The 144179-nt window shown below is 40.5% G+C and overlaps 1 protein-coding gene across 5 annotated transcripts; it reads left to right on the top strand.

Moving 5' to 3' along the window:
- Window positions 1–32515: 32515 nt before the first annotated feature.
- On the top strand, window positions 32516–120154 carry ZNF81 (zinc finger protein 81). Of its 5 annotated transcripts, none has more exons than XM_036897072.2 (5): window positions 32631–32733; window positions 43575–43818; window positions 68818–68944; window positions 74000–74095; window positions 117336–120154. In XM_036897072.2, the coding sequence occupies exons 2-5, from the start codon at window positions 43747–43749 to the stop codon at window positions 119039–119041; spliced, it is 2001 nt and encodes a 666-aa protein (XP_036752967.2). In that variant the 5' UTR covers window positions 32631–32733; window positions 43575–43746; the 3' UTR covers window positions 119042–120154. The 5 variants fall into 5 exon arrangements, with proteins under 5 accessions (XP_057352066.1, XP_036752965.2, XP_036752969.2 ...); XM_036897071.2 differs by having other exon boundaries at window positions 32637–32753; XM_036897070.2 differs by lacking the exon at window positions 43575–43818 and having other exon boundaries at window positions 32519–32753.
- Window positions 120155–144179: the final 24025 nt, after the last annotated feature.

The raw sequence follows: 144179 nt of genomic DNA on the forward strand, positions 1-144179 counted from the left end.
AAGGGGGGATGTTGGGAGTTCAGGGATGGATATACCTCGGGGGATGAATTTCCCTCCCCCAAGCCCAAGGCAGAGATATCATATCCAAAATTCATCAGTTTCTACACTTTGGACCGGAGTCCATGCACCGGTTTCTTGCCCCCATACTTGCCCCTTATAGTCTCTGCAAGGCAATAGATCAGGTGCACCAGACCTGCACTACTTGTCATCGTGTCTCATCTCAAGCTGCTCTAAAGACCTGGATGGCCCCCCACCAGATGAGGGGAACGATCCCCGGAAAGGACTGGCAGGTCGATTTCACCCATATGCCTAGGCATGAAAAGCTCCGGTATTTACTAGTTCCGGTTGATACCTTTTCAGGGTGGATCAAGGCCTTCCCCACCTACTGAGAGACTGCATCAGTGGTGGCACAAGTGCTGGTGGAACACATCGTTCTTCTTTTTGGGCTCCCCACTTTACTCCAATCTGATAATGGACCTGCCTTCATCTCCTGGGTCACTCAGCTAACAGCCGAGGCTCTCAATAGCACCTGGAACCTCCATATACCCTATCACCCACAATCTTCAGGTAAAGTCAAAAGGGCTAACAGTCTCCTAAAAGACCAACTAAGTTGTCTCTGGAGGTAAAGCTCTCGTGGCCCAATCTTCTCCCTATCGCTCTCGCTTGGCTGTGTGCTGCCCCCCGGGGACCTGCTGGACTAAGCGCATTTGAGCTAATGTATGGCAGTCCCTTCTTACTGAACACAGGCCTGCCTGCTACCTCTCCTCCTTTGGCCTCCTACCGTCCTTACTTTTCACTGTTGAGACATCTCAGGGAACACACAGACCAGCTCCTACCCCAACCCATGTCATCCAACAACCCAGGGGACACAGTGATCCTTCAGCCAAGGGGCGAGGTACTTCTAAGAGAACTCCAGCCTCGATCGCTCCAGCCTCCTTGAACAGGACCATACACTGTAATCCTCACAACCCCCACTGCTGCCAAACTATCGGGACACCCTGTGTGGTACCATATTTCCTGACTAAAAAGAGCCCCCCTGATAATGTTTGGCAAGCAGAACAAGTTGGACCTCTATGGATCCAACTCCGACAGGCTCTTCGTCCTACTCCTCCTCCTACATAGTGGAGTAGCCTCACCTTCTCCTGTCATGTATCGATTTGAGGCCACCCAAAGATACACCATAAAAAATGGACAGGTAGAGGAGACGATTGGGACAGCCTTCTGTGAAGTTAACAATTGTCAGTCCGTAATTGCCCTCCCTCTTAACTGAGTTTGGTGCCCTGATGGGGAGACACCTACCCACGTGGCCCTCTGCTTCACCTTTCAACAAACAATAAAGTGCAAAACACAGTGGGTCAAGGAAAATTTTTGGTGCCCCTGGGCCTCCTGTGTCATGAACTGGATGGTAGAAGGCCTCCCAGGCGATAGCCGCCATATGCTTACTTTTCAATGCTGGGCACCCCGGGCAAAGAGGTATTTAAACATCAAGGACCCCTTACATAATCGCTGGAATGAGGGCATTACAGGGGGTGTCTACTTAAATAATTTTCAAGCATACCCCTCCCAGACTATCACGATTCGCTGATACCTGAAGGTAAGTGCCCCCGAACATCTTGAAGAAGTACAACGTGCCATTAAAACCCAGGAAAGCCACATAGAGTCTCACATACAACAAAATGCTAGGACCCTTCTCTTTTCTTGGTTAAGTCTCCCACAGGAGGGGCTGGATTTATTCTGGCACACCCTCCCCAATATTTCCTTGCCTCAATGCTTCCTCTGCACTTCCCTTATAGAAGCCCCTGTGGTGGCAGTTCAGGCACTGCCAAGAGAGAACCTATCTTGCCCTCCAGACCCTCCCTCAAAGCCCAAACTTATCAGAGAGGTACCGTTATTTGAGACACCGGAAGCAAATGTGACCTTGAGACATCACTATAAGCAGCCTTCCCTTCTCTGCTCCCCACCAGGCACCTTCCTGTGGTGCAATGGGACCTAATACAAAACCAACTTTGCAAATAACTCTTTCCTGCTCATCACCCTGGTCCCTAGGCTGACTCTGTATGGGGGAGCTGAGTTTGCCAACTCCTGGGCCTTGGATTCCCGTCACAAGAGAGCAGTCCTCCTGCCTTCAGTGGCAGGGATTTCCCTCACTTCCTCCATTCTGGCTGTGGGAGTGAGCGCTGGTGCCCTGGGTTACAGTATTACGGCCCTAGAAAAACTGGAACAGTGGCTTGAGGCAGCCGTCCAGGCATCTGTGGCCTCTCTGGCATCCCTCCAGAGGCAAGTCACCTCCTTGGCCCAAGTAACTCGCCAAAACCGCTGGGCTTTAGACCTCCTTACTGCAGAGAAGGGAGGGACCTGTCTATTTCTCCAGGAACAATGTTGTTACTATATCAGTGAGTCGGGACTCGTGGAGCAAAATGTTCAAAAACTACAAGAACTAAAAAAGAAACTCCAGGGTACCAGCCTATCAGATAGTAATCCATACAGCTGGTTTCAATCCTCTATTATGACTTGGTTGGTGCCTCTCCTGGGCCCTGTTGCAGCGATTTGTTTTATACTCCTTATTGGCCCATGTGTTTTCAAGTTCCTTCAACAGCGCATAGCGGAAATATCACACATAAAGGTCAATCAACTGTTGGTGCACAAGTACTCGACCCTCCTGACTGAGCCTCCTCCAGCCATCAACCAGCATTAAACCGCCCCTCCATGACGCCCCTTGTCAGCCGGAAGTAGCCAGATCGAGTTGTCACCCATTATGACCAAAAGGCTGGAATGTAAGGCTGGAGGTACTGGAGGGAGGAAAGTGAGGACAGTGCAAGTGGAACAAAGACAGCACCAAACAGATCTGTGCCATATAAAGAAGGAACAGACAGCTCTTCCTGGATTCCAGTACTGTGACATGCTGAAAAACCCTGGATGCAGACACCCTCCATCCAGAAGGAGGAGACCTCTGGCTGTCCATCCCCCGACCCTGAGCCAATAAAAATTCCCCACATACCCCTGGCATGGTCCACTTCCTCCTCCCTTCCCTGTGTTTATAAAAACTCCCTGCCTGTCTGGCTGGGTGTGACTTCTCCAGCCTGTGTCTGTACAGACTGGTGAACTTCGCCAGGGATTGCGCTCAAATAAACTGCCTGGCCTTTTGTTGCCTCTCGTCACCTGCTCATTTCGGTTAGAATTTATCTCACATTCTGGACCCCCAAAGCATGTTACCAAACAGCATCTATGGATATGTAAAGCGTTTCATAAAATAAAATCAACTATGAAGTGTGTATGAATGGCTTTTCTGTGAACACATAGGTAAGGCTTCCCAGCACGTATCTATGGGTGTGTGAGAATTTAGGTGCTAGCTTTCTTATATTTTGCTTTTTCTGTTGTGGGTGTAAGACCAGAGGTACCAGAGGAAGGGAGGGGTCTCACTGGAGGAACCCGACTCGAGCCAAACAAGGAAGAGAACAGTGAATGTTACTCACATGATTCAACAGGAAGTCCCTAGCCACAGGTCCCGCCTAGAACACGCGTCGCAGTACTCTCCCCAGCAGTCCAGCATGACCAATAATTGGTGATCATGATACCCACACCGGCCAATTAGTTCTGTCCATGATACCCTCAGAGCTCTCCCAGCAAACTTGATAAGCCTGTAGCTCCTCCTACTGGGCACGACTTCCCTGGCCCGTGGATATGCAGACTGGTGAACCTTGCCCGGGATTGAGCTAATAAATTTTTTTTTGGCTCCTTTGTTGCCACTTGCCTGGTCTGGTTTCGTTTAACTTACATTTCGTGCTGAAACCCGGGGGGATGATGTGGGACCCCAGCAGGCTCCCCCCTCCTCTCCCGACCCGGGAACTCTCTCCGGAACAGGACCTGATCCTAGGGCCTCCAACAACTTGGTGAGGCCCCTCCTCCTCCCCTCTGTGGGGCGCCCAGTCTAAAATCGCAGCCATGTCCAGGCACCCCTCTGGCCTGTACCTATTTGGCTCCAGTGTAGTGGAGATGCCCCTATCTCTGGATCATCAAACCTGTTTTTCCCGTCCCCAACCAGAGTGGATCCGGGACGCTGGACCTACTCGTTTAGGGACGCAGGGACAGAGGAAATAGTCATGGGAAGACAGCACTCCCATCTCACTACTCTGGGTTTATCTGAGGATATCCCTACACAGAAGCTGATCTTCCTTTGTTCCCAGGCCTGGCCCCAATATCCTCTGGATAACCAGTTTTACTGGCCCCCCAAGGGAACTTTTGATTTTGGCCTCCTCACCAATCTCAGCAACTGTTGTCACTGGATTGGGAAATGGTCCGAGGTTCCCTATGTCCAGGCCTTTTGGGCATTGTACTCCGACCCAGACCTCTGTGTCAAATGTTCCTCAGCCCAGGTCCTCCTGGCCAAGTCCCCCGATACGGGCTACCAACCTCTCACTGCGCCGGAATCTTCCATTACAGATCCCCAGAGGACCTTGGCCTTCCCCCTCCAGCCCCTTCCCCTCCTTCTCCTTCTCTCCCATCTCCTTCTCCTCAGCCGTCTGCTCCTCCCCTCCTCCCTCCTTATTCACCCTCCGGTGCCCAGGCCTCTTCCGCTCAAGCCTCTTCTGCGCATACCCCTGTGTCATCTCCTGTCTCACCCCTCTCCCATTCAGCTCCCCTCCCAAACCCTCATCTTTAATTCCTCCTTTGTCTTCGACTTCAGTCCCCCCAAGTTCAGTCCATTCCCTTCCCCCACCTGCCTCTGTTCCTGCCATGGAGACCACAACCTCCCACCTCTGGTCCTACTGACATCACATCTAACTCCTCTATTTCCAGCCTTACTCCCACCACCCACAAGTTATAACCCCCTCTTCCATCGCTGCCACCATCTTGTCCTTCTCCTACATTGCTTCCTACCCCCACCCCACAGCCATCTTATATCCACACACTGCCTCCTAACTGGGCCAGACCTCCAGTCACTAGATCCCGGGCCCAATTATTGGCCCCCATTCAGGAAGTGGCTGGCACTGAGGGATTGGTTCGAGTACATGTCCCCTTCTCCCTGGGAGACCTGTCTCAGATAGAAAAACGTCTAGGCTCATACTCTGCCAATCTGACTACCTATACGAAGGAGTTTCAGTACCTCACTCAGGCATATGAACTCACATGGCACGACCTCCACATGATTCTAACCTCCACTCTCACTCTCAAGGAGTGTGATCATGTCACCTCAGCAACTCGAGACTACGCCAACCAGGTATGTAACTCTGACCAATCTCTACCCATCGGGGCCACAGTAGTGCCTGCTGAAGACCCACAATGGAACTATCAAGATAATGCCACAGGTAGGACTAGGGGAGATCAGATGGTCCACTGTCTTATTGCACATATAGATAAGGTAACTCAAAAAATTGTTAACTATGACAAACTGAGGGAGGTCACTCAACAGCCTAATGAAAACCCAGCCTCTTTCCTTAATTGCTTAACAGAGGCTCTTACCCTCCGCAACCATTTAGATCCTTCCTCAATGCCGGGGTCCACAGTCCTAGCTACCCACTTTATCACTCAGTCCACCCCGGCCATCCGGAGTAAACTAAAAAAAGCAGAAGAGGGCCCCCAGACTCCACTCCGAGACCTGGTAAATATGGCCTTTAAAGTTTATAATGCCTGAGAGGAGGAAGCCATGGCCGTTGGGGCCCAGAGCCTAAAACAGAAGGTGGCCCTTCAAACCCAAGCCCTGGTCTCTGCCCTGCGGCTGGCACAACAGGTGCCTAAGGGCCCCAGCCTCAGGAAACAATCCGAGACCCACATGCCTCCAGGAGCCTGCTTCAAGTATGGCCAGGTTGGCCACTGGGCAAAACATTGCCCCAACCCCAGGTCACTGACTCAGCCCTGCCCTGTCTGCAGACAGAAGGGTCACTGGAAGTCGGAGTGCCCCTAGGGACAAGCCATCCTCCGGTGACAGAGTTCCGTGGGGGACCGGAAACCCCGATGGGCCCCTCCTCAGAACTCCTGGGTCTCCTGGACGACTGAAGCCACCTGGACTGGCACCCCGATCACCCTTGCCGAGCCCAGGGCTACACTACGGGTAGTAGGTAAGTCCATCTCCCCTTTAGTAGACACGGGGGCTACCTATTCTGTTTTACCCTCCTTCCATGGGCCTTTACATCCTTCCCAGGTCTCGGTTGTGGCGTCTCTGGGACGCCCTCTAAACTTCTGGAAACAGGCCCAGTGTCCTGCCTCTTTGAAGGCCGCCCCTTCACTCATTCATTTTTAGTGATTCAATCATGTCCAGCCCCCTTGCTAGGAAGAGACCTCCTATATAAGCTTGGGGCATCTGTCTGTCTTTCCTCACACCAAGCCCCTCCAACTGAGGTCCTTGCCCTCGCCCAGGCTGTCTCCTCCCCTGAGCCCTCATCCGACTTCCCTGTTTCCCCTGAGAAGGTAGACCCAGTGGTCTGGGACACTTCCACTCCAGTAGTGGCCAGCCACCACACCCCAGTCCTCATTCATCTAAAGAAACCCTTCTGCTACCCTTCTCGGCCTCGGCCTCAATTTCCTATTTCACACACTCACCGCAAGGGTCTTCAGCCCATTGTCAATTGGCTTCTCGCCCAGGGTCTCTTGGTTCCCACCAATTCCCCTTGCAATACTCCTATACTCCCAGTCAGAAAACCATCTGGTGCCTATCAACTGGTACAAGATCTATGGATAATAAACTCCACCGTAGTGCCACTACATCCAGTGGTCCCTAACCCATATACTCTTTTATCTCAGATATCCCCCACTACCACCCCTTTCACAGTCCTAGACCTTAAAAACGATTTCTTCACCATACCCCTACATCCCGATTCTCAGCCATTTTTTGCCTTTACTTGGGAGGATCCAGACACCCACTGAACCCAACAGTTAACCTGGACGGTTCTGCCCCAGGGATTCCACGATAGCCCTCACCTTTTTAACCAAGCGTTGGCCAGAGACCTATCCCTCTCTGACTCTTGGTGCAGCACCCTTCTCCAGTATGTAGATGACCTCCTCCTGTGCAGCCCCTCAAAAAAAGTCTCCCTCTAGGACATGGCCTCCCACCTTAACTTCCTGGCACAATGGAGATTTAGGGTCTCCCCCTCCAAAGCTCAACTCTCCACCCCACAAGTCACCTACCTAGGGGTGGCCCTAACCCCCACCTCCAAAGCCTTCATGGTAGACTGCACCACCTTCATCAGGGAAATCCGGCCCCCCATCTCAGGTGCTGAGATCTTGTCATTCCTTGGACTAGTGGTCTTCCTCAGACATTGGGTCCCCAACTTTGCTATACTTGCTAAACCACTATATGCTGCAGCCAAAGAGACCCCCACCAGGCCCCTCACTTCCCCCTCAATGGTAGCTCAAGCTTTTTAGAATTTACAGAGCGCCCTCCTCGCCTCCCCTCGCCATGCTTCCCAATCCTCACAAGCCTTTCACCCTGTTCACTACAGAAGAAGCTGGAGTGGCAACTGGAGTTCTAGTCCAACCAGTGGGGCCCTCATACTGACCAGCTGCCTTTCTATCCAAACAGTTAGACCCCACTGCCCAGGGATGGCAATCTTGCCTCTGAGCACTGGCGGCTGCAGCATGCCTATCCAAGGAGGCCTTAAAACTCACCCTCCAACAATTCATCACAGTCTATTCTCCTCATCATCTCCAGGACCTCCTGGGCCATAAATCATTAGCCTTACTAAGCCCCTCAAGAATACAGGAATTCCATCTCCTGTTTATAGAACACCCACAACTATCTCTTCAGCTTTCACCTCCACTAAATCCGGCCACTCTCCTCCCCTCTGTCAGTTCCTCCGTCCTCCCTGACCACTCCTGTGTGGAACTGGTGGAGGCCCTGCACCTCCCACGCACCCGTCTCTTAGACAAGCCCTTACCCAACCCCAACCTTACCTTCTTCGTGGATGGCACTTCAGCTAAAGGATGAGATGGGTGTCACCGGGCTGCCTATGTAGTAGTCTCTTCATCCGCAGTAGTAGAAGCAGCCTTGCTGCCGCTGGGTACCTCCTCTCAAAAGGCAGAATTAGTGGCTCTCACCCAAACTCTGCAATTGGCCGCAGGCCTTAGGGTCACTATCTACACGGATTCTAAGTGCCTTCCTTATCGCCCACTGTCACACGGTGATCTGGAAGGAAAGGGGATTCTTAACCACCTGGGGAACTCTGGTGGTCAATGGTAAGACCATTCACTGACTAGTCCAGGCCCTACAGGAACCCAAAGAGGTGGCCATTGTCCACTGTCGAGGCCATCAGACGGACACAGACCCTGTCACCCTGGGAAATGCCCTGGCTGATGCCATGGCTTGCCAACTTACCTCAGCCCATGACTCCATCCCCGTCCTGTTTCTTTCCCCTTCCCTAGTTCCCAGGTACTCAGAAAGCAAGTGACAACAACTCCTCAACCAAGGGGCCATATCTGGACAACAAGGATGGATCTCCCTACACTACAGATTAATCCTCCCCAAACAACAGGCCCAAGAGATCGTAGCCTCAATCCACCAGTCTCTACATATTGGCCCAGAGGCCATGTACAGGTTTCTCTCCCCAATCTTCTCATCACAGGGTCTCGAGGAAACCATCAACCAAGTACACACGGCCTGCAGCCCATGTGCTCATGTGTCTTCCCAGGGAGCCCTCTGACTCCGGACAGCAGCCCATCAACTGCAGGGATGCCTTCTGGGACAGGATTAACAGACACATTTCCCTCACATGCCATCCCACAAAAAGTACCGATACCTGTTAGTAATGGTTGATACCTTTTCAGGTTGGATGGAGGCCTTCCCCATGCACCGGGAAACAGCATCTGTAGTGGCTGAGACGTTGTTAGAACACATCATCCCCCGGTTTGACCTCCCAGCCTCCATCCAATCAGACAACGGTCCAGCACTCATCTCCAAGGTCACCCAACTAGTGGCCAAGACTCTCAATATCACCTGGAAGTTACATATTCCCTACCACACCCCAGTCCTCGGGTAAGGTAGAATGGGCAAATGGTCTCCTAAAGGATCAACTAACCAAACTCTCCTTAGAGATAAAGATTCCTGGCTGTCTCTACTACCCATAGCCCTTACCCAGATACGAGCAGCCCCTCGGGGACTGGCTGGCCTTAGTCTGTTTGAGTTGATGTATGGTAGGCCTTTCTTAATCAACAACTCCCTTCCTACCAACCCCCCATCATTAGCCTCCTACCTGCCTTATCTCTCACTCCTCAGACATCTCCTGCGGGAACACGCAGACCTTACCCTACCTCAGGCAAACACCCCATCTGTGCCACAGGCGACAGCTGCCCTCCAGCCAGGCAATGAAGTCCTCCTCCGGGAACTCCAGCCCCAGTCCCTCCAGCCTCGCTGGACAGGGCCTCACACTGTAATCCTCACTATTCCCACTGCCACCAAATTACTAGGACATGCCTCGTGGTATCATGTATCCAGACTCAAACAAGCCCCCAGGGACAAAACATGGCAGAGCGAGGAAATGGCACCCCTCCAGATCCATCTTACACGGTCTGGTCCCGACAGCACTCCCAACACCAAGATCTAATCAATATAAGATTCTCTTACTTTTCACCATCACCCTCTGCTTCTATCCCTAACCCCTCCTAGGCTCCCAGCCCATTCACCCCCAAACATCAGTCCCATGGCAATGGGAACTAAGAGATCAAACTACTGGTAAGATTATTCAGACCCTACCACCCAGTATACAAAAACCCCAGTTTAATATCGACCTTTGTCAACTGGGTAGTGGGCTAAACCTATGGCAAAGACATTGGGGCCACCCAGGGGGCACCTTAACATTGTGGGGGGTTGCAGAAGGCATGATGATTACTAATCAGGACTTAGAGAGAGATTTTAATAACCAGCCACACTGTGGATCTCCACAGGGGGAGGCCCACTTTCAGGCGTGGCAGTTCTATGCTTGCCCAGCAACAGGTAACCATGGGTGCCATGGGGACAGACAATACTATTGTGCTTCCTGGGGCTGTGAAACGGTGGCATCCTGGGCAAACCATGACCCCTTCTTAAAAATAACCCAAGGGAAAACTCCCTCCCCATGCAAGAGGGCCCGCTCGTGCCATCCTTTAGTCCTTGAGACACAGTTGTGGAACTTTGTGACTAGTCCGTGGGACACGGGCAAAGGCTGGGGATTCTTATATATTTCAGAAAGAGACCCGGGAACGTCCTTTACCATATGGCGATATGCCCCCCAGCTAAAGCCCCCCAACCCGATAGGGCCTATCAGCAAGATTCTGGCTCCACGACCCCAGCCATCACAAGAAAAAACCACTGTGACACCACAGCCCCAATCACCAGCCGAGACCATCACAAAAAACACAGGGGGCCTCCTGACTCATAATGATCTAGACCACGCCAGCCAGTGGCTTCCAGTGCTCGAGAGTGTCCTTCTGATCACAAATCAGACAAATCCTAGTCTGGCGGCTGATTGCTGGCTCTGTCTCAACCCGAGACCACCCTACTACATCGGAATCAGGTTAAATGCCTCCCTGGGAGATTTAGATACACAGGTCATGATTGTTAATCTTACCCAGAGCCTTATACAGTGTAAATGGGGCCAAAAGATAACCCTAGGAGATGTACAAGGACAAGGGCTCTGCTTAATATCAACAAATTTGCCCCTAAAAACATGCCAGTATCACAGGTCTTGCCTTATGTGTTATACCCCCTCCCACTCTGACTCACAAAAAATTTTTAAAGCACCCCCATCTACCTGGTTTGCTTGCACCTCATGCCTAACTCCGTGTGTAAGTGCAACCAGCCTATCTTTTCAAACCCAGCCAGAACTGTGCATCCTGGTATACATATTACCACAGGTATATTTCTATAGTGGGGAGGAAGGAAGACAATACACACAAACAGGTTATGGGTCACCCCGTCAAGAGAGCAACCCCAATTCTCATCCCATTGATGGTTGGCTTTGAAATAGCGGGGTCCACAGCAGTAGGAACAGCAGCCATAATAACAAATATCAACTACAAAAGACTTTCCCAACAAGTCGATCAAGACTTAGGATATCTAGAATTCTCAGTAACAAAGCTAGAAAAACAGGTAGACTCCTTAGCAGAAGTAGTTTTACAGAACCAGAGAGGCCTAGACCTACTGTTCACAAAGGAAGGTGGTCTATTTGTTGCCCTGGGAGAAACGTGCTGCTTCTATGCAAACCAGTCAGGGGTAATTCGAGACACCTTGGCTATGGTGAGACAAAATATCCAAGATGGGGAATGACAAAGAACTGAGAACTCGGATTCCCCAATATCGGGATGGTGGAATTCCCAGCTAATGACCTGGCTCCTACCTATCTTAACTCCCCTAGCCATCCTTCTTATACTTCTATCACTTGCCCCTTGTCTCCTCAGATTTTTTCAACAGCAACTGGTGGAAATCTCCTGAGTTACGGTTAACCAGATGCTATTACACCAGTACTCGCCCCTTCCCTCCAAACCAGCCCCAGTCACATACCAGCTGTAACTTCCCTACGCCGCCCCTCCTCAGCAGGAAGTAGCTAGAACGAGCAGGCGCCCCCTGTGACAAAAAGTCTGGAATGTAAGACTGGAGGGAGCAGAGGAAGGGACGGGTCTCACTGGAGGAATCTGACTCCAGCCAAATAAGGAAGAGAATGGCGAATGTCACTCAATTGATTCAATGGAAGGTCCCTAGCCACAGGTCCCACCTAGAACATGCATCGCAGTACTGTCTCCTCAGCAACCCAGCATGACTAACCATCGGTGATCACAACACCCACACTGGCCAATTCGTTCTGTCCGTGATACCCTCAGAGCTCTCCCAGCCCCCTTGATAAGCCTGTTGCCCCTCCTACTGGGCACGACTTCCCTGGCCTGTGGATACGCGGAATGGTGAACCTCGCCTGGGATTGCACTAATAAATTTTTTCTGGCTCCTTTGCTGTCACTTGCCTGGTCTGGTTTCGTTTACCTTGCACCAAGAGATACAACGTTGCCCTGAGCATCACTTTCCACACCTAAAAATGGAAATCAATGTAGGCCTTCTGAGACGTTGTGAGACTTGCTGTTGTAAAAATGTCTGCTTCCTTGTTCTAGTCTTTGGACATCTGTTGAGTTACTCAATAAGTAATATGACAAAGGTATTAGCTTTTAAAATATGTGTTCCTAGAAATGGTTCCTTTACGTCCAACAATTTTAATGACATGTCCAGTAGTTTTGGGGTCTCTTTCATAGATTTTGCTTCTATTTTACTCTGTTACTGCAGATGGTGAATCCCTTTGTGTTGAGAGCTCACACCCAAGGAGTGACTGTAGACACTGTTTCTCACCACACACTGGAGAAACACTCAAGCGGAGGTAGCACATTATTCATGAAGTAAGAATACCAGGTGATGGAAATTTTAAGATGATGGTGGCAGTAGGGGCTGCATATTTTTCATTCTGACCGATCATGTAAAAAGAGAACAACTAAATACCAAAAACAAAAACGGAAATGATGGACAGTATGTACACCAAACTTAGGTTACAAGTTTTCCCCCAAGCCCCAAAATTCAAGTGCATAAGGACAATCTACCAACCTTTTTACCACAACGAAAAAAACACAGCACATTAAAAGTAAAGTTAAAATTTTTATCTTATTCATCGAAAATACATTGTGTAAAAGGTAACCTGGAAAAGGGGAATCTCAACTCAGGGGCAAAGGCAGGCCCTTTTGAGGGCAATGTGGCATGGGGGTTGGGGTGGGGGTGGTTGGGGAGGGGCGGCTGGAATCAAGGTCCAACAGCAGGCGAAGTTCTGGGTTGTTCTGGGGAGGGGAGGCTTCGCATCTCATGGTGTTGGATGCTGGCTCACAGGACTCTTTGAAACTGCACAGGTAACCACAGAGCTGGCAGCCCATTCAGCTCCTTGGGTGCACATCGATTCCTCTCACAGGCCTTGTGAGGATGCTTCTGGAGGATCACAGTTCAGGAGGTGTAAGGGGGAGAGGCATGCTCCCTATTCCAGCCAGCTCTCCTGGAAAGAGAGGGCTCAGGGCATCAAACTCGAGCAGCAAAGAGCACGTAATGGTGGCAGGCCAGGAGTGGAGATGGAGCCTAAGCCACCAAGCCCACTGGAGGGGGAAGAGGGGCTCAGGGCACAACACCCAGTGGGGGAGGAGGAGGAGCTCAGGCCGGGAGACTCGGGGGAGGGGTGCAGAGGAGGAGGAGAAGCTATCACTACATTGGTGAGGTAAGGGAGAAGAGAATGTGCCAAGGAAGGAGGATGAGGAGGAACTCACGGGGGTGGCAAGACCAGGCTGGGAGGCAAAGTGTGGGGCCTCAGGATCCTGTGAGTTGGAGCTGCTCAGGAAAACCAGCTTTCTTAAGGCGAACCCAAGGGAAGGACGACTCTTGGGCAGCTGGCTCAGACAGAGAAAGGAAGCTGCAAAGGGCTAAACTTTGCCAGCTGGCATGGCTCCGGAGGGCAGGGCCTTGGGACGATGCACTGCTGAGCAGGGCGGAACCTGACCCAGCTGCTTGGCTATGGAGAGCAGCAGGGCCTGGCTCAGAAGCACTGTGGCAGAGAGGAGGGCCTTGCAGGGTGGTGTGGGCCTACAGGGCAGGGCCTGACTGGGCTGCTTGACCACAGAGAGCAGGGCATGGTGCCTTGGCCTGCGTTCTTAGGGCAAGGCATGGCCAGGCTGCTTGACCATGGAGAGCCGGGCCTGGTACGCTGGCCTGGCTTTGGACTACGTGACTCCACGGAGAAGTCCTAGAACAACCGCTGCCACTGGGCTGACACAGTGGGGAGAAGATGATGATGAAGGCATGCAGCCCTGAGGCCTTGGAGGTCCATGAAATGGGTGGCACTGTGCATGCTTCTGAGGCTGGGTAGGCTCCTCATGGCAGGGCTACTTCCTCCCATGGCTGTTCCCTGGCCTCATGGACTGGCTCGGAAGGCCTCTGGCCTGGCCTGTGCCCCTCGAGGCCTGCCCCATGTTGGCTGCACTTCCTGCGTGTGTGATCTGGATCCCTCGGCCCAGCCCGGGCACCACACAGAACGTCTCTGTGCGGGCACACCCGCCACCACAGAGCATGAGATGTCCCATCTGCGGCACCCAGCCTGTGTGTGGCAGCCCTGCGGCCGAAATGGCACTGGCAGAGGAACCCACTGTAGCGCCACCACCTGGTGGAGGCACGTCACTCAAGACTGTGGGGGCTGAGGCACCCGGATCGAGGTTGCGGGTCCCGCGGGCATCACCAGGGGCAGGGGCACCCTTGTTCACCTTATTCTTAAGCCCACGGACAACTCACCCAGCTCTTGCTTCAGCTCCTTCTTCCAGGGCTGTGAGGCCATCATGACAGGGTCTCACTCAGAGACTTGAGAGCACTGCATTGGACGCTGCTGGGTGAAGCCTGGGCTGGAGGAGCAAGGATGAAGGGTGGGCCCTGTAGCATGTGATTGGTGAGCTGGGTGTCACGTGACTCTCATCTTTCCAAAGCCCACCAATGAAACTCCATTTGGCGCTGAGCAGGAGGCTGTGCCCCACGCGTCTGTGGGAGCATGACAATGCTGTGAATTCCCAGACCTCACCTGGGCCCCTATGAATGTGTGTGTGGGGAGGGGGGAGCGTGTTAATGTGTGCCTGTGTGTGTGTGTGTGTACATGTGTGTGGTTTGCGTATGTGTTTGCAGGGTGGCAGCAAGACTGTCTATATAAACAATTTGAGTTGCCCCAAATTCGATAAGCTTGCCAGCACCACTTTGCTGGCTCAACCTCAAGCAGTGGCTTGAAAGAAACACCACGTTGGCCAACGGGAGACATCCGCGAACCAGGAGTCTGTCCAGGGATCTGGCCATGTTACTGGGCCCATGCGTGACCCCAGATGGGACGGTCCCAGAACTCCTCCAGCCATCTGGACCCCACACGAGGTGGGGGAGGGGGTCCGATTGGAAAAGTGTCCTGAAGGTGAGGAAAAGGATGCAGGCCCACACTGTCTTGGCTCAGGATGTTCAGCACTGCTGCCAGACACCGTAGAGGGATTTAGACTGTTCCAGTAAGATGCTTCTCCCTGCCTTGTCCCATGAGCACAGACTAGGATTGCCAGGGATTAGGGGTGATACTGTCCTTAAGTATGCAGCAGCACCTGTATGGGCTACATAGATGAACGTGCATTAGTTTGTTCGACTTGTCAGACTAGTCTAGAGTCTGTTAATATGAATATGCTGAGATGCACAGCATGGAAGTTCAGTATTTGCACCCTGCTCTTCAGTCATTATTACAATAGGGCTGCATGTTCAGTGCCCACAACAGAAAAAGCAAATATAGGAAAACTAGCACCTAAATTCTCACACACCCATAGATACGTGCTGGGAAGCCTTACCTATATGTTGGCAGAAAAGCCATTCATACACATGTCATAGTTGATTTTATTTTATGAAATGCTTTACATATCCATAGATGCTGTTTGGTAACATGCTTTTGGGGTCCAGAAAACACTCTTTCCATGTCAGCAAATACATTTCCACAAGGCCATTTTTAGTTGCAGAATATTCTACTTATAGAAGAAGCTTACATTTTCACGCATTTCAGTACTGACCAACATTTACACTGTTTCCAACTTTTCACTCTAACTCATCACTGTGAGGTGTATCGTTTTTACTAAAACTTTTTCACATTCTCCGTTATGCCCTTCTCTTGGATAAATTACCAGAAGAGGAAATTCTTGGTACAGGCCATGCACATTTGTGATTATTTCTTTAAAATATTAGCAAGATGGGGGGATTAAAGATGGCGCCATGAGAGGTGAGACAGAGGCTTTCTCCTAAAACTGCATATAATATGAAAATATAATTAATACAACTAATCCTGAAAGAGCAATAGGAAAGAGGGCTGAGCCAGACTGCATACACCTGGAGAAAAGAAGAAACCTCATGGAACAGGGTAAGGTCCCAAAGCCATGGCCCAGCAGGACCCAAGCCCTTCGTCCACCCCAGTTCACTGGTGGGAGGAAGACAAATGGAGTGGGGAGGGTGTGGAGGCCTGGGACTGCTGAACACCTAGCTCTGGAGATTTTCTCTGGGAGCACAAACCAGCACTTCATGGTGCTCTTGTGATTAGGGGGGTTGGAAAGCTAAGACAGTCAGAACACCTGGAGAGACTGAGATTCCAGGTGCTTGTGGAAAACAGGGATCCATAGCTGGCTGCCTCTGGGACAAAAGAAAGGTGGGAAGTCTTAGAGACTTCCTAACAGTGAGAGTGCTGCTAAAGGGACAAGGATTGCAAAGAGCTTATTGCGCAGGAGAAAGGACAGGTAGAAAAAATTGTCTGCATGCACTCCACCAAGCATGTTGGGAACTTTCATGATCTTCAGGCTCTCTAGCCCCATGGCTGGCTATGGAGCTCCAAGGGCCCCCTCCTTGATACACAGCCTGCTGTGCCTTCCTCTCACCCAGCCCCACCTGGCTCACAAACTGGCAAACCCTGCCCTCATGTTAGGCAGCCAGAGGGAAGTCCCACTTATAGCAGCTACAAACACAAAGCATAGAGGCTTATACCTGTGTGCTCGGCCCACTTGTTGTGGCAGTGAAGACAGGCATAGCAGCTTGGAAATGGGAAACAGTTCTGTCCTCCCCCCAGGCACCAACACTGCTCCCCTGTGACCCCCAACATTGCTCCAGGGGCTGAGTAGCTCCAGAGAGTAGAGCTTCTGGGCACGGGAGGGTGCCACATACAAATAGGAAACTTCAAAGGATCCTGGTTCAAAGCAAAATTATGAATACACCAGAGAAAGATTCAAAAGAAATTGACCTCACAAATCTTCCTGAAAGAGATTTCAAAATAAAAATCATTAACAGGCTCATGGAGGTACAGAAAAATACTCAAAAACTCAGGAATGAATTCCGGTCAGAGATCCAGTCATTATGGAACACAGTATCAGAAATGAAACATACAATGGAAAGTTTTTAAAGCAGATTAGATATGGTGGAGGAGACAATAAATGAAATAGAAATTAGAGAAGAGGAATACAAAGAAGTTAAGGAACAGATAGAAAAAAGGATCTCTAAAAATGAAAGATTATTGAGAGAACTGTGTGAAAAATCCAAACGGAACAATGTTTTCATTATAGAGGTACCAGAAGAAGAAGAGAGAATAAAAGGGATAGAAAGTGTCTTTGAGGAGGTAATTGCTGAAAACTTCCCCCATCTGGGGAAGGAGATAGTCTCTCAGGCCATGGAGACCCACAGATCTCCCAACACAAGGGACCCAAGGAAGACAACACCAAGACATATAATTATTAAAATGGCAAAGATCAAGGATAAGGACAGACTACTAAAAGCAGTCAGAGAGTGAAATAAGATCACATACAAAGGAAAGCTCATCAGGCTATCATCAGACTTCTCAGCAGAAACCTTACAGGCCAGAAGGGAGTAAGATGATGTATTTAATGCAATGAAGCAGAAGGGCCTCAAACCAAGAGTACTCTATTCCACAAGATTATAATTAAATTTTTTAATTTTGGTATCATTAATGTACAATTTTATGAGTAACATTTATTATTTAAATTTGAAGGAGGGATTAAATAATTTCCAGATAAGCAAAAGTTTAGACAATTTACCTCCCACAAACCATCTCTACAGTGTATTTTGGAGGGACTGCTATAGATGGAAGTGTCCTAAGGTTTAATAGCTGTCACCAGAGGTAACAAAACCACAGTAAAGAAAGCAGAACAGTTAATTACTAAGCAGATGCAAAATTAAATAAACTACCCCCAAAGTCAATCAAGGGATAGACCAAGAGTTCAGAATTTGATACCTAATATATAAAGAATGGAGAAGGAAGAAAAAGGAGGAGAAAAAAGGAACCTTTAGATTGTGTTTGTAATAGCATACTGAGTGAGTTAAGTTAGACTCTTAGATAGTAAGGAAGATTACCTTGAACCTTTGGTAACCATGAATCTAAAGCCTGCAATGGCAATAAGTACATACCTTTCGATAATCACCCTACATGTAAATGGTCTGAATGCACCAATCAGAAGACATAGAGTCACTGAATGGAAAAAAAACAAGACCCATCTGTATGCTGCCTACAAGAGACTCACTTTAAATACAAAGACATACACAGACTAAAAATGAAGGGATGGAAAAAGATATTTCAGGCAAGTAATAGGGTCACAAAAGTAGGAGTTTGCAGTACTTGTATCAGACAGAATAGACTTCCAAACAAAGTCACAAGAGACAAAGAAGGACATTACATAATGATAAAGGGGTCAATCCAACAAGAAGATATAACCATTATAAATATCTATGCACCCAACACAGGGGCACCTATATATGTGAAACAAATACTAACAAAGTTAAAAGGGGAAATAGAATGCAATGCATTCATTCTCGGATACTTCAACACACCACTCACTCCAAAGGACAGATCCACCAGACAGAAAATAAGTAAGGACACAGAGGCACTGAACAACACATTAGAACAGATGGACCTAACACCCATCTACAGAACTCTACACCCAAAAGCAGCAGAATACACATTCTTCTTAAGTGCACATGGAACATTTTCAAGAATAGATAGTATACTAGGCCACAAAAAGAACTTCAGTAAATTAAAAAAATTGAAATTGTACCAACCAGTTTCTCAGACCACAAAGGTATGAAACTAGAAATAAATTACACAAAGAAAATGAAAAAGCCCACAAACACACGGAGGCTTCACAACTTCTTGCTCCTAAATAACCAATGGGTCGGTGACCAAATAAAAACAGACATCAAGGAGATTCAAGATGGCAGCATGAGAGGTGAGATGGAGAACTCCTCCCAAAACCACAAGTAGGGTGAAAATATAGTTAATTAATACAACTAATCCTAAAACAGCAACAAGAAAGAAGGCTGAACAAGACTGCATACAGACCTCATGAACAGAGCAGACCTCATGGAACAGGGGAATGTACAAAAACCTTAATCTGGCAGACCCAAGCCCTTCCCCTACCCCAGCTCACTGGCAGGAGGAAGAGAAATGGAGTGGGGGAGGGGGTGGAAGCATGGGACTGTTGAACACCTGGCCCTGGAGATCTGCTTTGTGAGCAGAAACCTATACTGTGTGGTGTTCTGGACACTGGGGAGCTAGGACAGGCAAAGTGCTTGAGACACTGACATTCCGGCCGTTTGTGGAGGAGGGGATCCACACCAGCTGCTCTGTGTCAGAGGAAAGGAAAGCAGTCTGAGAGGCTTCCTAGCAGCGAGAGGGCTGCTGAAGGGGCGGGGTTTGCATGGAACTTGCTGTGTGGGGGAGGGGAGAGCATGACAATGTTGGCAGAGCATGCTCTGCCCAACTGATTGGGAACTTTGAGGAGCTAGAGGCGCTCCATCCCCCTGGCTGTCTACTCAGATCTGAGGCCCCCCACTGTGATATGCAGCCTGCTGAGCCTTTCTCCTAGCCTGCTGGTACCGGTTTGCAAACCGACAGTCACTGTACTGGAGTCAGGCCAGCCAGAGGGAGGCCCCACCTACAACAGCTAGAGATGCCGAGCACAGAGGCTTACACCTGTGTGCTTGGCCTACTGGCTCTGACACCGGAGACAGGCACTGCAGATGGGAGTCAGGAAACAGATCTTTCTTCCCCTCAGGCAACAGCTCCACTACTCTACGACCCCCAACCTCACTCTAGGGGCTGAGCAGCTCCAGAGAGTGGAGCTTCTGGGCACTAGAGGACACCACATAGAAATATGAAATGTCAAAAGAAATTTGTTTAGACCAAAATCTCACAAACCTCAGATAAAGGGCCAAGTGAAACTGAACTCACCAATCTCCCTGAAAGAAAGTTCAAAATAAAAATCATAAACATGCTTATGAAGGTACAGAAAAAATATTCAAGAACTCAGGAGCGAATTTAAGTCAGAGATTCAATCATTAAGAAATTCCACATCTGAAATGAAACATACAATGGAGGGATTTAAAAGGAGATTAGATGTAGTAGAAGAGAGGGTAAATGGAATAGAAATTAGAGAAGAGGAATACAAAGAAGCTGAGGAACAGAGAGAAAAAAGGATCTCTAAGAATGAAAGAATACTGAGAGAACTGTGTCACCAATCAGAATGGAACAATATTTTCATTATAGGGGTGCCAGAAGAAGAAGAGAGAGAAAAAGGGATAGAGAGTGTCTTTGAGGAGGTGATTGTGGAAAACTCCCCCAATCTGGGAAGGAGATGGTCTCTCAGGCCATGGAGGTGCACAGATCTCCCAACACAAGGGACCCAAGGAAGACAACATCAAGACATATAGTAATTCAAATGGCAAAGATCAAGGATATAGACACACTTTTAAAAGCAGATAGACAAAAAAAGATCACATACAAAGGAAAACCCATCAGGATGTCATCAGACTTCTCAACAGAAACCTTACAGGCCTGAAGGGAATGGCATGATATATTTAATGTAATGAAGCAGGAGGGCCTGGAAACAAGAATACTCTACCCAGAACGGTTATCATTTAAACTTGAAGGAGGGTTTAAACAGTTTTCAGATAAGCAAAAGCTGGGAGAATTTACCTCCCACAAACCACCTCTACAGTGCATTTTGGAGGGACTCTTATAGATGGAAGTATTCCCAAGGCTAAATAGATGTCACTCAAGGGATAGACAAAGAGTACAGAATATGATTCATAACATACAAAGAATGAAGGAGAAAGAAAAAGGAGGAAAAAAAAAGAACCTTTAGGTTGTGTTTGTAATAGCATACAAAGTGAGTTAAATTAGACTGTTAGATAGTAAGGGAATTACCCTTGAACCTTTGGTAACCACGAATCTAAAGCCTGCAATGGCAATAAGTACACACCTATCCATAATCACCCTATATGTAAATGGTCTGAATGCACCAATCAAAAGACACAGAGTTACTGAATGGATAAAAAAAACAAGACCCATCTGTATGCTGCCTACAAGAGACTCACTTTAAACCCAAAGACATAGACTGAAAATAAAGGGATGAAAAAAGATATTTCATGCAACTAATAGGGAGAAAAAAGCAGGAGTTGTAGTACTGGTATCAGACAAAATAGATTTCAAAAGACAGAAAGTAACAAGAGACAAAGAAGGACATTACATAATGATAAAAGGGTCAGTCCAACAAGGGAACATAACTATTATAAATATCTATGCACCCAACACAGGATCACTTACATATGTGAAACAAATACTAACAGAATTAAAGGGGGAAGTAGAATGCAAAGCATTCATTTTAGGATACTTCAACACACCACTCACTCCAAAGGATGGATCAAACAGACAGAAAATAAGTAGAGACAGAGGCACTGAACAACACATTAGAACAGATGGACTTAACGGACATCTACAGAACACTTCATCTAAAAGCAACAGGATAGACATTCTTCTCACGTGCACATGGAACATTTTCAAAAATAGATCATATACTAGGCCACAAAAAGAACTTCAGTAAATTCAAAAAGATTGAAATTGTACCAACCAGCTTCTCAGATCACAGAGGTATGAAACTAGAAATAAATTACACAAAGAAAACAAAAAATCACACAAACACATGGAGGCTTAATAACATGCTCCTAAATAATCAATGGATCAATGACCAAATAAAAACAGAGATCAAGCAATATATGGAGACAAATGGCAACAATAATCCAACACCACAAAATGTGTGGGATGCAGCAAAGGCCGTGCTAAGAGGGAAATATATTGCAATACAGGCCTACCTCAGGAATGAAGAACAATCCCAAATTAACAGTCTAAACTCATAATTAATGAAATGAGAAAAGGAAGAACAAATGAGGCCCAAAGTTAGTAGAAGGAGGGGCATAATAAAGATTAGAGAAGAAATAAATAAAATCGAGAAGAATAAAACAATAGAAAGAATCGATGAAAGCAGGAGCTGGTTCTTCAAGAAAATAAACAAAATAGTCAAACCCCTAGCCAGACTTATGAAGAGAGAAAGAGAGTCTACAAACATAAACAGAATCAGAACTGAGAAAGGAAAAATCACTACGGACAGCACAGAAACACAAAGAATTATGAGAGAATACTATGAAAAATTATATGGTAACAAACTAGATAACCTAGAAGAAATGGACTTTCTAGAAAAATACAACCTTCCAAGGCTGACTCAGGAAGAAACAGAAAATCTGAATAGACCAGCGAAGAAATTGAATTGGTAATAAAAAAAACTACCTAAGAGCAAAACACCTGGACCAGATGGCTTCACTGCTGAATTTCATCAAACATTTAGTGAAGACCTAATACCCATCCTCCTTAAAGATTTCCAAAAAGTAGAAGAGGAGGGAATACTCCCAAACTCATTCTACAAGGCCAACATCACTCTAATTCCAAAACCAGGCAAAGACACCACAAAAAAAGAAAATTACAGATCAATATCCCTGATGAACATAGGTGCGAAAACACTCAACAAAATATTAGCAAACTGAATTCAAAAATACTTCAGAAAGATCACCCATCATGATCAAGTGGGATTCATTCCAGGGATGCAAGGATGGTACAACATTCGAAAACCTGTCAATTTCATGCACTATATCATCAAAAAATAGGACAAAAACCACATGATCATCTCCATTGATGCTGAAATAGCATTCGACAAAATTCAACATCCGTTCATGATAAAAACTCTCAATAAAATGAGTATAGAGGGAAAGTACCTCAACATAATAAAGGCCATATATGACAAACCCACAGCCAACATTATACTTAACAGCAAGAAGCAGAAAGCTTTTTCTTTAAAATTGGGAACAAGGCAAGGATGCCCACTCTCCCCACTTTTATTCAACATAGTTCTGGAGGTCCTAGCCATGGTAATCAGTCAATACAAAGAAATAAAAGGCATCCAGATTGGCAAGGAAGAAGTCAAACTGTCCCTCTTTGCAGATAACATGATATTGTACATAAAAAACCCTAAAGAATCAACTCCTTAACTACTGGATCTAATATCTGAATTTAGCAAAGTTGCAGGATACAACATTAATACACAGAAATCTGTTGCATTACTATAGACTAATGATGAACTAGCAGAAAGAGCAATCAGGGAAACAATTCCATTCACAATTGCATCTAAAAGAATAAAACACCTAGGAATAAACCTAACCAAGGAAGTGAAAGACCTATACTCTGAAAACTACAAGACACTCTTAAGAGAAATTAAAGAGGACACTAATAAATGGAAATTCATCCCATGCTCTTGGCCAGGAAGAATTAATATTGTCAAAATGGCCATCCTGCCTAAAGCAATCTACAGATTCAATGCAATTCCTACCAAAATACCTACAGCATTCTTCAATGAACTAGAGCAATTCATTTTAAAATTCATATGGAACCACAGAAGACCCCGAATAGCCAAAGCAATCCTGAGAAGGAAGAATAAAGCTGGGGGAATTATGCTCCCCAACTTCAAGCTCTACTGCAAAGCCACAGTAATCAAGACAATTTGGTACTGGCACAAGAACAGAACCATAGACCAGTGGAACAGACTAGGGAGCCCAGATATAAACTGAAGTATATATGGTCAATTAATATATGATAAAGGAGCCATGGACATACAGTGGGGAAATAACAGCCTCTTCAACAGCTGGTGTTGGCAAAACTGGACAGTTACATGCAAGAGAATGAAGCTGGATTATTGTCTAACCCCATACACAAAAGTAAACTCGAAATGGATCAAAGACCTGAATGTAAGTCATGAAACTATAAAACTCTTAGAAGACAGCATAGGCAAAAATCTCCTGAAGATAAACATGAGCAACTTCTTCCTGAACGCATGTCCTCAAGCAAGGGAAACAAAAGCAAAAATGAACTCATGGGACTACATCAAACTAAAAAGCTTCTGTATGGCAAAGGACACTATCAACAGAACAAAAAGGCATCCTACAGTATGGGAGAATATATTCGTCAATGACATATCCGACAAGGGGTTAACATCCAAAATATATAAAGAACTCACATGCCTCAACACACAAAAAGCAAATAATCTGATTAAAAAATAAGGAGAGGATATGAAGAGACAATTCTCCAAAGAAGAAATTCAGATTGGCCAACAGACACATGAAAAGATGCTCCACATCACTGATCACCAGTAAGTGCAAATTAAAACCACAATGAGATATCACCTCACAACAGTAAGGATGGCCAGCATCGAAGACTAAGAACAACAAATGCTGGTGAGCATGCAGAGAAAGGGGAACCCTCCTACACTGCTGGTTGGAAAGTAAGCTAGTTCAACCATTGTGGAAAACAATATGGAGGTTCTTCAAAAAACTAAAAATAGAAATACCATTTGACCTGGGAATCCTACTCCTTGGAATTTACCCAAAGAATACAGGTTCTCAGATTCAAAAAGACATATGCACCCCTATGTTTATCACAGTACTATTTACAGTAACCAAGGTGTGGAAGCAACCTAAGTATCCATCCGTAGATGAATGGATAAAGAAGAAGTGGTACATATACACAATGGAATACTATTCAGCCATAAGAAAGAAACAAATTCTACCATTTGCAACAACATGGATGGAGCTGGAGGACATTATGCTCAGTGAAATAAGCCAGGCGGGGAAAGACAAGTGCCAAATGATTTCCCTCATTTGTGGAGTATAACAACGAAGCAAAACTGAAGCAACAAAACAGCAGACTCACAGACTCCAAGAAGGGACCAGCAGTTATCAATGCGGAGGCATGTGGGAGGGCGGGTGGGGAAGGAAGTAAATGGGGATTGAGGGGTATTATGTTTAGTACACATGGTGTGAGGGGTCCCGGGGAAAACAGTGCAGCACAGAAAGGCAAATAGTGAATCTGTGGCATCGTAGTACACTGATGGACTGTGACTGCAATGAGGTATGCGTGGGGACTTGATAATACAGTTAAATCTGGTAACCACATTGTTTTTTCATGTGAAACCTTCATAAGAGTGTATATCAATAATACCTTAATAAAAATTAAAAGAAAAGAATAGGTGATTATGGCAGAGAGACACCAGGCATGCAACAAGGAGCAACTCTTTTGTGTGAAAAGGCAGCAAGAAGGTGCCCATGTGCAAACTAAGGAGAGAGGCCTCAGCCCCAAACTGTCAATGCCTTGATCTGGGACTTCTATCCTGCAGAACTGTGGAAAATAACATTCTGTTGTTTAAGCCACACAGTTTATGGCATTTTGTTACGGCAGTTCTAGCAAACCAATACACCGAGGAACAGGTTATTCACAGGGTCCGCAAAGAATTACTCCACATAATTAAATACAAAAGGGAAAAGATTCCTTTACAATGAAGAAATTAAACTTAGCATTATGAAATACAGGGTGCATGGACACATGCTTCTAGAAATGACTCACTGAGAGGAACACATAACCCATGTAGATTTCTTTCCCTAGCTGTTTGACCTGAATCTGTTCATGATAAAACAATCAGAAATGCAGAAGCATCTACAACACAATTGACATAGGCTCTTCAAAATTATCCAGGTCATGGCAGACAGTTTGGGAAAATATTCTTAGATTAAGGAAAACACTTTTCAATTAAAGAGAAATTAGGAACTAAAGAGGCATGACAACCAAATGCAATGCATGGACCCTTTTTCGATTTGGGATTTTTTAAAAAGCTGTAAAGAAATTTAGGGATAATTAGAAAAATTTGAATTTGGATTGCATAATAGTATTGTATCATTGTTAAATTTCTTGGTGTAAAGAGATTTTTTTGAGGGAGGCTATAGGACAGTTGTGTCCTGATGTGATGGTGGTTACACAAATCTGTACGTCTATTCAAATTAAGAGAACTGTACACCAAAGAGTGAATTTTACTGTATGATAATTGTTAAGTAAAATTTAAAATCATAACTTGAATTACTTAGATATGAAAATGGGTTTGTGGCTATGCAAGAAAATGTCTTTGCTCTTAGGAGTGTGGAAACACACAAAGATGATACAAATGAGGACAGAGAATATTCAGACCTTTCTATAGCAAGGGAGTCAGCCACCATCACTTGTGTTTGGCAGATTCAAAGGCAGATAGAGTGGGAAAACTTTACAGTGGAAAAAGGGAAAGTTTCAGCTATGCTCTGACTGGAGGATGTTGGCTTGGGGAAGCTGGAGGCTGGCTAACTAGAAGCAGGGCATCCTATGTGATTGGTTTGGGGAGCAGATTTCACTTTCTTTGGTTGGACCTGAGTTGTAAGTGGATGATGAGGTGGGGAGGGGAAGGCGAAAAATGAGGAGGCTTTTGGGCATTTACCAAGTCCTGACTGTCTAGACCGATGGCTGCAGGGGTAGTGGTGTGGCTCCCCCATGCTACTGCTGTAGACGCTGTAGGTTAGCCTTCTATGGTCATGTACGTGGTCTGGCCATTATTCCACGTGTACATTCAGTCCCTTAGGAGATACATGCTTAGTACTTAGCTGTGAAGGAGCATGATGTCTGCAGTTCACTGTGAAAAGTTTAATGTTTGTTTATTATAAAACAAACATTCTAGGATTCTGTTTGCTTCCACCATTTTCACCTTCTTTCTTTTTGGTATCTACCTTTCCCCGTCTCACATGAACTTGGACTAACAGGCAAGCCACAAAGCTTACAAAAGCAATTCTTGGAAAATACTTTTCTAATGGCATAGGGCTCTGATCAAGTGAGGGACACAAAAATGGGAATGATGCCCCCGCCCAAGCTGTGAGTTTCCCTTAGAGTAGAAAAATGTCACCTTCGCCTATAAAAACTCTAACCCTGCTTCATTTGGAGTTACCTGAGGCACATCAGCTGAATAAAGTGTTTACCCGCTATCTCAATCAGTTAAATAATTTTCTTTGGACATATTTTTAAATGATGGAGGCTGTATTTATATATGTATAACAGGAGATAAAGCAAATGTGGCAAAAGTTAAAGTTGTTTTATCTAGGTGGAAGGTGTTTGGACATTCATAGTACAATTCTTTCAACTTTTGTGTAGTGTGAAAATTTACCATTAAAAACCTGGGTATAAAATAAATAAGTTATCATTGTCTGCTATCTACTGACATGTGTAAATGCTTGTCACTGTTGGTCTGGAGGTCCCTGCTCAGTCATTGAACCTGATACTTTTATGAGGGTTTACTCAACCTCTGTCAGTGGAAGATAGATGATATTTTACAGTACTGTAAAATGCTTTTCACCTACTAAAGGAAAGCAAGACAGGACTGATCAGAACACTGCGGGTATTACTCCTTGCATCTACTGCAGGACAAAGAGGTCCTCATCATTATGTCCTTAGCTGCAGACATGAAAACATTCTGACCTTGCGTTCTTCCTGATTTTCAACTGGATGCCCACATAAATGTGAATTTGTGGCTGGCCTGCTCCAGGATGCAGGACAGCTAGTGGTAGAGTTTAAAAAGAGACTCTGATTTTTCTATTTAACGTGGAAGTCCCCTGCATTTCTAACTCACATCACTCTGTCCTATCCCTCTCTCCTTAGCAGCTGTCACCTTTTAACAATGTTTATTGCTTCTCTTCTGCACTAGGATGTCAGGTCCATGAAGCTAGGCATTTGGGGCCTGTTTTGTTCTACTAAACATGATGTACCAAGAGCGGTGATCAATTAATATTTGATGAATCAACAAATAGGGTCTTATATACATTTAGGTTTTACATCTGGCTAATATTTCCTGCATTACTCATACCAAATCAATTTTATAATTTGTTGTATCATCCAGAGATGCCTGCAGAGTCTTTTTGAGGGAGTAACCACCAGTTACTTCTCAGTGGCTATGAGTCTATTGCTGTTTTGCTTGTGTTTTGCTGCTCTCTACCTGTGTGATAAAGATCCCCAAAATAAAGCAGCTGATTATTCCATATGTGCAAGAAGCAGAAATCACTGGAGTATCAACATGAACAATGAGCAAACAGTAAATGTGTAAGATAATTTCTGATAAAAAGGAAGGCTATGAAGAAAACTACAGCATGGTGAGGAGCTAGAGAATGGTGGGGGTAGGTCCGGGAAAAAGACATTGAAGAAAAGACATTTGAGCAGATGTGACAGTGACACATGGAGCCAGTGTATCTTTGGCAGGGGCCACAATAAGTGTCAAGGCCATGAAGCTCCTGCCTCCCTGCTCATCCCACCGCTGGGTGACATCTCCAGGCTGGGGCCAAAGATTTTCTTGTCCCATTCAAGGAAGGGAAAGCACTTTTCTTCGTGCAGACTCTTTTTACATTTAGATATTTATGCAATGGTTTAATTTCCCAATTAATTTAAATAATATAATTAACACTATGCACTTACCACACAAAAGAAAAGTTATGACCTTGACAGTAACTTCCATCTATCCATATGGTCCCCAGTTCACTGCTTGCCCCTCCTCAACTGAGGTAAACATTATCTTGAATCCCAAGTTCATCAATTTTTATTTCCTTTTTACATAATTTTATTACAACAGCACAAAATCTTATAATAGTTCATGTTTTTTATATTACTAGCTTTTTCTTCTTTCTTTTTGTTTATTATAGTTTTTATTTTGGCAAGTTCAAGAGCATCTACAACATCAGTATAATAATAAATCTTTTAGTAACTTGAAGGTCATTATACTGTGCTATGTATACTAGTAAAAATAGCATTTAATATCCATTCAACTATTTCATGGATATATGGCTTAAATCATCTAGCATATTCCTTTATTTATTTTTTATTGAAATACAGTTGATATTCAGTATTATACTGGTTTCAAGTATACAACATAGTGATTCAACAGCTGTATACATTATTAAATCCTCACCCCAAATAGTGTAGTTACTATTTGTCAACATAAAAAGATGTTACAGAACTACTGACCAGATTCTACGTGCTGCACTTTCATCCTAGTGCTAATTTATATTACAATTGAGATCTTTGTGCCTATCTACCCTTCTCACCCACCCCAACCCCTCCCCTGTGGTAACCACCAGTTACTTCTCAGTGGCTATGAGTCTATTGCTGTTTTGCTTGTGTTTTGTTTTTAGATTCCACAAATAAGTGAAATTATGTAGTATTTGTCTTTCTCTGCCTGGCTTATTTCTTAGCATAATACTCTCTAGGCTCATCCATTTGTCACAAATGTAGTAGTTTAAATTTTATAAAAGTATGTTATACTCCTCAAAAAACTAAAATTGGAAATACCATTTGACACAGGAATTCCACTCCTAGGAATTTACCTGAAGAAAACAAGATCCCAGATTCAAAAAGACATATGCATCCCTATGTTTATTGCTGCACTATTTACGATAGCCAAGATATGGAAGCAACCTAAGTGTCCATCAGTAGATGAATGGATAAAGAAGACGTGGTATTTATACACAATGGAATATTATTCAGCCATAAGAAGAAAAGAAATCCTACCATTTGCAACAGCATGGGGGCATCTAGAGGGTATTATGCTCAGTGAAATAAGCCAGGCAGAGAAAGACAAGTACAAAATGACTTCACTCATTTGTGGAGTTTAAAAACAAATCAAAACTGAAAGAATGAAATAGCAGCAGACTCACAGACACTGAAAAGGGACTATTGGTTACCAAAGGGAAGGGGTTGAGGAGGATGGGTAAAGAGGGAGAAGGGGATTAAGGGGCACTGTAATTCCCAATCACAATAGAGGTAGGTCACGGGGAAGACAATACAGCACGGAGAAGAGAAGTAGAGAACATCTTACTATGCTGATAGACAGTCACTGCAATGGGAGTGGGGGGTGAAGACTTGATAATATGGGTGAATTTGAAATCACTGTGTTGTTTATGTGAAACCATCATAAGATTGTTTATCAATGACACTTTAATTTAAAAAATTAAAAATTAAAAAAGTATTATGCTTTATATAATCTTTTGGGAATTACAGGTGTTTTCCTTTAATATTCATCCATGTTGTTGGGTATTGTTCTAGTTCATTCATTTTGACTCCCATTGATGAACACAAATTTTTGTTTTGAGGTTTTGCTGTCATGAGCAGAATGCCATATATATCCTAGTTGCATGTGCAAGTGTTTCTTTTGGATATATTCAAGTGGACTGGCTGGATTGTGAGGTATGTAAATATTCACTGTAAGAGGGAATGTCAACTGTTTTTTAAAGTGTTTGCACTGATTTACATTCCTTCAACAGGGCAAAAAGATCCTGTGGGTATACATCCTCTTCAACACTTGGTATTGTCAGTCTTAAAGTTTTGCAGATTGAATGGTTATAAAATGTAAGCTCATCATGTCTTGATTTGTATTTTCTTGGTTGCTAATCACTTTGAACATCTCTTCATATGTTTATTGACTCTATCTTTCCTTCTCTGAAATTGTCTGATAGAGACTATCATTTATTTATTTATTTATTATAGTTTCATTGATATACAATCTTATGAAGGTTTCACATGAACAACATTGTGGTTTCAACATTAACCCATATTATCAAGTCCTCACCACTCCCCTGCCCCACTGCAGTCACTGTCTATTAGTGTAGTAAGATGTTCTTGAGTCATTACTTGCCTTCTCCAAGCTGTATCTACTGCCTTCCCCGTGACTTACTATATTGTGATTGGGAATTATAGTGCCCATTAATCCCCTTCTCCTTCCCCACCTACCCTCCCCCAACCCCTTCCCTTTGGTAATCAATAGTCCTTTCTTGGTGTCTGTGAGTCTGCTGCTATTTTGTTCCTTCGGTTTTGCTTTGTTCTTATACTCCACAAATAAGTGAAGTTATTTGTAGACCTATCTTTTTTTAAATAATATAACCGTAGTACTGTTAGGACACTCAACAACATTAACACTGATTCCTGACACTCTATTAGAAGTGTATGCATGCCAAACATGCTTTCACTGATTCCATTTCTTCTTTCATTTACTCATTCAACAAATTCTAAGACCAGGGCTGTAAGTACAGAGATTCTGGGATAATCAGAGAGTCCAACTCCCCCAAGAAAGTAAAAATTAGCTCAGATATCAGGCTGGCAGAGCAGGTGCAGATAAAGTCAGATGTAAAATTAACAGGAAATGTATTTCTCCCAAGGATGTACTGCAGCTGTAAGGCCAAAAGAACATCTACTTTGAGTGACTACTGCTCTTTTAGTTACTGAGAATTTGTTTCTCTACAATCATAGACTATCAGAAACTGCTATTTGAAATCATATCAGTAAGAATGAAACACCCAACTCTTGCTGGAGATTTTAAGTCACTTAAACATGAAGAAGCAGCCAAGACTTCCAACCCTGGTGCACAGATAAGGGGTATCTATAGAAACAACAACCTACATCTATCTTAACTTTATTGTTTCCAAGGAAACTGGACTTTGGGTTCACTTTACAGTCCACATACAGCCCTGCTTTGCAAAACACTGCTTCATTTACATTTCATCTGAATTTCACCATTCCTCAGAATCCTATACTAACTCTATCTTTCCCTTTGTACAGTGAGCCACACCATGGTTCCTCTGGTGTGTGATCTCTCTCATTGATTGATGGACCCATCAGGCTACAAATCAGTCCCAGAAGGTCTTAAGCTGATTGGAGTAGGATACCCTTACACCGGAGATTGTTAAACTGAGACCCACAGGGAATGTGACTGGACTGAGAGCATCCAGCAAGTCCACACATGAGCCTATGTCAGGTCCCCTCAAAATACCTTCCTTACCTGAAGATTCAGGAAGGCCTTCAGCAGAGCACAACTCCCTTTTCTACCTCTCTTAGGATTCCCTAGAGGAGATATTTGAGCTTAGTTGTGAAGGAAAAGCAGGTATTCGCAGGTGAAGCGCAGCACAACTTCTTGCCCTTCTGCCGCAGTGACATCTCCCAGAAGGGCAGGGACATCTCCAGAATTTTCATACTGGAGGTGATAAGGGGCAGCAAACTGGTTAAGGGCAGAATCAGTCTTGTATTTGCAAAGTAAGGGCACTATCACAACACAGATTTTATTTTATGAGAAATTTAAAGTAATAAAGTTCCCTACAGGTGTTTTAATTGACATATTGCATTAGATTAAGGAAAAATTAAAAATAATTATTGGTACAAACTTTTGGAGTAGCTGGAGGGGGAGGTAATGTAGATGATGGGGGCATTCAAACCCCACAGTCAACCTCCACAAGCACTGCAGAGGGGAATCCAACACTAACTTCTCCCCATTCCCCCAGCTCTACATCCCAGGAGGACTTGTACATCCCTGATTTCTTCCCTTTCTTTCGTGGTATGTTCCAGGAGAGGCCTGTAACCCGTCTTACTTCTTCCCTCTTCTCATCCTGTGGTATCTGCCAGGACAGACCAGCTACAGACACCTCCGCATCTTTGCAGAGGCCTCTCTGAACATTATTACACAGATCCATAGAATACAGATCCACAGACCCCCGACTCCAGGACCCCGCTCAGAGAAACGTCTCCATTCCTGATCCCTGCCACCGCAAGACACATCACGGCTCTGCTCTGAGTTTAGAGGCTGCCCCTTCCTCAGTACGGAATGGACGCTCCTCCAACATGGCGTGCCCCAAGGGGAAGCGCGAACCGGGCGCGGCCATGTTCCTCGCCTGCCAACGCGCAGAAGGGCGCTGAATGCCCCCCCTCCGTTAACACCTCCGTTATTGACTCGATAGCATCTCCATGTTGACTCTTTGTTGAAAGTAGCTTCGAATATAGTTTTGCGCATGTACAGGACCACGACACACCGCCCCCAACCCTCCGTACGATGCCCCAAACCCCGAGAAGGGGCGGTGCTAGGGCGGTGGTGACCGGAAGCGGTTGCGGTTCTCAGCCTTGTTGTAATACTTGTCAGGAAGATCTGAAAGCACTGTGCCGGAGGGGATGTGGAGGTGATGGGGCGCCGGGGAGGGTGAGTGCTTGGGGAATTCTGTGTGGTCAATGATGGAATGGGTCGTCTAACTATAGCTAGATGATTTTCTCGTTATTTTGTAGGCTTTCCTCTTATATCAACGTTAAGCTCTTAAAGTTCAGTCTTAAGACCTATAGGTTTGGTGCGTTATGTTCTAAGTGTTTTCGAAGACTTGATCATTTATCTTTTGCCTCTGAGCTTTTTAGAAGTGTGTTCTCAGTTTCCAAACTATCTCTTTAATAGATTTCTAACCTTAGTTTTCTATGGTCAGAAAGATGTCTACGTGAAGCTCATTCCTTGAAATACGAAGATATTCGTGGCCTAGCCTGTGATGAATTTTTGTAAATGTCCCATATCTACCTCGAAAGTAATTATTTAATTGTTTAGTTGTCAATTGTGTCGTACAAAATTTGAACTCTTATTTTTTTTTGGTCTGCTTCCTTTATTACTGAGAGAGGAAAAATAAATTGCCCACTGCGATGGTGATTTGTCAGTTTCTGCATCCTACTGTCCATGAACAATTTTGAGTTAAGTTTTGAATAACGTGTGAAACTTAGATCAAGGTTCTTTTATTTGGATGTCCTCAAGCAGCATTTGTTGAAAAGACTGTCTTTCCTCCAGTGACTTGTTTTGCACCTTTGTAAAAAATAAATTGACCATACTTGTGTGGGACTATTTCTAGATTATTTATTCTGGTTCCTTAATCTATGTATCTGTTAATTATCAGGAATGGGTGTTAAATTTTGCCAGACTGTGTGAATTTATATGATCCTATGATATTTTTGATTTAGCCTGTTAATGTGAGGGAATACATTGATTTTTCAATATTGAACCAGTTTTACATTCCTGGAATAAACCTTACTTGGTTCTGGTGTAGAGTTCTTTTTATATGTTACAGGAATTAGTTAGCTAATACATTTTTTTGAGGATTTTTGTGTCTAAGTTCATGAGAGGTATTAGTCTGTAGTTTTTGTTTTCGTATTGTCTTTGGTTTTAGTATTAATGTAATACAGTCTCATAGAATGAGTTGTGAAATGTTCTCTTCTATTTTCTGGAAGAGATTGTGTATAATTATGCTGATTTATCTTTACATTTTTGGTGGAATTCTCCAGTAAAGCCATCTGTGCCTAGAAATTTCCTTTTGGAAGATTTTTGATTATGGCCTTAATTTCTGTTCATTATATATGCCTATTCGGATTATCTATTTAATAACTTTTCAGAGTATCTATTTAATATTTAATAGTGGGGGAGTTGTGGGAGTTTGTGTTTTATGAGGAATTGGGACTATTTCATCCAAGTTGTTGAATTTATGTGCATAAAGTTGTTTGTGGTACTCCCTTACTTTCCTTTTAATGGCTGCAGGATCTATAGTTATTTATCCTGTTTCAGTTCTGATAACGGTAATTGGTGTCTTCTTTCTTTTTATCTTCGGTCTTACTAGAGTATTACCAATTTTATAGGTCTTTTGAAAGAACTAAGTGTGGGTTTCATTCATTTTCTCTATTGTTTTTCTGTTTACAATTTCACTGATTTCTGCTCTTATGTTTATTACTTCCTTCTGCTTGTTTTGGTTTACTTTTCTCTTGTTTTGCTTGTTTCTTTTATTTATTTATTTTATTTTGATATCATTGATCTACAATTACATGAAGAACATTATGTTTACTAGGCTCCCCACTTCACCAAGCCCCCCCACACATACCCCTTCACAGTCACTGTTCATCAGTGTAGTAAGATGCTGTAAAATCACTACTTGTCTTCTCTGTGTTGCACAGCTCTCCCCGTGCCCCACACACACTATACATGCTAATCGTAATGCCCTCTTTCTTTTTCCCCCACCCTTGTCCCTCCCTTCCCACCCATCCTCCTCAGTCCCTTTCCCTTTGGTAACTATTAGTCCATTCTTGGGTTCTGTGATTCTGCTGCTGTTTTGTTCCTTCAGTTTTCCTTTGTTCTTATACTCCACATATGAGTGAAATCATTTGGGACTTGTCTTTCTCTGCCTGGCTTATTTCACTGAGCATAATACCCTCTAGCACCATCCATGCTGTTGCAAATGGAAGGATCTGTTTTTTTCTTATGGCTGAGTAATATTCCATTGTGGATATGTACCACATCTTCTTTATCCATTCATCTACTGATGGACATTTAGGTTGCTTCCATATCTTGGCTATTGTAAATAGTGCAGCGATAAACAGGGGTGCATCTGTCTTTTACAAACTGGAGTGCTGCATTCTCAGGGTAAATTCCTAGAAGTGGAATTGCTAGGTCAAATGGTATTTCTATTTTGAGCATTTTGAGGAACCTCCATACTGCTTTCCACAATGGTTGAACTAATTTACGTTCCCACCAGCAGTGTAGGAGGGTTCCCCTTTCTCCACAACCTCGCCAACATTTCTTGTTGATTGTCTTTTCAATGATGGCAATCCTTACTGGTGTGAGGTGATATCTCATTGTGGTTTTAATTTGCATTTCTGTGATGACAAGTGATGTGGAGCATCTTTTCATGTGTCTGTTGGCCATCTGAATTTCTTCTTTAGAGAACTGTCTTTTTAGCTCCTCTGCCCATTTTTTAATTGGATTATTTGCTTTTTGTTTGTTGAGGTGTGTGAGCTCTTTATATATTTTGGATGCCAGCCCTTTATCGGGTCTGTCATTTATGAATATATTCTCCCATACTGTAGGATACCTTTTTGTTCTATTGATGGTGTCCTTTGCTCTACAGAAGCTTTTTACCTTGATATAGTCCCACTTGTTCATTTTTGCTTTTGTTTTCCTTGCCCGGGGAGATATGTTCATGAAGAAGTCACTCATGTTTATGTCCATGAGATTTTTGCCTATGTTTTTATCTAAGAGTTTTATGGTTTCATGACTTACATTCAGGTCTTTGATCCATTTCGAATTTACTATTGTGTATGGGGTTAGACAGTGAATCCAGTTTCATTCTCTTACATGTAGCTGTCCAGTTTTGCCAGCACCATCTGCTGAAGAGACTGTAATTTCCCCATTGTATGTCCATGGCTCCTCTATTGTATATTAATTGGCCATATATGTTTGGGTTAATGTATGGTGTCTCTATTCTGTTCCATTGGTCTGTGGCTCTGTTCTTGTGCCAATACCAGATTGTCTTGATTACTGTGGCTTTGTAGTAGAGCTTGAAGTGGGGGAGCGAGATCCCCCCCACTTTATTCTTCCCTCTCCGGATTGCTTTGGCTATTCGGGGTCTTTGGTGTTTCCATATGAATTTTTGAACTATTTGTTCCAGTTAATTGAAGAATGCTGTTGGTAATTTGATAGGGATTGCATCAAATCTGTATATTGCTTTGGGCAAGATGACCATTTTGATGAAATTAATTCTTCCTAGCCAGGAGCATGGGATGAGTTTCCATTTGTTAGTGTCCTCCTTAATTTCTCTTAAGAGTGTCTTATAGTTTTCAGGGTATAGGTCTTTCACTTCCTTGGTTAGGTTTATTCCTAGGTATTTTATTCTTTTTGATGCTATTGTGAATGGAATTGTTTTCCTGATTTCTCTTTCTATTAGTTCATTGTTGATGTATAGGAAAGCTACAGATTTCTGTGTGTTAATTTTGTATCCTGCAACTTTGCTGAATTCCGATATTAGTTCTAGTAGTTTTGGAGTGGAGTCATTAGGGTTTATTATGTACAATATCATGTCATCTGCAAATAGTGACAGTTTGACTTCTTCTTTACCAATCTGGATTCCTTGTATTTCTTTGTTTTGTCTAATTGCCATGGCTAGGACTTCCAGTACCTTGTTGAATAACAGTGGGGAGAGTGGGCATCCCTGTCTTGTTCCCAATCTCAGAGGAAAAGCTTTCAGCCTCTCGCTGTTCAGTATGATGTTGGCTGTGGGTTTATCATATATGGCCTTTATTATGTTGAGGTACTTGCCCTCTATGCCCATTTTGTTGAGAGTTTTTATCATGAATGGATGTTGAATTTTGTTGAATGCTTTTTCAGCATCTATGGAGATGATCATGTTGTTTTTGTCCTTCTTTTTGTTAATGTGGTGGATGATGTTGATGGATTTTCGAATGTTGTACCATCCTTGCATCCCTGGGATGAATCCCACTTGGTCATGGTGTATGATCCTCTTGATGTATTTTTGAATTCAGTTTGCTAATATTTTGTTGAGTATTTTTGCATCTACGTTCATCAGGAATATTGGTCTGTAGTTTTTTTTTTTGGTGGGGTCTTTGCCTGGTTTTGGTATTAGGGTGATTTTGGCTTCATAGAATGAGTTTGGGAGTATTCCCTCCTCTTCTATTTTTTGGAAAGCTTTTAGGAGAATGGGTATTATGTCTTCTTTGTATGTCTGATAGAATTCCAGAGTAAATCCCTCTGGCCCGAGGGTTTTGTTCTTGGGTAGTTTTTTGATTACCGCTTCAATTTTGTTGCTGGTAGTTGGTCTGTTTAGTTTTTCTGTTTCTTTCTGGGTCAGTCTTGGAAGGTTGTATTTTTCTGGGAAGTTGTCCATTTCTCCTAGGTTTTCCAGCTTGTTAGCATATAGGTTTTCATAGTATTCTCTAATAATTCTTTGTATTTCTCTGGGTCTGTCGTGATTTTTCCTTTCTCGTTTCTGATTCTGTTGATGTGTGTTGACGTGTGTTGACTCTCTTTTTCTCTTAATAAGTCTGGCTAGAGGCTTATCTATTTTGTTTATTTTCTCGAAGAACCAGCTCTTGGTTTCACTGATTTTTTCTATTGTTTATTCTTCTCAATTTTACTTATTTATTCTCTGATCTTTATTATGCACCTCCGTCTGCTGACCTTAGGCCTCATTTGTTCTTCTTTTTCCATTTTCGATAATTGTGACATTAGACTATTCATTTGGGACTGTTCTTCCTTCTTTAAATATGCCTGAATTGCTATATACTTTCCTCTTAAGACTGCTTTTGCTGCGTCCCACAGAAGTTGGGGCTTTGTGTTGTTGTTGTCATTTGTTTCCATATATTGCTGGATCTCCATTTTAATTTGGTCATCGATCCATTAATTATTTAGGAGCATGTTGTTAAGCCTCCATGTGTTTGTGGACCTTTTTGCTTTCTTTGTACAATTTATTTCTCGTTTTATACCTTTGTGGTCTGAAAAGTTGGTTGGTAGGTTTTCAATCTTTTGGACTTTACTGAGGCTCTTTTTGTGGCCTAGTATGTGGTCTGTTCTGGAGAATGTTCCATGTGCACTTGAGAAGAATGTGTATCCTGTTGCTTTTGGGTGTAGAGTTCTGTAGATGTCTATTAGTTCCATCTGTTCTAGTGTGTTGTTCAGTGTCTCTGTCCTTACTTATTTTCTGTCTGGTGGATCTGTCCTTTGGAGTAAGTGTTGTGTTAAAGTCTCCCAAAATGAATGCATTTCATTCTGTGTCCTCCTTTAATTCTGTTAGTATTTGTTTCACATATATTGGTGCTCCTGTATTGGGTGCATATATGTTTATAATGGTTATATCCTCTTGTTGAACTGAGCCCTTTATCATTATGTAGTGTCGTTCTTTATCTATTGTTACTTTCTTTGTTTTGAAGTCTATTTTGTCTGATACTAGGATTGCAACAACTGCTTTTTTCTCCCTATTATTTGCATGAAATATCTTTTTCCATCCCTTGACTTTTAATCTGTACATGTCTTTGGGTTTGAGGTGAGTCTCCTGTAAGCAACATATAGATGGGTCTTGCTTTTTTATCCATTCTATTACGCTGTGTCTTTTGATTGGTGCATTCAGTCCATTTACATTTAGGGTGATTATTAAAAGATATGTATTTATTGCCATGGCAGGCTTTAGATTCATGGTTACCAAAGGTTCAAGGTTAGCTTCTTTAGTACCTTACTATCTAACTTAACTCGCTTATTGAGCTATTATAAACACAGTCTGATGATTATTTCTCTCCCTTCTTATTCCTCCTCCTCCATTTATATATTGGGTGTTTTGTTCTGTGCTCTTTTTAGGAGTGCTCCCATCTAGAGCAGTCCCTCTAAAATACCTTGTAGAGGTGGTTTGTGGGAGGCAAATTCCCTCAAGTTTTGCTTGTCTGGGAATTGTTTAATCCCTCCATCATATTTAAATGATAATCGTGCTGGATACAGTGTCCTTGGTTCAAGGCCCTTCTGTTTCATTGCATTAAATATATCATGCCATTCTCTTCTGGCTTGTAAGGTTTCTGTTGAGAAGTCTGATGATAGCCTGTTCCTTTGTAGGTGACCTCTTTTCTCTCTCTCACTGCCTTTAATAATACTCTGTCCTTGTCCTTGATCTTTGCCATTTTAATTATTATGTGTCTTGGTGTTGTCCTCTTTGGGTCCCTTCTGTTGGGAGTTTTCTGTACTTCTGTAGTCTGAGCAACTATTTCCTCCCCCAGTTTGGTGACGTTCTCAGCAATTATTTCTTCAAAGACACTTTCTATCCCTTTTTCTCTCTCCACTTCTTCTGGTACCCCTATAATGCGGTATTGTTCCTTTTGGATTGGTCACACAGTTCTCTTAATATTGTTTCATTCCTGGTGATCCTTTTATCTCTGTCTGCATCAGCTTCTATGCGTTCCTGTTCTCTGGTTTCTCTTTCATCAATGGCCTCTTGCATCTTATCCATTCTGCTTATAAATGCTTCCAGAGATTGTTTCACTTCTGTAATCTCCGTCCGGATGTCATTCCTTAGCTCTTGTATATTTCTCTGCATCTCCGTCAGCATGTTTATGATTTTTATTTTGAATTCTTTTTCAGGAAGACTGGTGAGGTCTATCTCCTTCTCAGGTGTTGTCTCTGCGATTTTTGTCTCTCTTAGATTCTGCCTTTTCATGGCGATAGAGATAGTTTGGGGAGCTGGGGCGAGTGACGGCTGGGAGAACGTCCCTTCTTGTTGGTTTGTGGCCTTCCTCTCCTGGGAGAACAGCGACCTCTAGCGGCTTGTGCTGGGCAGCTGCCTGCAGCTGGGACCTCTGATTCCTGCTCCCCCGCTATGGAGTTTAGCTCCGCAGTTGCTGTGGGTGTGGCCTGCCTCGGGCTACTGCTCTGATATGGCGGAGCCACGTCAGAGGGGAAACGGCTGGGAGGCTGTTTATCTCTGTGAGGGGCTTCCGAGCCACCCTGCTGCAGAGGGGGTTAGGGTGTCCAGAGTTCCCTGGGCTAAGTGTCCTGGGACGCTTCTGTCCAGCTGTGGGGTCCCTGTCCCTTTAAGACTTTCAAAAAGCACTCACTTTTCTTTGTCCCTGGGGCACCAGCTGCGGGGACCCGCTCACAGATCTTACTGTCCTGTTTCCCTCGTTTCCAGCACCCCACGCACGCACTGTGTGTCTGCGCTCCGGTGCGGATGGCTAGGGCTGGGTGTTTAGCAGTGCTGGGCTCCCTCTCCCTCCCCGCTCCGACTTCTCTCCTCCCGCCAGGAGCTGGGGTGAGGGGTGCTTGGGTCCTGCTGGGCTGCGGCTTGTATCTTACCCCCTTCGTGAGGCACTGGGTTCTCGCAGGTGTGGATGTAGTCTGGCTGTTGTCCTGTGTCTTCTGGTCTCTCTTTTAGGGAGAGTTGTATTTGTTGTATTTTCAAAAATATATGTGGTTTTGGGAGATTTTTGCTGCTCTACTCATGCCGCCATCTTGGCTCCACCTGTTTTGCTTGTTTCTTGAGGTGGAAGCTTAGATTATTCATTTAAGACCTTAATTCTTTTCTAATACAAACATATAGTACTAGAAATTTCCTTCTCAACACTGCTTTATCTGCATTCCACAGATATGTATATCTTGTGTTTTCATTTTCATTTATTACCTTTTAATTTCCCTTGAGAATTCCTTTTTGATCTGTGGATCAAATGGAATTGTATTGTTTGATTTCCAAGTGTTTGGAGACTTTCCTGTTATCTTAGTGTTAATGATTTCTGGTTTGATGCTATATTTCTGATGATGATAATCAAAGAACATATGCTGTATGATTTCAATTTTTTGAGGTTTGTTTTATGATCCTGGACATGGTATGTCTTAGAGAGTGTTCCATGGGTGTTTGAAGAGAATGTGTGTTCTTTTGGAGTTTGGCTGGAGCAGGGTGAGTATGTTCAGTTAGGCCACCCTTTTCTTGGTCTTTTGATTAAGGGGAGTAGGCTTTTCTTTGAGCTTTTTTTTTCTGTGCCTGTTGATGGTTCTGAGTTATAAGCTTCTCTGGTGCCCTGTTGGTGATGGGAAAGTAGATGAAACCTAGGGAACTCCCCTCTGTATTGTCTCTCAGGCGCTAAGGTCTGGGTTGTCGGTCTGTCTTTTCTACCTTCAGAGTCTTCGTAATTTGTATTTGTTGTGTCATGCAATTTTTTTTCTGGTCTCTTCTACATTCATTGTTCTCTTCTAGATGTTTTTTCCTGAATTAACTCTGATAATTTATGTTTTGCTAAGGAAGCACCTGTAAAACAGTATTAAAATATGTTACTGTATGGTTAGGCATAATATCTCACAATAAACTTCTTTGAAACTCTGCCCCATCTAGGAAAGAATTTCCCTCTCTCATTATATATATATATAATGTATTTATATTTAAATTCTTCTCCTTTATCTGGTTTACTGGGTGTTATTTATGACATCGGTCCTTTCAAATGATCAGCTCTTTGTTTTCTTTAATCCTCCTATTTATTTATTTAGATTTTACTTTTATTAATTACTGTATCTTATGGGGATGGTTGCTTAATTTCATTTTTCAACTTCTAATGTTTTAGGTTGACTACATAGCTCTTTTTTGTTATATTTGTTTTTAATTAAAAATAAAGCCATTTAAAGCTGTAAATTTCACCCTATGTACAGCTTTAGCATGTTCCACAACTTCTGGTAAAAACTGTTTAGCTTCTGTATTGATATCTCACTTTGATCCTGGGTTGTTTAGAAAAGTGTTTCTTTTCTTTTAAAACAGAGTTATTTAAATTCCTAAAACATTTATTTAGATAAATTCCAATACCATAAAATTCATCCATTTAAAGTATGCAATTCCATTGTTTTTAGTGCATTCACAGAGTTGTCCAACCATCACCACAATCTAATTTTAGAACATTTTCAGCACCCTAGAAGAAACCTTGTATACATCAGCCAACATTCACCATTCATGCCACAGTACATCCCCAACCCTAGGCAACCACTAACCAATTTTCTGTCTTATGTATTTGCCTATTCTGGACATTTCATATAAATGGGATCATAAAACATGTGGTCTTTCGTGGCTGTCTTCTTTCACATAAGGTAATGCTTTCAAGCTTCATTCATGTTGTAGCATGTATCAATACTTTTTTTACTGCCAAATAATATTCCATTGTATGGATATGCCAATTTTGTGTATCTGTTCATCAGTTGATAGAAATTAGGTGGTTTCTGAAATTTGGCTGCTGTGAATAATACTGTTGTGAATATTTGTTTACAGGGTTTGAAGTAGACCTGTGTTTTCATTTCTATTGGGTAGACACCTAGGAGTAGAATTGTTGAATCATATGGTGACTCTATGGGTAACATTTTGAGGAATTGCCAAACTTTTTCAGAATGGCTGTGTCATTTTACAATTCTGTTAGCAATGTATGAGAGCTCCAGTTTATTCACACCTCACCAACACCTGTTATTGTTTTCTTTACCTTAATTTAGCTATCCTAATGGATATGGTCTCCTAATGAATGGAACATTTTGGTTTTGATTTACATTTCCTTAATAACTAATGATGTTGAACATCTTATACCATGATCAGAAAATGTAGCTTGTCAATTCAGCATGGAAACATCTACCAGATTTTCTTCATGGCCAAGTTATTTGATGGAATTTTTTAAAAGTTCCATGGGCATAAGAAAAAGCATATTCTCTTTTTCTTTGGTACATCATCTTTATGTGTTTAAAATTTAACTTACTCATGCCTTTTATTTTATTGTACTTTCTTGTTTCCTTTTCATCCTGTTTTTTTTCTGTTGCCTTAATTAAGTTCCTTTTCATCTTAAGTGGATATTTTCCCTTTCTTAACAAGAATGAATAAGTCTGTAGTGCCTCCATTAGTTGATCAGAATAAAATAAAACCTCAACGTGGACACAAAGACACCTTCTTCTCCCTATTTCCCTCAACAGGAGAAACAGTTTTACCTCTGGATATTTTTGAGTTAATTAAAACATTTTGTCCCAGGCTATTAATATTTTCCTTATGGTATGTCTCTTCTATTTCAAGAAACTTTACCTAACTTTTTTATTCGAACTCACAGTCATGTTTTCAACGTTTACTGAACAGAACCATGTTTATTTTGAGCCTACCACATAAAAGGTACCATGTGGTGTAGTGTCAAGAATGTGAATTTTGAAACCAGGTAGACTGGGTTTAACTTAATATCACTAAAACTTTGTATCTATGTGCATAAAATGAAATAATAATCACAGTAACACAGAGATGACAGAATTGTTACACAAATTAAATAAGGAACCTGCTTTTGCATATTACCTGATTCTTTGTAATAACAATACTTTCTAACATGCATTAAATGTTTACCTGGGCCAGCCTGGTGCCTTACAAGCATCATCTCATTTAATTTTCACAATCCCTTGAGATAAATAGTTTTAATTCATTTTGGAAAAAAAACCTGAAGGAACATTTTCATATTCTTATAGCTAAAAGTTGGCAGACATAGAACTTAAGCCTTTATATAAATTTTAGTCTAAATCTCATGATCTCACTCATATTCCATTTTAATGAATAACTAGCATATGTATTGACTGGACATTGTCTATCCCACAGTCTCCAGTGGCCCAAACTGTACTTTGGTGCCCCCAGGAAGCATTTGTGTGGTGAATGCTCCATGACTGACCATGTGGACACTGTCTTTCCAGGTTTCTTGGAGCCTCTGTGGAGCCCCTGGGCCAGACCCCATAGTGAAGGCTGCAGGGTCTTCCTTCCCACCCCAGCAGCTCTGGTTGAGTCCATGGACCCCAGCTGTCCTCAGGATTCTGGGAAGACTGAGTCATCAGCAAGAGAGCCCAAAGGCTGAGACCCCACGTGAACATGCCAGCCAACCAGAGCTCTCCCGGGTCATCCCTGTCACTGACTGCAGGGAGACATGACAACTCCTGTGAGGTGAGGAGGAGGAAGAGACACCAGGGGCAGGGATTTACACAGAATTAAAGTAGCATCTCATTATTTTGATTTGTATGACTTTTTTTCAGGCAGCATAATTAGGGGATTTTTTGTGTTAAGGTATCATTGATATACAATCTTAGGAAGGTTTCACAGTTTGGTTACTTCACATTTGGTTTCACATTTTGGTTACTTTCACATTGTTTCACTCACCTGTATTATCAAGTCCCCCACACACCCCACTGCTGTCCATCAGTGTAGTAAGATACTATAGAGTCACTACTTGTCTTCTCTGTGCTACACTGCCTTCCCCATTACCCCCTACATTATGTGTGCTAAACATAATGCCCTTTAATCCCCTTCTCCCTCCATCCCTACCCCACCTTTTCTAGCCCCTTCCCTTTGGTAACCACTAGTCCCTTCTTAGAGTCTGTGAGTCTGCTGCTGTTTTGTTCCTTCTGTTTTGCTTTGTTGTTATACTCCACAAATGAGGGAAATCATTTGGTACTTGTCTTTCTCCGCCTGGCTTATTTCACTGAGCATAATGCCTTCTAGCTCCATCCATGTTGTTGCAAAGAGTAGGATTTCTTTTCTTTTTATGGCTGAATAATATTCCATTGTGCATATGTACCACATCTTCTTTATCCATTCATCTACTGATGGACACTTAGGTTGTTCCATATCTTGGTTATGGTAAATAGTGCAGCAATAAACATAGGGGTGCATATGTCTTTTTTAATCTGGGATCTTGTTTTCTTCAGGTAAATTGCTAGGAGTGGAATTACTGGGTCAAATGGTATTTCTATTTTTAGTTTCTTTGAAGAACCTTCATATTGCTTTCCACATGGTTGAACTAATTTACATTCCCACCAACAGTGTAGAAGGGTTCCAATTAGGGGATTTTAATTGGCCATTCATTCCCTTCTGTGAATTTCCCTCTCCTGTCCATTGCTGATTTATTTATCTTAGCATATGGATTTTTAAAGAGTTGTGTAAATATTAAGGCTAATAACCCTTTTTCATGCTTCTCTATTTTTGTGAATATTTTTTTGCCAGTTCCTAATTTCAACTCAGTTTTTAGTTACAAGTGGTTAAAGGTGTCAAATAGTTCTTTAAGTCTTCTTAAAAAATGTCTCCTCCCTGTTTTGTTTCTCCCAGATTCCAGGTCCTCAGAGGCAATCACTCATAATCTGTTTAACAAATTCTTTTGTGGGGGACATTATCTATTGACTTTCCACTGGGAAAGGTGGAGATTTAACTTTTCTACACACCCCTACTCACATACACATTTGCCTATAAATATCATTGTTTTGATCAGATCCACTATTAGTGTTTATGATTATATGTTTGAGTTGTGTAGGATCCATGCTATGATTACTATTTCTGCACAACTTTTTCTTTTCCCTGGAATTAACAATTTTCTGGTTTAGTTATTTCTTTCCTTTACTCTATTCATATCAATAATTCAACTCCAAATTCTTCCCAATTTAAATCTCCTTTCTGTATATTCAAACATATTATATAATAATCATGGTGACAATAATTATGAACATTCATATAACATATACTACGTGCACAGCACTGTTGCAGGTAATATATATACTAACTCATCTTAATAATAACCTAGAGAAATAGGTGCCATTATGAAGATGATGTGATACATATACACAGTGGAGTATTACTCAGCCATAAAAAAGAAGGAACTCTTGCCATTCAGAACATGGATGGACCTAGAGGGTATCATGCCAAGTAAAATAAGCCAGGCAGCTAAATACCATATGATTTCACTTATATGTGGACTCTAAAAAACAAAACAAACATATAAGAAATAGACCCATAAATATTGACAACAGACTGTTTGTTACCATAGGGAGGGGGTTTGGGGAGTTGGTTGAAATAGGTGAAGGGGATAAAGAGGTACAAACTGAAAATTGTAGAATAAGTTAGTCATAGGAGTGGAGGTACAACATAGAGAATATAACCAATAATATGGTATTATCTTGGTATGGTAATGGGGTAACTACACTTACTGTGGCAAGCACTTAGTAATGTATATAATTATCAAGTCACTGTGCTGTATATCTGAAACCAATATAATATTGTATATTGACTTTATTACAATAAAGAAAAGAAGTAGGTATCATTATTATTCTGATTTTATACAGGGGAAACTAGGATATAGAGAGACTACCTGGCCCAAGTTCACATAGCTAGTAATTGTTGGGGTTGGTCTCAACTCTGGGCATCAATGCCTTCTCTTTGAAGAAAGCTCTCCTGGAGCTGTTGACTTGCTGAAGGCTGGGCTGGTTGCTCTCTCAGCTTCACACACAGCCATTACCTTGGTGCCTTCCTTTCACCATCCCCCAGGAAATCCTTTTCATCTCTGTCTTTGGTCAGATTCCCTTTCCTGGGAATCCTTCTTCCATCATATTTCCAGGATCCTGTGTCCTTCTCTTTCTTGGTTTACCCCTTGTTTTGTGGAAGCACATCCTCTAGTAGATCCTTGGGAATGGATTCATGACAAGTGGATTTTATGAAACTTTGCATGTCTGAAAATGTCATGCAAAAAATATTTTTAGTATATATGTAATTGTATGAATGCATTTATAGAATTAAGAAAGTAATAAATGCCATGGAAATCTATTTATTTGATCCTGACAGTAAATTTATCTTTATCTCTAGGTGTAGAATTCTAGGTTAGAAATCATTTTTTGTGTGGAATTCAAAAAACCTATCCAGTCTAGTTTTTTTCTTCCTCATGCATTTTCTCTGCTTTTCAAAAAACTATTCTTATTCAGTTACTGATCCTCCATTTTGTTAATTATTTGTTCTACTGATTTCTTTCTCTTTTGCTTTCCTTTCTAGTGTTTTTTTAATTAAAAAATTTTTTGATTTTTTTATTGTAATATAGTTGAATACAATATTATATTGGTTTCAGCTGTCCAACCTACTGATTAGACATTATATACATTATTAAATGTTCACCACATTAAGTGTAGTTCACCGTCTGTCAACATACAAAGAAGTATATTATTATTGACTATATTCCCTATGCTGGACTTCCATCCCCATGACTAATTTATTTTATAATTGGAAGTTTGTACCTCTTTGTCCCCTTTACCTATTGTGCGCATCCTCCCACCCCATTCTCTTATGGCAACCACCAGTCTGTTCTCTGTTTATGAGCTCTAGTAGTTTTTTAAAAACTTTGTCTTCCAAATCTTCTTTTGTATCTCATTAATGCTGTTATTTATTTTTTGTTTTAAATAGCTCTTTTTGTTTTCAGAATATTTCCTTTTAATAGCATGCTGTTTTTGTTTCATGGATGCAGAATCTTATTGTTCTAAGGATATTAGTAATAGTTTTTTAAATCTAATTTTTGAATAATAATATAGGCACATGGCTCAAAAATAAATATAAAAATATATAAAATTCAAAAATATAAAAACTATATAGTCTAAATTCTCTTAGCATCTTTCTCTTTTCTGCTTACTTCTCTCTAGTATGTATGACCAGGTTAGTTAGTTTTGTCTGTATAATCGGGGTTTCTGTATGCAAATAAAACCTGCCGAGGACTCATTCTTATTTTCTCCTTTTTATTTTACAAAAGATAGCCTACTAAACAAATTCATATCAAGTTTTGCTAATTTTAAGTCTTTTAGTGAAATAGAATACGAATTACAAACAGTGCTGCCATGAAAATTTTGTTCATGTCTCCTTATGTACATGTTTATTCCCTTTTCTTAACTGAATTCATAGGGGTAGAGTTAATGGGTCATAGATCAAGCCTATCTTTTAAAAATGTTTTTATTGTGAATATTACATACCAAAAAATCTACAATATAGGCATGTACAGCTCAGTGACTTTTCTCTATGTAAGTCTAGAAAGTATCCCTAGTCAGCATTACAGAAGTCCCGTACTCCCAGAGAGAACTACTGTCCTGACTTTTATGGTTCACTTCCACTAAGAAGAAAATCAGAAGCCACGGAGTGGGAAAAGACAGACAATAGAGGGCTTATACCCAGAATATATAAATAACAACAAAACAATAAGAAAAAGCAGATGACCCAGTAGTCAGAGACCATATTTGAACTGAGGGGTAACCAAAGAAGATATTGAAATGGCTAATAAACAGCTGAGAAGGTGCTCAATCTCCTTAGTCATCAGGGAAATGCAAAATTTAAACCACAATATAATAGCACCACCCTCCCACCAGGATGGTTAAAGTTAAGAAGACTGACAATGACAAGTGTTAGCAAGAATGAGGGGCCATATCAGCAGCTCATATGCTGCTAGTGAGAGTGTGAATTGACACAATCTTTTTGGAAAACATTTTAGCCTTCATCAAAACAGATGTAGACCATTTGAGGAAACAATTCTAGGAAAATGCCCAACAGAAATCCTTGGCTGATGTACCAGAACACATGTATAAATGTTCACTGTAGCATTACCTGTATCAGTCAGAATCCAGAAATAACTTAAAGGTCCACTGATAGTAGTATGGATAAATAAATTGAGCATAATACTGAGTATAAGAAGCCAGACACAAAATAATTTGTATTGTTTCAGTTTCTATAAAGTTTTAAGACCGGAAAAACAGAACTGTACTGTACAGGTGTATGGTTAGGTGGTAAAACTAGAAAAGCAAAGCAAGGAAGTGCTTACTATCAGAAGCATAGTAGTGTTTTCCTTGAATAGGGGGTAGGGAATGAAGCATAAAGAAGGCTTCTGGCCAAGAAGCTGGCAACATGCTATTTCTGTACTGGGGTGGGAATTAGGTAGATACTTGCCTTGAATAAGTAGTTAAGTCAGATATTAATGTTTCATATATTTTTTGTGTGAATATTATATTTCACAATAAAAAATCTTTTGAAAAGGAAAAAAATATATGTTCTAATTTTGACCCCAGTCTCCCATATACCCTTTACACACACACACACACACACGCACACACACACATACACACACACACACTGTCATATCCATTTTTAAACTTCCAACACCTGGTTTTCTCATTTAACAGTGAATCTTGGTGATTATTCAGTGTTAGTAGATTTAATGGATTAACCTCATTCTTTGAGAGGGCTACATTTTATTCCATTGTATCGATGTATGAAAATATAACCAGTCCCCTGTTAATAGACATTTAAGGTATTTCCAATCTTTTACTATTACAAACAATACTTTGAAAATCAATACACATGTTCAGGTAACACAAGAGGGAATATGTTTAAAGAAACATTTCTGCACATGGAATTCTTAGGACAAATGATATATACCTTTTCATTTTTTATAGATACAGCAAATGGCCTTCCTTGTGGGTTATATTAGTTGTTTAAAAGTGCCTGTTCTCACCATATCCATGGTAGCACAGTGTCTTGTTGTATTTGTTTTTTCTTTTTGACCCATCTGATGGGTTAAAACATGGTATCTCAGTACAGATTTAATTTGCATTTCTTTTATGGCTGAGGTTGAATATATGTGATTGTGTTTAAAGATCCATTTATATTATTTTTCCTGAGCTGTTTTTAATTTTCCGTTGCCCATTTTTCAATTAAGTTGTTGCTACTAATCTATTAAGGCTGTTTGTCTTTTTTTTGAGGCCCAGATATATTTCCTCAATTTCTCATTTGTCTTTAAAGTGAAAAATTTGGCATTTTCTCCATGTATTTCATATAATTCTGTTTATCAATTTTTTTATGTCCTCCAAGTTTTGTGTCATAACTAGAAAGCCCTTCCCCATTGCTCAGCTATATATGACATATATATAAATATGGTACTTCCAGTTTTTAGTGACTTTTGTGACTATCTGGATTTTTGGTTGTTGTAAAGCCTTAGCTATGGATCCATCTTCATTTTCTTCAAGATGTCTACTCATCTGTCCAACACCATTTATTGAAAAACCTATAATTTCTCCAGTAACATGTAATCCTACATTAGCATATATATGTATATACACATCCCAATTTATAACTCTGAGTGTATTTATGGACCTTATTCTGTCTCATTGATCTAATAGTCATAATCTTTATGATTCTAATTCCTCTATATTTATAATTTTTCTAATAGATGGTAGGGCTAAGTGTCTGATTACCCTTCTTTTCCCAGAAATTTACTATTTTCTTGATTAGTTTAATTTCCATACACAATTTATAATTGACTAACCAAATTTAAAAACAGTCCTTTTGCTATTGTCAATGAGCTTACATTAAATTTATATTTTAAGATAGGGCCATTTTTCTCTTAATGATAATTCAGATTTCCTGCTAAAGAACATTGTGTGTCTATATTTTTTCAAGTAATCTTTGCATTTCCCATTATCATGTTAATATTTTTGTCAAATATATTTTTGACATCAGTTTTTGTTTCTATTATCTAAATGAAAAATACAATGCAAATGTATATGAATATATATCATTACAAATTAGAACTAAAATTACAATTCACACACAAGAGGTAGTTGGGAATGAATGTAAAGGGAAACAAAGAATCCTGTGGTTCTCTTACTCTTGTTCAATAGAGTATATATTGAATATATCTATGTATCTATAGATAGATTGTGGATATATAGATATTGAGTATATACATATAAAATATATATTGTAGATATTGATAGGCCTTGTTAGAGATACATGCATATAGTTAGGGTTTTATGCTTTAATAAGTGAGCAGAAGAATAAAAAGGGAATGGGTAGTTTTCACATGATCAGCATTATGTGGGGAAAGACCAACAATTTGATTTGTCAAGGAGATTAAAAGAAACCAAAAAAATATTTAAAAAGCAGAAATTGTTTGTAGTGTTATAGTAATTATGTATTATAAGTAGGTTAAAATCATACATAAAAGAAAAAGATTCTCAGATTAGATGGGAAAAAACCCAACACTGTGCAAGGTCCAACATTATTTTATAAGCATGAATTATACTTAAAATTCAGAGGCCTAGAAAATATGAAAATAAAGGGATAGAAAATAATAGACTTGGCAGAGAAGAACCAATAGAAACCAGGACTGCATTTTTAATATCAGAACAGAGGGAATGGAAGGTGAAAGACATCACAAGGGATGAAGGTAGGTGGTTCAAACTGTTAAATACAGAGAATTATAAAACTTATCAACACACTTCTACCTAATGATATATCCTTAAACTTTGTAAAATTAAAAGTAGCAGTAATAGTTAATTCTACCATTAACCATTTTAATGTACCCTTGATCAAGCCAGGAAAAATGATCTAAAGCTTTGCTATAATATGGATTATAATATTCTACAACCACAGAGAACTAAATTAAAAATAGAAAGTAAAAAGCCAGCACAAGTAAATCATATCTACAAACATTAAAATAGTTTACATGAGTATGTTTTAAAGAGAAAACAGTCTTACAAAATATATAGAGGTTGTCTTAGTTAGCCCAAGCTGCCATAACAAAATACCTTATACTGGGTGACTTAAGCCACAGAAATTTATCTTCTCACAGTTCTGGAGGCTGGAAGTCTGAGATCCGGATGCCTATCTGGTCAGGTTCTCATGAGGACCCTCTTCCTAGCTTGTAGGCAGCTGCCATCTCCCTGTGCCTTCACATGATCTCATTTGTGTGCATACGGAGGAGGATTGTAGAGAGTGAGCAAGCTCTCTGGTGTTTCTTCTTACAAGGGCAGTTATATGAAGGTCCCTGTCTGCATGACCTCATACAACCCTAATACCTCCCAAAAGCCCCATCCCCACACATCATCTCATTGGGGGTTAGGGCTTCAACATATGGATTTCAGGGAGACACAAACATTCAGTCCATAACAGAGGTAAACTTCAAGCAGCACATTTTAAAGTTTGTGCAGCAAAGCAAAACTTGCAGGTAGAGGGAAAATGATAGATTTGAATGTCTTTATTTATTCCTTTCTTATACCCATGAACTTACCTTCCTGTTAGAAATCAACTCTCCATTGAATCCCTTTCCTCTCCTCTGGTATCTCCTATCCTTCCCATATCATCACCTTTTCTGCTTTGTGCTGGTACCTTTCCAGAGCATATACCATAGAGTAATATTTTCCATCTCAAAAAATTTCTCCTATGACCCCCAATCCATTTCCAGCCATGGTGTTTCACCAGGTAAGTAATTCCTGTAAGCTCATGGACAAAACCTGCTACTCTTTGTATGTTTAATGTCTTCTCCTGTTGGTTGTGTGTTGGGCCAGGAACTTGCATCCTCAAACTGGGGTGAGGGGTTTGCTTCTCCTACACCCTCCCCCTGTGTTATAGGGCTGTACCCCTTACTCTCTAAAAGTCCTGGGAGTCTTAGTTAAGCTGGCCCTCTCCCCCAACCTCAAGCCCTCAATTTCCCTTAAGCTCTAAGCTGCAGTTCCTGCTCTACATCCTTTCCAGAATCCTGCCTTCCCAAGGGTCTCATACTTGTTGTTTAATGTTTTGGTACAAAAGACTGACAAAGAGAACAGAAATTACAGATCAGTCACTCTTGTGAATAGTGATAAAGCAATTGTAAGTGAAATATTACCAAACAGAATCCAGCAATTCCTTAAAAAGGTGTTCATTCTCAGCATGTGGTTCAGTATTATAAAATCTATATATAATTCACTGTATTAACATATCATAGGAGAAAAGTGATTTGATAAAATTGAACATCCATTCTTGATTTTCAAAAATATCGAAGTTGAGCATCCCATGCTTCCAGTTCTTTCCCAAAACTCATCGTAGGGATTGCCACTGAAGCAATGGGGTTGATTAATGACATCGGAATTCTTCATTTTGGATTGAGTCTTTCATCTTTATAAAGTGTCTTCCTTTGTCTTGTTCAGTTCTTTTGTCCCAGAATTGTACTGTGATTTTGATAGTAAAATGGAGACCTTGCTTCCCTTCTGCTGCCATTTTCTGAAATACCTTTGCTCATCCTTTTTACCATCAGTCTGCATCTTTGTGCTTTTTTTCTATACAATATGTGAAAGATGTATTTTCTATTATGCTTTCTAGTTTTAATGCTTCTTTTTTTACACCTTTCATGCCACTTGCCCTATTTTGTTTTGTTTTGTGGTTCTTCTAGTAATTTGGAGGGTCAAGTTCTTTAAGTGCTTACCTTTATAACATTAACTTTATAAGATATTATTATTATTCTAATTTTTAAAAGTATCTGTTAACTTTCCAGTGTGAGTAATGACAAGATTTGTATACTGCTCTTTTTAGAGTTCTTTCATTTACTGTAAGTTTTCCTTGAATTCTGTATTTGAGGGTGTGTCTCTTTAATTTGCTTTTGTTAATTCTTTAAGGACACAAAGTATATGTATATATTGATCTTCCTCTCTTCCATATTTCTGTCATCTTTCCTCTTTTGTGTTTTAAAGTCTTTGTTCATTTCCACTTTACTTTGTTTACTGATCATAATCATCTGTTTGTCCTCTGCTGTTTTGGCAGGAAATGTTAAAGACTTCATTTCTGTATTGTTTTTATTTTTTTTTAACTTTTTTATTGAGATCTGCCAACCCATTACACAAAATTTTAAGACAGCTCAGGCAAGTGTTTTTTTCTAAGTTGGTTACTTCAGATTAGAATCCAAATGAGGTCCACACATTGCATTTTGTTCCTATGTCTCCATCAAGAACTGGGAAGCGTATGAGATTTTATCCTATTTGCAAACTGACAGATGAGCCTGCCACAGTGGCCTGGATGCTGGCAGAAGACATGAGACTCCTGCATTAGAGGAAAAGAACTTTAATACCATGTCAATGGAAGCCAGAGTCTTAACATTTGCTCCAGTTCTCAGAGTCCCAATTCCTACAGGGTGACATGAAGAGGGCCAGGTGACACCTGCACACACAATGGGTTGCTTAGATTATCTGGCTCTTTTATATAACGAGCAGTAAGCATACTTGTCCTTTGCTCTGGAGGGAAGCACAGTATGTTCCAAGGCTGTTTGCTCTACAAACATCCTTGAAGAGATAGTCCAGAAGAAAGAGCAGTCAGTGCTTGTGATCACAAGATGTGCAGAAATGTGACAGACCCATGGAGAATTGTCTCCCAACCATATCCACCCCGTGTTCCTACACCATCTTGCCTTCTGCAAATTTTCCTACAGGTACACTACTCCATTGGCCTCTCTCATTAATCTGACTGACAGAGGCTAGGGCCAAATCTGTTCAGTTTGTCTCATGTAGCACTTAATTAAAACTATGATCAACAAGACTCCAAGTGGCAGACTGGGGCCAATCTGCAGTATTTTGCTCAATCATGACCTCCAGGGTTTCAGACTCAACCAACTGAACAAATCCCATAAGCTATCAAGGTTTCCTTACAAAGCCAAGTGCTTTCCTCCTTAAGTTTCTATTTTGACCTTTTCACTTGGCCTGAGACACTAACTAGGTACAGCAGGAAGAATTAGCAATTGCACAGATTCTGCTGATAGGGCAATTTCATCATCTGTAACAACCCTGGGCAGTATGCTGAGGCTGACTAGAATGCCTTTTGAGGCTAAAATCAGGGACAAATTTCCTACCACTTGTTCTAATTCAGTGATTCCTATCATATGAATAACTGCCCTCAGGGTACATATATGTAACAAGCCATTTATCCCTCTAAGGAAGCTCCTTCTAAAAACCAAGGGTAGCTTTCTTTTGGAGAGAGCTCCAGAGTCATTTAAAGGCTATGTGAAGCACTGGTCCCCACCATAAACATTTCAGGTCACTTATGACTACCCCTAAGGTGCAAATCACCATTTTCGGTGGTGGGGGGAGTCAAGTTAATATTTGGCTTCCACACAAAGAGTACAATCTTGCATGCCCCCTGGAAGAAAGTGTTTACAGTTGGTGGGCCCCCACAGCAGTTGGGACAGAGGTTGAGTGCCTCCATTGTGGCCTCTCAGTCAGCTGATAGTCTTTAACTGCTAAAAACAAAACTGAACAAGAGAGGAAATTGATTTTATTAAGGCTATTTCAATGGGGAAAGCACTCCAAATCTGAAGGTCAGACTGTCTCAGCTGGGTAGTTTTGCCTTTTACTCTCATAGGGAGGCATAGACAAGTTATAGTGGGGTAGTTTATAGGTGGGATTGTTTCTGTATTCAGGGGAAGTCTCAGCCAGCTGAAAGAAAATGTTTATCTTGGTGTTTAGCTAGTTTAAGTGGGGGCAGATTTCTAATCTCTGTTAATCATTTGTGGGACAATGAATGGGCAATTGGAGCGTTTGCATTTGGCCTTTTAGCAGATTCAGCAGAAGGATAAAGGTCTGTGTTTGGCTTTGTCACAGTAAACCCAGGAGTCTTCTGAGGGTCATGAGAAAGAGTCAACAAGTCTTACCTAAATCACATTGGGAAGGGTATTCTTTGCATTAAGTCATTTTCAAGAATGCGATAGGATGGAAAGATTTCGTAAGTGTGCTGTTTTCAGGGCTCAGGTAGAATTCAACATTGTCAGGACCCTCATAAAGTTGTCCTTGAACAACTATGTCTGGAAATAAGGCAATGGGGAAATGCCCAGGTCTGTGCCACTGTCAGTCCAGATTTGATCTCCATGTGTGAATTTGTCAGCTCAGAGCTGGCTGCCTCTGTGCACAGAGCCAGTGGAGGTATAGTTGTTCTCAGGTCTGTGTTACTGAATCATTTGTCAAGACTGGCTGTATAGTAGCATTTAAGACTCTGGGCAGGATGCATCCCCAACTGCAAGGCATAAATTTATAAACAGAAGGATTAATAATCCTTGTGATATACCTCAAAGCCAGGATCCTATATTCGGCCCAGGAGAACATGTCCCATTGGCCATTCATATCAATGTCAGAAAGCCAAATAGCTTCTTCCTCAAGTTTAGTGACTGTTCTCCTTAGCCTGTGGTGCATATCCAAGTGCAGCAAGGTGTGTTGTTGGCTGTGGCACAGATGCCTCCCTGACTAGATAGGAGGAAGTCCAGAGCTACACAACTGTCCACAATAGCTTGGGCCAGCAAATTTAAGCTTATTTGCTGTGTTCCTAAGGTGGGGTTGGTATCATTTATTCTGCAAGGGTTAAGAGAGATTTTGAACCACTATTTTTTTGGGGGGGGTTATTTTATTTTATTTTATTTTGGTATCATTAATATACAATTACATGACCAACTGTGGTTACTAGATTCCCCCCATTATCAAGTCTCCACCACATACCCCATTACAGTCACTGTCCATCAGGGTAGTAAGATGCTGTAGAATCACTGCTTGTCTTCTCTGTGCTATACTGCCTTCCCTGTGCCCCCCCCTCCCCCACATTGTGTGCTAATCATAATGCCCCTTATTCTCCTCCTCTCTCCCTTTCCACCCAACCCCTCTAGTCCCTTTCCCTTTGGCAACTGTTAGTCCATTCTTGGGTTCTGTGAGTCTGCTGCTGTTTTGTTCCTTCAGTTTTTGTTTTGTTCTTATGCTCCGCATATGAGTGAAGTCATTTGGTACTTGTCTTTCTCTGCCTGGCTTACTTCACTGAGCATAATACCCTCTAGCTCCATCCATGGTGTTGTAAATGGTAGGATTTGTTTTCCTCTTATGGCTGAATAATATTCCATTGTGTAAATGTACCACATCTTCTTTATCCATTCATCTACTGATGGACACTTAGGTTGCTTCCATTTCTTGGCTATTGTAAATAGTATGAATGCCTTTATTTTTAACAAAGACTGGTGATAGGGTTCAGAACAAGCTACCCCCAAATATGGCACCTTGACATATATTGAATATTTTAAGCTGAAGGAGTTTGAGAAAACAGCAGAAGCAGGAAGGTCATTCTGATACCACCTCCCACCCCGCATGCCAAGCAGGTCATAAAACCCTCACGTGAGAGGTGCCCTCCCTATATAGGAGGAAAGGAGCACCGTTAACTCTGAAGACAAAGGGATGCCAAGGAGAATCCTAACAAACGGGCCTTGCTAAGTTCTCCCAGTTTACTGCACATGCCTCTTAACTCCTTGACCTATCATATTACTCCTCTGAGACTGTCCACTCTTCATCAAACACAGCATAAAAATATTCATGGTATGAGGGGTCATGGGGAAAACAGTGTAGCACAGAGAAGGCAAATAGTGAATCTGTGGCATTGTTTTTTCATGTGAAACCTTTGTAAGAGTGTATATCAATAATACCTTAATAAAAAATGTTTTAAAAAGTGGACATGGCCGTGGACATTTCAACACATGGACCAGCAATGGCTGGCTCTTCTGGCACCTTGGGGAAAAGGCCTGGAAGCTGGCCTCCTGTGTAGTCCTGGAATAACAGCAAAGTGGCCCCACCCAAAATCAGTTATTTGCTTCTACAGTGCTTATGTCCTGGATGTGCACCCCGACTGCAGCTGCCACATGATGGCTGAAATGGACTAGCTTTGGACTTAATCTGCGTGGGACTTTGAATCTAGCTTAATCCTCTGGCTTGAGAATTATCATGACTGTGTTGCTGTTGTCAAGAAAAAAATGCTTAATGAAGAGGCTTGACTCTAATGTTCGGTAAATTTTTGTGAGCAATCTAGCATGGTTGTTAGGAATGAGTAGACAAGTGTAGAAACATTTTGTGCTCAGTAAGAGATTGTGCTGTAAAGTACATTTACTTAATCTGCATAGGATGAATCCTCTAGCTTGAGGATTGTCATGATTTTATTGCTGTTGTGCTATTGTATGTCATTAGTTTGGTTGGAAGAGGGGAAACGAGTAAATTTTGAGCGAGATTTCTGGAGGGGTGGCCTGTGGGCAAAATTGTAATATTTCCAGATAATCTCGTCTGGCTTTAGTACATCTGCATATCAATAGGTGTTCAGATGGTGGAAAGAAGTATGGCTTTAGTGCATTTGCATATCCTCAAGGGTGGAGAGAAGTTCGTCTCCATATCAGTGGGTAATTACCTGGGCAACTGAGGGCTTATCTGTACCTGAGACTTGAGTGGGAGGATGGGTTTTGCTTCTGCTGGAGCAGGAAATCCGAGAGAAGGCTCCGGACTGTAGTTTGTAAGCAATAAATGGATTTTAAACTTTATTTCTCTCTTTTACTGATTTCAGTTTTTAGAGATATTTTGCTCTGGGATTTCCTCTTCCCAGGCTTACAGAATATCTTTCAGACTGAGTTTTGTGTCGAAGCTAGAATGATTTTAAGCAGCATATTAGAGAAATACTAAATTGCTTGAACAGACTATTAGTAGCAATTTGGTCTTCAAAAATACTGCTGCTGAGGGCTCAAAGAAAATGAAGAATATGTTTTGGAAGCTGGAGGATCCTATGTGATAAAAACTTAACAACACTGTCATCTGCAGTTATGTGGAAAGTAGAGCCTGTGCTTAATGAAGTTGGTGATTGATTTAATATTTCCAAGCAGAATGTTGAAGGTATCAGTCTTCTTACTACTTATAGTGATATGTGAAAGGAAATAACTAAATTGAGGGCAAGACTGTTAAACCAAAGGAACCAGGGCTTGATGATTTTGAAAATTATTAGCCTTTGCTGATAGCACAAGATGCTAAGATTAAGAAATGGCTTGTAAGTCCGGGGAGAGGAAATCCCGGGGCAAAATACCTCTAAAACCGAAATCAGTCAAAGGGAGAAATAAAGTTTAAAATCTGTTTATTGCTTGTAAACTGCAGTCTGGGGCTGTCTGTCTTTTCTGGTCAGGCAGAAGCAAAACCAGCATTTCCCCTAACCTCTCAGGTTCAGATAAGCCCTCCTGTTGCCCAGGTAATTGCCCACTGATATGGAGATAATCTGCGATCCACCCCTGAGGAATGCCTATTGATATGCAAAAGCACTAAAGTCATACTTCGCTCCACCCCTGAATGCTTGTTGATATGCAGATACACTAAAGCCAGATGAGATATTCTGGACATATTACAATTTTACCCACATGGGTTTGAAGGATTATCAGGAAAATATAATCTAGAAATTAAGCAAAAGATGTAACTGTGCAACCTTTTCTTAAGACTTCAGAAAGATCAGAGGATCAGATCATTCAGCCACACAAAACTCCCTTGAAAAGATTAGATGTACTACGTAGATCTTCTCAAACAAGAGGAAGCTTTGGAGAGTTGTCCCTCAGCCCTCTGAACAGGAGTCCAAGATAGAGAACAGCCCATTGCAAAGAGATTTATGGATGCAGCTTTTGTCTGAGGGAGTAAATCCAATGAGTTTCACAGACAGCCCATAAAATTGTAGAGCAAATGTTATCGGCAGAAACACTACCACCTTAGACTGAAAAGGATAGAGACAATACAAAAATGGAAATATGTTAGACCCCCAAAATTCTACTGGAGGGAATCAGGCTGAGAAAACTCTTCTGCTACCTTTCATGGAAAAAGAAACATGACTCAGAGTGAGACCAAGAACCCACAGGGTGGAGCCAAGCCATGAGGAATTATTCCTAGGCTTTGAGACCTAATTGAGGAACATGTAACTTTGCCAGCCAGATAACACTTATTTTCGTCAGTGTTTTAAAGTATCATTCAACTTTAGTTTGACCTCCATTTTTTTCATGGTTATTTGAATTACTTTTTCTGTGTTGTAAGTCCGGGGAAAGGAAATCCCGGGACAAAATACCTCTAAAAACTGAAATCAGTCAAAGGGAGAAATAAAGTTAAAAATCCGTTTATTGCTTATAAACTGCAGTCTGGGGCCGTTTCTCTCTTTCCTGCTCCAGCAGAAGCAAAACCGGTCCTCCCCCTCAACTCTCAGGTACAGATAATCCCTCAGTTGCCTAGGTAATTACCCACTGATATGGAGATGAACTTCTCTCCACCCCTGAGGGATCATGCAAATTCACTAAAGCCATAGTTCTTTCCACCTCTGAATGCCTATTTATATGCAAATGTACTAAAGCCAGGCGAGATATTCTGGAAATATTACAATTTTACCTGCAACTGTGTAATACGTCATTTTTTGTTTTTTTGGGTTTTTTTTCTGACTGCTTTCAAACTCTTTTGTTCTTTGGCTTTCTTGACTGTATGTGTAGGTATGGTTTTTTGTGGATGCATCCTGCTTGGGGCTTGCCAGATTTCTTGAATCTGTACATTTTATGTCTATCACAAGATTTGGGGAGTTTCTCCTCATTTTTAAAAAGATCTCTTCTGCCCCTTTCCTTTCTCCTTCTGGGGCCTAAATTACGTATATGTTAAATCTTTTTGATTTTGTCTTATCCATCCCTGAAACTCTGTCCTTTTTTTCTCAAAATTTTTCTCTGTACCTTTTAGACTGGGTAATTTCTGTTAGTCTGTCTTTATATTCATTAGGTCTTTCTTCTGTTATTGCCATTCTGCTGTTAAGCCCATCCAGTGAACTTTTTAGTCACAGATTGTATTTTTTCTCTTCTAGACTATTCAGTTTTTTTTAATTGAGTGTAAAATTGACATTAACATTATATTAGTTTCAGTTTTACAAGATGATGTAATACATACAAATATATATTTGTATATATTAAAAAATGATTACCACAATACGTCTAGTTAACATCTGTTACCATTACATAGTTACAAAATGTTTTTCCTTGTGATGAGAACTTTTAAGATTTACTATCTCAGCCAACATTCAAACAGGCAATACTGTATTATTAACTATAGTAACCATGCTATACATTACATCCCAGGACTTATTTATTTTGTAACTGGAAGTTTGCACCTTTTGACCCCTTCACCTATTTCACCCACTACCCATCCCCACCTCTGGCAACCACCAGCTGTTCTCTGTATCTATAAGCTTGGTTTTGGTTTTTTCTTTTTGTTGGAGTCCACATAAAGGTGGGACCATACAGTATTTGTCTTTTTCTGACTCATTTCACTGAGCATAATGCCCTGAAGTTCCTTCCATGGTATTGCAAATGGCAAGATTTTCTTCTTTTTCTGGCTGAGTAGTATTCGTGTGTGTGTGTGTGTGTGTGTGTGTGTGAGAGAGAGAGAGAGAGAGAGAGAGAGAGAGAGAGAGAGAGAGAGAGAGAGAGAGAGAGAATCTTTCCAGTTATTTGTGTTTTCTTCAAGTTCTTTCATTAGTGTCTTAAAGTTTTTGGTATACAGGTCTTTCACCACCTCAGTTAAATTTATTCCTAAGTATATTTTATTCTTTTTTTATGCAATTGTAAACGGGATTGTGTTCTTTTTTTATTGGAATATAGTTGATATACAATATTATATTGTTTTCAGATGTACAACATAGTGATATGATAATTATACAGAGTACTAAATGCTTGCCACGGTAAGTGTAGTTACCCTGTTGCCATACAAAGATACCATAATATTGATTATATTCTCTGTGTTGTACTTCCATTCTTATGACTAATTTATTTTGTGATTTGAGCTCTATATTTCTCTCTCCCCTTCACCTATCTCACCCATTCCCCCACTCCCTCCGTATGGTTACCAACAGTCTGTTGTCAGTATTTATGTGTCTATTTGTTTGTTTTGTTTTTTTAGATTCTACATGTAAGAGAAATCATAAGGCATTTGTCTTTCTCTATCTGACTTACTTTGTGTAGCATGATACCCTGTGTGTCCATCCACATTGTCACAAATGGCAAGATTTCCTTCTTTTTTTATGGCAGAGTAATATATCATGTATATATGTACCACATCTTCTTTATCCATTCATCTGTTGATGGGCACTTGGGTTGCTTCTGTACCATGGCCATTGTAAATAATGCTGCAAAATGAATATAGGTGTGCCTGTATCTTTTTGAATTAGTGATTTTGTTTTCTTTGGGTAAATTCCTGGAAATGGAATTGCTGGGTTGTATGGTATTTCTATTTTTAGGTTGTTAAGAAACCTCCATATTGTTTTCCACAGTGCCTGGACCAATTTCCATTCCCACCAGCAGTGTAGGAGGGTTCCCTTTTCTCCACATACTCACCAACACTTGTTATTTCATGTCTTGTTGATTATAGCGATTCTGGTATGAAGTGATACCTCATTGTGGTTTAGATTTTCATTTCCCTGATGATTAGTGATGTTGAATGTCTCTTCATGTGTCTGTTAGCCATCTGTATGTCTTCTTTGGAAAAATGTTGATTCAAGTCCTCCACCCATTTTTTAATTGGATTATTTGTTTTTTGATGTTGAGTTGTATGAATTCTTTATATATTTTGGATATTAACCCCTCATTGGATATATCATTTACAAATATATTCTCCTATACAGTAGGTTTTGTTTTGTTTTGTTAAGGGTTTCCTTTGATGTGCAGGAGATTTTTAGTTTGATGTAGTCCCACTTGTTTATTTTTGCTTTTGTTTGTTTCCCTTGCCCAAAGAGACATACCCAGATAAAAAACTCATGTTGATGTTCATGAGATTCTTGCTTATGTTTTCATCTAAGAGTTTTATGGTTTAGTGTCTAACATTTAGGTCTTTAATCCATTTAGAGTTTATTTTTGTGTATGATGTAAGATAGTAGTATACTTTCATTCTCTTACATGTAGCTGTCTGGTTTTCCCAACACCATTTAATAAAGAGACTGTCTTTCCCCACTGTATATTCAGGACTCCTTTCTCATTATTAATTAACCATATATACATAGGTTTATTTCTGGGCTCCCTATCCTATTCCATTGATCTATGTGTCTGTTCTTGTGCCAGCACCATACTTTTTAATCACTGTAACTTTATAGTATAGATTGAATTCAGGAAGCATGATACCCCCAGCTTTGTTCTTTTTTCTCAGGATTGCTTTGGCTTTTGGGTCTTTTTGTGGTTCCACATAAATTTTAGGATTATTTGCTCTAGTTCATTGAAAAATGCTGTTGGTATTTTGATAGGTATTGCATTGAATCTGTAAATTTCTTTGGGCAGTATGGTCATTTTGACAATATTAATTCTTCCTATCCATGAGCATAGGATAGGTTTCTGTTTATTTGTGTCTTCTTCAATTTCTTTGATCAGTGTCTTACAGTTTTCAGAGTGCAGATCTTTCACCTCCTTGGTTAGGTTTATTCCTAAGTATTTTAATCTTTTTGATGCAATTATAAATGGAATTGTTTTCCTGATTTCTTGTTCTTCTAGTTCATTGCCAGTATATAGGAATATGACAGATTCCTGTGTATTAATTTTGTATACTGCAACTTTGCTGAATCCAATTATTCTAATAGTTTTTGGTGGAATCTTTAGGATTTTCTATATATATTATCATGTCATCTGCAAATAGTGACAGTTTTATTTCTTCCTTACCAATCTGGATGCCTTTTATTTCTTTATCTTGTCTGATTGTCATGGCTAGGACTTTGAGTACTATGTTGAATAAAAGTGGTGAGAGTGGGCCTCCTTGTCTTGTTCCTCATTGTACAGGAACAGCTTTCAGCTTTGTGTCATTGAGTATGGTGTTAGCTGTGGATTTGTCATATATGGCCTTTATTATGTTGAGGTATGTTGCCTCTATGTCCACTTTGTTGAGGGATTTTAGCATGAATGGATGGTGAATTTTATCAAATGTTTTTTCAGCATCTGTTGAGATGATCATGGTTTTTATCCTTCCTTTTGTTAATGCCGGTATCACATTGATTTACAAATATTGTACCATCCTTGCATTCCTGGAATAAACTGCACTTGGTTGTAATGGATGATCCTTTTGATGTATTTCTTAGTTCAGTTTGCTAATATTTTGTTGAGGATTTTTGCATCTATATTCTTCAGGGATGTTGGTCTATGCTTTTCTGCCTTTGTAGTGTCTTTGACAGGTTTTGGTATTAGTGTACTACTGGCCTTGTAGAATGAGTTTGAAAATATTTCCTCCTCTTATTTTTTGGAATACTTAAGAAGGATAGGTATTAGCTCATATCTAAATGTTTGGTAGAATTCACCCATGAAGCCATCTGGATATGAACTTTTGTTTGTTGAGAGTTTTTTTATTACCAGTTCAATTTCATTACTAATAATTGGTCTGTTCAGATTTTCTGTTTCTTCTTGGGTCAGTCTTGGAAGGTTGTATGTTCTTAGAAACTTGCCCATTTCTTCTAGGTTGTCTAATTTATTGGCATATAATTTTTTGTAGAATTCTCTAATAATTCTTTGAATTTATGTGGTGTTGGTTGTAGTTTTTCTGTTTTCAGTTCTGATTTTGTTTACCTGTGTCCTCTCTTTTTTTCTCAATTAAGTCTGATTAGGGGTTTATATATTTTATCTTCTCAAACAACCAGGTGTCTTGATTTTGTTGATTTTTTCTATTGTTTTATTATTCTCTATTTTATTTATTTCCACTCTGATCTTTACTATGTCCCTCCTTTGACTAACTTTGGGCTTTGTTTGTTCTTTTCCTAGTTCCTTTGGTTGTAAGGTTAGGAATTCCCTTCTGGCCTATAGAGTTTTTGCTGAAAAATCAGCTGTTAACTTTATGAGGTTTCCCTATACATCACTTGTTGCTTTCCTCTTACTGTTTTTAAGATTCTCTCTTTGTCTTTGATCTTTGACATAGTAATTATAATGTGTCCTAGTGTGGACTTCCTTTGGTTCATCTTGTTATTTGGAGCTCTCTGTGCTTCCTAGACCTGGTAAACTGTGGTTAGGGAAGTTTTCAGCTATTATCTCTTCAAGTAATTTTTTTACTCCTTTCTCTTTCTCTTCTCCTTCTAGGACTCCTATAATGTGTATGTTAGGACATTTGATGTTGTCCCAGAGCTCTCTTACCCTATTCTCATTTCTTTTTTCTTTCTTCTGCTCTTCAGTTTGAGTGTTTTACATTACTCTATCTCCCAAGTCACTGACCCATTCTTCTACATCCTCTAGTCTGTTGTTCATTCCCTCCAGTGTAATTTTTATTTCATCTGTTGGATTCTTCATCTCTAATTGGTTCTTTTTTAGATATTCTATCTGTTTGTTAAATCCACCTTGAATTCTGCTATTATTTTCTCAAGTCCAGTGAGCATCTTTATAAGCATTGCTTTAAACTCTTTATTAGGTAGATTGGGTAACTCTGTTTCACTTAGTTTCTCTTTCTGGGTTTTTTTCTTGTGCTGTCATTTTGAGTATATTCCTGTCTCCTTATTTTGTATGACTTTCTGTGCTTGGGTCTATGAATTAGTTAAAAGGGCTTACTTTTAAACTCCAAATAACAAGATGAACCAAAGGGGGTCCACACCAGGATGCATCATAATTGAAGGATTGGCCTTGTGTAGAAGGGTCCCCTGGATACACTGGGTGTGCCTCATGGTTATTGCAAGCTGGAGGCCAAGTGAGTGTGGGACAGGCTTTTCCTGGTTCTGGTGCTCCCAGGGCATGTCCCAGGGGCGTGATTTTGGGAGCCTGTTGGAGGGGCTTCTGGGTGGACACCTGTGGGTTCTGTGCTGGTTGGGGGAGGGTGGTAGGCCAACAGAGAGTGAAGGGTGTACTCCTGGTAACTCTTGGATTGGCATCAGCGGAGTCCATCCTCACCCATAAACCAGTATGCTCTCTGGGCTCCCATGTCAGTGCTCACTGGGTCCTTCTGGTGGCTGGGGTCAGACCCCACACGCACAATTGCCTATAGGCCCTGTGCACTGTGGGCTATTCCAGGGAATTCCAATGTTGTGGCCTCCTGGAGGTCCCACTGGCAGCCAAAGTCAGGCCCCACTTCAGCATTCCCAAGCAGTGGATACATGGCTCTGAGGAGTTGCCTCAGTGGCGCTGGCCCACAGGTTTGTACACCCTCCCTGTGGTCTGGGGAACTTTCTGGTCCTGCTGATGGGGGCTGGCCCAGTGGATGACAGTGGGCAACAAGACAGGACTGCTGGATCTCCAGGGTATGGCAGGGGTTGGGGGCTGCCTAGACAAGTCTGAGATTGGCGTGTGTGTCCAGATCCTGCTTTCAGCTGCACTAAGGTGTGAAGAAGGCAAACAAAGAATGATGCTATCTGACTCCTCTGATCCTGGGTTGCCTCCAGTGGTTTTCTTGCTGAGTAGCCAATGTTTGGTTCTGAAACGTGGGTTCTTTCACTTATGGTCTAGTTGCATTTTAAACTGCAAGAGTTTTTCTAGTGTCTCAGGGCAGGGAGTCCATGCCTGGCTCTCTCAGCAGTACTTCTCCCACTCTTCTCTGCTGGTTGCTGTGCTGGGCATGGAGACCCAGGGTTACCCAGTCTCTGTCTCTCCTGCCTTTTTTTAATGTGATCTTTCTGTCCCTCTTTGTATAGAAGGTGTTCATGTTGATCTCCATTCTTCAGTAGGGTGAAATGCTCTGTGTTTAGGTGGGAGAAGGTAGAATCAGGCTCTCTCTACTCTGCCATCTTCCCAGAATTCCAGGATTGTTTTCTTCATTTCTCTTCCTGATAGTTCATTGTGAATGTATAGAAATGCATTCTTTTGTATTGATTTTGTATCCTGCTGATTTTATTTTACTGAATTTATTTCTTAGTTCTAACAGTTTTTTTGGTGTAGTCATTAGGGTTTTCTATATATAGTATGATGTGTAAGTAGTGACAGTTTTACTTCTTTCTTTCCAATTTGGATGTCTTGTACTTCTTTTTCTTGCATAATTGCTCTGTCTAGGACTTTCAATGCTACACTGAATAAAAGTGGCACCAGGGGGCATCCTTTTTGTTCCTGATCTTAGAGGAAAAGCTTTCAACTTTTCACCAGTGAGTATGTTAGCTATGGGCTTGTCATAAATGCCTTTATTATGTTGAAATATCTTCCCTCTATACCCACTTTGTTGAGCGTCTTTATCACAAATAGATGTTCAATTTCATCAAATTCTTTTTTTGCATATATTGAGATGATTATGTGATTTTTTTCTTCATTTTGTTCATGTGGTACATCACATTGATTTGTGAATGTTGAGCCATTTTTGCATTCCTGGAATAAATCTCACATGATCGTGGTGAATGATACTTTTAATGTGTTGAATTCAGTTTGTTAATATTTTGTTGAGGATTTTTACATCTACATTCATCAGGGATATAGACATTTAATTTTCTTGTGGCCTCCTTGTCTGGGTTTGCTATCAGGGTAATGCTGGCCTTATAAAATGAGTTTCAAAGTGTTCCTTCCTATTCTAATTCTCAGTAGAGTTTGAGAAGGATTAGTATTAATTCTTTGAATGTTTGGTAGAATTCATCAGTGAAGCTGTCTGATCCTGGAATTTTGTTTGTTGGGTGGTTTTTTATTACTGATTCAATCTCCTTACTAGTAATCAGTCTGTTCAGAATTACTGTTTCTTCATGATTCAGTCTTGGTAGGTTGTATGTTTCTAGGAATTATCCATATATTCTAGGTGGTCAAATTTATTGGTGTAAAATTTTTTATAATAGTGTAGTTGCTTATATTTTAGTTTCTATTTCTTGGTTGAGCTATCCTATTATTCACTCATTATGCACATATTTTTCCTTATGTTCTTGAAAATAGATAACTGCTTTCAAATCTTTTTCAGCCAATTTTAACCTTTGAGTTATCTCAGGGTCAGTTTCTGATTGTATTTTCTCTTCTATTGAAGTTCTTCTATGAACCTCTTCTGTTTCTCTTGACACCTTTTGGTGTCTTTATATGTTGATTATTTTGGATTGTATGTTGATTGTTGTGAATCATATTGCAGAGAGTTTGTGTTCTGTTTAGTTCCCCTGAAGATTGCTGCTTTTTTGTTTTGTGAGCACTTAACTTGGCTGGACTCAAACTGGAAACTATCTCCTGTGTGGTGTGTGGTAGCTCAAATTTCAGTTCATTTTTGTAGTCAACCACGGATTTAGGCAGAGCTCATAACCAGAATTTGGTAACTGCTCTCTGGATTCTCCCTTGACTTCCCAGTGGTCATGATGAATGCAGAATTCCTCTTTGATTCATCAAGTGAATAAGACTGACGGTTTTCTGTTGGAATTTTAGCTACCCTGCATGGCATTCACTGGGCACTGGCTAAGAGCTGTAAATATGATAAACACATCCTTTGTCAGCCTATCTTCTAAGTGTCAACTCTATTCCAATAAATGCCTGATTTTGATTGCTCTTCAGTATCTTCAGATAGTTGGGTTTTTTTACATTTTTTTCAGAGTACAGTTGTTATCTGTATGGGGCTGGTCTGATAAAATAATTCAGTCATACTGGAACTTAATTTTTTTTAACTTTTGTGTATGGTGTAAGGTATGGGTGAAGATTTGTTTTTTCCACTTGAAACCAACATAAGATTGTATATCAATGACACTTTGAAAAAAAAATGTTTTTTCCTCCAAAATTTATATCTATTTGTTCCAGTACAATTTTTGAACACTTTCCTTTCCCCCTTTGTATCACTTGGTCAAAAAACAGTTGTCCTTATGGGTATGGACCTGTTTCTGTACTCTCTCTTCTGTTCCACTGATATATCTGCCTGTATTTACATCAATACCACACTGTCTGACTTATTGTAGCTTTATAATAAGTCGTAACATGATGTAGTATAAGTCCTCCATGCTATTCCTTGCTTTGGCTTTTCTAGGTCTTTTGCCTGGCCATATAAGCTTGAACATCTTGTCAGTTTTTACCAAAAAATTGACAAAAAAATTGGTAGAACAAATAGAAGACAAATAAGTATGGTGAAAGAAAATTTCAAAAACAGTCAGCCAACTTGATTTATATATTATAAAACACTACACCTATCAATAGATGAATATATGTCATTTTCCAGGGACACATAAAACATTCCCCTAGATAGACCATATGTTGAAATCATACAGAGTATAGTTTCTGACCACTATGGAATTAAATTAAAAGTGAGCAGTGAAAAGAGAAAATGGCCATATTTTTGAAGAATAAATTGCAGTGACAGTAGAGAGAGCTATGTAAAGTTTAAAAAAAAGTGTACATGCTTTCTTCTAAAAGTTCTAGGATATAAATTTCCTGTTAAAATGAGCAAAAAAATAGGATCAAGGTCAAATCCTGTACAAAATTATTATTTTGAAAAATTAAAGACTGACTAAATTTTGTACACAATGAAGAGCAAAAATTTATAATTAGGTGTTTGTATTCTATACAACATTTTATATAGGTATTTAGTAGGCATACTATATGGTATATTATGGTAAAAAATCATTAAAAACTATTTCCTACCTATCTTTTCCCCATCCCCCAGGGCTGACCATGTAACCTTCAACAGGATTGTGTTGTTACAGGTTTCAGTGTCATTTGAGGATGTGACTGTGGACTTCAGCAGGGAGGAGTGGCAGCAACTGGACTCTACTCAGAGAAGCCTGTACCAGGACGTGATGCTGGAGAACTACAGCCACCTGCTGTCAGTGGGTAAGCACAGACATCTTATGAATCTGCAAGGAGCCTATTATTGGTAAATTTGCATCCTTCAAATAAAATACATTGAAGTCCTAACTCTTAGTTCCTCAGAATGTGACCTGTTTTTGGAAGTAGTGTCATCACAGAAATAATCAAGCTAAAATGAGGTCATTTATGGTGGGTCCTAATCCAGTATGACTGTTGTCCTATAAAGGAAATCTAGACACAGAGACAGACACACATAGAGAGAAGACAATGTGGAAACACACAAGGGAAAGATGGCCATATGACTGGAATGATGCATCCATTAAATCAAGAATTGCCGGAGGCCACTGGAAGCTATGAGAGAAGCATGGGATAGTTCCTTCCCTAGAACGTTCAAAGAGAGCATGGCCCTATGGATACCTTGATGCATGGACATTTCTATTGTTTTGAGCCACCCAGTTAGTGGTACTTTGTTACAACAACCCTAGGGAATGAATATAGATTTTGGTATTAGGAAGTGGGGTCCTGCTTTAACAAATATCTAAGAATACATGGGAGTGGCTTCAGCATTGGGCAATGGGTAGAGGCTAGAAAGGTTTTTGAGGTGCTTGACAGAAAAAGGCTAGATTGCCTTGAAGAGTCTGTTGGTAGAAATATGAGTGTTAAAGGTGCGCTTGGTGAGGTCTCAGATGGAAGTGAGGAACATGTCACTGGAAACTGGAGGAAAGGCGATCCTTATTATAAAGGGGCAGAGAACTTGACTGAATTGTGTCTGTTAGGTGGAAAGTAGAACTTGTAAGTGAGAAACTTGGATATTTAAGGAGATTTCTAAGCAGAGTTTTACAGGCATAGACTGGGTTCTCCTTGCTGCTTATGGTAAAATGTGAGAGGAAAGAGATACATTGAAGAAGGAACTGTTAGCAAAAAGGAAGCAGAACTTGAAGGTTTGGAAAATTCACAGCCTATACATAAATTGCAAAAAATTCACAGCCTATACATACATTGCAAAAAATGAGATGTACTACGGAAAGAACACCCAAGTGTGTGGCCGAACAACCATTGCTAAAGAGATTAGATGTATGACTTGTGGTTCCAGTCAACCATCTCAGTAGAAATGAGATGTTTAAACTGACAACTTAAACTGAAAAGGACAGAGATGGGAAAAAGATGAAGGAAGGCTGTCCACTATCTGGGATTCTACAGATAGGAGATAGCCTGGCAAAGCTATTTGTCTGTGAACATGTGTTATCCTTCAAGAAAAGAGATGAATGACTCCACACAGCTGCAGATGGCCCAGGCCAGGATAGTGGGGAGGGACAGGCCATCACCTTCTTAGTTCCAGATGGTAAAATGGCTACTTGGTTCCAGGGTGGAGGGGTCAGAGCTGCCACCCAGGGCCAAGGGTGTAGGGTTGTCACATGTGACCTGAGGTCATACCTCTTTCACAGTTCCATGCTCTCTTGAACCCTCTCTTCAAAGTTATTTTCAACCTCCCCTTACAGTACTTGTTAACTATCAATTTTGTGCCAGTATTTTCAACCTCCCCTTACAGTACTTGTTAACTATCAATTTTCTGCCAGTATTTAGCCTTAGAGTTTGCCACCCACCTTGGGCTGCACTCTCAAGTAACATGACTCTGGGAAGACCCAGGCTCAGTGCTCCAGGGGCTGCTTCTGGCTTCACACCATCTACAGGCTGGGCCTTGATCACAAGGATTTGTGCCCCGTTATGAGTGGGTCCCGACCATTTGCTAAATTTCCGCACCATGGGGCAAGGATTCTGCATTGGGTTCTTCTGTGATCACTCACCATCACTAAGGGAATCCTTGTTAAGTTTCTTTTCCTCCCCTGACTAATATAATATTAATTCAGTGAGCAAATAAATCAAGGCTCTATGGGCAAGCCAAAAGCTATTTCTCAAAAGGAGGGCCCCTTCGCAAATTTATTTGTCACAGTTGTGACAGGTGTGTCTTCTGTGTCCTCGTAGTGTGGGTGAGCAAGTCTTACATGATAAATCCACTCTGACATTCCAGTCTCCTTAAGCCTGTGGACGCCTTTCTCTTTTCTCTATAGTACACTAAAGCAGTTCTGGCATTTCAACTGCATTCAGTACAGGCCCCGTTTTGGTCCATGTTTGAATCTGCTTAATGTGCACATACTGATAAATTTGACCTGATCCAACTTGTTCTTTCTATTATCCCACACTCTTAATATCCACTTCCACATGCATTTCCCAGACTTCTGTTGGTATAAATCAGACCAGTCGTGCAGTTCTTCTGGTGTGTAGTGCACCTCCTCATGGGTCACACTCTGTACCTCACTGTGTGGGCCCTGATGAGACTTGAGCCTAATTGTAGATCTAGAAGCAAAGAATAGTGGAAGGTAGGTCCTGAGGGGAATCAGCAGTGCCTCACAAAGTTAAGGTATCTCAGGGAAGGCCATTGCAGTCTCCTCAGGCAAAGTCAGGTTAATTTCAGATGGGTGGGAGGACTGCTTCTAGTGGCAAAGAAGACTCATCAGGATTTAGAGGTTCAGTGTCCTGATATGTCCCCATTCCAATTTTCAGGATCCCATTCCTTCCCAGTCAGTGCTCTCACTTTGACAGCAGACACCCTACGCAGTTGGGAATTCAATTTGTGTTGTAATTTAGCCACTCGCAGGATGAGACTCTGGGTTTGGTTTTCAGCAATCTCACTCTGCAGCTGCAGGACCTAGGAGTTTCTTTCAGCACAGACATGGAAATTTTCAGGTCATTTATGCAGTGCTTGAGCTGGGAAATCAAATCCCTGAGTTCATCCTTTTATTGCCCCATTTTGTCTAGTGCAATTAGGAGCAACCAGGCAATCTTATAATACTTGTAAATTTGACAGAAATTTCTAAGGTATCAAGTACAAGTACATCTAGAACCTTGACTCTTATAAGCACTTGATTAGTAGTATCTAGTGGTGGTATTTGCACGTCTCTATTGCCACATCATGCCTCTTTACTACTGGGAATACAGACTTTAGTGCCTTTACATCAAATCAGAATAGGGAATAAATTCCAGAAACCCCATAACCAATTCAGGAAACTCATCCTTAAGATTCTGTTCCTCTAGAGCCACTTTCAGTACCAAAATCTGTATTATGGTTCTTCAGAGAAATGGAACCAATAGGATACACATATGTACATATTTAGAGTATACACTCACATACAGAATGGGGGTATATACATATCTGGAGTATACATACAAATACAGAAGGGGAGATATTTATTTTAAGGAACTGGCTCACCCAGTTGTACAGACTGGCAAGTTGTAATTTATAGGGCAGGTTAGCAGGCTAGAAATTCACATGAGTTGATGTTACAGTCTTGAGTCCAAAATCTGCAGGGCAGGCCTGCAGACTACAAACTGAGGCAAGGTTTCGATTGCAGTGTTAAGGCTGAATTCCTTCTGCCAGTACCCATTCCTTGTTCCCTTTGCCCACAGCAACCACCTCAGCTGGTTGTGGTTCTTTAGCTGGTGGGGTGACCCAAACCTTCATTCTTGAAGGGTCTGGGCTAGTAGTAGTCCTGCTTGAACTGGATAGTTGAAGTTTTCCATTGACATTAATCACAGGGCGCACCTTAAAGGATTTCCTTTATTCTAGATACGCTCTTCCTTACCTCCACTGGGTAGTAGCAATCCAGTTTCCCCTTAGCAATTAGGATCAGTCACTCCAACCAACACAGTAATTCCCTTCTTTGCCTGTTGATTCAGGGACATAAGGAGCCCAGAATGTCCAGGTGGCATTAGCTTCCAGTTAAATGGAATCATTGTTGTGTCTCTTGATGGAAGAATTCCTCCCTTTGGAAACTAAAACTTCTAGAACAGCAGAGAGCATAAGGTCACAGGAATAGGTGGCAAACATTTTGCTAGTAGACCACTAAAGGTAGTCAGTGGTGCCACTCCTGGCCCAGGGCTGAGGGGGTGGGGCTGCCAACCTGGTAGGCTTGGAGGATAGAGCAATGAGAATTATTCTCAAGCCTTAAAATCTAGTGGGATTTGCCCTGCTAGATTTCAAACTTGCTTGGGACCTGTGATACCTTTTATTCATTCCTGATTTCTCCCTTTTGGAATGGAAATGGCTATCCTGTGCCTGTCCCTCCATTGTATTTTGGAAGCAGCTAACTTGTATGCTTTCACAGGTTTGCAAGGAGAGGAATTCTGCCCCAGGATGATCCATACTCCAGTCTCATCCATAACTGATTTGAATGATTTAGATAATAAGATTTGAGACTTGGAGTTGATGTGTAGATGATATTTTGGAATTAAGAGTTGATGCTGGAATGATTAAGACTTTGGGGCATATTGGGGTGGGGTTAGTGTATTTTGCACATGGGAAGGACATGAATTTTAGAGGGTCAGAAGGCAGACTTTTATAGGTTGAATTGTGTTCCTTCAAATAAAGATATGTGAAAGTCTTAACCCCCAGTACCTCAGAATGTGACCTTATTTGGAAAGTACCTTTACAGAGGTAATCAAATTAAAATGAGTCATTGATTGGGCCCTAATATGACTGGTGTCCCTTTAAAAAGGGGAAATTTGAGCATAGAAATAAACGCACATAGAGGGAACACAATGAGAAGACACACAGGGAGAAGATAGCCATGTGCATGGAGTAATGCATTGAGAAACCAAGGAATGCCAAACATTGCTGGCAAACATCCAAAGCTAGAAGATGGAAGGAGGGATTTCCCCTCTCTGTCTGCCAGAGAGAGCATGACCCTGCTAACACTTTGATTTCAGACTTGTAGCCTCCAAAATGTAAGATAATAAGCCATCCAGTTGTTTTAAGCCATCCGGTTTTTGGTGTTTTGTTATGGCAGCCCTGACAAACTGACACAGAGCCCCAAGTGAGGGTGTTTCCATGCCCAGCTGCTGAGTACATTGGGACATCTGAAGTTTGTGGAGGGTATCATCCTTGATTGGTCTGAGATTCTTCAGTCCTTTTCACTTTCAGGATTATTACTCTTTTTCTAGTGAAATGTGGTTACTTTTCCAAAGAACAAATGGAAAGTAATTAGCTGGACCCAATTCTCTTTTATCATGTTATGTTAACAGGGTATGCAGTTCCTAAACCAGAGGTCATCTTCAAGTTAGAGCAAGGAGAGGGGCCATGGACATTGGAGGGAGAAACCCCACATCAGAGCTCTAGAGGTGAGTAAGTGTGATCCAGGCAGAGGGGAGACGTGGGAATACTTTTGTTTCCTAAGAGGCCTGTGCCTTTCAAATGCTAATATTTCTACCCTTCTTGAAGGTTCTAAACTTCAGAAATTTCTTAAAAATAACATTGGCCTCTAAGGTACCAAACTGTTCTTTCTTTATTTCCCTTATTGTTATCAGCTGTCTTCTTTGCTTGGCTTTCCTCCAGGAGAATCGCTGCAGTTCCTATACTCAGGATCATATGCCAGGCTTTCTCACTATGGTTCTTGCTTTCCTGGATATTCCCTTCTTCCATCACATTTTTCCTTTGTTATCATTAATCTACAATTACATGAAGAACATTATGTTTACTAGGCTCCCCCCTTCACCAAGTCCCCCTCACATACCCCGTCACAGTCACTGTCCATCAGCGTAGTAAGATGCTGTAAAATCACTACTTGTCTTCTCTGTGTTGCACAGCCCTCCCCGTGCTTCCCCCACACTATACATGCTAATCGTAAGGCCCCCTTTCTTTTTCCCCACCATTATCCCTCCCTTCCCACCCATCCTCCCCAGTACCTTTCCCTTTGGTAACTGTTAGTCCATTCTTGGGTTCTGTGATTCTACTGCTGGTTTGTTCCTTCCTTCAGTTTTCCTTTGTTCTTATACTCCACATATGAGTGAAGTCATTTGGTACTTGTCTTTCTCCACCTGGCTTATTTCACTGAGCATAAATATTTCACTGAGCAAAAAAAACAGTAGGATCTGTTTTTTTCTTATGGCTGAGTAATATTCCATTGTGTATATGTACCAAATCTTCTTTAACCATTCATCTACTGATGGACATTTAGGTTGCTTCCATATCTTGGCTATTGTAAATAGTGCAGCGATAAACAGGGGTGCATCTGTCTTTTACAAACTGGAGTGCTGCATTCTCAGGGTAAATTCCTAGAAGTGGAATTCCTAGGTCAAATGGTATTTCTATTTTGAGCATTTTGAGGAACCTCCATACTGCTTTCCACAATGGTTGAACTAATTTACATTTCCACCAGCAGTGGAGGAGGGTTCCCCTTTCTCCACAACCTCGCCAACATTTGTTGTTGTTTGTCTTTTTGATGATGGCAATCCTTACTGGTGTGAGGTGATATCTCATTGTGGTTTTAATTTGCATTTCTCTGATGATTAGCAATGTGGAGCATCTTTTCATGTGTCTGTTGGCCATCTGAATTTCTTCTTTAGAGAACTGTCTATTCAGATCCTCTGAACATTTTTTAATTGAATGATTTGCTTTTTGTTTGTTGAGGTGGGTGAGCTCTTTATATATTTTGGATGTCAACCCTTTATCAGATCTGTCATTTATTAATATATTCTCCCATACTGTAGGGTACCTTTTTGTTCTATTGATGGTGTTCTGTGCTGTACAGAAGCTTTTCAGCTTGATATAGTCCCACTTGTTCATTTTTGCTTTTGTTTCCCTTGCCCGGGGAGATACGTTCAAGAAGAAGTCATTCATGTTTATGTCCATAAGATTTTTGCCTATGTTTTTTTCTAAGTGTTTTATGGTTTCATGACTTACATTCAGGTCTTTGATCCATTTGCAGTTTACTTTTGTGTATGGGGTTAGACAGTGATCCAGTTTCATTCTCTTACATGTAGCTGTCCAGTTTTGCCAGCACCAACTGTTGAAGAGACTGTCATTTCCCCATTGTATGTCCATGGCTCCTTTATCATATTAATTGGCCATATATGTTTGGGTTAATGTTTGCAGTCTCTATTCTGTTCCACTGGTCTGTTGCTCTGTTCTAGTGCCAGTACCAAATTGTCTTGATTACTGTGGCTTTGTAGTAGAGCTAGAAGTTGGGGAGCAAGATCCCCCCCACTTTATTCTTCCTTCTCAGGATTGCTTTGGCTATTCGGGGTCTTTGACGGTTCCATATGAATTTTTGAACTATTTGTTCCAGTTCATTGAAGAATGCTGTTGGTAATTTGATAGGGATTGCATCGAATCTGTATATTGCTTTGGGCAGGATGGCTATTTTGATGATATTAATTCTTCCTAGCCAAGAGCATGGGATGAGTTTCCATTTGTTAGTGTCCTCTTTAATTTCTCTTAAGTGTGTCTTGTAGTTTTCAGGGTATAGGTCTTCCACTTCCTTGGTTAGGTTTATTCCTACTATTTTATTCTTTTTGATGCTATTGTGAATGAAATTGTTTTCCTGATTCCTGTTTCTATTAGTTCATTGTTAGTGTATAGGAAAGCCACAGATTTCTGTGTGTTAATTTTGTATCCTGCAACTTTTCTGAATTCCGATATTAGTTCTAGTAGTTTTGGAGTGGAGTCATTAGGGTTTTTTATGTACAATATCATGTCATCGGCAAATAGTGACAGTTTGACTTCTTCTTTACCAATCTGGATTCCATGTATTTCTTTGTTTTGTCTGATTGCCGTGGCTAGGACCTCCAGTACTATGTTGAATAACAGCGGGGAGAGTGGGCATCCCTGTCTTGTTCCCAATCTCAGAGGAAAAGCTTTCAGCCTCTCGCTGTTCAGTATGATATTGGCTGTGGGTTTATCATATATGGCCTTTATTATGTTGAGGTACTTGCCCTCTATGCCCATTTTGTTGAGAGTTTTTATCATGAATGGATGTTGAATTTTGTCAAATGCTCTTTCAGCATCAATGGAGATGATCATGTGGTTTTTGTCCTTCTTTTTGTTGATGTGGTGGATGATGTTGATGGATTTTCGAATGTTGTACCATCCTTGCATCCCTGGGATGAATCCCACTTGGTCATGGTGTATGATCCTCTTGATGTATTTTTGAATTCGGTTTGCTAATATTTTGTTGAGTATTTTTGCATCTATGTTCATCAGGGATATTGATCTGTAGTTTTCTTTTTTGGTGGGGTCTTTGCCTGGTTTTGGTATTAGGGTGATGTTGGCTTCATAGAATGAGTTTGGGAGTATTCCCTCCTCTTCTATTTTTTTTGGAAAACTTTAAGGAGAATGGGTGTTATGTCTTCTCTGTATGTCTGATAAAATTCTGAGGTAAATCCATCTAGCCCGGGGGTTTTGTTTTTTGGTAGTTTTTTGATTACCGATTCAATTTCGTTGCTGGTAATTGGTCTGTTTAGATTTTCTGTTTCTTTCTGGGTCAGTCTTGGAAGGTTGTATTTTTCTAGGAAGTTGTCCATTTCTCCTAGGTTTTCCAGCTTGTTAGCGTATAAGTTTTCATAGTATTCTCTAATAATTCTTTGTATTTCTGTGGGGTCCCTCTTGATTTCTTCCTTTCTCATTTCTGATTCTGTTGATGTCTGTTGACTCTCTTTTTCTCTTAATACGTCTGGCTAGAGGCTTATCTTGTTTATTCTCTCGAAGAACCAGCTCTTGGTTTCATTGATTTTTTCTATTGTTTTATTCTTCTTAATTTTATTAATTTATTCTCTGATCTTTATTATGTCCCTCTGTCTGCTGACCTTAGTAGGCCTCATTTGTTCTTCTTTTTCCAATTTTGATAATTGTGACATTAGACTATTCATTTGGGATTGTTCTTCCTTCTTTATATATGCCTGGATTGCTATATACTTTCCTCTTAAGACTGCTTTTGCTGCATCCCATAGAAGTTGGGGCTTTGTGTTGTTGTTGTCATTTGTTTCCATATATTGCTGGATCTTCATTTTAATTTGGTCGTTGATCCATTGATTATTTAGGAGCATGTTGTTAATCCTCCATGTGTTTGTGAGCCTTTTTGCTTTCTTTGTACAATTTATTTCTAGTTTTATACCTTTGTGGTCTGAAAAGTTGGTTGGTAGGATTTCAATGTTTTGGAATTAACTGAGGCTCTTTTTGTGGCCTAGTATGTGGTCTATTCTGGAGAATGTTCCATGTGCACTTGAGAAGAATGTGTACCCTGTTGCTTTTGGATATAGAGTTCTATAGATGTCTATTAGGTCCATCTGTTCTAGTGTGTTGTTCAGTGCCTCTGTGTCCTTACTTATTTTCTGTCTGGTGGATTTGTCCTTTGGAGTGAGTGGTGTGTTAAAGTCTCCCAAAATGAATGCATTTCATTCTGTGTCCTCCTTTAATTCTGTTAGTATTTGTTTCACATATATTGTTGCTCCTGTATTGGGTGCACATATGTTTATAATGGTTATATCCTCTTGTTGGACTGAGCCCTTTATCATTATGTAATGTCCTTCTTTATCTCTTGTTACTTTATTTATTTTGAAGTCTATTTTGTCTGATACTAGTATTGCAACACCTGCATTTTTCTCCCTGTTGTTTGCATGAAATATCTTTTTCCATCCCTTGACTTTTAATCTGTGCATGTCTTTGGGTTTGAGTTGAGTCTCTTGTAAGCAGCATATAGATGGGTCTTGGTTTTTTATCCATTCTATTTCTCTGTGTCTTTTGATTGGTGCATTCAGTCCATTTACATTTAAGGTAATTATTGAAAGATATGTACTGATTGCCATTGCAGGCTTTAGAGTTGTGGTTACCAAAGGTTCAAGGTTAGCTTCTTTACTACCTTACTGTCTACCTTAATTCACTTATTGAGCTATTATAAACACAGTCTGATGATTTTTTCTCTCCCTTCTTATTCCTCCTCCTCCATTCTTCTTATGTTGGGTATTTTGTTCTGTGCTCTTTTTAGGTGTGCTCCCCTCTAGAATAGTCCCTCTATATTACCCTGTAGAGGTGGTTTGTGGGAGGCAAATTCCCTCAACTTTTGCTTCTCTGGGAATTGTTTAATCCCTCCATCATATTTAAATGATAATCGTGCTGGATACAGTATCCTTGGTTCAAGGCCCTTCTGTTTCATTGCATTAAATATATCATGCCATTCTCTTCTGGCCTGTAAGGTTTCTGTTGAGAAGTCTGATGATAGCCTGATAGGTTTTCCTTTGTAGGTAACCTTTTTTCTCTCTCTGGCTGCCTTTAATACTCTGTCCTTGTCCTTGATCTTTGCCATTTTAATTATTATGTGTCTTCGTGTTGTCCTCTTTGGGTGCCTTCTGTTACGAGTTTTGTGTGCTTCCGTAGTCTGAGCAAGTATTTCCTCCCCCAGTTTGGGGATGTTCTCAGCAATTATTTCTTCAAAGACACTTTCTATCCCTTTTTCTCTCTCTTCTTCTTCTGGTACCCCTATATTGTGGATATTTTTCCTTTTGGATTGGTCACACAGTTCTCTTAATATTGTTTCATTCTTGGAGATCCTTTTATCTCTCTCTGCATCAGCTTCTTTGTGTTCCTGTTCTCTGGTTTCTATTCCATCAATGCCCTCTTGCATCTTATCCATTCTGCTTATAAATCCTTCCAGAGATTGTTTCATTTCTGTAATCTCCCTCCAGATATCATCCCTTAGCTCTTGTATATTTCTCTGCAGCTCTGTCACCATGTTTATGATTTTTATTTTGAATTCTTTTTCAGGGGGACTGGTTAGGTCTGTCTCTGCAGATCCTCTCTCAGAGGTTGTCTGAACTATTTTGGACTGGACTAAATATTTTTGCCTTTTCATGGTGATAACGGTGGCTGTAGGCATGTTGCGGGTGTGTCAGTTGGGAGAAGAAATTCCTTTCCTGTTTACTGGATGCCTTGCCCTTCTCCGCTGCCTGTGTTGGTTACCCGCACTCCTGGAGCAGCCACTGGGTTAATCCCCTAAGCTGCTGTGGGCAGGGACTCCCTCAGAGTAGCACGGAGCCCTGCAGGAAGTGGCAGGCATGCCAGGTGTGCTCCTCCGCAATAACGGCGCCCTTTCCAGGCAGCTGTGTGCCACCAGCGGCCTTTGGGTCTGGCCCGAGTGGCTGTGCATCGGGCTGGGATTCCGATCAGCTGCTGGGAGTGACTGCTTCCTCTGGCACCACTGCAGGTATGCGTGGGCCTCTCCTGCATGTACGTCTCCCAGGTTCCTCTGGCGTCACTGCCACCGGCACGCGTGGGTCGCTCCCGAGTTGTTAGGTCGCCGCCGCGGCGGGCTCACACGAGCTGCTCCCGGTCCCCTCTGGCAACGCTGGCGCACACGGGCCGCTCCCAGTCCCCTCCAGCACCGCCCCCCCTGGCGCGCGCTGCCACTCTCCCACTACTGGGCCGGTGTGTTGGGGTCCACGCCAGTTGGGGGAACAGCTGGCAGGCTGCTTAGTGCCATGAGGGGCTTCAGAGCTGTGCTGCTGCCCAGGGGTTTAGGGCGCCTAAAGTTTCCCGGATTCACAGCTGCTGGCTAAGTGTGCAGGGACGACTTCGTCCAGCTTTGAGGTCCCTGTCTCTTTAAGACTTGCAAAAAGCACTCGCTTTTCTTTTGTCTCAAGGGCGCCGGTTGCGGGGACCTGCCAGCAGGTTTTGCTTTTCCATTTCTCTAATATCCAGCACCCCGTGCATCTTGTGTCTGTGCTCCAGGTGTGGATTTCTAGAGCTGGTTGTTTAGCAGTCCTGGGATTTCACTCTCTCCCCGTTCCAACTCCTTTCTTCTTGCTGGGTTCTGCTGTGGGGGAGCGTTTGGGTCCCGCCTGGCCGTGGCTTGTATCTTACCCCCTTCATGTGTTGTTGAGTTCTCGCAGATGTAGATGTATGCTGGCTGTTGTACTGTATCCACTGGTGTCTCTTTTAGGAATAGCTGTATTTATTGTATTTTCATAAATATGTATGTTTTTGGGAGGAGATTTCACTGAGCTAGTCATGCCGCCATCTTCCCATGATTTCCTCTTCCATCACATTTTTATGCTTCATTACTTAAACGTGACCCCTAGGTCTTAGATTCTTATCATATACATTCAGGTTTAATGGTTTTGCCTTCTTTGAAAATCAGCTGTTTACCTAACTCCTGTTCTTAGTACCTTTTACATCCTTCTTCCTCTCATTTTCATAATCTTACTCTGTGATCATTAACAGTCCTCTGCAACCAGACTCACCTCCTCTCCTCTTTGTAGGTATCTCTTGCGTTCAGTGTACAATTTGATGAATTTTGATAAGAGTGCATGCTGGTATAACCACCACCCCAGTCATGATATATATAACATTCCACCACAAAGAAATGTACCTTTTGCCCCTGTAGTCAACACCCACCACCACTTTGGCCCCAGGAAACCACTGACATGCTTTTTGTTACTATAGATTAGATTTTTCTTTATTAGGGTTTCATAAAAATGGAATCATACTGTATTTACTCTTTCAGATCTGGCTTCATTTGTTTAGCATAATTTTTTTGTATTTCTTCCATGTTATTGAGCGTATCACTAGTTTGTGTTCCTTTTGAATGCTGAATGCTATTCCATGGTATGACTATATTACAACTTATGTATCTATATACCTATTGATGACAGGTCTTTATTATTTGATTATTATGAATAAAGCTGTAGTAAGCATTATGGTATGTCTTTGTGTGAACATATGTTTAGATTGCTCTTGAATAAATATCTCAGAGTGAAGTTGCTGGGTCACATAAATGTATGCTTACCTTTATGAGAGTTGCCAAACTGTCTTCCAGAGTGGCTATATCATTTTATATTCTCAACAGCAATAGAGCATTCTATTGCTCCACATCTTTGCCAATACTTGATGTCATCAATCTATTTAATTTTTGCTATTAAGTGGATGTTTAATGGTCTGTCATTAAGATTTTAAGTTGCATTCTTCTGATGAATAATTATAAGTATCATTCCATGTGCTTATTGACCATTGGTACAGTTTTTTGTGAAATGTCTATTTGAAAATCTTTCCCATTTTTTATTGGGTTGTTTGTCTTCTTACTGAGTTTTAAGGCTTGTTTATATTTACTGGATACAGTTCCTATGCTGGATAGTATGTATTGCCAATATTTTGTTTTAATCTGTGCCTTGCAATTTTATTTTCTTACTGGTGCTTATCAAAGAGCAAATATTTCAATTTTGATGGATCTAATTGATCATCTTTTTAAATTTTTTAGTATTTTATGTGATCTGTTTAGGAAATATTTGCTTATCACAAGAACACAAGTATATTCTCATATTTTCTGTAAGTTTTATCATGTTAGCTTTTTTAGTTTAGGTCTAATGATACATTTTATGTATTTGGTGGAAAAATTGATATTCATTTTTATCAATACGCTATCCAGTTGTTTCAGAAAGATTTGTTGAAGAGACTTTCTTTTTCCCATTAAATTTCCTAGGCACATTTATCAAAACCAGTTAACTTTATGTGAACCTATTTTTTGATTATTCTGTTCAGGTATTCCATATGTCTTTCTGTTTTAAAATGTAGGCTTTATTATTCAGGTAAAATAAGGCCAGCAGATACTGAGATGATTACCATTGATAAGATAGTCCATAACTCATGGTGCCTAAGAGGAGGAGGCATGCCACACCAGGCAAGACCACATTGGAAAGTGCCAGGGTCAGTCAGGAAGCAGAAGCTCTGAGGGGAAAGCCTGGGCAGGAGCCTTTATTGTGTTTATTTTCTGATTATTCATTGCTAGTATAAATTACTAGTGATTGTTGTACATTGACTTTGTATCCTGAGGCATTCATAAATCCACCTATTAGTTTTCTTGTAGGTCCCTTGGGTTTTTTTTCATGTAAGTAATCATTATCACATTAAGGGTACTTTTACTTCGACCTTTCCAATATCATGGTTTTTATTTCTTTTCCTTTCCTTATTTCACTAAGGTCTTCAGTTTGATGTTGGATGGAAGTGGTGAGTGAGGCATGCTTGCCTTGTTCCCAATATTAGAGACAAAAATTCATTCCATTGAGTATGATGTTAGCTCTAGGTTATTTGAAGATGCCCTTTATCAGGTTATGTAAGTTCCTTTCTAATCCTAGCATGTTGAAGAGGTTTTTTTTAAATCATGGTTATATGTTGAATTTTGTCAATGCTGTTTCTTCATCTATTAGAGTGATCATTATGAGTTATTACTTTATTTTGTAAATAATGTGAATTTATTTGTTGATTTTCAAATGTTAAATTAAACTTGTATTTCTGAGGTAAATACTACTTGATTATGATATATTGCTGGGCTCTATTTACTTAATATTTTATTTAGAAATATTTGTATTTTTCCTGCGTGATATTGGTTTGTAGTTTTCTTTTTTTGCAATGTCTTGGCCAGGTTTTGACATTAGGGTTATGCTGGCCATGTGAGTTGTGAGGTATTCCCTTCTTTATTTTCTGAAATAGTTTGTGTAAGATTTACTTATTTTACTGTTTCATGGAATTCACCAGTGAAACCATCTGGGCCTGAAGTTTTCCTCATAGGAAAGTTTTAGTAACAAATTTCAGTTTCTTTAATAGACACAGGACTATTCAGATATTCTGTTTTTTCTTTTGTCAGACATAATTTGTATTTTTCAAGGAATTTGTCTATTTCCCTTATGTTGTTTAACTTAATTCTGTTGTGGTCTGAGAATACACCCTATATGATTTCAGCAAATGGTCTATATAGGGGAATGTTTGTGTGTGTCTGAAAAGAATGTGTATGTGGCTGTTGATGGGTTTTTTGTTCTATAATATATAAATCAAGTCTGGGGTATTGTGCTCAGTGAAATAAGTCAGGCAGAGAAAGACAAGTATCAGATGATTTCACTCATCTGTGGAGTATAAGAACAAAGCAAAAACTGAAGGAACAAAACAGCAGCAGACTCACAGAACCCAAGAATGGACTAACAGTTACCAAAGGGAAAGGGACTGTGGAGGATGGGTGGAAAGGGAGAGATAAGGGGAAAAGGGGGCATTATGATTAGCATACATAATGTAGGGGGGTAGCACAGAGAAGACAAGTAGTGATCCTATAGCATCTTACTAAGCTGATGGACAGTGACTGTAATGGGGTATGTGGTGGGGACTTGATAATGGGGAGAATCTAGTAACCACAGTGTTGCTCATGTAAATGTATATTAATAATACCAAAATGAAAAAATAAATCAAGTCTGGTTGCATGTTGTCGAAGTCTGTTGTTTTACTGATTGTATTCTATTTGTTTAATTATGTGTTATTTGGAGAGAGAGATAAAAACTGACAAGATTTTAGAGTTTATATGGATATGCAAAGGGCCTAGAATAGCCAGCACAGTCTTGAGAAACAAGAAAAAGGTTAAAAGATTTACACTACCTAATGTTAAGATTTACTATAAAGCTACAATAATCCAGACAGTGTGGTATTGATGAAGGGCAAACAGATGTGTAAATGGAACAGAAGAAAGAGTCCAAAAAGAGACCCATACACATATAGACAATAGAGTTTCAACAAAGGTGCAAATATACTTCAGTGGGGCAAAGGAAAGTCTTTTGAACAAATTGTGCTCAAACAGATGGATATCAATATTTAAGGAAGAAACCTTGACCCATTCTTCACAGCATAGAAATTAACTTGAGTTCTCATATGACTGAATTGTTTCTATTGGACCAATCCATCTAACAGAAATTGTTACCTCTTGAAAATATACTTTAAAAAGCACTGAAGACACTGCAAAATGACCAAGAGAATATTTTTCTGGGTCACCATATATTGAGAAATTTTGGATTATATCCTGAACATTGTCAGTGTTATGTTATAGTAACACTGTATTCTGTTACATTGTCCTGTGTTTTTGTCATAGTAGGTAATTAAGTAGGTCAGACTCAAACTGTAGATACCATCTCAGACCTCAGATCTCTGTTCAGACTTCCTCTAACTTCTGACTCCTCTCCAAAATTTGCCTTTTGTCACTCTACCAGTACATGTTTTGTTTTGTTTCATTTTCCTAGATATTACAGTTACTGTCTATAGAAGATTTTTTTTAAGGAGCTTACTTCTCCACACCAGAAGTCTAACTCTTAACAATTGATTCTTGTACATTGACCTTGCTAAATTCACTTATTAATTCTAGTGAGTCTTTTTGTAAATGCCTTAAAATTTTCTGCATCCATTATCATGTCTTTTTATCACTTCCCTTTTAGTTTGGATGCCCTTTATTTTTATTTTATTTTGTTTCCATCTGAGGGCAAAAACTTTCAGTCTTTCAGCATTCAGTGTATTTAGCTGTGGTTATCCTTAGATGCCCTTTATTGATCTGTAGCAGTTTCTTTCTATTCCCAGTTTGATGAGAATAACATGAATAGATATTGGATTTTCCAAATGCTTTTTCTGCATTTATTGAGACGAATATTTTATTCTGGTTAATATGGTGAATTTCACTGATTTGCAGAATTTAAACTGGAAAACACCTTAATTGATGATGATGTTTCATCTTTTTAAAATATATTTCTTCATTCAGTTTGCTACTATTTGGTGAGGATTCTTATCTCTATGGGAGATATTAATCTTTAGTCTTTGTTTTCTGCTGGTGTTTTCTCTCTCTTTTTTTTTTTGCTATAACATACTTGATTTTAGTATCATGTTAATGCTAGTCTCATTAAAATTAGTTCAGAAATTTCATGCCTGCTCTGTCTTCTGAGTTTGTGTGAAATTGCTATATTTGCTAGAATTTTTCAATTCATTCTGTTTGTCATTTGTGCAAGGTTGTTTTAAATTTTACAGTTTTTTCCTTAAACACACAAGAAAAATCACCAGTAAACTCATCTGGGTCTGAAGTTTTCTTTCAGGGACTATCTTCAATTTCAAAATCAGTTTCTTTTTTTTATTGAAGTATCATTGATATACAATCTTATTATAATTTCAAATATACAACACAGTGATTCAACAGTTACCCATATTATTAAATCCTCACCCCCTCTAGTGCAGTTACTATCTATCAACATAGAAAGATGTTACAGAATCATTGACTATATTCTCCATGCTGTCCCTGTGACCAATTCATATTGTGACTGGAAATTATTGTGCCCCTTTATTCCCCCTCCCCCTCTCCCCTACCCATTCCAACCTCTCCCCCTTGGTAACCACTCGTCACTTCTCATTGTCAATGACTTTACTGCTGTTTTGTTCCTTCTATTTTTCTTTGTTTTTATATTCCACAAATAAGTGAAATCGTTGGTATTTGTCTTTCTCTGCCTGGCTTATTTCATTGAGCATAATACCTTCTAGATCTATCCATGTTGTTGCAAATGGCAGGATTTCTTTTCTTTTTATGGCTGAATAATATTCCATTGTGTATATGTACCACATTTTCTTTATCCATTCATACTACTAATGGACACTTAGGTTTGCTTCCACATCTTGGTTATTGTAAATAATGCAGCAGTAAACATAGGGGTTCATTATATCATTTCAAATCAGGGATTTTGTTTTCTTTGGGTAAATTCCTAGAACTGTAATTACTGGGTTAAATTGTATTTCAATTTGTATTTTTTGAGGAACCTCCATACTGCTTTTCACAGTGGCTGTACCAATTGACATTCCCACCAACAGTGTAGGAGGGTTCCCATTTCTCCACATTTTTGCTGACACCTGTTATTTTTTGTCTTTTGGATAGTGGCTGTTCTGACTGGTGTGAGGTGATATCTCATTGTGGTTTTGATTTGCATTTCCCTGATTAGTGATGTGGAGCATCTTTTCATGTGCCTGTTGGCCGTCTGTATTTCTTCTTTGGAGAAATGTCTGTTCAGGTCCCCTGCCCATTTTCTAATCAGGTTATTTGTTTTTTTGGTGTTGAGTCATATTAGCTCTTTATATGTTTTGGATGTTAACCCTTTATTGGATAAATTGTTTATGAATATATTCTTCCATGCTGTAGGTTGCCCTTTTGTTCTGCTGATGGTATCCTTTGCTGTACAGAAGCTTTTTAGTTTCATGTAGTCCCACTTGTTCATTTTTCATTTTGTTTCCTTTGCTTGAGGAGATGTGTCCAGGAAAAAATTACTCATGCTTATATTCAAGAGATTTTTGCCTATGTTTTATGGGTTCTAAGAGTTTTATGGGTTCATGTCTTACATTCAGGTCTTTGATCCATTTTGAGTTTACTTTTATGTATGGAGTTAGGCAGCAATCCATTTCATTCTCTTACATGTAGCTGTCCAGTTTTGCCAACACCAGTTGTTGAAGAGGCTGTCTTTTCCCCCATTGTATATCCATGGCTCCTTTGTCATATATTAATTGACTGTATATGTGTGGGTTTATATCTGGACTCTCTATTCTGTTCCATTGATCTATGTGTCTGTTTTTGTGCCAGTACCAAACTGTTTTGATTACTGAAGCTCTGTAGCAGAGTTTGAAGTCAGGGAGTGTTATTCCTCCAGCTTTGTTCTTCTTTCTCAGGATTGCTTTGGTTATTCAGGGTCTTTTGTGGTTCCATGTGAATTTTAGAAATATTTGCTCTGGTTCTTTGAAAAATGCTCTTGGTATTTTGATAGGGATTGCATTCAATCTGTAAATTGCTGTGGGCAGGATGATCATTTTGACAATATTAATTCTTCCGGTCAGTGAACATCAGCTAGATTTCCATTTACTGGTGTCTTTAATTTCTCTCATGAGTGTCTTAATAGTTTTCAGAATACATGTCTTTCATGTTCTTGGTTAGGTTTATTTATTCTTTCTGATGCAATTGTAAATAGAGTTTTGTTCCTGCTTTCCCTTTCTGCTCGTTCATTGTTAGGATATAGTAATGCAACAGATTTCTGTGTATTAATTTTGTATTCTGCAACCTTGCTGAATTCAGTTAATAGTTCTAATACTTTTTGGTGGAGGCTTTAGGGTTTTCTATGTACAATATAATGTCCTCTGCAAACAGTGACAGTTTAAAACTTCGTCCTTACCAATTTGGATGCCTTTTATCTCTTCATGTTGTCTGATTGCTGTGGCTAGGATCTCCAGCACTATGTTGAATAAAAGTGGTGAGAGCAGACATCCTTGTCTTTTTCCTGATCTAGAGGAAAAGCTTTCAGCTTTTCACTCTAAGAAATATGATGTTGGCTGTAGGTTTGTTATATATGGCCTTTATTATGTTGGGGTACATACCCTCTATGTGAATTTTGTTGAGAGCTTTCATCATGAGTGAAGTTGAATTTTGTCAAATGTTTTTTCAGCATCTATGGAGATGATCATGTGTTTTTTATCCTTCTTTTTGTTAATGTGGTGTATCATATTGATTGATTTATGAATATTATACCATCCTTCCGTCCCTGAAATAAATCTCACTCAATCATGATGGATGATCCTTTTGATGTATTTTTGAATTCAGTTTGCTAATATTTTGTTGAGTATTTTTGCATCTGTGTTCATCAGGGATATTGGTCTGTAATTTTCTTTTTTTGTGGTGTCTTTGTCTGGTTTTGGTATTAGAATGATGCTGGCCTCATAGAATGAGTTTGGAAGTATTCCCTCCTCTTCTACTTTTTGGAATACTTTAAGAAGGATTAGCTCATCTTCAAATGTTTGGTAGAGTTCAGCTGTGAAGCCATCTGGTCCTGGACTTGTTTTAAGTTTTTTTATTACCAATTTAATTTCATTCTGATAATTGGTCTGCTAAGATTTTCTTTTTCTTCCTGGGTCAGTCTTAGAAGGTGGTATTTTTCTAGGAAGTTGTCCATTTCTTCTATGTTGTCCAATTTATTGTCATATAATTTTTTGTACTATTCTTTAATAATTCTTTGTATTTCTGTTGTATCAATTGTGATTATTCCTTCTTCATTCTGATTTTGTTTATGTGTGTACTCCCTCTTTTTTTCTTGATAAGTCTGACTAGGGGTTTTTCTATTTTGTTTATTTTCTCAAAGAATGAGATCCTGGTTTCATTAATTTTTTTGTATCATTTTATTTTCTCTATTTTGTTTATTTCTGCTTTGATCTTTATTATGTCCTTTCATCTACTAACTTTGGGCTTCATTTGTTCTTCTTTTTCTAGTTTATTTAATTGTGAGTTTAAACTGTTTATTTGTGATTGTTCTTGTTTCTTGAGGTAGGCCTCTATTGCTGTGTGTTTCCCTCTTAGAACTGCCTTCACAGCATCCCACAGATTTTGGGCTGTTGAATTTTTGTTTTCATTTTGTCTCCATATATAGCTTGATTTCTGTTTTAATTTGTTCATTGATCCATTGATATTTAGAAGTATGTTGTTTGGCCTTCATGTGTTGTAGGCTTTTTTGTTTTCTTTGTGTAATTTATTTCTAGTTTTACACCATTATGGTCTAAGAGGCTGCTTGATACAATTTCAGTCTTTTTTAATTTATTGAGGCTCTTTTTGTAGACTAGTACATGATCTATTCCAGAGAACATTCCATGTACACTTGAGAAAAATGTGTGTCCTGCTGCTTTTGGGTGGAATGTTCGTAGATATCTGTTAAATGTATTTTTCAGTGTCTCTGTATCCTTATTTTCTGTGTTGTTCGTCTATTGATGTAAGTAGTGTGTTAAAGTCTCCTAAAAGGAATATGATGTAATCTATTTCCCCCTTTAATTTTGTTAGTATTTGTTTTACAAATTTGGTTGTTCCTATGTTGGGTGCATAGATATTTATAATCATTATATCCTCTTATTGGACTGACCCCTTTATCATTCTGTAATGTCCTTCTTTGTTGCTTGTTACTTTCTTTGTTTTGAACTATGTTTTATCTATTTTTGAAATCTATTTTGCTGATATAAGTACTGTTACTCCTGCTTTTTTCTCTGTATTATTTGCATTAAATATCTATTCCATTCCTTCACTGTTAGTGTGAGTCTCTTGTAGGCAGCATATAGATGAGTCTTTTTTCTTATCCATTCTGCCACTCTGTGTCTTTTGATTGATGCATTCAGTCCATTTACATTTAAGGTAATTACTGATAGGTATGTACTTAATGCTATTTTATTTTTTATGGTTATTTTTATAGCTCCTCTCTGTTTCTTTCTTCCTCTCTTATACTCTTGTTTTTTTTATGCCTTTCTTTAGTGTTGTGATTAGATTTGTCTTAAAAAACTTTTTTTGTTGTCTATTGTAGGCTTTAGTTTTGTGGTTACCACAGGTTCAAGTATAGCTTCCATACTATATAACAATTTATATTATGTTGCTGATTACTCTATTTCAAAAACAATCTAAAGGTATTTTTTCTCTTCTTCCTTCTCCCTCCACACTTTATGTATTAGATGTCATAGTCTGCACTGTTTGTGTATCCCTTGACTAATTTTGTGTATAGTTGATCTTGCTTCTTTTGTATTGTTTTAATTTTTGTACTTACTTGGTATTTAATTGGTCTTCTACCTTTACTGTGGGTTTATTTTCACTGGTGAAAGCTATTTAGCTTTAGAGTTGTTTCCATCTACAGCAGCCTCTTTAATATATCTTGTAAGGCTGGCTTAGTGATGGTGAATTCCTTCAACTTTTTTTAATCTGGAAATTTTTAAATCCCTGCTTCAAATTTAAATGATAATCCTGTTGGGTACAGGATTCTTGGTTGGAGTTCCTTTTGTTTCAATACATTAAATATTTCATGCCACTCTCTTCTGGCCTGTAAAATTTCTGCTGAGAAGTCTGCTGGTAGCCTGATAGAATTTCCTTTATGAGTAATCTTTTTGCTCTTTCTGGCTGCTTTCAATACTCCTCCTTATCCTTGATCTTTGCTATTGTAATTATTATATGTCTTGGTGTTGTCTTCCAGGGTTCCTTTTGTTATGGGAGCTCTCTGCTTCCATGACCTGAGTGTCTATTTCCTTCCCCAGAGTGGGGAAGTTTTCAACAATTATTTCCTCAAAGAGACTGTCTATCCTTTTGTCTCTCTCTTCTCCTTCTGATATCCCTATTATGAAAATATTGTTTTGTTTGGTTTGGTCACACAGCTGTCTTATCATTCTTTCATAACTAGAGATCCTTTTTTCTCTCTATTCCTCAACTTCATTGTGTTCTTCTCTAATTTCCATCTCATTGACTGTCTCCTCTATTTGAGTAATCTACTCTTAAATCCCTCCATTGTATGTTTCATTTCAGTTGCTGTATTTTTCAGCTTTGAGTGGATCTTTTTTATCTTTTCTGTTTGTTGAAATCCTCCCTGAGATCTTGAATGTTTTCCTGTAAATCGGTGAGCATGTTATGACTTTTACTTTGAAATCTTTATCGAGAAGATTGGTGATCTCCATTTCATTTAGCCCTCTTTCTGGTATCTTGTCCAATAGTTTTGTTTGGAACATACTCCTCTGCCTTCTCATTTTGTTATGATTTCTGTGTTTTTTCTTTGTATTATATGGATCTGCTATGCTTCCTGGCCTATAGAGTAGTAACCTTATGACAGAGGCATCATATGTTGCCCAGAAGCTCAAGACTCTTTACTCTCCAGTGCCTGGTTCTACTATGCAGGAGCCCCACCTATTGTTGGTGTGCAATGGGTGGGTCTGCCTTTCTGTCTGTCTTCCATAGTGGTCTGAGTTTGCATAGGCAGTTTCCTTCAGCCTCCACCTTTGTGATCCAAGGAGAAGCCTCTGCTTAGCTTGCTGTTGGTGGGGCTATGCCCTGCCTGCCCTGCAGTAATGATGGAGCTTCAAAGTTAATGGTAGAGCGGGCTGATATGTGGTTCTGGGGCAGGATGGGTCACACAGCACTGAGCTTGGACACCCACGGGGAGATAGCTCTTGGGGCTGGCTCCTGCAGGCTCTTCCCCGGTTGGGCTGAAATGGGCCTGAAAAGGCTGGGAGAGTCTCCCTCTGCCTGCCAGGCAGCAAAGTCTGATGCTGCTGCTGGGCTGAGTAGGTTGGCTCACCAGCAGTGTGCTCAGGGAGGCTGCTTGGCGCTGAGTTGCTAGCAAGGGGTTGGAGCATCTGGTGCTCCTCAGAGTTTCTGGCCTATTGGGCTGAGGTAGGGCCAAGGAGGTATCATCCATCTATCTGCCTTTTCTCCTGAGAAGAGAGCTCCATCCAACCCTTACCCCTCTGGCACCCCTCCCACTGGTGGCAAGTCTTTCAAACTGCCAACCTCTGTCTTGGGTCTCAGGACCAGTAGAGAGTGCCTGTCCTCCTCAAGCAGCTGGAGTCTCAGCCTCCCAGAGTATTTGAGCTGTCCCTGGTGTCCAGCCCCACTAATCACCAGAACCCAATATAATGTGGACTTGTGTCTTGGAGCAGATCTCCAGGTCCAGGTGTATTGCATTCCTGGGCTACTATTCTATCCCATCCATTCCTCTTTCTCCAGCCTGTGGGCTGGGGTGGGGATGGGCTCAGTTGAAGCTCTGCCACTTGAACCTTTTCTGCATGGTCTTCTCTTCATCCCCAGGTGTAAGTAGTCTGTTTTGCATTCTTCAGGTTATTTTCAGGTTTAGTCGTATTTGCTGTATTTTCTTCTTTTATGTGTATTTGGGAGGAGTTTCCCACCTTGCCTTTCTACTCTGCCATCTTTTTCTCTACCCCCTCTTATGGGCCTCAAATTCAGTTTCTTTAACAGATATATGGATATTCAGACTTTCTCTTCTTCTTTTGGTAATTTATTCTATCAAGGAGTGTGTGAACTAAGTTGTCGACTTTTTGGCATACAGTTGTTTCATAATATTCCTGTGTTATCATTTTAATGTCTGTTACATCTTTTTTTTTTTTTTTTAGGGAGCACATCTCTCATATTTATTGATCAAATGGTTGTTAACAACAGTAAAATTCTGTATAGGGGACTCAATGCAGAATCATTAATCAACCCCAAGCCTAATTCTCAACAGTCTCCAATCTTCTGAAGCATAACGAACAAGTTCTTACATGGTGAACAAATTCTTACATAGTGAATAAGTTCTTACATGGTGAACAGTGCAAGGGCAGTCATCACAGAAACTTTCAGTTTTGATCACGCATTATGAACTATAAACAATCAGGTCAAATATGAATATTCGTTTGATTTTTATACTTGATTTATATGTGAATCCCACATTTATCCATTATTATTATTATTATTATTACTATTATTATTTTTTAATAAAATGCTGAAGTGGTAGATAGATGCAAGATAAAGGTAGAAAACATAGTTTAGTGCTGTAAGAGGGCAAATGTAGATGATCAGGTGTGTGCCTATAGACTAAGTATTAATCCAAGCTAGACAAGGGCAACAAAACGTCCACGGATGCAGAAGATTTCTCGCAAAACAGGGGGGGGTGAGGTTCTAAGCCTCACCTCTGTTGATTCCCAATTTCTCACCTGATGGCCCCCCTGCGACTGTGCCTGTCTTAGGTTGTTCCTCCCTTCTTGAGGAATCTTACCCATCTCTGGCTAACCAGTCATCTTCCAGGGCCATAAAGGGAAATGTAAAGTTGGTAAGTGAGAGAGAAGCAATATTGTTTGAAAAGGTTAGCTTTTTACTTCTTTGCAGACTTATGCCCTGTGGCTTTTATGCCCAGCATTTGTCTTGAGGTATCTTTACCACGTGGAAGAATTATGATACTCAGTAATTTCGTTATGAGGCACGAATTCTACTTAAGGGTTGTAATTAGGAAGGAAGAATAAAAGCTATAGAAGTAGCAGACGGAAGAGAACATGGGAAGATTGATTATTTCTTTGACATATCTTCTAGTAGAGTAACATAAGCATGTATAGGTTTTAAAGTACTAATTAAAATGCGCACACACATTAACAGAATAGGAATACAGATACATAACAAAAGCAGACCTAAATTACTAGCCATATCCAGTGAAACCAAGAAAACCAGTTAGGCACCCTAGGCATTTGTGAAAACTTATCAATGATATGATGGATATTGTGTAACTGAATTTGAATAGTTTGAGAAAAATCAGACAAATTAAAACAACACATTCCTGGGAACTGTTCACATCCCATATGTTCTTTTAACAGTAGATAGTCTGTAGTCGCAAGATTTTGGAGTGCTGCAACTTGCACTTCTCCTAATTCTTGGTTGAGTTCCGACAGTATAGATTCAGTCAAATTTGTTGTTTTACTGTATGCACAGGCCAGCTTAGATATCTCCTTCTTCATTCCAATGGCAAGTCCAGGAACTGGTTGGTGAATGCAGCTACAAATGCAACAGCGTCAGGATCCTTGTTGAAGTTTTTTGATGATCATCTTCTGGAATGACTCTTCCAGAGAATGTTGATGTTGGAAGTTCTTCTTCATATCGTATCTTAATTTGTTTTCTGGGTAGCCAAATTAGGCTTTGATCCTCTGTATAAACACAAACAAACCCTTTGCCCACACTTTGATATACCCTTTATATCATTGTGAAGAACTTATTGGAGATCACCACACAGGAACTGCTTTTTTTTTTTTAAGAGAAAGGAATATTATCAGAAAAATGTACTTCCATAGCTGATCATCTGACACCCTTTAAATGATCAAAATTAAGGATATTTAAAGCATGCATTAATCATTGATTTACAGTTAGTTTTATCCTGTCAGGGAGTAATCCCCCTTTTCTTTCTTTTTTTTGTTATCATTAATCTACAATTACATGAATATTACATTTACTAGGCTCTCCCCTATACCAGGCCCCCCCCCAAACCCCTTTACAGTCACTGTCCATCAGCATAGCTAAATGTTGTAGAATCACTACTTGTCTTCTCTGTGTTGTACAGCCATCCCCTTTCTCCCACGCCCCATTATGCATGCTAATCATAATATCCCCTTTCTTCATCCCACCCTTATCCCTCCCTACCCACCCGTCCTCCCCAGTCCCTTTCCCTTTGGTACCTGTTAGTCCATTCTTGGGTTCTGTGATTATGCTGCTGTTTTGTTCCTTCAGTTTTTCCTTTGTTCTTATACTCCACAAATGAGTGAAATCATTTGCTATTTCTCTTTCTCTGCTTGGCTTATTTCACTGAGCATAATACCCTCTAGCTCCATCCATGTTGTTGCAAATGGTAGGATTTGTTTCTTTCTTATGGCTGAGTGATATTCCACTGTGTATATGTACCACATCTTCTTTATCCATTCATCTATTGATGGACACTAAGGTTGCTTCCAATTCTTGGCTATTGTAAATAGTGCTGCGATAAACATAGGGGTGCATCTGTCTTTTTCAAACTTGATTGCTGTGTTCTTAGGGTAAATTCCTAGGAGTGGAATTCCTGGGTCAAATGGTAAGTCTATTTTGAGCATTTTGAGGAACCTCCATATTGCTTTCCACAATGGTTGAAGTAATTTACATTCCCACTAGCAGTGTAGGAGGGTTCCCCTTTCTCCACAACCTCGCCAACATTTGTTGTTGTTTGTCTTTTGGATGGCAGCCATCCTTACTGGTGTGAGGTGATACCTCATTGTGGTTTTAATTTGCATTTCTCTGATAATTAGTGATGTGGAGCATCTTTTCATGTGTCTGTTGGTCATCTGTATTTCTTTTTTGGAGAACTGTCTGTTCTGTTCCTCTGCCCATTTTTTAATTGGATTACTTGGTTTTTGTTTGTTGAGGTGGGTGAGCTCTTTATATATTTTGGACATCAAGCATTTATTGGATCTGTCATTTACAAATATATCCTCCCATACTGTAGGGTACCTTTTTGTTCTATTGATGGTGTCTTTTGCTATACAGAAGCTTTTCAGCTTAATATAGTCCCACTTGTTCATTTTTGCTGTTGTTTTCCTTGCCCAGGGAGATATGTTCAAGAAGAGGTCACTCATGTTTATGTATAAGAGGTGTTTGCCTATGTTTTTTTCTAAGAGTTTTATGGTTTCATGACTTACGTTCAGCTCTTTGATCCATTTGCAATTTGCTTTTGTGTATGGGGTTAGACAATGGTCCAGTTTCATTCTCCTACATGTAGCTGTCCAGTTTTGCCAGCACCATCTGTTGAAGAGACTGTCATTTCCCCATTGTATGTCCATGGCTCCTTTATCAAATATTAATTGACCATATATGTTTGGGTTAATGTCTGGAGTCTCTAATCTGTTCCACTGGTCTGTCACTTTGTTCTTGTGCCAGTACCAAACTGTCTTGATTACTATGGCTTTGTTGTAGAGCTTGAAGTTGGGGAGTGAGATCCCCCCTACTTTATTCTTCTTTCTCAGGATTGCTTTGGCTATTTGGGGTCTTTGGTGTTTCCATATGAATTTTTGAATTATTTGTTCCAGTTCGTTGAAGAATGTTGCTGGTAATTTGATAGGGATTGCATCAAGTTTGTATATTGCTTTGGACAGGATGGCCATTTTGACGATATTAATTCTTCCTAGCCACAAGCATGGGATGAGTTTCCTTTTGTTAGTGTCCCCTTTAATTTCTCTTAAGAGTGACTTGTAGTTTTCAGGGTATAGGTGAAAGGAAAGGAGCAACACACAGCAGTAATTCGCCGGATAATTCCACTTTATTAGGGAAAGGTGCTGGGTTATATAGGAAGGGGCATGGGGTGATTGTGGTGTTACTTCTACGGTGCTGGTAGCTATTGGCTAGGTGCTGGGATTGGGAGGGGGGTGTGGCGTGATTGGGCTTGAGGTGGCGCCATTGGGAACCGAGGACCCAGAAGAGAAGCAGGAGGTTTGCCATCTTATGGGTGGGGGCCCTTCATTCCCCCCTTTCTCCTCTATGGAGTTGTGGACGTTGCTTTCTCTCTGACTGCTTCCTGCTGAATGGGGGCGGAGAAGGGAGTGAGGGCTTGAGGTCCAGGAGGAAAGGGTTGATAGGACTCCCCACAGTAAGGATGAGTAGATGTGGACTTCTTCAGGTTGGAAATCAATGAAGGATCCCTGTAACCATAAGTCGAGGACTTGTTGATTCTAATGGTGCCAAGAGGATACGGGTGCCAGAAGCCAGGTGTCTGCAGCCATTGTTTCCAGGAACAGTTTCTAGCGGAGAGAGGGGTCCATCTCAGCGTGTGGTGAGGAGGTTACGTGAGGGTGAGGGATCTTCTGTGGCTAAAAGCTGGTAGTTCCTGTGTAAAAGCTGGTTGAAAGTTTGATTAGAGATTTTACCGACTTGGGATTTGACAAACTTTACTATACAAGGTAAGAAGAGACAGGCGAGAAGAATGATTATTATAGGGCCTGCAATGGGCTAAAGCCATGTAAGGAAGGGGTTTGTTAGTATTGAAGAGAATGGGTTGGAGGAGTAATACTGTGGGTACCAGGAGTTACCCATATAGTGAATGATGCAAGACTTGTAGGGACATTCTTCATAGGTGTCTGGTCATCGCCTGCAACAGGCTTGTTTTTGGTCATAGAGGAAGCAGAGGTAGGGAGAATAAAGGTAGCTGCTAGTGAACACTTCGGTGGAGGGAGGAAAGTGGAGGTATAAAGGCTTGGAGAAGCCTTTCAGAGGGCAGTCTGATGTGGCAATGAGGGCAGTAATTTTTGTTTGATGCTGTGTGTAAGTCTGTCTGACTTTGAATCGCCATACAAAGGAGGCTGGGGGTGGCAGGGAAGACAATAGGAATGAGGAAAAAAAGCGAGAGAGAGCGAGGGAGGAGTAAAGGAGGAAAAAGTCATGATTCAGGTATGGATGGCAAAGGGGGTGAATGGCATTTTGGAGGAAAGAGGACAGTAAGGTCAGGAGTCTGGAGGGAGGGAGAGTCTGTAAACTTTTGTAGGTTAAGAGATCTTTTAGGTGATGTGGGGACAGAATGGTAAGGGGCGCCCCAAATGTCAGTTTATGAGCTTCCTTCTGCAAGAGCTGTCCAGCGACTAATGCCCGTAGGCAGGGGGCCCATCCCAGAACTGTGGGGTCTAATTGCTTGGAAAGATAAACTACTGGGGCAAAGGATGGGCCATAATATTGGCCTAGAACTCCTAGAGCTTGACTGGACCTCTCATGAATGTATAATGAGAAGGGCTTTGACAATCAGGAAGATGGAGAGCTGGGGCTTCCACAAGGGCTTGATGGAGCTTAATGAAGTACTGTCAGGGTGAGGAGGATAATGGTTCTTCAGGGGGTCCCTTGCTGAGGTCATATAGGGGTCTTGCCAACAGGGAGAAGTTAGGGATCTACGCTCTAAAATACCCAGCCAGGCCTAGAAAGGAAAGGATTTCTGTCTTGATTTTGGGAGTGGGCAGGTCAGACAGATAGAAGGAATCTGAGGTAAGTGACAGAAGGGGAAGAGATTTGAGCCTTGACGGGGGATACCTGGTAACCTCTGGAAGCTAGAAGGTTAAGTAGGGAGGCAGTGTCAAGTTGAGACTGTTCTCACGAGGGACTGCAGAGTAGAAGATCATCCACGTATTGTAATAAGGTGGACTCAGAGTGATCATGATGAAACTGTTTGAGGTCCTGAGCTAGGACCTGTCCAAAAATATGGGGACTATCTCGGAAGCCTTGTGGCAAAACTGTCCAAGTGAGTTGTTCAGAATGTCTTGTGTATGGGTCCGTCCAGGTAAAGGCGAAGAAATCTTGGGAGGAGGGGTCCAGAGGGATAGAAAAAAATGCGTCCTTGAGATCTAGGACTGAGAAGTGGGAGGCCGAGGCAGGGATCTGCGATAAAAGGGTGTATGGATTTGGAACTAAGGGATGGATAGGGACGATGCCATGTTAATGAGGCGAAGGTCTTGGACAAGGCGGAAAGATCTGTTGGTTTTTTTAACAGCTAATATGGGGGTATTAAACGGGGAGTGAGTGGGTCTGAGGTACCTTTTGTTTAAAAGATCTTGAATGATGGGTTGGAGGCCTATGAGGGCCAAAGTGGTTAGGGGGTATTGGGCCTGACAGATATACTGAGAGGGGTTACATAATTTGATAGAGGCAGGAGGACATAGAGCCATGGAGGGGCTTGTAATGTCCCAAACTTTGGGATTTACAGGGTGTATGAGGGTGGAACTGGAACTTTCATTGGGTAGAGGGGGGTCGTCAGCTATGAGGGCCATTAGAAAGGGAGTACTGGGGGCTGTGGCAGTGGATATAGTTATGGAAACATGGAGGAGAGAAAGGATGTCTCGTCCTAGTAAGGGGATGGGACACTGGGGCATAACCAGGAAGGAGTGGGAGAAAGGTATGGGATTGTCTTGGATTGTGCATAAAAGGGGGGGGGTTTAATGGGAAAATCTGTTCACCTCCTACCCTGACTATAGGAGTAATGGCAGGCGAGGTAGGGCCCTGGTATTCCCGCAAGACTGAGAAGGTGGCTCTTGTGTCTAGGAGGAAGGAGATGGGGCGACCGTCTACTATTAAAGTAACCCTGGGCTCCTGTTTGGTGATGGAAATGGTCGGGCGAGAAGCCCCCGGGCCCCGTCAGTCTTCTTCTGCCAGCCCCACTACGGAGGGCTTAGGATGGGGGTTGTTCGTCCAGCCTCCCCTTTGGGTGGTTGGGCAATCAGACCCCCAGTGGCCCTTTTTGTGGCATCTGGGGCATGGGGTGGTAGGAGATCTGGGGAAGGGGCACGCCCTTGACCAATGTCCCTCTTTTCTGCACTTGAAACAAGCTCCTGAGGGGGGCTTGTTTGTAGAGGAGTGCCCAGGTTGTGGTTTTATCAGCTGGGCCAACATTTGGAAATTGGCCTGATCAGCCTTTTGTTTACAGCGTTCTTTCTCCTCCTCCCGGTTATGGAAGACTTTAAAGGCCACTGTTAGGATCTCAGTCTGTGGGGTAGCGGGGCCCTGTCCTAACTTTTTGAGTTTAGCTTTAATGTTGGGGTAGCTTTGAGCTAGGAAGTATGTCATAAGGACATGTCTCCCGTCAGGCGTTTCTGGGTCCAGGCTGGTATACTGTAATAGGGCTTGAGTGAGTCTGTCTAAGAACTCGGAGGGAGCTTTTGAAAACTGACTACTTTACGAGCTGCCTTTTTCAGACCTGCTATTAAGCAGGAGGCAAAAATATCTCAAGAGCGGGGACCCACAGCGGTGTTATAATCCCAGTGTGGGTCTTGTTCGGGGACAGCGGTGGGGCCAGGGGGATAGGTGGGGTCAGTCCTGTGGGTTTCAGTGGTGTGCGTTTGGGTGAAGTCCCAAACTCGTCTGCACTCTTCAGGAAGGAGGGTATTGGCCAGGAGCATGAAAATGTCATGATGTGTGAGGCTGTATGACTGGAGGGTCCATTGAAACTCCTTGATATATGTCGTGGGATCAGTGGAAAAGGAACCTAGGCATTTCTCCAGTTGGGCTAAATCTCCTAAGGAGAAAGGGATGTGAACACGCACGGTGCTTTCGGATCCTGCTACTTCTCGGAGGGGGGCAATAATTTTGGGAGGCCCTCGGGACCAAGTCTGAGGAGGACTGAAGGGTTCTGGCTCAGTCTGTGGGGGAGAAACAGGTGATGGGGGCAAAGACGCGATAATTTTGGGAGGCTTTCGGGACGGAGTCTGAGGGAGACTGAAGGGTTCAGGCTCAGTTTGTGGGGGAGAAACAGGTGATGGGGGCAAAGACAGAGGAGGCTCCTGGAAATTAGTTGGAGGGGGGCTGAAAGGCTCAGGCTTGAACTGCAAAGGGGGTGAGGTGAGGGAGGAGATGGTGGTGGAGGAAGGGGGAGGGGCTGTTGTGGGAGAGGAGGGGGAGGCGGCAGCTGTGGCGGAAGAGGGCGGAGGGGTTGTAGGAGGGGGAAGGGAGTGAAAGGGAGGCTTTTGTGGGGGAGATGGCTTGCAGGCTAGGAGAACTTGGGGGGAGGCTGGGGGAGGAGGCGGAAAGCTTCGGTATAGGGAATCTCCTTCCAGTTTTTCAGGCACTGGCAGTAGTTAAAGAGATCGCGAGTGATGTTAGGATCAAGAGTTCCCCCTGCGGGCCATTGGTTGTTATTGTTTAGGGGCTATGTCGGCCAATCTTGGGAGCAGTATTTGCAGAGAAGTTTTGGTTTTATATCAGGCGTCAGGGAGAGGGTGGCTAGATACTTGAGCAGGCATTCAAGAGGTGAACTTTCAGGGAGGGATGAGGAGGCTCCCATGGCTAAAGGACAGAGAAGGAGACAAACAGGGGAAGACGAACGGAGATCCCTGGACTGGGAGCAGACCGCAAGGAGACAAAGGGCGTCCCCGATGATCCTTAGTGGTCTGTGGAAACTCGTATAGGAGTCGGTTTCTTAGGAAGTGTGGGTCGTCACCCAGACTTCTCTAAGAAGGCAGAGTGCCGGAGTCCGAGGTACCTAGTACTAGGAGTTTTCGGCGGAAGGAACGGAAGGAGGAGTGGGGGGGAAAGGGAGCGTTCTCATCCGCAAAGGAGTCACCTCGTTTATGGCTGTTGGAGGAGGGGCCTGAGGGTCCGCCACAGCCGTGAAGGCCTAAGGCAGGGAGAGTTCCCTCATTTATGGCTATTGGAGGAGGGGCCTGAGGGTCCGCCGCAGCTGTGAAGGCCTAAGGCGGGGAGAGCAAAGGAGTAACCTCGTTTATGGCTGTTGGAGGAGGGGGCTGTGGGTCCGCCGCAGCCGTGAAGGCCTAAGGCGGGGACAGTTCCCTCCTCGTCCCTGAGCGTCAGGGCCTTGCCGGACGATCATGGTCAATGGTGCTGCGATAGCTGAGGGAAGAGCGGCCCACTCCGGGGGAAAACTTACCCAAAGGCCAAAGAGGAGTGGTGAGTGTGAGGAGCCAGTGCTGGAAAAAGAGGACTAGGGCAAGCTGCTGCTGGTGTCAGGGGAAGATGGGGCCCAGTTGGGGTGTCCCGTCTCCCGGGTTTTGGCACCAATGAAAGGAAAGGAGCCACACACAGCAGCAATTCACCTGTAGTTTTCAGGGTATAGGTCTTTCACTTCTTTGGTTAGGTTTATTCCTAGGTATTTTATTCTTTTTGATGCAATTGTGAATGGAATTGTTTTCCTGATTTCTCTATTGGTTCATTGTTAGTATATAGGAAAGCCTCAGATTTCTGTGTGTTAATTTTGTATTGTGCAACTTTGCTGTATTCCGATATCAGTTCTAGTAGTTTTGGAGTGGGGTCTTTAGGGTTTTTTATGTACAGTATCATGTCATCTGCAAATAGTGACAGTTTAACTTCTTCTTTACCAATCTTGATCCCTTGTATTTCTTTGTTTTGTCTGATTGCCGTGGCTAGGACCTCCAGTGCTATGTTAAATAACAGTGGGGAGAGTGGGCATCCCTGTCTAGTTCCCGATCTCAGAGGAAAAGCTTTCAGCTTCTCACTGTTCTGTATAATGTTGGCTGTGGGTTTATCATATATGGCCTTTATTATGTTGAGGTACTTGCCCTCTATACCCATTTTGTTGAGAGTTTTTATCATGAATGGATGTTGAATTTTGTCAAATGCTTTTTCAGCATCTATGGAGTTGATCATATGATACTTGTCTTTCTTTTTGTTGATATGGTGGATGATATTGATGGATTTTCAAATGTTGTACTATCCTTGCATCCCTGGGATGAGTCCCACTTGGTCTTGGTTTATGATCCTTTTGATATATTTTTTAATTTGGTTGGCTAATATTTTATTGAGTATTTTTGCATCTACATTCATCAGGGATATTGGTCTCTAATTTTCTTTTTTGGTGGGGTCTTTGCCTGGTTTTGGTATTAGGGTGATGTTGGCTTCATAGAATGAGTTTGGGAGTATTCCCTCCTCTTCTATTTTTTTGGAAAACTTTAAGGAGAATGGGTGTTATGTCTTCTCTGTATGTCTGATAAAATTCCGAGGTAAGTCCGTCTGGCCTGGAGGTTTTGTTCTTGGGTAGTTTTTTGATTACCATTTCAATTTCTTTGCTTGTAATTGGTTTGTTTAACTTTTGTGTTTCTTCCTTAGTCAGTCTTGGAAGGTTGTATTTTTCTATGAAGTTGTTCATTTCTTTTAGGTTTTCCACCATGTTGGCATATAGGTTTTCATAGTAGTGTTTAATAATTCTTTGTATTTCTGTGGAGTCTGTTGTGATTTTTCTGTTCTCATTTCTGATTCTGTTGATTTGTGTTGATTCTCTTTTTCTCTTAATAAGTTTGGCTAGAGGCTTATCTATTTTGTTTATTTTCTCAAAGAACCAGCTCTTGGTTTCATTGATTTTTGCTATTGTTTTATTCTTCTCAATTTTGTTTATTTCTTCTCTTATCTTTATTATGTCCCTCCTTCTGCTGACATTAGGCCTCATTTGTTCTTTTTCCAGTTTCGATACTTGTTATGTTAGACTATTCATTTGGGATTGTTCTTCCTTCTTCAAGTGAGCCTGGATCTCTATGTACTTTCCTCTTAAGACTGCTTTCGCTTTGTCCCACAGAAGTTGGGGCTTAGTGTTGTTGTTGTCATTTGTTTCCATATATTCCTTGGTCTCTATTTTAATTTGTTTGTTGATCCATTGATTATGTAGGAGCATGTTGTTAAGCCTCCATGTGTTTGTGAGCCTTTTTGGTTTCTTTGTACAGTTTATTTCTAGTTTTATGCCTTTGTGGTCTGAAAAGTTGGTTGGTAGGATTTCAATCTTTTGGAATTTACTGAGGCTCTTTTTGTGGCCTAGTATGTGGTCTATTCTGGAGAATGTTCCATGTGCACTTGAGAAGAATGTATATCATGTTGCTTTTGGATGTAGAGTTCTATAGATGTCTATTAGGTCCATCTGTTCTAGTGTGCTGTTCAGTGCCTCTGTGTCCTTACTTATTTTCTGCCCGGTGGATCTATCCTTTTGGGTGAGTGGTGTCTTGAAGTCTCCTAAAATGAATGCATTGCAATCTATTTCCCCCTTTAGTTCTGTTAGTATTTTTTCACATATCCTGGTGCTCCTGTGTTGGGTGCATATATATTTAGAATGGTTATATCCTCTTGTTTGACTGAGCCCTTTATCATTATGTAGTGTCCTTCTTTATCTCTTGTTACTTTCTTTGTTTTGAAGTCTATTTTGTCTGCTATTCGTACTGCAATCCCTGCTTTCTTCTCGCTGTTGTTTGCCTGAAATATGTTTTTCCATCCCTTGACCTTTAGTCTGTGCATGTCTTTGGGTTTGAGGTGAGTTTCTTGTAAGCAGCATATAGATTGGTCTTGCTTTTTTATCCATTCTATTACTCTGTGTCTTTTGATTGGTGCATTAAGTCCATTTACATTTAGGGTGACTATTGAAAGATATGTACTTATTGCCATTGCAGGCTTTAAATTCGTGGTTACCAAAGGTTCAAGGTTAGCCTCTTTAGTATCTTACTGCCTAACTTAGCTCGCTTATTGAGCTGTTATATACACTGTCTGGAGATTCTTTTCTTCTCTCCCTTCTTATTCCTCCTCCTCCATTCCTCATATGTTGGGTGTTTTTTTCTGTGCTGTTTTTAGGAGTGCTTCCATCTAGAGCAGTCCCTGTAAGATGCCCTGTAGAGGTGGTTTGTAGGGGGCAAATTCCCTCAACTTTAGCTTGTCTGGGTATTGTTTAATCCCTCCTTCATATTTAAATGATAATCGTGCTGGATACAGTATCCTTGGTTCAAGGCCCTTCTGTTTCATTGCATTAAATATATCATGCCATTCTCTTCTGGCCTGTAAGGTTTCTGTTGAGAAGTCTGATGATAGCCTGATAGGTTTTCCTTTGTAGGTAACCTTTCTTCTCTCTCTGGCTGCCTTTAATACTCTGTCCTTGTCCTCGATCTTTGCCATTTTAATTATTGTATGTCTTCATGTTGTCCTCTTTGGGTGCCTTCTGTTCCGAGTTCTGTGTGCTTCCACAGTCTGAGCGAGTATTTCCTCCCCCAGTTTGGGGACGTTCTCAGCAATTATTTCTTCAAAGACACTTTCTATCCGTTTTTCTCTCTTCTTCTTCTTCTGGTACCCCTATAATGTGGATATTGTTCCTTTTGGATTGGTCACACAGTTCTCTTAATATTGTTTCATTCCTGGAGATCCTTTTATCTCTCTCTATGTCAGCTTCTATGCGTTACTGTTCTCTGGTTTCTATTCCATCAATGGCCTCTTGCATCTTATCCATTCTGCTTATAAATCCTTCCAGAGTTTGTTTCACTCCTGTAATCTGCTTCCTGGCACCTGTGATCTCCCTCTGGACTTCATCCCTTAGCTCTTGCATATTTCTCTGCATCTCCATCAGCATGTTTATGATTTTTATTGTGAATTCTTTTTCAGGAAGACTGGTTAGGTCTGTCTCCTTCTCTGGTGTTGTCTCTGTGATCTTGGTTTGCCTGTAATTTTGCCTTTTCATGGTGATAGAAATAGTTTGCAGAGCTGGGACGAGTGACGGCTGGAAGAACTTCCCTTCTTGTTGGTTTGTGGCCTTCCTCTCCTGGGAGAACAGCGACCTCTAGTGGCTTGTGCTGGGCAGCTGTGCACAGACAGGGCTTCTGCTTCCTGCCCGGCTGCTATGGAGTTTATCTCCGCTGTTGCTGTGGGCGTGGCCTGTCTCGGGCCGCTGCTCCAAAATGGTGGAGCCGCATTGGAGGGGGAGCGGCCGGGAGGCTATTAATCTCCTTGAGGGGCCTCCGTGCTCCTTGCTGCCCAGGGGGTTAGAGTGCCCAGAGATCCCCAGATTCCCTGCCTCTGGACTAAGTGTCCCACCCTGTCCCTTTAAGACTTCCAAAAAGCACTCACCAAGACAAAACAAACAAGCAAACAAAAAATTAAATAAATAATTTAAAAAAAAAATAAGAGCCACTCACTTTTCTTTGTCCTCAGGCACCGGCCTCAGGGACCCACTCACCGGTCTTGCTGCCCTGTTTCCCTAGTATCCAGGACCCCACGCTTGCACTGTCTCTGCGCTCTGGTCCACATGTCTGGGGCTGGGTGTTCAGCAGTCCTGGGCTCCCTCTCCCTCCCCCCACCGACTCCTCTCCTCCCACCGGGAGTTGGGGGGGTGCTCAGGTCCCACCATGCTGGGGATTGTATCTTACCCCCTTTGCGAGGTGCTGGGTCCTCGCAGGTGTGGATGTGGTCTGGATGTTGTCCTGTGTCCTCTGGTGTCTGTTCTAGGAAGAGTTGTCTTTGTTATATTTTCATAAATATATGTGGTTTTGGGAGGATATTTCCACTGCTCTACTCACACCGCCATCTTGGCTCTGCCCTTGTCTGTTACATCTTTAACAACGTGACCTATTTCTCTGAAGTTGATCACATTTCAGCTAAACAGGAATATATAAAAAATTAAATTTGTACATAGTTAATAGCTTCAAAATACGTAAACATTGACAGTACTAAAAAGAGAGAGAGGCAAAATACATAATCATAGTTGGAGATTTTAACATACTGTCTCTGTAATTTCTGTCTGTTTATAGATGAAATAATCTGTAAGGATGTAGAAGACCTGATCATGATAAACCCATATGATCTAATTGACATACATAGATCACTACATCCCACAACCGTATAATACACATTCTTTTCAAGTGCATATAGCACACTGAGCAAAATAGACCCTATTTGGGTCATAAAGCTAATTGCAACAAATTTCAAAGGATTGAAATCATACACTTATGTTCTCTAACTACTAGTGAAATAAGTTAAAACTGAATAGAAATACAACTAGAAAATATCCAAATGTTCGAAAAGTAAGCAGTATACATCCAAGTAACCCAGAAGTCAAAAAGAATAAACCACAATGGAATTAGAAAATATTTTGAGGAGAATAATAATGAAACTATGATATATCAGAGCTTGTGGGACGAAGGTGAAGCACTAGTCAGATAGAAATTTATTGTTTTATATATATCTACCAGAAAATCAGGTTAAAAATTAGTTATCTAAGTTTGCAACTCAGGACATACATTTATGAAAACTAGCAAAGGCAAAAGTTTTTTGTTTAAAAAGATTAATACAATTGATAAATCTCTAATAAGACTAATGAAGGAAAAGAGAAAATAGATTATTCTGCCATGAATGAAAAAAGAAACATTATAAATCTTACAGACGTTGAAAGGACATTAAGAAGATATTATGACCAACTTTATGCCGACAAATTTGATAACTGAAATTGAGTGGACACAGTCCTAGGAAAACATATATTTCAAGAAATGTCACAAAAAAAGAAAGTAAAATCTTAGGAGTCTTTTTATCTATTGAAGAAATTTAATCTATAATTTAAAATCCTTTTGCAGATAAAGCTTCTAGCTCACATGGCTTCATTGGTGAATTTATTCTGTCATTTACAAAATAAGTAATACCAATATTATTCAAGTAGTTTTGGAGAAAAAAAGAGAACACTTTTTATTCTCATTTGATAGTAAATTGAACCATATTAGAATGAAGAATCACTCATTTTCAAAAAATCCTTAAGAAAGTGAATAGGCAAGCCATAAACTGGGAGAAGATATTTTTAATGCATAAATTTGACAAATGACTTACATGCAGAATATATAAAGAACTTTTACAAATCAGAAGGAAAAGGACAACCGAGCAGTAAAAGAAATGGGTAAAATACATGAACAGGTACTTTTTAAAGAGGTATCCAAATAGCCATTATGTATATTAAAAAGGGCTCAAGATCACTAATGTAGATTAGTGGAAATCATCAGGGAAATGTAAATTAAAATCAGAATGAGACAACACTACCCACATATATATACACATAAAAGAATGGCTAAAATTAAAAAGACTGATAATATCAAGTGTTGAGTATTTGAAGCAACTGGAATTCATTTACATTGATGGTAGGCATGTTTACAGTTTAAAAAATGTCACATTCTTTGAACTTCTTTGGGAAATAGGCAGCACCTACTAATGCTAAGTATACAGCTATCCTGTGTCTCAGCAATGCCACTCTTAGGCATTTATTTAAGAGAAATGAGTGGATATGTACACTAAAAGAAATGTACAAGAATGTTCATACCAGCATTAGCATAATTGCCCCAAACATGAAACACCCCAGATGTCCATCAACAGGAGAATGGATGAATGTTGTGCTATATTCTTACAATGTGAAGCTACCCACCAGTGAAAAAGAAAGAGCTACTGATACACACAAGAACTTGGACAAACTTTCATTTCTATGACTTGATCCTTACAAACTCCAAATGTATTGCTCCTCTCCATTTCTGTTTTCCCCCATCCCTCAGGTGTTTCTTCCCCAGGAGTTTTGAAAGTCCCTGCAAGTAAGAGTTTGTTTCTTATTTTCATTATTTGAATGCTAAGCATGAAGAAAATACTCATCAATATTAACTAATTGAATTTATGGGGGATAAGAATATAAGAGTATTTTGCTCTATTTCAGACTGATTTCTAAAAATTCTGAGAGGAAATCAATGGGCCGTAGATTATGATTGGGAGGTGAAGAAGATGGCATCAAATATTGAAAAGTTTACTCTGTGCATAGTGTTTCTATTATAATAGGAGTCTGTTAAAATAATTAGCAAAGTGAATAGCACAGAGGGTGTCTACTTGTGAAATTCAGGAAAAAATTTCACTGGCAATATGATCAGATTGATTTTCAAAGTAAAAGACTCAAATCACTCAATGAAGCACACTTACATTTTTAAATGGCACAAAAGAAAATGCTTAGCAGGCTAAATGGAGGAAGAAGATATGAAGATATTGATTTGAGAATAAACTGGACCTTTTTTAAAGGCATTTTTGTGAGTGGCAAATAGATTGCAAGCTTGCATGCACAGCTCTTTTCTGGACCAATGCCTCTTCATTTATGTACTTGTTCATTGAACCCAGTGTCAGGAAAGGTGTAGGTAGAGAAGCTTTTTATTTAAAAGGGCTCAGGATCACTAATTTTGATTTTACAATGAAAACTGATACTTGGAGATGTAAATACTGTCTAATAGAGCAGGAGTTGAGAAGTTAAGTTCATTTATAAGTTATATGTTTTATCTATAAGTTGAAGTGAAAAGCAGACCCACTTATAAAACCATGCCTAGGAATCCAATGCTTAATATCTCCAGACTGCATTACAGTTGATCCTTGAACAATGGGGAGATTAAGGGCACCTACCCTCTTGCAGTTGAAATTCTTTATATAACTTTTGACTACTGTTGACTAGAAGCCTTACTGATAACATAAACAGTAAAGTAACACATATTTTATGTCTTATATGTACTATATACTGTATTCTTAACAATGATAAGGTAAGCTAGAGAAAAGAAAATATTTGTTCAAATTGTCACAAATCTATAAAAATATTTTCCAATATATCTATTAGAAAACATATACATGTTAGGCTGGAGGAAGGAAAAACAAGGACATGCAAACAGAACAGAGAGATACCATAAAAGGAGAACAGACCAGACCCCAAGGTCCATGCCTTATATGGAAAAGGGACAGCTCTTCCTGAATTCCATCCTTCTGATGTGCCAACTAAGACCTGGATGTCAGTCTCCTCCCTCTTGGAAGGAAAAAAGTTTCTAGTTGTCTGTTATGTCACCTTTAACCAATCATACCTCTCCACGCCCCCTAGGATAGCTTGCCCACTCCTCCCCCTCCTAACCCCTTATAAGCCCCCATCTACCTGACCGGGTGTGACTTCCCCACCCTGTGTTTCAGACCAAGGAACATCACCTGGGAATTGCACTCAAACTTCCTGGCCCTTTGTTGCCTCTCGTCGCCTGCTTATTTCAGTTAAAATTTATCTTACACTAGAATTTATCTTACAATACATATAAGTGGACCCACACAGTCCAAACTGGTGTTGTTCAAGGGTCAACTATAAAAGTAAATGTGTAAGAATAAAAATGCAACAAGAATAAGAGGATGACAGGAGCTGATGGGAAGATGGCAGCATGAGTAGTTCAGAGGAAATCTCCTCCCCAAAACATATATATTTATGAAAATACAATAAATACAATTATTGCTAAAAGAGACACCAGTGGATGCAGTACAACAGCCAGGATACATCTACATCTGCAAGAACTCAGCATCACACGAAGGGGGTAAGATACAAGCCGCAGCTAGGCGGGACACGAACGCTCCCCCACCCCAAAACCCGGCGGGAAGAAAGGAGTCAGAACTGGGAGGGAGTGAAAGCCCAGGACTGCTAAACAACCAGCTCTAGAAATCCGCACCCAGAATACAGACAAAAGGTGCACGGGGTGCTGGATATTAGAGAAACAGAAAAGCAAACTGGCGCCCCTGAGACAAAAGAAAAGCAAGTGCTTTCTGCAAGTCTTAAAGAGGCAGAGACCCCATAGCTGGATGAAGTTGTCACGGCACACAGCCAGCAGCTGGGAATCTCGGGGAAACTTAGGCACCCTAAACCCCAGGGAGGCAGTGCAGCTCTGAAGCCCCTCACAGCACTAAGCACCCTGCCAGTCGTTCCTCCAACTGGCACGGACCCCGACACACTGGCCCAGTAGCAGGAGAGTGGCAGCGTGTGACGGGGATGGCAGCGCTGGAAGAGACCGAGAGCAGATCCGTGCACCAACAGCACGAGATACCAGAGAGGCTTGTGCGTGCCTGCAGCATCGCAATCAAACAGGCCAGACGCGGCTCGCATGTACCGGCAACAGGGGAGCCAGAGGAGCCCTGTAGAGGCCTGTGCGCACCTGCAGCGGAGCCAGAGGGAGCAGGTGCACACCCAGCAGCCAACCAGAATCCCAGCCCAAGGCACAGCCACCTGGGCCAGACCCAAAGGCCACTGTTGGCACAGAGCTGCCCAGCAGGGTTACCGCTAGCACGGAGGAGTGCACCTGGTGTGCCTGCCACTCCCTGAAGGGCTGCACGCTGCTCTGATGGACACCCCGACCACAGCAGCTTAGGGGACTAACCCAGTGGCTGCTCCAGGAGTGCGGCTAACTGTCACAGGCAGCCGAGAAGGGCAAGGCATCCAGCAAGCAGGAAAGGACTTTCTACTCCCAGCTGACACACCTGCAACCTGCCTACAGCCACTGCTATCACCATGAAAAGGCAAAAAAATTGGTCCAGTCCAAGACACTTCAAACAACACCTGAGAAAGGATCTGCAGAGGCAGACCTAACCAGTCTCCCTGAAAAAGAATTCAAAATAAAAATCATAAACATGCTGACAGAGCTGCAGAGAAATATGCAAGAGCAAAGGGATGAAGTCCGGAGGGAGATTACAGACGTCCGGAGGGAGATTACAGAAGGGAAACAAACTCTGGAAGGATTTATAAGCAGAAAGGATAAGGTGCAAAAGGCCATTGATGGGATAGAAACCAGAGAACAGGAACGCATAGAAGCTGAGGCAGAGAGAGATAAAAGGATCTCCAGGAATGCAATATTAAAAGAACTGTGTGACCAATCCAAAAGGAACAATATCCACATTATAGGGTTCCCAGAGGAAGGAGAGAGAGAAAAAGGGATAGAAAGTGTCTTTGAAGAAATAATTGCTGAGAACTTCCCCAAAATGGTGGAGGAAATAGTTGCTCAGACTACAGAGGCACACAGAACTCCCGAGAGATGGGGCCCAAAGAGGACAACACCAAGACACATAATAATTAAAATGGCAAAGAGCAAGGACAAGGGCAGAGTATTAAAGGCAGCCAGAGAGAGAAAAAAGGTCACCTACAAAGGAAAACCCATCAGGCTATCATCAGACTTCTCAACAGTAACCTTACAGGCCAGAAGAGAATGGCATGATATATTTAATGCAATGAAACAGAAGGGCCTTGAACCAAGGATACTGTATCCAGCATAATTATCATTTAAATATGAAGGAGGGATTAAACAATTCCCAGAGAAGCAAAAGTTGAGGGAATTTGCCTCCCACAAACCACCTCTACACGGTATCTTAGAGGGACTGTTCTAGATGGGAGCACTCCTAAAAAGAGCACAGAACAAAACACCCAATATATAAAGAATGGAGGAGGAGGAAAAAGAAGGGAAAGAAATAATCATGAGACTGTGTTTATAATAGCTCAATAAGTGAATTAAGATAGACAGTTAGGTAGTAAAGAAGCTGACCTTGAAGCTTTGGTAACCACAACTCTAAAGCCTGCAATGGCAATCAGTACATATCTTTCAATAATTAACCTAAATGTAAATCGACTGAATGCACCAATCAAAAGACACAGAGAAATAGAATGGATAAAAAAGCAAGACCCATCTATATGCTGCTTACAAGAGACTCACCTCAAACCCAAAGACATGCACAGATTAAAAGTCAAGGGATGGAAAAAGATATTTCATGCAAACAACAGAGAGAAAAAAGCAGGTGTTGCAATACTAGTATCAGACAAAATAGACTTCAAAATAAAGAAAGTAACAAGAGATAAAGGACATTACATAATGACAAAGGGCTCAGTCCAACAAGAGGATATAACCATTATAAACATATGTGCACCCAATACAGGAGCACCAATATATGTGAAACAAATACTAACAGAATTAAAGGAGGAAATAGAATGCAATGCATTCATTTTGGGAATCTTTAACACACCACTCACTCCAATGGACAGATCCACCAGACAGAAAATAAGTAAGGACACAGAGGCACTGAACAAAACACTAGAACAGATGGACCTAACAGACATCTATAGAACTCTACATCCAAAAGCAACAGGGTACACATTCTTCTCAAGTGCACATGGAACATTCTCCAGAATAGACCACATACTAGGCCACAAAAAGAGCCTCAGTAAATTCCAAAAGATTGAAATCCTACCAACCAACTTTTCAGACCACAAAGGTATAAAACTAGAAATAAATTGTACAAAGAAAGCAAAAAGGCTCACAAACACATGGAGGCTTAACAACATGCTCCTAAATAATCAATGGATCAATGACCAAATTAAAATGCTGATCCAGCAATATTTGGAAACAAATGACAAGAACAACACAAAGCCCCAAATTCTATGGGGTGCAGCAAAAGCAGTCTTAAGAGGAAAGTATATAGCAATCCAGGCATATATAAAGAAGGAAGAACAATCCCAAATGAATAGTCTAATGTCACAATTATCGAAATTGGAAAAAGGACAAATGAGGCCTAAGGTCAGCAGACAGAGACACATAATAGTTATCAGAGAAGAAATAAATAAAATTGAGAAGAATAAAACAATAGAAAAAATCAATGAAACCAAGAGCTGGTTCTTCGAGAGAATAAACAAAATAGATAAGCCTCTACCCAGACTTATTAAGAGAAAAACAGGGTCCACACACATCAACAATCATAAAGAGAAAGGAAAAGTCACGACGGACCCCACAGAAATACAAAGAATTGTTAGAGAATACTATCAAAACGTATATGCTAATAAGCTGGAAAACCTAGGAGAAATGGACAACTTCCTAGAAAAATACAACCTTCCAACACTGACCCAGAAAGAAACAGAAAATCTAAACAGACCAATTACCAGCAACGAAATTGAATCAGTAATCAAAAAAGTACCCAAGAACAAACCCCCCGGGCCAGATGGATTTACCTCAGAATTTTATCAGACATACAGAGAAGATATAACACCCATTCTCCTTAAAGTTTTCCAAAAAATAGAAGAGGAGGGAGTACTCCGAAACTCATTCTATGAAGCCAACATCACCCTAATACCAAAACCAGGCAAAGACCCCACCAAAAAAGAAAACTACAGACCAATATCCCTGATGAATGTAGATGCAAAAATACTCAACAAAATATTAGCAAACCGAATTCAAAAATACATCAAGAGGATCATACACCATGACCAAGTGGGTTTCATCCCAAGGATGCAAGGATGGTACAACATTCGAAAATCCATCGACATCATCCACCACATCAACAAAAAGAAGACAAAAACCACATGATCATCTCCATAGATGCTGAAAAAGCATTCAACAAAATTCAACATCCATTCATGATAAAAACTCTCAACAAAATGGGCATAGAGGGCAAGTACCTCAACATAATAAAGGCCATATATGATAAACCCACAGCTAACATCATGCTGAACAGCGAGAGGCTGAAAGCTTTTCCTCTGAGATCGGAAACAAGACAGGGATGCCCACTCTCCCCACTGTTATTCAACAAGGTACTGGAGGTCCTAGCCACGGCAATTAGGCAAAAGAAAGAAATACAAGGAATCCAGATTGGTAAAGAAGAAGTCAAACTGTCACTATTTGCAGATGACATGATATTGTACATAAAAGACCCTAAAGACTCCACTGCAAAAGTACTAGAACTAATATCGGAATTCAGAAAAGTTGCAGGATACAAAATTAACACACAGAAATCTGTAGCTTTCCTATACACTAATAATGAACTAATAGAAAGAGAAATCAGGAAAACACTTCCATTCACAATAGCATCAAAAAGAATAAAATACCTAGGAATAAACCTAACCAAAGAAGTGAAAGACCTATACCCTGAAAACTACAAGACACTCTTAAGAGAAATTAAAGGGGACAGTAACAAATGGAAACTCATCCCATGCTCTTGGCTAGGAAGAATTAATATCGTCAAAATGGCCATCCTGCCCAAAGCAATATACAGATTCGATGCAATCCCTATAAATTACCAACAGCATTCTTCAATGAACTGGAACAAATAGTTCAAAAATTCATATGGGACCGTCAAAGACCCCGAATAGCCAAAGCAATCCTGAGAAGGAAGAATAAAGTTGGGGGGGATTTCGCTCCCCAACTTCTAGCTCTACTACAAAGCCACAGTAATCAAGACAATTTGGTACTGGCACAAGAACAGAGCCACAGACCAGTGGAACAGATTAGAGACTCCAGATATTAACCCAAACATATATGACCAATTAATATACAATAAAGGATCCATGAACGTACAATGGGGAAATGACAGTCTCTTCAAAAGACGGTGCTGGCAAAACTGGACAGCTACCTGTAAGAGAATGAAACTGGATCACTGTCTAACCCCATACACAAAAGTAAATTTGAAATGGACTAAAGACCTGAATGTAAGTCATGAAACCATGAAACTCTTAGAAAAAAACATAGGCAAAAATCTCATCGACATAAACATGAGTGACTTCTTCATGAACATATCTCCCCGGGCAAGGGAAACAAAAGCCAAAATGAACAAGTGGGACTCTATCAAGCTACGAAGCTTCTGTACAGCAAAGGATACCATCAATAGAACAAAAAGGTATCCTACGGTATGGGAGAACATATTCATAAATGACAAATCCAATAAAGGATTGACATCCAAAATATATAAAGAGCTCACATGCCTCAACAAACAAAACACAAATAATCCAATTAAAAGATGTGCATTGGAGCTGAATAGACAGTTCTCTAAAAAAGAAATCCAGATGGCCAGCAGGCACATGAAAAGATGCTCCACATTGCTAATCATCAGAGAAATGCAAATTAAAACCACAATGACATATCATCTCACACCAGTAAGGATTGCCATCATCAAAAAGACAAACAACAAATGTTGGTGAGGTTGTGGAGAAAGGGGAACCCTCTGCACTACTGGTCGGAATGTAAATTAGTTCAACCATTGTGGAAAGCAGTATGGAGGTTCCTCAGAATGCTCAAAATAGAAATACCATTTGACCCAGGAATTCCACTTCTAGGAATTTACCCTAAGAATGCTGCACTCCAGTTTGAAAAAGACAGATGCACCCCTATGTTTATTGCTGCACTATTTACAATAGCCAATATATGGAAGCAACCTAAATGTCCATCAGTAGGTGAATGGATAAAGAAGATGTGGTACATATACACAATGTTATATTACTCAGCCATAAGAAAAAAACAGATCCTACCATTCGCAACAACATGGATGGAGCTAGAGGGTATTATGCTCAGTGAAATAAGCCAGGCGGAGAAAGACAAGTACCAAATGATTTCACTCATATATGGAGTGTTAGAACAAAGGAAAACTGAAGGAACAAAACAGCAGCAGAATCACAGAACTCAAGAATGGACTAATAGTTACCAAAGGGAAAGAGACTGGGGAGGATGGAAGGGAAGTGAGGGATAAGGGTGGGGAAAAAGAATGAGGGCATTACAGTTAGCTTGTATAGTGCGTGGGGGGTACAGGGAAGGCTGTGCAACACAGAGAAGACAAGTAGTGATTTTACAGCATCTTACTATGCAGATGGACAGTGACTGTGAAGGGGTATGTTGGGGGGCTTGGTGAAGGGGGGATCCTAATAAACATAATATTCTTCATGTAATTGTAGATTAATGATACCAAAATAAAAAATAAAAAATATAAAAAGAATAAGAGGAAGAGATTTTGGGTGAGACATTGTCTGCAGTATCATAGCAAACAACAGGGGAAAACTGGATTTGATGACTCAGAGCATTCTCCGTATCTAAAATCTCTTCCTGATGAGATAATATGTAATTTTTCTATTTTAAAGTTATTGAAAATCTGGTATGTCTCATGTACTGTACTGGTAATGAAAACATCTGTGATTCCCACTCTGGATAAGAATATAATATTAATTATGTTAAAGCTAACTCACAGTGATAAAGAGATTATAAGATACTGTGACTTATATACTAAAGAATTTTATTTTCTCATATGTTTCTAATATCACATGCCTTTGGAAAACTTCATTGCTTGTGTTTATTCAGGTACCCAGGTTCCTTCCATTACATAACTCCACCATCTTTTAGGTTTTTTGTGACATCTTCATATTTGAATCTATGTTACTGCCAAATCCAGGATTTAGTAAGCAAGAAGGTAGAAGAGGCTATAGAGAAAACATTCCCACTGTCTCAATGCTCTGGTTTGAAAGTAGCACACATCGTTTTCTCTCATGTTCTGTTAATGAGAACATTGCCAAATGGCCACACCAATTTTCAAAGGAGGCTGTGAAATGTTATATTACTGAGCAACCATATACCTGGCTATTACTCTGTTAATGCAAAACGATGGCAAAACAGATTCTGGTGGACAAATGAAAGCTGTGGTAGATGACTTTTCCTCTCTCTGATTTTATGCTTCTTGTTAGATACATATATAATTTTACGTCCAAGAAAACAATTACACCTGGGTGGAGAGTTGGAGTATAGATTTCCATTTATTGTTTGTATAGGTCAAGATGACTATGACCACAATATTTTTCCTATAGCCATGAATAAATTGTTTTTTTTTTTCAGTTTTATTAAGATGTAATTGACACACAGCACTGTATGCACTGTATAAGTTGTTCGGGATAATGACTTGACTTAAATATATTGTGAAATGATAAACACAGTAAGTTTAGTTAACATCCATCTCATGTATATACACAAAAAGAAAAGATTTTTTTTCCCTTGTGATGAGAACTTTTAGGATATATTCTCTTGGCAAATTAAATTGGTTTTTTCATTTCATTAATTTGGTATTATTGCTAATAAGCAAGTAGCAGCAAGATTAGTGAGGATGTATAATCAAAAGCTAATAAGGACTTAAGACTCTACCCCCTCCAAGCCTAGACTCTTCATGGACAGTTCCACTTAAAACCCTTGTCTTTCTTAATCTTCAGTCCGTCCTACTTTACATCCAAGCCTTCTGCCAAACGAAAGCCAGATTGCTTATGCTGAACTCCAGTACCAACAATTAATAACCATGTTTCAGGACAAAAATTCTGAGTTCATTTTCTGTATCTACAATAGATAGATAATAATAGATGATACCTCATAGGGATTTTTAAAGGATTGAATGAATTCATATGTATATGTTTCTTAGAACAATGCCTGGAATATTATAAATGACATGCAAGAGTTTGGCACATAAGTGCTCTATATATGTATTTCCTGTCATCATTGTCATCATCATCATCAGATTTACTGGTTTTCCTGTGTTCAATTTGGATCAGTTTATGTGTACCTTTTAATATGCTATCTATTCTTTGTGTCAATTTTACTTTTTCTTTGTCTTTTTAGATGGGAGGTTTGGGATTAAGACTTCACATAAAAGACTTTCTGGAAAAACTTCATTTCATAGTGAAATGGAGGGTGAAGATACAAGAAGTAATTCATTGTATTCCATTTTAGAAGAACTGTGGCAAGATGCTGAACAGATAAAAAGATACCAGGAAATACAGAACAAACCTTTAAGTCGTGCTGCTTTCATCAATGAGAAAATATTGAATACAGAGTGGAATTTTGAACATAAAGATAGTGTACAATTTGTCCATCCAAGCCCAAATCTTATTCCTTCACAGAAAAGACCCCATAAACATGACTCATTTGGAAAGAGTTTTAAGCATAATTTAGACTTACATATTCATGGTGAAAACAATGCAACAAAGAACTCTGATAAAATTATTAGATATGGTCAAGTTTTCACACAAAGCTCTTCATATGCTAACCATGAAAATATGCACACAGGAGTGAAATTCTATGAAAGTAATCAGTGTGAAAAAGTCAGCCTCAAACAAGTAATCAGTCATAATCAGAAATTTCCTATTGGGGAGAAAGCAGATATGTGTACTGAATTTGGGGAAATTTTCACCCAAAAGTCACACCTCTTTGCACCTCAGAGAATTCATACTATGGAAAAACCTCGTGAATTTAGCAAATGTGTAAATGTTTTTACACAGAGGCCACTACTCAGTATATATCTGAGAGTTCATAGAGATGAAAAACTATATATATGTACTGAATGTGGGAAGGCATTCATCCAGAATTCAGAATTAATTATGCATAAAAAAACTCATACTAGAGAAAAACCCTATAAATGCAGTGAATGTGGAAAGTCATTTTTCCAGGTGTCATCTCTACTTAGGCATCAGACAACTCATACTGGAGAAAAACTCTATGAATGCAGTGAATGTGGGAAAGGCTTCTCCCTGAACTCAGCCCTCAGTGTACATCAGAAAATTCATACTGGAGAGAGACAGCACAAATGTACTGAGTGTGGGAAAGCCTTTATCCAAAAATCAACACTGAGGATGCATCAGAGAATTCATACAGGAGAGAGATCCTATATATGTACTCAGTGTGGGCAGGCTTTCATCCAGAAGGCACACTTGATTGCACATCAAAGAATTCATACTGGAGAGAAGCCTTATGAGTGCAGTGACTGTGGGAAATCTTTCCCTTCTAAGTCACAACTCCAGATGCATAAGCGAATTCACACAGGAGAGAAACCCTATATATGCGCTGAATGTGGGAAGGCCTTCACCAACAGATCAAATCTCAATACTCACCAGAAATCTCATACTGGAGAGAAGTCTTATATATGTGCTGAATGTGGGAAGGCCTTCACTGACAGGTCGAATTTCAATAAACATCAGACAATTCATACTGGAGAGAAGCCCTATGTTTGTCCCGATTGTGGGAGGGCCTTCATCCAGAAATCAGAATTAATTACACATCAGAGAATTCATACTACGGAAAAGCCTTATAAATGTCCTGACTGTGAGAAGTCCTTCTCTAAGAAACCACATCTCAAAGTACATCAGCGAATTCACACTGGAGAGAAACCATATATGTGTACAGAATGTGGGAAAGCCTTCACTGACAGGTCAAATTTCAATAAACACCAGACAATTCATACTGGAGACAAACCCTATAAATGCAGTGTCTGTGGAAAGGGCTTCACTCAGAAATCGGTTCTGAGTATGCATCGCAACATTCACACATGAAAGCAACCCTGTTTCTTGCCTTATCACAGAAGTCAGGTCTAAGTGCATATTGTAAAATTCCTCCAAGACATATCTGATATGGATACATTGCATAATAAAAAGCATTCATCAGGCTCTCTCAACTGAGATGAGAAAAATTATTCAAGAGACCCTTTCAGAATGCATTGAATGAAAGGAAATTTCCATATTGGCACTGCCTCACAAAATACAGTAGAATTCATACTGAGTAAAATGCTGTCAGTTTGATGCATTTGGAAAAGCCTTCCTATAAAAGTATTGCAAGGTAAATTGTTACCAAATTCCTTATAGATGGAGCATGCAAAATTATGCAAGTGACAGTCATGTTTATGTGTTATATTAAGCAATTTACAGTGACAAAATGAAAGGTAGGACAGCAAAAGTTTGATGTAAAGACCTACTCTGAGTTCTGTAAGGTGTTTTTAGCAGAACACATTGCACAGCAGGAAGAAGAAATGAAATTCTTTTTTAATTTAATTATAATTGTATCTTTCAATATGTTTCCAGTTGAATATTTCTCACATGAATCTAAAATCTTATTATATACACTCACATTTGCAGATATAATTTTACATGAATACATAAATATAATCCTGTCATCCATACTGGTTTCCATGACATCGTATTTTTGTCTTTCATTGTGGTCCAATGCAAAATAGCCACAGATCTCACCCATCCTTTTATGCACACCCATTTGCAATGTTACTTTGTTGTTTTTTTTATTAAGAGGTAGAGCTCTCTCTACTCCTTTATTCTGAGCTTGGCTGCCCGACTTGCTTTAGCCAATGTGCATTAACAATGAGATTCAAGAAGATGCTGGAAAAGCCTGCCTTGAGGCTTATCCTCTCTTGCTCCTCTTTGGAATTCTGAGACCTTTGTGTGAAGAAGCTCAGATTACTGGAGAATGAGAAAACGCATAGAGCAGAGATGAGCCAGCTCAACAGAGGGTCCATTAGACCAATTGTCAGACATGGGAGTGAGCCTTCCTCAACCTCCAGCCTCAGCCAAGCCAGCACACACCAGAAGAGCCATACCAGTCATCCCAGCCAACCTGGAGAATTATGAGATAAATAAAATGAATATTGTTTTAAGCCACTAAGTTTTGGGGTAGTTTTTTGTACAGCAAGTGCTAAGTAATCCCTGAAAGTATGCCTGTTGGGCAGGGGGTGGGGGGAGGTGAATGGAGGGTATTGTACCAAAACATAAGACATGTAGCATTAGCTTTGGGCCTGGGCAACAGGTAGAAACTGGAAGAAGAATGAGGAAAACTGTTAAGAAAGGCTGGAAAAGATGGCAGCCCATGTTATTTAGTAAATAAAGAATAGCAAAACAGTCACCATGCTCTGGGAAGACAGAGAATGTACCAAATGAACTTATGGATGTGGCTAAGGAGATTTCCAACAATGTTGGAAGTTACTGGTTTACTTCTTTTAGCTGCGTATGAGAAGATACAGAGAGATATGAACTAAGGAAATAACTTCCAATTACAAGCAGAATTCAGAAGAAATTTTGAAAAGCCAAGATTGTTGGGTTGGAAAATAACTGTTTCACATCCCCAGTCTCTCCAACCATCAAAATATTCTCAAGGTGAAAAATGGCCTCAGGGTAGACATCAAATCATGGGTGTGGCTGTAAGACCCTTTGTTAAAATGTGTAAAATATTTAAGTTGGTGTCTGGGAGACCCTCTCAACTAAGCTAAATGGCTTCTAAAAACTTCACGACATTGTCCCTAGTAGCCTGACATGCTGATCAAAGTAGACAGGAGCCTGTCATAAAGAATTGTTGATATGGCATTTGAGGCATGGAGTAAATACAAACCAGATTTGTAGACAACCTCAAAAGTTTTCAATTGAGTTTTACTAGTGAAACTACCTCCAAGTTGGACATAAAGGGACTGAAACAGTCTAAAATGAACAATGGCCTCTGGACTCCCCACTCTAAATTCTATGGACAAGAAGCAAACTGAGAAAATTACTCAGCTGCAAACATGGGCCATTTCTTATGGGAAAAGGATGTCTTAGAAGACCCAAGAACTATATATTAAAATGGACTGGGGAGCCATTCCCAAGTAGAACTGTGACCTAATCAAGAAATGTCATCTGCCCCTGTTGCAAGAAGACCTGACAACATTTGCTCTGTGGGATTTCAGGATTGTTATAGAGCAGTGACTGATATGTGCCTCTTGTTCATCCCCCTTCTGAATGGGCACATCTATCACAGTTATCCTGTCTCTCTCTTACCATTGTGTAGTGTGTGTGTGTGTGTGCATGTTGGGTAGTAGTGGTGGGGGAGGATATAACTTGTCATTTAGCTCACAGGTCTCTGGACTGATAAACTCTACCAAAGGAGCCTCAGCCACATCTGGACCTGATACAGAAGATTTGAGTTCCTGGATTTGAGCCTGATGCCATAATTTGGGATGAGACATTTGGAGGTCTTGGAATGGAGTGAACATATTTTGCATGGTGTGCTAATGTAAATAATTGATGACTAGAAGATAGACTGTATTAGATAGAAAAATACTACGGATTTCTTCTATCCCTCTATGTGTGTCCCTTTTTAATCTTTATTTCTCTTTGTGTTTCAGTTGGAATAATTTCTGTTAACCAACCTTCAAGTTCACTAGTTTTAACCACTACCCTGGCTCTTCCAGGTTACTGATGAACCCACTGAAAGCATTCTTCATCTCAGTTATGTTTTCTTTTTTATTTCTAGTATTTCCATTAAGCTCATAGTTTAGTTTTCATCTTTCTGCTGAAATTCCCCATCTGTTCATACCTGTTCACATTTTCTATTCTCCTTAACATATTGAAACAGGGACTGCGGGTGTAGTCAGAGTAGGGTGAGGGCCTCTGGAAGAAGACCCCTACCAAAACTCCATATTAAACAGTTAAGCAAAGACAGAGTCACATTAATTCTCTAAAATAAAATATCAAACTCGGAATATAAGCATTCTTCAGTGAAGATTAGCTAAAACTAAAAAGCCAGGAGTAACTTAGCGTGGAATGTTTGAACATCTCCCAGATAAGAAAATGCCTCAGCATAGCCCATGTCTTGTTTGTGTCAATTAAACGAGGCTATTGTAAAATTTACTTTAACCTGCTAAAAGGCCCAGTTTATCTTTAACTTTACCCAGATGCTGCTTTTCCTCCTCCAGCCCCTAATCAAGTAATATATAACCTGAGCAATTAATATAACAGGCAGGCCCAGCCATAAACAACATAGTGAAGGGCAGGAAGGATTCCATCTTAAAGATAAGAAGAAGTAAAATTCTTAATTTACTATTTAACAAACAGACAATAACTCAGCTCACCCTGAAAGCAAGACAAGCAGCCTTGATTGATACGCTCCCAAACCAAGAAACTGCTATTCTAAGAAAATCAAAGCAGTAAATTTCTTATGCCAACTCTGCAAAATAGTCTGGAAACATGATAAGAAACTTAGTGTCTCCTTAAAAATAAATATTTAGAGACCATTTGGTGGGTCTGCATCCCTAGCTCTTTGTCTCTCAACCGCCTATAAATCCCCTAGGCAAGCCACCACTACGGGCTCTTTTGTCCCATCCTGGCTCATGCCAGGAGCTCTGTCCTCTCACTGTATCTCTCAATAAAAGTCTTCCTGGCTCTCCTACCTTGACTGTTTGCTAAGTTCATTCTTCCACTCTGCAAAAAAGAACCCAGCATCAATATTAATTATTGATATTTTAAATTCCCTGTTTGAAAGTTCCAACAACTGGGTCAGTTGAGCCTGGATCTGTTGATTATTTATTGACAGTGTATTATTTTCTTTTGCTGTTTTGCACCTAATAATTTCTGGATGAATGTCACATGTTGTATGTAGAGAGTAAAAACTGGAGTAAATAATATTTATTCCTGGAAGTAGACATGGCTGCTCTTTTGATAAGTCATTAGCTTGGGGGAAAGAGGGAACTGAGCCTAGTCAGGATTTGGTCTTGGTTTAAATTTTATTGTTCTGCTTACCTTCCATGTGCAATAGACTTCAAGTTGCTCAACTGTTACTGTGCTTGGGGTAGGCATTGCTTTTCCAGATAATTTTTCTCAATAGTCCTGCACCACACTTGCCTTTAAGCCTTTCTTGTGTGCCTACATCTCAGAGAAGATCTCTTTCCATGTTCTTCCCTCTTCCTTAGTAGTAGACTGCTATCATTACTAGGGTCTTAGTGACCTGATGAGTTGGGGGGGCACAATTTGTCCTCGGTCAGCCTCAGTTTTAGGCAAGCCCTGTATCCCTAGGTCTTGAGGGTGGGGCTTTTCAGTGATCCTGCCTGTTCCTATTGGTAGAAGGCCTTTAGTGGTCAGGATGGTTTCCTACCCTTCCATCAATAATGAAGATTTTTTCCTTTTCCATTCCTCTAGCCACAGTGGATCTTTACCTGTGTCCTGGGTGCACTTCCCCAGTGGCTCAAGGTTTCTGTTCTGTAAGGGAGGAAGATTCCACTAGGGCTTTGTGCCATTAATGTATCAGCAGCTGTCCCCTTGCAGGCCTACACTACAGAGAAAAGCTTTCTCCAGTCTCCCACCCTACCATGAATGTTTCCTATGAGCAGCCAGTGGATGTCTGAAGAGAGGAGCCTGCAAGTGTGGGCAATTACCCTTAGGTCTCCAGCTCTCATAGGTTCTGTATTCTCATAGTATCTCACACTATTCCACACTTAACATTTAGAAACTCATGAAAAATTCTTGCTGAATTCTTACTGCTGGTATGGCGGACTCATCTTTCCTGCTCTACCATAGGTGACCCAGTGATGACTTCCTCTCTCCTTTGAGGCACTTGTCTTATTTATCAAGCTAATTGGTTTGTTGTTCTATGATCTTAGCTCTCTGATGAGTTCAAGAAAACTTTTGACTTTGTAAATTATCCAGATTCTTTCATATGAGAAAACTGAGAGCTATGCACTTTCCAGGTGTCTATATACTAGGCAGAAACCAGAAGTTTAGATGGCCACTACCGTCATAATGTGCCCCCTGTCAGTATGATTTAGCCACTTTCCCCATCAACAGGTAGAGTCCATTTCTCAAACCTTCAAAACTGTGCTTGACCATGTCTTTGGCCAATAAGATATTAGCAAATATGACACAAGCAGAGTCCTAAGAAGTGCTTGCACACAGGTTTGCCCACTCTTGGCTGCTCTTTGGAATCCTGAACCAAGGTATGAAAAAACTGGGTTGTGCTGTTAGATGATGGGAAATGTCATGGAACAGTGATGAAGCAGAGATGAGCCATCCCAGCTGAGGTGCTCTAAACCAACCAGATTTTCATCTGCCAGACATGTGAATGAAGCCATCTTAGCTATCCAACTCTGGTCAAGCCCTCTGTGATCAGCAGCCTCTGAGATGACTGTACATAATCCCTACCCCCTGGTATCCACACCCTTGTATAGTACCCTCCCCTTGAGTTTGGCCTGGATTTAGTGACTTGGTTTTAGTGAGTAGAATGAGGCAGAACTAATGGGATGTCACTTACAAGATTAGGTAACAGAAACACTGTGGCTTCCATTTTGGGAGCTCTCTCACTCTCTCATCTGGTTCACCCTAGGGCAAAACAGCTACCATGTCATGAGGCAGCCCTATGGAGAGGCCCACATAAGTGAGTTTGGGAGCATATCCTCCCCACTCTAGCCTGATGAGACAGTAGCCCAGCTGACATCTTGACTGCAATCTCATGAGAGATCTTCAGTCAAAGGCCCCTTTCTGAGCCTCACTTGAATTCTTGACGCACAGAAACTTTGAGATGATAAATGTTGTTTTAAGATGCTAAATTTTACGGTAATTTGTTACATAGTAATAGATTAGTAATACATTGGCCCAGACTAGAAAAGCTGCCATCTGTCCTATCCATCCCAGACAACTCACAGAGTCATGGATTAAAGTGTTGATTGTTTTAAGCCACTAAGTTTTGGGTGGCTTGTTACCCTGGAAAAGCTAACTAATTCCTATATTATTTACTGAATTTCCCCCTTCACTATTCATCTCCAGAAGGTAATCAGTATTAACCACTTATGAACATTTTCGTGCTTTAATCTATGCTCATAATTATATATAGACATACATATGTTGCCATGCTTGTAATCAGATAGAAGCTATATGAGGATTTTCTTCCTTGATTTTCAAATACAGGATCACATCATACAACCATTTCTGCATCTTGCTTCATTACTGAACAATAACTCTTTTGCATGGTTGCATGATAGTTCATGGGGTTCATGCAATAATTTATTCTACCAGTTGCATGTTAAAATTTAGTCACACACAAATCCCCACCCCTACCCTGCCCCCTGCCAAGTCAACTTTTTTCTCACTAGGAGCAATGCTGTTAAAAATACTAAGATGAAGTTTGCATAGTGGTTAGGTAGATAGGCTTAGAAACTAGTCTGCTGGGGTTTCAATCCTGGCTTTACCAGTTACTAGCTAAGTGATCTTGGGCAGGTTAGTTAACCTCTGGCCTGATTTCTTTAGCTGTAGAAGATGTTCATACTAGTACTTATCTTACAGATTTGATGAGAAGTGTATTAGCTTCCTAGGACTTCTGTAACAAAGTACCATAGACTGAGTGGCTTAAAAAAACAGAAATTTATTGTCTCATAGTCTGGAGGCCAGAAGTCTGAAATCAAGGTGTCAGCAGGGCCATACTCCCTCTGAAGGCACTAGGGAAGGAACTGTTCCATGCTTCTTGCCTAGTTTCTGGTAGCCTCAGGCATTCCTTGGCTTATAAATGATTTACTGCAATTAGAAGCATTACTCCAGTCACATGGCCATTTTCTCCCTGTGTGTCTTCACATCATGTTCCCTCTGCTTGTCTCTGAGTCTGATTTTCTCCTTTTTATAAGGACAGCTGTCATATTGGATTAGGCTCACCCTAATGGCCTCATTTTAATTTGATTACTTCTATAAAGACTCTATTTCCAAATAAGTTTATATTTGGAAGTACTGGTGGTTAGGACTTTAGCATATCTTCTTGGGGAGACACAATTACCCTTAACAAAAAGTTAATGGACTTATCTATGTAAAGCACTTAGAACTATGCATGGAGGGAAGTTCTTGATGAATATTAGATACACCCCACTTCCTGAGCCTGCCAGGTACCCCTGCAATTCTCTGTGCTTGGGCAGGATTTGAGAGCTTGTTTGTGGTATCTTAGTCTCATCCAAGCATCTAAAGAAAATATAGGGAGTAACAGGAAAAGCTGGCCCAGGACCAAGTCTTGTGCAACCAACATTTGAGGACCAGGCCAAGGATTCCTCTGTAGAGGATAATGGGAAGGAACAGCCAGAGAGGTGAACAAGGAGCTCACAGAAAACAAAGTGTTTCTAAGGAGTGTTTCAGTAGAGGAATTATCCAGACTGGAGGTCAATTCATATGAGGATAGAAAACTGGTTCTTGGATTTTGTGACAAGTGGGTCATTGTTGACTATGGTGAGTGTTATTTTAGGAGTGATTTAACTGAAGAAACCAACTGAGCAAACCTGAAGGAATTTCTGAACTCAGGTAATATTACTTCATTACAAAACGTTTCCAATAGAGAAAATATTAGGTCATTGGGGTGTACTTCACTACGGTTGTCTGGGTTATACCAAAAAACGCATTTTTAAGGATCCTGTCTGACTCCAGGTTAGAGTTAGCTAAAAGTAGAAATTGCATGAGATTAGGAAAATCAAAGTGAAGGAACAACCATTATTCTAAAAGTTTGGGATTAGATACAGTGAAGGACAGATGCAGAGGTACCCAGAAGGTTTTAATTTTTTCTCACCATCTTCCATTCTATATTCAGCCCTTCTTTGTATCTCCCGGCATTGCTGACCAACAGTAGCCTCAGGTCTGTCACCACATGCTTGGCCGCAGGCCCACAAAGGCAACAGCTTTACATAGACTTCTCCATCAACTCCCCTTCATAGTCACTTCAGCAGCTGGATGTGCATGGCTTCTGATTTTTCTGCAAGTTCTGATTCATCCACCCATGCCAGTGTTTCAAGAGGGCTGGTTTAGTGACTTATTTTCCAACTCCCCTTTCCATACCCAGCTACTCCCACAGTTATGCATAGTGTAATTCATTTGAAAGTTCCTCATTCCATAATACTCATAGTGAATTCACTTTCCTTATTGAACCCTCATTATTAAAGTTACACTTTCTTTCCATGAGAACTTGGTAAACATTGCTCTTTCTAAAACTGAGTGATACCATTGAGAAGTCTTAGACTAACCTACTCTTTTATTTTCTTGTATCTTTCTGCAACATCATACCTTTTTTATGCTTGAATTAAAGCTCTTTAGAAGCATATGCCTTGGTCTTGATTTTTGTGAATTACTTTTTTAGTAAGCTGTTCCAGTCATGATTCAAGCCTTTTATTTCAGGCAAGTTTTATTTTGCTTAACTTTTTTTCTGGTCTATTTCTTCTTTTCTTCAGGGACATCAGTTATGCATATGTAATATCTCTTTGTCATCTTCTCCATCCATTTTATACCATTCTACATTCATTTTATATCATTATTCTTTTTGGTTGTGTGTGATTGGCTCTACCCTCCTGTTCAGAGATATTTCTACATGAATCTCTCATGTTTCTTAATGTCTAGACATTAATAGCGAATGTGCTCAGATTTATTTACATTCCGACAGTAAAGGTTAAGAATGTCTCTCTCCTTGGAGATATTCTCAGAGAAGATGTGCTGAAATTCCAGGACAATAAAGATAATTTCTCTCCAAAGAAGAGTATGGACCGTAAAATAATATAGTAATATTGTATTTTACCCACACTTTAATTTTGTAAATTTTCAATCATGTAGAAATATTGAAAGAACAGTACAATGAACAGACACACATACAAATTTCATACACATTCAACAATGTATATGTAAAATTTTCCTGAAAAATTGATGGTAAGTTATAGACATTGTAACATTACACTCTTGAGCATCATCTCCTAAAAATAAGAACATTCTCCCACATAACTGGATTATCAATATCAATCTAATTCTGTGATATGTCATAGTCAGTCTGTTTTCAAATTTCTCCCATTGTCCCCCAAATATGTTTTACAGATTTATTGAAGTATAATTAGCATACGGTAAATGGAACTTGCTTAAAGTGTACAATTTGGTGAGTTTTGACATGTTTATGCACCTTTAAAACCATCAGCAAAATAAAAATAATGCTCAAAAGTTTCCTAATACCACTATGTCATCCAACCCTTCCTGCTCAAACCCTTCCCCCCATCCACAGGCAACCACTCATCTGTTTTCTGTCATTATAGATTAATTTGCATTTTCTATAATTTTATATAAATGGAATCACACTGTAGGGACTCGTTCATCTTCATTCAACACAATTATTCTGATTCATTTGTGTTGTTACACGTATCTATAGTCATTCCTTTTTATTACTAAGTGGTATTTCTAGATATATGAGATTGTTTATCCATCCATGTGTTGATAGAAATCTGTGTTGTTTCTAGTTGTGGGCTATTACAAATAAAACTGATATGAGCAGCTATATGTAAGTCTTTATGTGGACATAACTTCCATTTCGCTTGTGAAAATCCCTAGGAATGAATGGTTCAGTCATCTGGTGAGTATATATTTAACTGTTTAAGAAACTGCCAAACTGTTTTCCAAAGTGGTATACCATTTTATATTCCCACCAGCAGTATATAACTGTTCCATTTGCTTCATATTTTTGCCCTCATTGGGTATGATTATTCCTTTTAATTTCAGCCATTTTAGTGGAAGTGAAGTGGTATCTCACTGTGTTTTAATTTATACTTTCTTAATAACTAATACCATTTTACTTATTTACCATCTATGTATCATTTTGGTTGATGTATCTTTTAAAATACTTTGCCCGTTTTTAAACCATGTTGTTTGTCTTATTACTCAGTTGTAAGAGTTATTTATATATCCTGGATATAAGTCCTGTATTGGATATATATTTTACAGTCATTTTCTCCCAGGTTTGCCTTTTCATTTGAATAACAGAAAAACAGAAGTTTTTAATTTCAGTAAGTCGAATTCATTTATATTTCCTTTTATAGTTAATGGTTAAGAAATTTTGCAAAACTCAAAATCACTAAGATTTTATCCTATGCTTTCCTGTAGACATTTTATTGGCTCTTAAATGTGATCCATTTTTATTTAATTTTGTCTATGGTCTTAGGAAAGGGTTTAGGTTCATCTTGTTTTGCATATGGCTATCCTGTTTTTCCAGAACCATTTGTTGAAAAAGATTATCATTTCTCCATTGAAATGCCTTCTCATCTCTGTAAAATATCAGTTGGTTGTATTTCCAGAAGACATCAGTTCTATTTTTCTGTTTGTCGAACTTAATGCCAATACCACTCTTGGCATTGCTGTATCTTCTGTATTACTACTAGTAGTATAGTACAACTACTATCTGTCAACGTAGGAATATGTTACAGAATCATTGGTAATATTCCCCATGCTGCACTACTATCTCCATGACCAACCTACATTATGATTGATAATTTTTGTCCCCCTTTAACCCTGTCAACCTCCCTGCCCATCCATGCCTACCCCTCACCCATGGTAACCACCAGTCCCTTCTAGTGTCTATGAGTCTCCTGCTGTTTTGTTCATTCTGTTTCACTTTGTATATTCCACAAATAAGTGAAATCCTATGGTATATGTCTTTCTCCACCTGGCTTATTTCACTGAGCATAGTACTCTTTAGATCCACCCATGTTGTTGCAAATGGCGAGAATTTTTTTTGTTTTTATGGCTGAATAACATTGCATTGTGTATTTGTACCACATCTTCATTATCCATTCATCTATTGATGGACACTTTGATTGCTTCTTTATCTTGACTATTGTAAATAATGCAGCAATAAACATAGGAGTGTATATATCTTTTTGGACCAGGGATTTTGTTTTCTTCAGGTAAATTCCTAGAGCTGGAATTACTGGGTTGAACGGTATTTCTATTTTTAGTTTTTTGAGGAACCTCCATACTGCTTTCCACAGTAGCTGCACCAATTAACATGCCCACCAACAGTGTAGGAGGCTTCCCATTTCTCCACATTCTTGCCAACACTTGTTATTTCTTGTCTCTTGGACAGTGGCCACTGTGACTGGTGTGAGGTGATATCTCATTATGGTTTTGATTTGCATTTCCTGGATGATTAGCATTGTGGAGCATCTTTTCAGGTTAGCCTCTGTATTAGTTCTTTAAAGAAATGACTGTTCAGGTCCTCCACCCATTTTCTAATTGGGTTATTTGTTTTTTGGGTGTTGAGGCATATGAGCTCTTAATATATTTTGAATGTTAACCCCTTATTGGTTAAATCATTTATGAATATATTCTCCCATACTGTAGGTTGCCTTTTTGCTCTGCTGATGGTATCCTTTGCTGTACAGAAACTTTTTAGTTTCATGTAGTCCCACTTGTTCATTTTTTATTTTATTTCCCTTGCCCAAGGAGAAGTCCAGGAAAAAATTGCTCATACTTATGTTCAAGAGATTTTTGCCTTGTTTTGTTGTAAGAGTTTTATGGTCTCGTGACTTACATTCAGGTCTTTGATCCATTTTGAGTTTACTTTTGTGTATGGGGTTAGACAGTAATCCAGTTTCATTCTCTTGCATGAAGCTGTCCAGTTTTGCCAACATCAGCTGTTGAAGAGGCTGTCATTTCCCCATTATACATCCATGGCTCCTTTATCATATATTCATTGACCATATATGGTTGGGTTTATATCTGGGCTCTCTAGTCTGTTCCACTAGTCTATGGGTCTGTTCTTGTGCCAGTACCAAATTGTTTTGATTACTGTGGCTTTGTAGTAGAGCTTGAAGTTGGGGAGTGTAATCCCCCCAGCTTTATTCTTCCTTCTCAGGATTGCTTTGGCTATTTGGGGTCTTTTATGTTTCCATATGAATTTTAGAGCTATTTGTTCTAGTTCATTGAAGAATGCTGTTGGTATTTTGATAGGGATTGCATTGAATCTGTAGATTTCTTTAGGCAGGATGGCCATGTTGACAATATTAATTCTTCCTATCCATGAGCATGGGATGTATTTCCATTTATTGATGTCTTCTTTAATTTTTCTCATGAGTGTCTTGTAGTTTTCAGGGTATAGGTCTTTCACCTCCTTGGTTAGGTTTATTCCCAGGTATTTTATTCTTTTTGATGCAATTGAAAGCTTCACCACTTTTTCATGAGACTCATCACCCATATCCAAAACCACATCACTCTCCCTGAGTTCTAAGACCTTGGAGAGATACCAGTAGAGCTCACTGTTAGCCTGTCCTTCTGATGGAGGTGCTGCAGTAGCCACACTTACAGCTTCAGCTGTCAAGGCCATTAATAGCATTTTATTTGGAACCAGGTTTGGCATGGACAGCTATGGTGACACAAGTGTTAGGATCAACTGGCACAGGCCTTAGAGGAGGAAGAGGTTATCTGGCTTCTTGCTCTGGATTTTACCCTTGTTAGTCACACCAGCCTTCCTGGGCATTTCAGCGCCCACTGGAAAGCAAGTGGAGGCATAGCCCACACCTGCCCAAGCACTATCCGCTCACAGCAGAACCAGAGCATCACTGCCAGTGAGATGGCACAGAGCCCCTTTGGATGTATTTTTTAGTTCAGTTTGCTAATATTTTGTTGAGGATTTTTGCATCTGTGTTCATCAGGGATAGTGATCTGTGCTTTTTTTTTTAGGTAGTGACTTTGGTTTTTGTATTAGAGTACTACTGGCCTTGTAGAATGAGTTTGGAAATACTCCCTCATCTATTTTTTTGGAATACCTTAAGAAGGATGGATATTAGCTCATCTTTAAATGTTTGCTAGATTCCCCCATGAAGCCACCTGGTGCTGGACTTCTTTTGTTTGTAGGGAGTTTTTTAATCACCAGTTTCATTACTAGTAATTGGTCTATTCAGATTTTGTGTTTCTTTCTGTGTTAGTCTTGGAAGATTGTACATTTCTAGGAATTTGTATTTCTTCTAGGTTGTCCAGTTTATTGGCATATAATTTTTTTTAAGTTTACACACATTTTATGTTAAGTTACAGTTTAAATGAGCATCATGCAGGTGGCATATAATTTTTTTGTAAAATTCTCTAATAATTTTTTGAATTTATGTGATGTTGGTTGTAATGTCTCCTTTTTCACTTCTGATTTTGTGTTCTCTCTCTCTGTCTCTCTCTCTCTCTCTCTCTCTCTCTCTTGATAAGTCTGGCTAGGGTTTGTCTATTTTATTTATCTTCCCAACAAACCAGCTCTTGGTTTCATTGCTTTTTTTCTATTGTTTTCTTATTCTCTATTTTATTTCCATTCTGATCTTTATTATATTCCTCCTTCTACTAATTTTGGGCTTTGTTTGTTCTTTTTGTAGTTCCTTTAGTTATGAGGTTAGTTCTTCTTTTTCTTGTTCCTTTAGTTATGAGGTTAGATTGTTTATTTGAGATTGTTCTTGTTTCTTGAGGTAGGCCTGTTTTGCTATGTACTTTCCTCTTAGAACCCCTTTGGCAGCATCCCACATATTTTGAACCATTGTGTTTCTGTTTGTTTCCATGTATTGTTTGATTTCCTCTTTGATTTCTTCATTAATCCATTGACTATTTAGAAGCATGTTGTTTAGCCTCCATGTGTTTGTAGTTTTTCTAGGTTTTTTTCCTTTTAATTGATTTCTAATTTTTCATACCACTCTGGTCTGAAATGATGCATGATACAATTTCAATTTTGAATTTATTGAGGCTATTTTTGTGTCCTAATATGTGATCTATTCTGAAGAACATTTCATTTCCACTTGAGAAAAATGTGTGTCCATCTGCTTTTAGGTGGGATTTTCTGTATGTATCTGTTAAGTCCATCTGGTCTAATGTATTGTTCAGTGCCTCTGTATCCTTATTTATTTCTGTCTGGATGATCCATCCATTCATGTAAGTGTGGGGTGGGGTGGTGTTAAAATCCTCTAATATTTTTGTACTGCTGTCTGTTTCTCCCTTTATGTCTGTTAGTTTTGCTTTACATATTTAGGTGCTCCTTTGTTGGGTGCATATTTACAATTGTTATATCCTTTTGTTGGACTGATGCCTTTATCATTTGTAACATCATCTTTGTCTCTTGTTACTTCCTTTGTTTTGAAGTCTATTTGTCTGATGTAAGTATTCCCACTCCTGCTTTTTCCTCCCTCTTATTTGTGTAAAATATTGTTTCCATCCCTGCACTTTCAGTCTATGTATGACTTCAGGTCTGAAATGAGTCTCCTGTAGGCAGCATATAGATGGTTCTTGTTTCTTTATCTATTCTGTCACCATATGTCTTTTGATTGGTATATTTAGTCAATTTACATTTAAGGTAATTACTGACAGGTCTGTGTACTTATTGCCATTTTGTTGTTTTCAGGTTGTTTTTGTAGTTCCTTTCTATTCCTTTCTTCCTGTCTTATACTCTTCTTTTGTGATTTGATGGTTTTCTTTAGGTTATGCTTGGATGCCTTTCTTTTTATTTTTTGTGTGTCTCTTATAGGCTTTAGGTTTGTGGTTAACATAAGGTTCATATAGTTTCCTAAATAAATAAGTCTGTATTAAGTACATGTTTGTGAGATTTCAAACACATTCTGAAAGTAATACTTTTTAATTCTTCCTCCTCCAGACTTTATGATGTCATAATCTACATCTTTTGTGGATCCCTTGACTGATTTTTTATATAGTTGATTTTACTACTTTTGTTTTTTGAACTTCATACTTGCTTTGTAAGTAATTGGTTTACTACATTTACTATAGGTTCATTTTCACTGATTAAAAATATTTTGACTTAGGACTATTTTCATCTAAAGAAGTCCCTTTAACATACTGTAAGGCTGGTTTAGTGATGGTGAATTGTTTTAACTTTTGTTTATCTTGGGAACTTTGAATCTGTCCTTCAATTCTGAATCATAACCTTGTTATGTAGAGAATTCTTAGTTGTAGGTTTTTCCCTTTCAATACTTTGTCCATGCCACTCCCTTCTGGCCTGTGAAGTTTCTGCTGATAAATCTGATGATGGCCTTATGGAATTTCCCTTATAGGCAAAAACCTCCTCCCATGTATGCACCAAGGAAGCAACTATTCTTTTGCTGCTTTTAATATTCTCTCTTTATCTTTTATCTTTGCCATTTAAATTACTATGTGTCTTGGTGTTGTGCTCCTGGGGTTCATCTTGTTAGGGGCTTTCTTCAATTCTAGGACCTGAATGTCTGTATCCTTCCCCAGATTGAGGAAGTTTTCAGCTATTTCTTCAGGTATACTTTCTATAATTTTGTCTCTCTTCTTCTGGGACCCCTATTACAAAAACATTGTTTTGTTTGGACTTGTCATACAGCTCTTAGCATCTTCTCATTTTTAGAAATTCTTTTTTTCTCTCTGTTCCTCAGCTTCGTTACTCTGCAGGTCTCTATCTCTTATGCTGATTCATTCCTCTGCCTCCTCTATCCTGCTTTTCATTCCCTCTATATTTTTTTCATTTTGGTTATTGTATTCTTTAGTTCTGAATGGTTCTTTTTCATATTTTCTATCTCTTCATTGAAATTCTCTTTGAGCTCCTGAGTTGATTTCACCATTTCAGTGAGCATCTTTATGACTTACTTTGAATTCTTTATCAGGAAGATTGCTAATCTGTTTCATTTAGCCCTTTTACTGGTGTTTTATCTTGTTCTTTTGTTTGGAACGTATTCTTCTGTTTCCTCATTTGTCTGGTTTTCTGTGTTTCTTCCTTTGTATTGGATAGATCAGCTATGCCTCCTGGTCTTGAAAGTAATGGCTTTATGAAGTGGGCATCCTGTGGTGCCCAGAAGCTTAAGACCCTCTGCTTACCAGAGCCATGTTCTCTGTTGCAGCTGTGCCGTGATTGCTGTTGGTTGGCTGTGGGATGTGTGCCAGCAATGGCTGATCACTACAGCTAGCCTCTGCCCTTTGTGTGATATGAGATGCTTCTGCTGGGATTCATTGTGGGTGGGGCCAGTGAGCAATGTCAGACTGCTGCTGAGTTGACCACCATGGGTGGGGTGGGTACACAGTAGGTGCTGGGTCTGAACCACCAGCAGGGCAGATGAACAGTTTTAGACCTGGTTCCCAGAAGCATCTGGCCAGTTGTGCTGAATTAAAGTGAAGGATAGGAAAATGTCATTGGCCCTCTGCCTGCCAGGCTGCAAAGTCTGACTGCTGCTGGGTTGAGTGGGCTAGGAGGGTTAGCAGCAGGGAAGCACCATCACTGGGGCTGATCCACCAGTGAGACAAATGGAGAGTTTCAGATCTGGCTCCCACAAGCACTTGGCCAGTTTTGCTGAGGGAGAGTTGGGAAAGTGCCTACCCTTTTTCCTCCAGAGAGTGCTTTCTTCAACCCCTGTCTCTCTGGCACACTTCCTATGGCTGGTATATCTTTCAAACTTCCGCCTCTGTGTTGGGTCTCAGTGGGAATGATAGCGCGCCAGTCCTCCACAAGCGACAGGAGTCTTGGTCCCCCACAGTGCTCCAACTTTCCCTGGTGTCCAGCTCCCTTAATCATAAAAACCCAATGCAATGTGGACTCATATTCCTGGAGCAGATCTCCAGAGCCAGGTGTGCTGGATTCCTGAACATTTATCCCCTCTCCACTCCATTCCTTTCCTTCCTGCTTGTAGGCTGGGATAGAGGAAGGGCTTGGGTCCTAATCTATCTCAGTCCATGCCCCTTTACCGTTCTCAATGTGGTCCTTTCTTCGCCAGATGTAGATGGTCTGTTCTGCAGTCTTCAGGACATTTTCAATGTTAGTTGTATATGCTGTAGTTGCTTCCTTGGTGCATACATGGGAGGAGGTTTTTGCCTTGCTGTCCTGCTCCACTATCTGTCTTCAGCTATTTCCACCACAATTAGTCTTAATGTCAAATAGTGTAAATCCTTTACTCCTCTTTTCCACAGCTTTTTTGGCTATTCTGGGTCTTCTGAATATCTATATGAATTTTGGAATCAGCTTGTTGGTTCCTATAAAAAGCCTGCTTGGCTGTTGAGATTGAATTGAATCTGTAGATCTATTTACATTGACATTTTAACAATATTGAATTTTCAGATCCATGGATAGGGTATATCTTTCCATTTATTTAGGTCTTCTTTAATTTTTCTCAGTATTTTGTAATTTTCTAGTGTACAAACTTTACATGTATTTTGTCCAATTTACCCCTAAATATTTCATATGTCTACATTATTTAAATGGTATTGATTATTTTTAAATTTCAAGTTCCAATAATTATTTGCCAATATATAGAAATAAATACAATTGATTTTGTATACTGTTCTTGTATCCCATAACCTTGTTAAGCACACATTAGTTCTAGTAGCTTCTTTTGTAGATCCTATAAGCTTTACTAAGTGGACAATAATGTCATCTGTGAAAAATGATAGTTTTGCTTCTACTTTTCCACTATAGGTGCATTTTATTTATTTTTTTGCCTTATTCCATTGACTAGAACCTGTAATACAATATTGAATAGATGTGATGAGAATTGATATGTTTGCCTTTTTCTTGATTTTAGTAAGAAAACATTTAGTCTTTAGTGTGATGTTAGCTGTAGGTTTTTATATGTTCTTTATCAAGTTGAAGAAGTTGCCTCTATTCCTAATTTGTTGACAGTTTTTATCAAGAAAAGATGCTGTATTTTGTCAAATGTTTTTTTTCCAGCTATTGATATGATATGGGTTTTTTTGTAGTTTATTAATCTGTTGAATTACATTCATTATATTGATCTTTGATAGTTAAACATGGTATTCCTGGAATTAAGACCCACTTAGTCATGCATGATGCATTATCACTTTTATATACCACTGGACTCAGTTTGATAAAAATTTTGTTAAGAATTTTTGCATGTATGCTTATGTGGGATATTGGTTTTTAGTTTTCTTATATTTCATCCTCTTTTGGTATGAAGGTAATGCAGGGCTCATAGAATGAGCTGGGAAGTGGTCCCTCCTTTGGAAGTATTGGTGCAGAAATGGTATTATGTCTTCCTTTAATGTTTGGTAGAATTTGCCAGTGAAACTATCTGATACTGGAATTCTTTCATGAAAGACAATGTGGTGTATATATATACACACACACAATGGAATATTATTCATGAGAAAATTAAGTCCTGCCATTTGTGACAACATGGATGGACCTTGGGGGCATTATGTTACATGAGGTAAGTCAGACAGAGAAAGACAAATACTCTATGATATCACTTATGTGAAATCTAAAAAAGCCAAATTCATAGAAACAGAGTAGAATGGTGGTTACCAGGAACTGGGAGTGAGGAAATGAAATGTTGGTCAAAGGATACAAACTTGCAGTTAGAAGATGAGTAAACTCTGGTGATCTAATTAATGGGCAGCATCGTGATTATAGTTAACAATACTGTATAATATCCTTGAAAGTTTCTAAAAGACAAGATCTTAAATGTTCTCACTACAGAAAGGAAACAATAATTATGTGACATGTTGGAGATGTTAGCTAACATTCTGGTAGTGATCATATTGCAATACATAAATGTTTCAAATCAATATTGTACACCTTAAACTTATACAACGTTATGTTAACTCTACTTCAATTTAAAAAAGAAAGTTTTAAACTATAAATTCAATTTCTTTAATAGTTATAAGGCTATTCAGCTTATTTTTTTTTCATTGAACTTTGGTAGTTTGTATCTTTCAAAGAATTTGCCTGTTCCACATAAATTATGTAATTTAGGAACAAAATGGTGTTCATCATATTCCTTTTTTAATGATAGGATCTAAAGTGATATTTCCTTCTCTCATTCTTAATATTGGTAATCTATACCTTATATATTTTTCTCCTGGTCAGTTTGGCTAGAGAGTTATCAATTTTTTTTGATATTCTCAAACCTCCTGCTTTGAGTGTCACTGATTTTTCTCTATTGTTTTTCAGTCCAATTTTATTGATTTGCGCTCTTTATTATTTCCTTTCTCTGCTTACTTTGGGTTAAATTTGCTTTTTTTTTCTAGTGTCTTATCGTTGAAGATGAGGTCATTGATTTGAGACTTTTCTTCTTTTGTAGTTTAAAGCTTTAGTGATACAAATTTTCCTGTAAGTACTCATTTAATAGCATCTCATATATTTTGATGTGCTGTTTTTACATGTTCATTCCATTCAGAATGCTTGGGATTTCTTCTTTGTCCCAGGGGTTTTTTAGGTGTGTATTCAGTATCCAAATACTTGAGAATTTTCCACATATCTTTCTATTGTGATTTATAATTTGATGCCACTGTGATCAGAGAACATACTTTGTATGACTTGAATACTTATAAATTATTTGAGACTTCCATTGTGGCACAGAATATGGTCTATCTTGGTAAAAGTTCCGTGCATGCTTGTAAAGAATGTATTCTGTTGTTGTGTAGCATGATCTATAAGTGCAAATTAAGTCAGGATTTTTGATAGTGTGGTTCAAGACTTCTATAGCCTTACTGATTTTGTGTCTGCTTATTCTATCAGTTATTGAGGGAGATGTATTGAAATCTCCAACTAACATTGTGCTTTTTTCTATTTCTCTTTTCAGTTTTATCAGTTTATGCTTTCTGTTTTGAAATGCTGCTATTCAGTATATAGCATTTAGGAGTGTTATGTCCTCTAATTGAATAGATCCTTTTTTCATTATGAAATTACTCTATCCTGGTAAAATTCTTAAATTTAATAGCCACTCCATTTTTCTTTCTTTTTTTTATCAAACTATGGTAACATAATATTATATTAGTTTCAAGTGTACAACAGTGATTTGTCATTTATATGCATTACAAAATGCCCACCATGATAAGTGTACTTACAATCTGACACCATACAAAGTTATTACAATATTATTGCCTGTATTTCCACTCTGTACCTTTCATCCCCATGGCTTATTTGTTTTATAATTGGAAGTTTGTACCTTTTTATCCACTTCACTTATTTCACCTATTACCTCAACCCTCCCCTCTTGTTCTCTGTACATATGAGTCTGTTTCTGGATTTTTGTTTGTTTTCTCCACTTCTAGATATTTACCCAAAGAAAAAAAGATACTAATTCAAAAAGGTATATGTACCTCTATGTTTATCACAGCATTATTTACAGTAGCAAGATATGGAAATAACCTAAGTGTACATCAATAGATGAATGGAAAAAGAAGATGTGGTATATATACACAATGAATATTACTAAGCTATAAAAAATGAAGTCTTGCCATTTGTGACAACATGGATAGACTTAGAGTGTATTATACATTATTAAATGAAATAAGTCAGACAATAAAAGACAAATACCATATGATTTCACTTATATATGGAATCTAAGAAACAAAAAAAATGTCCATTTTTTCTTTTGATCAGATTTAGTAAATATATATTTCCCTATCACACATCTATATATAGTCTTAAGCCTTTCCAGAGAGGCTGAGCTGATACTGCATGGCCCAAAGCCCCTACCACAAGTTATATTGTTGGTACAGACTATCCAGCATGGCTCAAGGCTCCCAGGTAAACAGGCATTCTTAATTGGGCAGAATATTCTTGAGGCTTAGAGGTTACCTCCTAGGAGCCAGGGCAAAGAGCCAAACCTTTCTTTGGGCAAGGTTAATCCTTTATTGCACACTGCCCTTTTTCTGTTCCAAGATCCAATCTAGGATATCACACTGCTTTTAATTATCATGTTTCCTTACTCTCTTCCACTCTGTGACAGCTTCTTGGTTTTTCTCTGTCTTTCATGACCTTGGCACTTTTGAAGAATAGTCATGTGTCTTACAGAATGTCCCTCAATTTGTGTTTGGTGTTTTATCATTGACAGATTGAGGTTATGGATTTGGGGGATGGGTATCACAGAGATTATGTGCCCTTCTCATCACATTATTTCAGAGGACAGATGATATCAACACAATTTATTACTAGTGAAGTTAACTATGGTCATTTTGTTATGGTGGTGCCTCCCTAGTTCCTGCTGTAAAGTTAACATTTTTTCTCTGTCCATCCTTTTCATTAGAAATAAGCCAAAGTCATTATACTAAAGGAGAGAAGGACTAAACTCCACCTTCTGGATAGAGAAGTATCAAAGAGTTTTGGGGTATATGTTAAAACTACCTACCACAAGGGAATTACTTTGAGATTATGCAAATATCTTGTATCTCCTTAAAGTTTACACAGTAATTTCAGCATTCATCAGTGGTGTGGGTAAAATTGTAATGTTGCCAGATTATCTCGCCTGGCTTTAGTGCATTTGCATATCCTCAGGGGTGGAGAGAAGTTCATCTTCATGTGAATGGGTAATTACCTGGGCAACCAAGGGCGTGTCTGAACCTGAGAGTTTAAAGGGAGGAGCTGGCTTGCATGCTGGCTTGCTTCTTCAGGAGCAGAGGAGAGAGAAGGCCCTGGACTGCAGTTTGTAAGCAATAAATGGGTTTTAAACTTTATTTCTCCCTTTGACTGATTTTGGTTTTTAGAGGTATTTTGCACCAGGATTTCCTCTACCTAGACTTACATCTGGCAGCAATCAGGAGGGTGCCTCTGAACCTGAAATCTGTCATAATGGGGGCAACATTTGGGAGGGCTGCTCCTGTGGATGGTGGGGAGGCCCCAGGGGATGCAGCAGCAGAGGGTGCCACTTCACCTGTTATCCCCCCAGCTTTGGGGCTTCCAAGTTGGGAACCACTAGTGGGGAATTGGTCAAGGGTAAAGTGCCTCTAAGAGGGGTGGGGCTTTCCCCAGAACTGGGGAAGGGTGGAAACATTGGAAGCTGCAGAATTAGCCCTTGGTGAGTTGGAAGACTGCTTGGAGACCTTAGGGGGCTGTGTAGCAGCTGGCATTTTAGGGTCTCTTTTCGTCGAGATAGTGGAAAATGTTATAAAGGGGAAATAGAGGATTATCGAGGGACTTAGGCAGGAGAGAGACACACTTCAGCATCACTTGGAGGAGGTGGGCGATAACCTATGGGTTGCTGTTAAAGAAGAGACAGTTACTGAAAAGGCAGCTCACACTCCTAGAAGTTTCCTTAGCAGCAGCGAGGGGGGAGATGGCAGGAAAAGCCAGGTTGCAGGAGGCCTTGGGGGGGTTCACGAAAGTAGTGTCTTCAGCCCTGGAAATGGTGGAGGAGGAGCCATGGGTGGAGCAGCCCAAGGGAGAAGAGGAGGAGGCGGGGCCATTGACAGATCTGCTACCCAGGCCACCACCAGAGGTACCATCTTCTCCTGTTTTAAAGGCTCGCCCGGCTGTACTTAAGAAAATAAAAACGAAACAACTGCGGGCTCCTCAGGGTGAGGAGCAGCACCCTCCCTAGGTTGTGGAGCATTCCATGCTCTGTCCCTATACCCAGGATGAGCTGGTGGACATAGGCGTCCGGTATAGGCAGAGGACATCGGAATCTCTGCCTACATGGCTTTTGTGTCTCTGGGATATGGGGATGGAAAACATTGTTGTGTTGGGTACTGAGATGAGTAGAATGGCTTCCCTGACGACTCACCCTTCCCTCCGGCAGTGGTTGCAAAATGCCCATCACGCCTCAGGGAATCAGACACGCCTGGAATGGCTGACAGCTGCCATCAGGATAGTTTGGCCTAATCTTATGCAGAGCTCCAACGGGTACTGCAGGAATTGGGTATGAAAAACATCATCTATAATATGGACCCCTAGGGCCCTGATGAGGAGGTGTTCACTATAGGAATGAGAAACCTGGTGCTGCATACAGCTCCCACATCTCTCTTTGGGTCCCTAGTGAATACTCTTGCCCCCCACCTAGTGCAACCCATAAGTGAGGCTACTCATACTTTAGCAGATCTGGGGGAGGTTGAAACAATAAGGGCACGGAGGGAAGAACGGGCCACGACTGAAAGGAGACGTGCAAAAGGCCCCATGAAGGTCTCGAGGACCCAGATGTGGGTTGATTTGATAAAGGCTGGGGTAGTGAAAGAAAAACTTGATGGGCAGCCCAATGGGATCTTGTTAGAACTGTGGCACCAATTAAAGCCAGAGCAGCAGTTCCAGCTGCTGAGGTCCAGGACATGGAAACCAGAGTCAAAGCCTCATGCCCAGCCTGTGTCCCTGTGAAACTTCATGAGAGACAGTACTCAGGATTTACCTGAGCCCTCACCCCCACAGGAGGATAATTGGGCATCACGGTTCGACTGAGGGGTGGGGGGTCAAAGTCCCTACCTTGGGAGACATGGTGGGGACCAGAGGCCACATGTAGAATTAAGAATTCATTGGTCCCCTGTGAATGTACAATGTGTCCTGATGCTGGTGGACACAGGAAGCGAGTGTTCTTTGATTCATGGCAACCTTGAGTGTTTTCCTGGGACCCCTGCTGTGATAGATGGCTATTGAGGTAAGACAATTAGAGTGAAGAAAGCCCAAATCTCAATGGGGATAGGGAGTTTACCCCCAAAGGAGTATACTGTGTATATTCCTCCCATCCCTGAATATATTTTGGGGGTAGATATCCTGCAGGGCCTGTGGTTACACACCACTGCAGGTGAGTTCAGACTGAGGGTACATGTGGTAAAGGCAGTTCTGAGGGGACATGCTAAGCACCCACCTGTAGCTCTGCCTGTGCCTCGGTGGGTGACAAATACTAAGCAATATAAATTGCCTGGGGGGCACAATGAAATTGGAGAAACTACAGGAGGTGGAGAGGGTGGACTTCATAAAGCCCACTCATAGTCCTTTTAATTCCCCAGTGTGGCCAGTGAGAAAGCCAGACAGCTCCTGGCATATGACTGTAGACTACAGGGAATTGAATAAAGTCACATCTCCTTTGCATGCTGCTGTCCCCTCTATAGCAGACATTCTGGACACCCTCAGCCATGAACTGGGAACATATCATTATGTAGTAGACCTTGCTAATGCTTTCTTCTCTATTGACATAGCACAGGAAAGCCAGGAACAGTTTGTCTTCATATGGAAAGGCCGGCAGTGGACATTCACTGTCCTTCCACAGGGATATCTCCACAGTCCCACCATCTGTCATGGACTTATAGCCCAGGACTTGACCACATGAAGGAAACTGCAAACAGTGCAGTTGTATCACTACATTGATGATATTATGGTCACATCTGATTCTTTTTCAGATTTAGAAGGGGCAGTTCCTAGACTGTTGCAACATCTACAGGAAAAAGGCTGAGCTGTGAACAGCACCAAGCTTCAGGGACATGGTTTGTCTGTGAAATTCTTGGGGGTTGTCTGGTCATGTAAAACTAAAATTGTTCCTGAAGCAGTTATAGACAAGGTCCAGGATTTCCCCACCCCTACCACTGTGGCTGTATTACAAGAGTTTTTAGGTCTTTAGGGCTACTGGAGAGTGTTTATCCCACACTTGGCACAAATTCTGAAGCCCTTATACCAGTTGGTACGAAAGGGCATCAGGTAGGACTGGGATAAGACATGTGCAGCTGAGTTTACTGCTCCCAGTCAGGCAGTCAAGGCCGTACAGGCCTTGAATGTAATGGACTTATCAAGGCTCTGTGAGCTAGATGTTCATGTAACTAAAGGTGGTTATGGATGGGGTCTTTGGCAGTGTCTTGAACAGACACACCAACCTATTGGATTGTGGTCACAACTATGGAAAGGAGGAGAGGTCCGGTACACCTTTCTAGAGAAGCAACTGGCTGCTGTATACCACGCCTTGCTGGCTACAGAGCCTATCGCTGGAACAGCTCCGACCAAGGTAATAACCACCTATCCCATTGCAGGGTGGGTGCAAGACTGGACCCAAAGGCCATGGAGTGGCATGGCACAGACACCTACACTGGTCAAATGGGGCGCATATTTATAGCAGTGCAGCATCCTCTCTCCTAACCCCTTTAAGTGGAGAACTTCAACACTTATTGGGGCCAGTGACCTATACCAGTGGAAAGCAGGAAGAACTTGCTTTTCAGCCTTTGGTAGCTGAGAGTCCTTATCAGGAGGGAAAAGCCCCTATACCTGTAGATGCTTGGTACACACATGGCTCCAGTCCTGGGTAGTCCCCGAAGTAGAGGGCTGTGGCTTTCCATCCTAAGACTGAGACAATATGGATGGAGGATGGAGAGGGGCAGGGCAGCCAATGGGCTGAGTTGTGGGCAGTGTAGCTCATGATCACCCAGGAGCCTTCCCCCATAGTTGTCTGCACTGACAGCTGGGCCATCTATTGACGCT

Source organism: Manis pentadactyla, chromosome X (genome assembly GCF_030020395.1).
Source record: "Manis pentadactyla isolate mManPen7 chromosome X, mManPen7.hap1, whole genome shotgun sequence".
Lineage (NCBI taxonomy): Eukaryota > Metazoa > Chordata > Mammalia > Pholidota > Manidae > Manis > Manis pentadactyla.

Coding starts and splice junctions, on each gene's coding strand:
- ZNF81 (XM_036897070.2), top strand. CDS start 32,610: ATGCCCCAAACCCCGAGAAGGGGCGGTGCTAGGGCGGTGGTGACCGGA. Junction 68,945..73,999: donor CAGCCACCTGCTGTCAGTGG/GTAAGCACAGAC, acceptor TTATGTTAACAG/GGTATGCAGTTCCTAAACCA. Junction 74,096..117,335: donor CCCACATCAGAGCTCTAGAG/GTGAGTAAGTGT, acceptor TTGTCTTTTTAG/ATGGGAGGTTTGGGATTAAG.